The sequence below is a fragment of the Cervus canadensis genome, chromosome 22 (genome assembly GCF_019320065.1).
Source record: "Cervus canadensis isolate Bull #8, Minnesota chromosome 22, ASM1932006v1, whole genome shotgun sequence".
Taxonomy (NCBI): domain Eukaryota; kingdom Metazoa; phylum Chordata; class Mammalia; order Artiodactyla; family Cervidae; genus Cervus; species Cervus canadensis.
The window spans coordinates 53,790,053-53,934,231 of NC_057407.1; the positions used below are offsets into that span (position 1 = coordinate 53,790,053).

The 144,179-nt window shown below is 44.2% G+C and overlaps 2 protein-coding genes, 1 long non-coding RNA gene and 1 pseudogene across 4 annotated transcripts in view; 3 read left to right on the top strand and 1 right to left on the bottom strand.

Moving 5' to 3' along the window:
* GADL1 (glutamate decarboxylase like 1) overlaps nucleotides 1-3,249 on the top strand; it is a 180,708-nt gene extending 177,459 nt beyond the window's left edge. For both annotated transcript variants that reach the window (XM_043442939.1, XM_043442942.1), the window contains exon 15: nucleotides 1,425-3,249. In XM_043442939.1, coding sequence (XP_043298874.1) covers nucleotides 1,425-1,598 — 174 coding nt within the window. In that variant the 3' untranslated portion in view covers nucleotides 1,599-3,249. The remainder of the gene's footprint in view (nucleotides 1-1,424) is intronic.
* Nucleotides 3,250-27,799: 24,550 nt separating this feature from the next.
* TGFBR2 (transforming growth factor beta receptor 2) lies at nucleotides 27,800-116,117 on the bottom strand. The gene is made up of 7 exons (XM_043441859.1): nucleotides 115,895-116,117; nucleotides 80,953-81,121; nucleotides 76,666-76,856; nucleotides 51,949-52,748; nucleotides 49,948-50,089; nucleotides 33,110-33,237; nucleotides 27,800-30,364 (listed from the first exon to the last, which is right to left on the bottom strand). The coding sequence occupies exons 1-7, from the start codon at nucleotides 115,986-115,988 to the stop codon at nucleotides 30,185-30,187; spliced, it is 1,704 nt and encodes a 567-aa protein (XP_043297794.1). The 5' UTR covers nucleotides 115,989-116,117; the 3' UTR covers nucleotides 27,800-30,184.
* On the top strand, nucleotides 48,837-57,661 carry LOC122424267. The gene is made up of 3 exons (XR_006264368.1): nucleotides 48,837-48,974; nucleotides 49,861-50,445; nucleotides 57,295-57,661. It is a non-coding gene; the product is annotated as an uncharacterized LOC122424267 (long non-coding RNA).
* Nucleotides 116,118-132,991: 16,874 nt separating the features above from the next.
* LOC122424394 lies at nucleotides 132,992-134,313 on the top strand (annotated as a pseudogene).
* The last annotated feature ends 9,866 nt before the right edge of the window (nucleotides 134,314-144,179 follow it).

The following is a 144,179-nucleotide window of genomic DNA, read 5'->3' on the forward strand; positions in this document are numbered from 1 at the left end:
GACCTCTGGCTTCATCTTCTTTCTCTACAGTCACTTTTTGTTAAAACTCATGTATTTTCTGTGTTCCTCATACCATATGACACATTCAGTCCTTCACTGAAATGGCAGTGTGACTGAGCTTAGTAGGTCTTTGCTTTTGCTGTTTTAAGCAGGTCATGGTCCATGTGTTACAAGATTTAGATTCTAAAATGAGCACATGATGAAAAAATCCTTTAGGGAAAAGAACCGTTGGACATCCATTGATAAGATTCTAGTTGAGTCCAACATAGATCTCCAGAGGTCTGAAGCATTGATCTTCCCAGAAGCTTTGAACAGATCCCTAAGTTGAGAGCTGGATGAAGCAGTGTGGCCTGTCTTTAGGGAAGTACCTGACAAATCATAGGTGTGGTTGAAACCAGCGTGGTGCTGGGTGGGGTGGGGTGGGGTGGTCACACCCTGAGAAGCGTCCTGGGAATGGAGGTTCGTGCCCCTCACCTCAGGCATCTTACACCATACTGCGTCTGACTTTAGCTACGTATGTGTTTCTCCCTGTCTATCAGCTAACCCCACGTCCTGACAAGAGAGAACACACACTCCTTCCAGTCTCTCTCCCCATATTCACGTAGGACACGCTCAGCAGTTGTGAGTTAAAATGGAATTGGAGAAGTAGAAAAATATGTGCCTTTGGACGTTCATGGCCTGTTCTCCCTGTGTTCACCAGAAGTCCTTCAAATATGTAGCTCCTATTTTATTACCAACCGTACACTCTTAATAAAGGACACAATGTTTCTATTTACTATTAATAAACCAATATGTCCTATGAATAAGCTAGTAAACTGGTAGTCTTCAAAATAGAACTGCACATAGCACCTGTTTTAGTGTTTTCCTTGGTAGACTGTCAAGGCATGGCTGTTATTTTGGGTGATTTTTATCCATCTCTGACTGATCTTTATTTGAGTTCCCTAAACTGATGTATTTTTTAGTTCTGACAAATTTGGTATGTAACATTTGACACCTTTGAAAGTGTGACCCTTGCGGACACTGGTTTGTTTTTAATGCGACAGTGTTGCATCGTGATTTAAGGTTCTGAGCAAGGACTTGGGTGGGACTATCTGGTTTTAAATCTCAGCTCTCCCCCTTACTAAACATAGGACCTCAGGCTATTTATTTAACCTCCATGCACCTCAATTTCCTCACCTAGAAAGGGCATGTTAATAGTATCTCTCGCGTGGACTTACTGTGAAGATTAAGTGAATTCATCTATCTAAGGTGCCTGACTCATGTGCTGGAAGTTCTCAGCTGCTGGTTGTTACTAATGCCAACCTCGCTGTGTGCGTGTGGCTTCCACACCAGTGGCCGCGCTGTGAGCCGCCAGCGCCTGGGTGCGACGCAGTCGTGACAGTTAGTGTTCCGGTCTTTCACTGTCTCCCTCCTCTCCCGTGCAGGTGGCCCCGGCCATTAAGGAGCGGATGATGAAGAAGGGGAGCCTCATGCTGGGCTACCAGCCCCACCGGGGGAAGGTCAACTTCTTCCGGCAGGTCGTGATCAGCCCTCAAGTCAGCCGGGAGGACATGGACTTCCTGCTGGATGAGATAGACCTCCTGGGGAGGGACATGTAGCTGTGGCTTTGGGTCCCCCAGAGGCGCGGGTCCTGCCCTGAGGGTAAGGGTCCAGGGCATCCGGGGACACACAGACTGCAGCCCTTCTGGGGAGAGTAGGAAACATGCGCCATCCCTGTCCAGCAAAACCGAAATGCTAAGCAAGTAGTGTTAAGGACTCTCTAGTTGCCAGGGGGCTACTGCTGCAATATAGGAGGTAGCGAGAGGTGGGTCTCCTCTCGGACAACCCCTGGGACAGAGCCCCGGAGAGCTTAGTACCACGTGGGCTCTGGGCTCATGGCTCCTGAAAGAGCACCTGGATTAGCAGGTGGACGAGTGGTTTACAAGGTCTGACCCAGAGACCAGCAGCCCTGGAATCCTGTTAGAAATGCCTGGCCTCAGCCTTGCCCCAGACCCACTGAATCAGAAACTCTGGGGGTGGGGGAGCTGAGTGCTCTGAACTTCACGGAGCCTTCCAGGTGCTTCTTAGGCAAGGTAAAATCTGAGAGCCAGCAGTTCAACGCAGCTTTGAATTAACTGAGTACTACTCACTCTGATGTGTTTGCCCGCAAAGGGATATCTGATACTTCAGTGGCTCTGAAAATGCAGCTGTGGCCTCTTAACACTAACGTTTAGGGGCATCAGAAGGGTAGCAGAGCTGTTTTTAAAAGAGAAACTGTAGTATATATAAGATGTTTACTTTATGGAAAGGTATCTCTTATGCAGGCTAAATGTTTACTCTCAAAAGTTAAAATTAACCACTATCTATTGTAAAGTATCTGAATTAGAGCTAAGGATAAAAGACACAGACTTTGTAGTATAGCCTTTTAATCAAAGCAACGTCCCTAATTCATTTCCCAAAATCATTCATGTCATTAATTGGTAGTACATGTTAGGTATACATGTCTCTAATTAGATGCCTCTTGGCTTGAGGGACCCCTTTCTTATCTTGCTCTCTGCTTGTAGGAAATATGAGAATGAAGTCCAGGGTTATACGACATTCCCTTTCGCAAGCTTTAAAATGGCAGTGTACACTTATTAAAGGGTTTGTATTGGGCAGAGAATCAGGGAATTAGAGGTCTTTTGGGGCAAACATCTCCACCATTTATCCTGGGAGTGGATAATAGTAATTCTGTCTCTAATCCTGGTCCTAGATCTCTAGCAGAATTTCCTTTGACTAAGAAATAAACAGAATTCAGAGGTGTGGGAGTAGAGGTCAACAAGGTGCAATTATGACTGTAATTAGAGCTCCCCTCTGGAAGGCAAGGGACTGAGAGTGTTCAGGTATTAGATGGGAGCAGAGGCCAGCAGGGTACAGTTAGGCCTCTGGTTAGAGCTCCGCTTTGGAAGGCATGTGACCGAGTGTTCAGACGTTAGACTTAGCGTTTTCAGTACCCATTTCGTACGCTTTCGCTAACCTGCACCGTTTAAATTTTGAAGAGTTAAAAAGCAGATATGTACTATTTGCTTGTATTCGCTATTTTCATTTCAGACTGTGTGGTTTCTCAGTATCTCCATCAGTCAAAGAATATTTTAAACTTTCTCTGAACTACTTTAATCTGTGGTATGTGTATTACATCTCTTGTTGCCTTTTTGTTTAAACATCTCCCTAAAATGTTCTGAAACTGATGTTTGCAATAATTTGGGTTTAATGAAATAAAAAGCAATGTGAGCATACAGTGTGTTTGGCTTTTCTTTTCCTATCCTTCCCTCTTCACTGGATTATACCAATATATGTTATTTATTTATTTTGTAAGCAATACATAATCATTTCAATTTTTTAGGTGTTAAAATCTTTAAAAACTTTTTTTATTTTATATTGGAGTATAGTTGATTTACAGTGTTGTTTGTGGTAGGTTGATTGATTCAGCAGCTTGATTTCATTTTATATATGTATATATAAATAATCTTTTTTGGATTCTTTTCCCATATAGGTTATTAAAGTGTTGAGCACAGTTGATTATCTGTTTTTAAATATATGTGTGTGTATGTATGTATATTAGTGTGTGTATGTTAATCCCAAACTCCTCATTTCTGCTTCCCCCACCTTTCCCCTTTGGTAACCTTAAGTTCGTTTTCTATGTAAGTCTCTGAGTCTGTTTCTCTTTCGTAAATTAGTTTATTTGGTGCCAATACATTGTATAACACTCTGTTGGTGTTTTACTTAAATAATTGAGAGCAGGTTGGAAGTGGTCTGTTTCTTAGTTAACACCTTACATGAAGTAGAGAAACCAGTTATAACCAGTATGGGCTTGCCTGTCATTCAGTCTGTCTTCATCTGGGCGGGCGGTGGGAGACCCCACAGCCCCAGTTCAACTCCTGTCAGGCCTTCTTTTGTGAGGAGACAGTTTCTTGGTCAGTGGGGAAGAATGATGCTACCAGGTACTTCAAACATCCCACTTCTTTCTCCTTAAAATATACAGACATACCATCCCCCAATCAGATATTTGACTGAATGATCAAGAAACATTTTTTGATAAAAGTGAAAGTGAACGTCGCTCAGTCATGTCAGACTCTTTGTGACCCCATGGTATGTACAATCCATGGAATTCTGTAGATCAGAATACCAGAGTGGGAAGCCGTTCCCTTCTGCGGCAGATCTTCCTGACCCAGGAATCGAACCAGGGTCTCCTGCATTGCAGGTGGATGTTTTTACCAGCTGAGCTACCAGGGAAGCCCTTTTGATGAAAGGTTAATTGTCATTCGTTTGACCTTTAAGCATATTGCTAGTGGACCTGCTGTCCCAGGCCATTATCTAGGTGTGGGGGGATGCACAGTGAGGGAAGCAGACAAAAGTCCCTTCATGTGAAGAGCAGTCAGTCAGCAAGACAGGCTGTTGTTGCTGATCAGTCACTCAGTTGTGTCCTAGTCTTTGTGACCCCATAGACTGTAGCACGTCAGGCTTCCCTGTCCTTCACTGTCTCCTGGAGCCTGCTCAAACTCATGTCCATTGAGTCGGTGATGCCATGCAACCACTTCATCCTCTGTCGTCCCCTTCTCCTCCTGCCCTCAATCTTTTCCAGCATCAGGGTCTTTTCCAGTGAGTCAGCTCTTCACATCAGGTGGCCAAAGTATTGAAGCTTCAGCTTCAGCATCAGTCCTTCCAATAGATATTCAAGGTTGATTTCCTTTAGAATGGACTGGTTTGATCTCCTTGCAGTCCAGGGCACTCAAGAGTCTTCTCCAGCACCACAGTTTGAAAGCATCAACTCTTTGGTACTCAGCCTTCTCTATGGTCCAGCTCTCACATCCATACACAACTACTGGAAAAACCATAGCTCTTGACTATACAGATCTTTGTCAGCAAAGTGATGTCTCTGCTTTTTGATACAAGGCAGGTGGCAATGTATATTTTTAAGAAAAAGTGAGGGGGTGGAGCGTGGTGTCACTGAGGATGGACTTGGCTGCTGGAGAGAAGTCTGCTAGGCAGAGCCTCTTTGACGAGGGAACCTCTGCACAGAGGTCAGGGAAGTGGGGAGAGCCCTGTGGCTATCTGGGGACAGGGTATTCCAGGTGGAGGGCTTGGTCAGCTGAAGGCTGAGGAGCCATACTTGTGGTCCGTCCGAGGACCAGCGTGAAGGCAGTGTGGCTGGATTGGCAGGAACAGTGGGGTGAGTGGTAGTCAGGATGGGGCAAAGGAGTCAGGGACGCCTCTGGGGGTCAGGGCATTGGGCTGTGTAGGCGGGACTCAGACGGATCCGCATTGGAGCACCTGAGCAGGGTATTGACGTGATTCAGCTTATATTTTCAGAGGATCACTCTGACCACTCTTTGAAGAACAGGGTGTGTGTGGGCAGGGGTGGACTCAGGGAGTTCAAATAGGGGGCAGTTGCAATAGTGCAAGCAAGGAATCCTGGTCGTTTATGCTAGAGGAGTAGCGAGGGAAGTGGTGGAAAGCGCTCTACTCCTGGAGGTGTTGAAAGGTGGAGTCCATAGGCTTGGCTAGTGGAGTTGAGTATTTTAAAAAGGGGGCAGAAATCAAGAATAGTTTTACTTATCTTTGGCCTGGACAACTTTAAGAAAGGACTTGCCAGCTCCTGGGATGAGGGCTGTAGGAAGAGAAGCTCTGCCTGGTGTTAAGTCACATACAATATGAGCTGTCTGTACGTCAGCCAACCAGGTACATACAAGAAATTACTTACAAGTCGCAGCTTCTGGGGGCCATCAGGCTGAACCAGGGAAGCACTGGACACCAAGACCCTTAAAATAAATGCCTGTGGGGTGGGGGGAGCATGTGGGGTGCCATAGCCGAAAGGAGGAAAATGATACAGGTTTTCTGTTTCTTTACTGTATTAGTCCTGCAGGTGTGGTATTTCTCATGGCAAGTTCCACAAGTTTGAGCCTCCTCTAATGCAGAAAACCAAGGATGGTGACAGTCACTAACATTTACTGAGTCCATTAGCACGTCTTATTCACATCTCCCAAAACTCCATCAAGGTGGAGTCTTATCTTCATTTTTCATTCGAGGAAACTGGCATTCAAACTGTGAGAAATTCTCCCAAGATCATCAGACTACTGAGTGGTAGACTGTGGGGTCAAGCCTAAGTCAACCTCTCCCCAGAGCCCAGGCTGTAAACGTCTTCACTTTGCTGCTGAAAATGTATGGACAGAAGAGGGTCACCCTGGACTAATCTTGCCACCTGACTCTGCCTGACGTCCCACAGTCACCAGGCAAACAAAGCATCGAGAACTGGATTTTCATTATTGCCTTCTGATGCTGAAGCTGAAACTCCAATACTAGGGTCATTTGATGTGAAGAACTGACTCAATGGAAAAGACCCTGATACTGGGAAAGATTGAAGGTGGGAGGAGAAGGGGACGACAGAGGATGAGATGGTTGGATGGCATCACCGACTCAATGGACATGAGTTTGAGTAAACTCCGGGAGTTGTTGATGGATAGGGAGGCCTGGCGTGCTGCGGTTCATGGGGTTGCAAAGAGTCAGACACAACTGAGCAATGAACTGAAGAGGGAATAATTATATCATACTGTCATGTCCCATTTTTCAAACCAGAAGATAGGAATTTTCCTGTCTGGTTTTTGCCACTGAAGTTGGAGGGTAACAGTTCTTTTGGTTTGAAACAGTAATTTTTTTACTGGGACCCCAGTGGAGGTGAGAATATTTTGAGTATTCAGCTGTTGCTTTCTTCCCAGACCTTTGTGAGTTCCATGTCTACGTGGGCACATGCTTACTTGACAACATCACTCAGTGGTCTCACCTAAACTCAAAACTGACTCAAGGTTTTCTATCCCCAACCCCACATCCCTCCTCAAACAAGTTCCTTAGTCCAGGTTTCCATCTCAGTGAAGGACATTGTTTTCTATCTAGTTTGGCAAATCAACATTTATAAATGACACCTTATATCTCTGTCTCTGTCTTTCCCCACTGTCTAGCCTATTAGCAGACCTTGTTGGATTCACCTGCAAAACATGTCTCCAGCCCATCCACTTATCCCAGCCCCATTGTCATGGCCAAATCCCAAACTCTTCTCACTTCTCCTCTGGACTATAGTTGTAGCCTGCTTACTGCCTCTATGCATTGATTCTGGACTGTGTCCCATCTGCTCACCATACTACAGCCAGATTAAAACACAGACTGATCCTGTCTCTCGCTTTGTTTGCTATTAGGGTTGACAACGACAAACTCTGCAAAAGACCCTTAGGAAAGCTCTTGGTCAAGGAATGCTAATTAAAAATTTATTAGCCCGACTGAGTAGGGGCCAACACTGCCCTGAACGAGCCTCAGTGGGGTCTCGGGATCAGGGGCTGGAGACGCCTGTTTACAGGCTTCAGATGTGTGCACTCAGGTGGCTGAAGGTGGGTCTGTCAAAGCAAACTGGTTGGGACATAGTGTGGGGTTGGTGGGCACAGCGAGGGGAGCATCTTGGCACAGGTCTCGATACATAAATTGTTGTGTGTGATAAGCAGGCTGAGCCCTCTTATCCTGGTGGAAGAGATGAGTCAGGTGTTTGTCTGGATGAGTGGGTTGACAGGCATTTTCTGAAGCAAACAGTAAAGTGGCTCGCTGATTTACAACATGAACTTTCTGAGTGAAAGTCTCCTGGGACAAAACTAAACCATGTTGATGTAAGTGACTGCAGTCCTGATAGTTAAGCTATACGAAGGCAAGTGGTTTTAATCCCCAGGATAAAGATCAACTTCTGGAAGTGGCTGCCAAGGCGCTGTGTCCTTCCAGTCCCATAGAGGTTGTGTTGCACTGTCTCTGCCCTGGTGGGAGCCAGAAGTTGGGCTGTTTTCAGATCCCACCGCTCCTCTTTACACCAGCTGTTGAAAGTCTTGGGATGTGGTCCTGCCTCTTCCTGCAATGCTGCCCGCCCCCCACCCCCAAGCCCCCAGCAAAATTTCTGCCTACATTTCAGATCTCAGCTTGATTCTTTGTTTCTTAGGGATGTTCTCTGCCTTCCTTCCACCCACCCAAAAGGGGGTCTGCCCCAATATAAGCTCTCTATAACTTTTCTCAAAATACATGTATCACTATTTGTAATTATCTATCTCTATGCATTAAAAAATTGAACTGTAATATCTGGGGCTTATAAATAATCATGGCAGGAGGGTTGGCAGGTAGGTACGCTAGTTTGCCTTTGGATATAACTTCTTTATTTAGGGAACTTCTGGATACACACATGTAAAATAACTAATTCATGTCTTTGAGAAAGCCCTTAAATCACCTTCTTAAAGCACATGCTATAAACTGAAACGTCACTTGTTCTGGTTGGTATATGTGCTCCTGCAGGAAAGAGAATGGTTTCCCCCTGCATATTAATGTAGGCTGGCTTATCTGAGAAAACTGTTCTATGTTCCTATTTTCCATTACGGTGTATCACAGGAGATTGAATGTAGTTCCCTGTGCCCTACAGTGGGACCTTGTTGTGTATCCATCCTGTGTATAAAAGCTTATGTCTGCTAACCCCAGCCTCCCACTCCAGCCCTCCCCCATGGCAAACACAGGTCTGCTCTCTACATCCGTGAGTCTGTTTCTGTTTCTGTGAGCCCTACATCCATAGGGCTCATTTGTGTCATATTTTAGGTTCCATGTGTAAGTGATATCAGATGTTATTTGTCTTTCTCTTTCTGACTGACTTGACTTAGTATGATCATTTCTGTGTTGCTGCAAATGGTATTATTTTGTTCTTTTTTATGGCTGAGTAATATTCCATTGTATATATGTACCATATCCTCTGTAGCCTTCCAGTTGTTGAAGGGACATTTAGGTTGCTTTCATGTCTCAGCTGTTGAAAATAGTGCTGCTGTGAACGTGTATCTTTTTGAATTATAGTTTTATCTGGATATATGCCCAGGAGTGGGATTGTTGGATCATATGGCAACTCTATTTTTAGTTTCTTGAGGAACCTCCAAATTGTTCTCCACAGTGGTCCAGTTTACATTCCCACCAGCAGTGTAGGAGGATTCCTGTTTGTCCACACCCTCTCCAGCATTTGTTACTTGTAGACATTTTAATGATGGGCATTCTGACTGGTGTGAGGTAGTACCTCAGTGTAGTTTTGATTTGCATTTCTGTAACAATTAGTGATGTTGAGCATCTTTTTCATGTGTCTGTTGGCTGCCTGTATGTCTTTGGAGAAATGTCTATTTAGGTCTTATGCCCATTTTCCAATTGGGCTTTTTGTTTTATTGTTGAGTTATATGAGCTGTTTGTATATTTTGGAAATTAAGCTCCTGTGAGTCACATTGTTTGCAAATATTTTCTCCTGTTCCATAGGTTGGGTTTTTGTTTATGGTTTCCTTTGCTTTGCAAAAGCTTCTAAGTTTGATTAGGTCCTATTTGTTTATTTTTGTTTTAATTTTCTGTTGCCTTGAGAGACTGACCTAAGAAAACATTGGTACAATTTCTGTCAGAGAATGTTTCACCTATGATCTCTTCTAGGAGTTTTATGGTGTCGTGCCTTAGGCTTCAGTTGTTATGCCGTTTTGAGTTTATTTTTGTGTTTGATGTGTTCTAACCTCATTGATTTACATGCAGCTGTACTGCTTTTCCAGAACCACCTGCTGCAGAGACAATCTTTTCCATTTTATATTCTTGCCTCCTCTGTTGAAGGTTAACTGACCACAGGGGTGTGGTTTTTTTTTCTCAAGTCTCTGTTCTGGCCAGTTGATCAGTATGTCTGTGTTTGTGCCAATACTACACTGTTTTGATTACTATAGCTTTATAGTATTGTCTTTAGTCTGGGAGGTTAGGCCTCCTGCTCTGTTGTTTTTCCTCAGGATTGCTTTGGCAATGCTGGATCTCTCATGGTTCCATATACATTTTAGGATTATTTGTTTCAGTTCTGTGAAAAATGTCATGGGTAATTTGATAGGAATCACATTAAATCTGCAGACTGCTTTGGGTACTATTGCCACTTTAACAATATTAATTTTTCCAATCCAAGAGCATGGGATATGTTTCCATTTCTTTGAATCAACTTTAATTTTCTTTATTAATGTTTTGTAGTTATCAGCATATAAGTCTTTTATCACCTTGGTGCGGTTTATTTCTAAGTATGTTTTATGTGTTTCAAAAGGGATTGTTTACATTCCCTTTTTGATGTTTCATTGTTAAAGAAATGAAATCAGTTTGTGTATGTTAATCTTATATCTTGCTACCTTGAAGAATTTGTTTATCAGTTCTAGTAGTTTCTGTGTGGAGTGTTTAGGATTTTCTCTATCTAGTATTTTGTCATCTGTGTATAATAACAATTTTACTTCTTATGAATTTGAATACCTTTTATTTCTTTTTCTTGTCTGATTGCTCTGATTAAGAATTCCAATACTCTGTTGAAGAGAAGTGGTGAGTGTGGGTATCCTTGTCTTGTTCCACATTTCAGTAGGAAGGCTTTCAGCTTATTATCATTGAGTATTATATTGGCTGTGGGTTTGTCATAAATGGCTTTTATTATGTTGAGATAATGTTCCCTCTATATCCATTTTCACAAGGGTTTTATCATGAATGGATGTTGAATTTTGTCAAGTGCTTTTTCTGCATCTGTGGAGTTGATCATATGGTTTTTCTCATTTCATTTGTTGATACTGTGTATCACATAGATTGTTTGCATATGTTGACCCAACGTTGTGGTGCTGGGATGAATCCAACTTGGTTGTGGTGTATGACCTTTTTTATGTGCTGCTAATTCATTGGAAGGACTGATGCTGAAGATGAAACTCCAGTACTTTGGCCACCTCATGTGAAGAGTTGAATCATTGGAAAAGACCCTGATGGTGGGAGGGATTGAGGGCAGGAGGAGAAGGGGATGTCTTCTGAGGTGACTGGATGGCATCACCGACTCGATGGACATGACTTTGAGTAAACTCTGGGAGTTGGTGATGGACAGGGAGGCCTGGCGTGCTGCGATTCATGGGGTCGCAAAGAGTCGGACATGACTGAGCGACTGAACTGAACTGAATATTTTATTGAGAATTCTTATGTCTATATTCAACAAAGATATTGGCTTGTATTTTCCTTTTTCATGGTTTCTCTGTCTGATTTTGGTGTCAGGGTGATGGTGGCTTCATAGAATGTCTTTGGGAGTGTTCTTTTATCTTCAGTCTTTTGGAAGAGTTTGAGAAGGATCAGTGTAAGTTCTTTGTATGTTTGGTAGAATTCCCCAGTGAAGCCATGTGGTCCTGGACTTTCATTTGAAGGGAGGGTTTTTTAAATTTATTTTTTAATTATCGATTCTATTTCATTTCTAATGATTGACCTACTCAAGTTATCTGTTTATTCCTGACTCAATTTTGGTGGGCTTGTATGTGTCTAGAAAATTGTCCATTTCTTCTAGGTTGTCAAATTTGTTGGCATGTAACTGTTCATGGTATTCTCTTATGGATCTTTTTTTTTTCCCTGTGGTATCAGTTGTCATTTCTCCTCTTTCATTTCCTATTTTGTTTATTTGGATCTTATCTCTTTTCTTCTTGGCGAGCCTGGCCAGAGGTTTGTCGATTTTGTTTACCCTTTCAAAGAACCATCTCTTAGTTTTATTTCTTCTATTGCTTTTTCAATATGTATTTTCTTTATTTCCTCTCTGATCTTTGTTATCTCCTTCTTTCTTCTGACTTTAGGTTTTGTTTGTTCTTCTCTTTCTGATTCTTCTGGATGGTAGGTTAGTGTACTTGAGATTTTTCTTGTTTCTTAAAGGAGACCCATATCACTATAAACTTCTCTGTAAGAACTGCTTTTGTTGCATCCTATATATTTTGTATGGTTGTGTTTTCATTGTCTTTTGTCTCAAGGTATTAATGTTTTTAAATTTCCTCTTTTATATCATTGTTGACCCATTGGTTTTTAGTAGCATATTGTTTAGTTTCCATGTAAATTTTTTCTTGTTTTTCTGTGGTTGAGCACTAGCATCATGCTATTGTGGGTCAGAAAAGATGCTTGAAATGTTTTCTATAACCTTAAATTTGTTGAGGTTTGTTTTGTGCTTGAAACCTACACATAGAAAATCCTAGAGAATGTTTGCTTTTTGAAAATGTTTCCACTTGAAAAGAATGGGTATTCTGCCTTTCTTGAGTATCATATCCTGAAGATATCAATTAAGTCTAACTGTTCTGTTGTATCATTTAGGATCTCTGTTGCCCTATTGATTTACTGTCTTGAATCTGGACTCTTTATTCTGATGATGATAGCCATCAACATTAATAAACAAGAACATCAATTAAAATAAAGCAAAAAAATAAAATAAAGCCAAAAGACCAAAAGAGTGAGCTCTCACGTCCTATGACCATAGCAGAGTCCAGAAGAAGACTATTTCTTTATGCCTGGCAAGGAGTCAACCAATGAGAGCCTGTCAAAACTCAGCCAGTAAAAAGCCACAGTTATTAAAAAATCTTAATTTCTCCAGTGGACTCCTTGTTTATTATAGCTCCTTTAACTGCCTTTTCTCTCTTTTATTTTTTAATTAAAATTATAGCTTGTATAGATAGCTTTTTAAAAATTATTACAGAATGTTGACTGCATTCCCTGTGTTGTATCCTTGAGCCTATCCTACACCTAATAGATTATATCTCCCACTTTCTCTTCCCCCTTTCCCCCTTTGAAAGAGTTCTCCTCTCCTTGCTGTGCAGGGGACTTGCATGTGGCTTGCCATGGTTGCAGACTCCAAATTGCAAATTCTTTTTTTTTTTAATTTATTTTAATTGGAGGCTAATTACCTTACAATATTGTAGTGGTTTTTTGCCATACATTCACATGAATCAGCCATGGGTGTACATGTGTTCCCCATCCTGAACCCCCCTCCCACCTCCCTCCCCATCCCATCCCTCAGGGTCATCCCAGTGCACCAGCCCTGAGCGCCCTGTCTCATGCATTGAACCTGGACTGGCGATCTGTTTCACATATGATAATATACATGTTTCAATGCTATTCTCTCAAGTCATCCCACCCTCGCCATCTTTCACAGAGTCCAAAAGTCTGTTCTTTACACCTGTGTCTCTTTTGCTATCTCACATGTAGGGTCATCATTACCATCTTTCTAAATTCCATATATATGTGTTAATGTGCTGTATCGGTGTTTTTCTTTCTGACTTACTTCACTCTGTATAATAGGCTCCAGTTTCATCCACCTCATTAGAACTGATTCAAATGCATTCTTCTTAATAGCTGAGTAATATTCCATTGTGTATATGTACCACAGCTTTCTTATCCATTCGTCTGCCAATGAACATCTAGGTTGCTTCCATGTCCTGGCTATTGTAAACAGTGCTGTGATGAACATTGGGGTATACGTGTCTCTTTCTATTCTGGTTTCCTCAGTGTGTATGCCCAGCAGCAGGATTGCTGGGTCATATGGCAGTTCTGTTTCCAGTTTTTTGAGGAATTTCCACACTGTTCTCCATAGTGGCTGTACTAGTTTGCATTCCCACCAAGAGTGTAAGAGGGTTCCCTTTTCTCCACACCCTCTGCAGCATTTATTGTTTGTAGACTTTTTGATAGTAGCCATTCTGATCAGCATGAAATGGTACCTCATTGTGGTTTTGATTTGCATTTCTCTGATAATGAGTGATGTTGAGCATCTTTTCATGTGTTTGTTAGCCATCTGTATGTCTTTGGAGAAATGTCTTTTTAGTTTTTTGGCCCATTTTTTGATTGGGTTGTTTATTTTTCTGGAATTGAGCTGCAGGAGCTGTGTCTATATTTTTGAGATTAATTAGTTGTCAGTTGCTTCGTTTGCTATTATTTTCTCCCATTATGAAGGCTGTCTTTTCACCTTGCTTATAGTTTCCTTCATTGTGCAAAAGCTTTTAAGTTTAATTAGGTCCCATTTGTTTACTTTTGCTTTTATTTTCATTACTATGGGAGGTGGGTTATAGAGGATCCTGCTGTGATTTATGTCAGAGAGTGTTTTGCCTATGTTTTCCTCTAGGAGTTTTATAGCTTCTGGTCTTACCTTTAGATCTTTAATCCATTTTGAGTTTATTTTTGTGTATGATGTTAGAAAGTGTTCTAGTTTCATTCTTTTACAAGTGGTTGACCAGTTTTCCCAGCATCACTTGTTAAAGAGGTTGTCTTTTTTCCATTGTATATTCTTGCCTCCTTGTCTATCTTGTCAAAGATAAGGTGTCCATAGGTGCGTGGATTTATCTCTGGGCTTTCTGTTTTGTTCCATTGATCTATTTTCCTGTCTTTGTGCCAGTACCATATTGTCTTGATGACTGTGGCTTTGTAGTATAGTCTGAAGTCAGGCAGGTTGATTCTTCCAGTTCCATTCTTCTTTCTCAAGATTGCTTTGGCTATTCGAGGTTTTTTGTATTTCCATACAAATTGTGAAATTATTTGTTCTAGTTCTCTGAAAAATACCGTTGGTAGCTTGATAGGGATTGCATTGAATCTACAAATTGCTTTGGATAGTATACTCATTTTCACCATATTGATTCTTCCAATCCATGAACACAGTATATTTCTCCATCTATTTGTGTCATCTTTGATTTCTTTTTTTTTTTATCTTTGATTTCTTTCATCAGTGTTTTATAGTTTTCTATATATAGATTTTTTGTTTCTTAGGTAGATTTATTCCTAAGTATTTTATTCTTTTCGTTGCAATGGTAAATGGAATTGTTTCCTTAATTTCTCTTTCTGTTCTCTCATTGTTAGTGTATAGGAATGCAAGGGATTTCTGTGTGTTAATTTTATATCGTGCAACTTTGCTATATTCTTCAATTAGCTCTAGTAGTTTTCTGGTGGAGTCTTTATGGATTTCTATGTATAGGATCATGTCATCTGCAAACAGTGAGAGTTTTACTTCTTCTTTTCCAGTCTGGATTCCTTTTATTTCTTTTTCTGCTCTGATTGCTTTTGCTAAAAATACCAAAACTATGTTGAATAGTAGCGGTGAGAGTGGGCATCCTTGTCTTGTTCCTGACTTTAGGGGAAATGCTTTCAGTTTTTCACCATTGAGGATAATGTTTGCCATGGGTTTATCATATATGGCTTTTATTATGTTGAGGTATGTTCTTTCTATGACTGCTTTCTGGAAGGTTTTTATCATAAATGGATGTTGAATTTTGTCAAAGGCTTTCTCTGCATCTATTGAGATAATCATATGGTTTTTATCTTTCAATTTGTTAATGTGGTGCATCACATTGATTGATCTGCGAATGTTGAAGAATCCTTGCATCCCTGGGATAAAGTCCACTTTATCCAGCAAAATTCATAGCAAAATTCTGTTTGCTAGAATTTTGTTAAGGATTTTTGCATCTGTGTTCATCAGTGATACTGGCCTGTAGTTTTTTTTGTGTGTGTGTGTGTGTGGCATCTTTGTCTGATTTTGGTATTAGGGTGATGGTGGCCTCATAGAATGAGTTTGGAATTACTCTTCCTCTGCAATTTTCTGGAAGAGTTTGAGTAGCATAGGTGTTAGCTCTTCTCTAAATTTTTGGTAGAATTCAACTGTGAAGCCGTCTGGTCCTGGGCTTTTGTTTTTTGGGAAGATTTCTGATTATAGTTTCTACTTCCATGCTCGTGATGGGTCTGTTAAGATTTTCTATTTCTTCCTGGTTCAGTTTTAGAAAGTTATACTTTTCTAAGGATTTGTCCATTTCTTCCAAGTTGTCCATTTTATTGGCATATAGTTGCTGATAGTAGTCTCTTATGATCCTTTGTATTTCTGTGTTGTCTGTTGTGATTTCTCCATTTTCATTTCTAATTTTGTTGATTTGATTCTTCTCCCTTTTTTTCTTGATGATTCTGGATAATGGTTTGTCTATATTATTTATTTCTCAAAGATCCAGCTTTTAGCTTTGTTGATTTTTGCTATGGTCTCCTTTGCCTCTTTTTCATTTATTTCTGCCCGAATTTTTATGATTTCTTTCCTTCTACTAATGCTGGGGTTCTTCATTTCTTCTGTTTCTAGTTGCTTTAGGTATAGAGTTAGGTTATTTATTTTATTTTTCTCTTGTTTCTTGAGGTAAACTTGTACTGCTATTAACCTTCCCCTTAGCACTGCTTTTACTAAATCCCATAGGTTTTGGGTTGTTGTGTTTTCATTTTCATTCATTTCTATGCATATTTTGATTCCTTTTTTTATTTCTTCTGTGATTTGTTGGTTATTCAGAAGCGTGTTGTTTAGCCTCCATATGTTTGTATTTTTAATAGTTTTTTCCCTTAGTTGACATCTAATCTTACCTCATTGTGATCAAGAAAGATGCTTGAATTGATTTCAACTTTTTTGAATTTCCCAAGGCTAGATTTATGGTCCAGGATGTGATCTACCCTGGAGAAGGTTCCATGTGCACTTGAGAAAAAGGTGAAGTTGATTGTTTTGGGGTGAAATGTCCTATAGATATCAACTAGGTCTGACTGGCCCATTGTATCATTTAAAGTTTGTGTTTCCTTGCTAATTTTCTGTTTAGTTGATCTATCAACTAAGTGGGGTATTAAACTGAGTGGGGTATTAAACTCTCCCACTATTATTGTGTTACTGTTAATTTCCCCTTTCATACTTGTTAGCGTTTGCCTTACATATTGCAGTGCTTCTATGTTGGGTGCATATATATTTGTAATTGTTATATCTTCTTCTTGGATTGATCCTTTGATCATTATGTAGTGTCCTTCTTTGTCTCTTTTCTTAGCCTTTATTTCAAAGTCTATTTTACTTGATATGAGTATTGTGACTCCTGCTTTCTTTTGGTCTCCATTTGCATGAAATATCTTTTTCCAGCCCTTCACTTTCAGTCTGTATGTGTCCCTTGTTTTGAGGTGGGTCTCTTGTAGACAACATATATATAGGGGTCTTGTTTTTGTATCCATTCAGCCAGTCTTGGTCTTTTGGTTGGGGCATTCAACCCATTTACATTTAATGTAATTATTGATAAGTATGATCCTGTTGCCATTTACTTTGTTGTTCTGGGTCTGAGTTTATAAACCTTTTCTGTATTTCCTGTCTAGAGAAGATCCCTTAGCATTTGTTGAAGAGCTAGTTTGTTGATGCTGAATTCTGAGCTTTTGCTTGTCTGTAAAGCTTTTGAATTCTCCTTCATATTTGAATGAGATCCTTGCTGGGTACAGTAATCTGGGTTGTAGGTTTTTCTTTTTCATCACTTTAAGTATGTCCTGCCATTCCATTCTGGCCTGAAGAGTTTCTATTGAAAGATCAGCTGTTATCCTTATTGGATTCCCTTTGTGTGTTATTTGTTGTTTTTCCCCTGCTGCTTTTAATATTTGTTCTTTGCGTTTGATTTTTGTTAATTTGATTAATATGTGTCTTGGGGTGTTTTGCCTTCGTTTATCCTTTTTGGGACTCTGGGTTTCTTGGACTTGGGTGGCTATTTCCTTCCCCATTTTAGGGAAGTTTTAAACTATTACCTACTCAAGTATTTTCTCATGGCCTTTCTTTCTGTCTTCTTTTTCTGGAACTCCTATGATTCGAATGTTGGGGCATTTGACATTGTCCCAGAGGTCTCTGAGGTTGTCCTCATTTCTTTTAATTCTTTTTCCTTTTCCCCTCTCTCCTTTATTTCCACCATTCTATCTTCCACCTCACTTATCCTATCTTCTGCCTCAGTTATTCTACTGTTGGTTCCCTCCAGAGTGTTTTTGATCTCAGTTATTGCATTATTCATTATTGATTGACTCTTTAATTTCTTCTAAGTCCTTGTTAAACATTTCTTACATCGTCTCAATCCTTGTCTCCAGACTATTTATCTGTAACTCCATTTTGTTTTCAAGATTTTGGATCATTTTTGCTATCATTATTCTGAATTCTTTTTCAGGTAGACTCCCTATCTCCTCCTCTTTTGTTTGGTTTGGTGGGCATTTATCATGTTCCTTTACCTGCTGAATATTTCTCTGCCTTTTCATCTTGTTTAAGTTGCTGTGTTTGGGGTGGCCTTTCTGTATGCTGGTAGTTTGTGGTTCCTTTTCATTGTTGAGGTTCCTCCCTGTGGGTGGGGTTGGACGAGTGGCTTGTCAAGGTTTCCTGGTTGGGGAAACGAGTGTTGGTGTTCTGGTGGGTGGAGCTGAATCTCCTCTCTCTGGAGTGCAATGGAGTGTCCAGTAGTGAGTTTTGAGGTGTCTGTGGGTTTGGTGTGACTTTTGGCCGCCTGTATTGTAATGCTCTGGGTTATGTTCCTGCATTGTTGGAGAATTAACTTGGTATGTCTTGCTCTGAAACTTGTTGGCTCTTGGGTGGAGCTTGGCTTTGGTGTAGGTATGGCGGCTTTTGGATGAGCTCTCGTTGATTAATGTTCCCTGGAGTTAGGAGTCTTCTGGAGTTCTCAAGTTTTGGATTTAAACCTCCTGCCTCTGGCTTTCAGTCTTATTCTTACAGTAGTCTCAAGACTTCTCCATCCATGCAGCACTGATGATAAAACATCTAGGTTAATGGTGAAAAGATTCTCTACAGTGAGGGACACCCAGAGAGGTTCACAGAGTTACATGGAGAAGAGAAGAGGGAGGAGGGAGATAGAGGTGACCAGGAGGAGAAGAGGGGGAATCCAAAGGGGAGAGAGCAACCTAGCCAGAAGTCAATTCCCTATGTGCTCTCCACAGTCTGGAACACTCAAGAGATGTCCACAGAGTTACATAGAGAAGAGAAGAGGGAGGAAGGAGATAGAGGTGACCAGGAGAAGAGGGGGAGCCAAAAGGAGAGAGAGATCTGGCCAGTAATCAGTTCCCTAAGTGTTCTCCAAAGCCCAGGACACCCAAAAAGATTCACAGAGTTGGGTAGAGAAGAGAAGGGGGAGGGAGGAGATAGAGGTGACCTGGGGGAGAAAAAGGAGAGTCAAAAGGGAGAGAGCAATCAAGCCAGTAATCACACCCCTAAGTAAAATTGGGCACTGAAGATTGGATTCTTAAAGGTACAAAATTGATAACAAAAACCAAAAAACAAATATTAAAAATCTAGAATAGAGGTTAGACTTTCAAAAATACAATATTATAAAAAAACAAAATCAGAAAAATTATAAAAAATATATATGTGAAATTTGCTTTAAAAATAGGGTCTTTTTTTGCAAAGTAATCGGTTATAAAAATGAAAATTAAAGGAGTAATAAAGAACTTAAAAATAATAAAAATTGAAAAAATTAAAAAATGATAATAGTAAACTGTATCTAGGAATTTTTCTGGAGCTGTTGAGGGCAGTGTGGGGTCAGTTGAGTTTCAGGTAGTTCCTTGTTCCAGCTTATGCTTCTTCTCAAGGTCTATAGGCCCCTTCCAATGTAGTCAGTGCTAACTACAGGGCTTTAATCTGTTGCACCTGTCACTTCTAGAGCGGTTCCCTCTTCTTTGGTTATTTTGGCTTCCCCTGTTTGCAGGACTCTTCAGTTTCTAATTTCTGCCCTGACACAAGGGGGCAGTGGTGGTCACTTATTTAGGCTCACGTGTTCAGTCGTGCTGTGGGGAGGGAGGAAGCCTGCAGACAGATCTCACTGGCGTGTGTGGGAGCTCGCAGTGCCTGGGCCACACTGGGTTTGCCCCCACTTATGGCATGTGTGTGCTTTCCGGGTCTACACTGCTCAGGCTCCAGGTTGCTCTGCAGGGGAACTGTCCAAAGCAGGCCCTGGGTTGCGTGCCCTTCCCAGGTCTACACCGCTCAGGTTCGGTTCTCGGGTACCCCACAAAGGCACAGACTCGGTTGGGCCTGCGTTTTGTGCCCTTCCCAGGTCTAAGCCACTCAGGTTCAGGTTCTCGGGTACCCCACAAAGGCGCAGGCTCGGTTGGGCCTGCGTTTTGTGCCCTTCCCAGGTCTAAGCCACTCAGGTTCAGGTTCTCGGGTACCCCACAAAGGCACAGACTCGGTTGGGCCTGCGTTTTGTGCCCTTCCCAGGTCCTAGTGGCTCAGGCGACCAGGTGCTTGGTGAGCACACTCTCCCAGCTGGGTGGAGAGTCTTATCACCTCCCCGTCCCAGCCCCTCGGTTTCCCGAGTGCACCGCAAGAGCGCCGTCTCAGATGTGCCATGGGCCTCCTCTGGGAAGCTGATCTCTGGCTGTGACCGTCCTGGCAGATGTCAGCCATCCAGGATCCCAGGAAGACTTGGTTAACAACTGGGAGCCTGCTCACAGTTTGGTGGTGGATGTCGTCTCTGAGGCTGAGATTGCCCCTCGCCTTCCGGCTCTGGCTGCCGCCCGCCTGCCTCTTTGCCTCCAGTGGCGGGAGGACCCTGTCCGCAGCCAGCTAGCTCTCTTCTGGTATTCACTCAATCCTTTGTTCTGTGAGTGGGCCAGGCTGTGCCTCAGAGCTTTTCACAGGAAAGTTCTCTCTCTCTTTTTTTTTCCTCTCTGGCTATCCCACAGTTGGGTTACTATTTCACGTTAGCTCCCTCAGATTATTCTCAGGGCATTCAGGCCCGGTCCTCACCCTGTGCATGCAGCCCATGTCTCCCTGTTCAGCCCCCACTGCTGCTGGCAGACGCAAGTGTCTAGGCTACCTCTCCACTGGGAGTTGTGGCTAATCACATAATCTGGGGTCTTTTTTTTTTTTCCTCCTGGTTATGTTGCCCTCTGAGATTCCAGAACTCCTCATAGACCCACCAGTGAGAGGGTTTCCTGGTGTTTAGAAACTTCTGCTCCTTCATGACTCCCTCCCCAGGACAGGTCTCCATCCCTAACTCTTTAGACTCTTTTTATCTTTTATATTTTGCCCTACCTATTTCTGAAGAGAATGGGCTGTGTTTCTGGGTGCCTGGTATCCTCCACCAAGGTTCAGAAGTTGTTTTGTGGAATGTGCTCAGCATTCAAATGATCTTTTGATATATTTGCGGGGGAGAAGGTGGTCTCCCCATCCTAGTCCTCTGCCATCTTAGGACTGCCCCTCCAAATTGCAATTTCTTGAGGCTCCAAAATAAGCCCATTTTTTTGCTGGAGAAATAAATTGCAGAATATTTATTTTAAGTCAGCATAGCTTTATTGTGTGTTTTCAAAGTAGAGGAAGCCTTCCACCTTAGTTCTTTCAGAATTGTTTGTGCCATCCTAGTTCCTTTGCTGCAGAAGGCAGTGGTGACCCACTCCAGTGTTCTTGCCTGGAGAATCCCAGGGACGGCAGAGCCTGGTGGGCTGCCGTCTATGGGGTTGCACAGAGTCAGACCTGACTGAAGCGACTTAGCAGCAGCAGCAGCAGTTCCTTTGCACTTCTACATACATTTTAGAATTTCCTTACTGATATCTATCCAAAAAAAGTTAGAATTTTGATTGAATTGTCTTGACTCTACAGATCAGGTTGGAGAGAATAGATATCTTAACAATACTGAATCTTCCAATTATGATCAAAGAATAGCATTCCATTTATTTTGGTCTTTTATATTCATCATTCATTACTGTAGTTTTCAGTATCTAGATCCTGCACATACTTTGTTAGTATTTAAACTGGTAGAGCTTTTGCCACCTTGGGGAAGTCACCATTATGCTGTCTTCTACTCTTGTCCAGTTTCTTAATTAGTCGTACTCAATCTGTATATTTTCCAGTGAATTCTAAAATCTAAATCATCTTACTTCTTTTAACTTTGATATATTTCCTTCTTTAATATATCCATACTGTCTACTCTGAATTTTGTAATTAAAAAAATAAAGGAAAGAAAAATCCCAGTGTCTTTGAGTAAGGTAAATTAAGAAATTGGGGTGTATTTGTGTTTTAAAAGGTAAACTGAACCATAATAAATTTTGAAGACTTAGAGCAAACATCTGTTTGAATAGGGCAGTGCCAAACCATGAATAGTTAGAAGTACTTCATGGAAGGGGGCTAGTGGCAAGGTTTTTATACAGAAGACATGGCTCATCTTCCTCATGGGACCATTTTACCCAATGACTTGGGGAACATTGTGTATTTTTTAAACTATTTACTGGAGTGTAGTTGATTTACAGTGTTGTGTAAGTTTCAGGCATGCAGCAAAGTGACTGAATATATACATACCTGCATTCGATCGTTTTCAGATTCTTTTCTGTATTGGTCATTACCAAACATCAAGTCCCCTGTGCTGTACTGTAGGTCCTTGTTGATTATGTTTTATACATAGCAGGGTGTGTACGTTAGCCCCAGGCTACTAAACTGCTCCCCCACCACAACTCCCCTTTGGCAACCATAAGTTTGCTGTTTAAATCTTTGAGTCTGCTTTTAATTAGATTTCGCATAGGAGCGACATCATGTATCTATCATGCTCTAACTTGGGTCACTCAGTAGGATCATCTCTAGGCCCATTCCTGTTGCGGCAAATGGCATTAGTTCATTCTTTTTTATTTCACTGAGTATATGTACTGAGTAATATTTCACTGTATATATGTACCACTTCCTCTTTATCCATTCATTTGTCAGTGGACATTTAGATTGCTTCCATGTCCTGGATATTGTAAATAGTGCAGCAGTGAACATTGGGGTGCATGTGTATTTTTGAATTATGGTTTTCTCTATATACACGCCCAAGAGTGGGATTGCTGGATCATATGGTACCTCTTTATTTTTTACAGAACCTCCATACTGTTCTCCAGTTTACATTTCTACGTTGTTACCAATTTACATTTCTACCAGTGGTGTAGGGGTATTCCCATTTCTCCACACCTCTAGAATTTATTGTCTAGATTTTTTGATGATGGCCATTCTGACCATTGTGAGCTGATACCTTATTGTAGTTTTGATTTGCATTTCTCTGAAAGTGATGTTGAGATATAATGTCTCTAAAATATGACACCATCATAACTTCATTTTGGAGTAGATAACAGATCAAATTGCCAACATCCGTTGGATCATCAAAAAAGCAAGAGAGTTCCAGTTTTGACTACGCCAAAGCCTTTGACTGTGTGAATCACAACAAACAGTGGAAAATTCTTAAAGAGATGGGAATACCAGACCACCTCATCTGCCTCCTGAGAAATCTGTATGCAAGCAACAATTAGAACCAGACATGGAACAATTTGGCAAAGGAGTATGTCAAGGCTGTATACTGTCACCCTGCTTATTTAACTTATATGCAGAGTACATCATGCAAAATGCCAGGCTGGATGAAGCACAAGCTGGAATCAAGATTGCCAGGAGAAATATCAATAACCTCAGATACGCAGACCACCCTTATGGCAGAAAGCAAAGAGGAATTCAAGAGCCTCTTGACAAAAGTGAAAGAAGAAAGGGAAAAAGCTGGCTTAAAGCTCAACATTTAAAAAACTAAGATTATGGCACCTGGCCCCATCACTTTATGGAAAATTGATGGGGAAACAATGGAAACAGTAACAGACTTTATTTTTTTTGTGCTCCAAAGTCACTACAGATGGTGACTGAAGCATGAAAATAAAAGATGCTTGCTCCTTGAAAGAAAAGCTATGACCAACCTGGACAGCATATTAAAAAGCAGAGACATTACTTTGCCAACAAAGATCCATCTAGTCAAAGCTATGGTTTTTCCAGTAGTCATGTGTGGATGTGAGAGCTGGACCATAAAGAAGGCTGAGTGCCGAAGATTTGATGGTTTTGAACTGTGGTGTTGGAGAAGATTCTTGAGAGTCCCTTGGACTGCAAGGAGATCCAACCAGTCCATCCTAAAGGAAATCAGTCATGAATATTCACTGCAAGGACTGATGCTGAAGCTGAAACTCCAGTCCTTTGGCCACCTGATGTGAAGAACTGACTCACTGGAAAAGACCCTGATGCTGGAAAAGATTGAAGGCAGGAGGAGAAGGGGATGAGAGAGGGTGAGATTGTTGGATGGCATCACTGACTCGATGGACATGAGTTTGAGCAAGCTTTGGGAGTTAGTGATGGACAGGTTAGCCTGGCATGCTGCAGTCGATGGGGCTGCAAAGTCAGACACAACTGAATGACTGAACTGAATAGAAATCAATACTTATATGCACCTATCTCTGTCCTAACCACTTTGAAAATAGTTAACTCTATTTTTATAGTTATTCTTACTACTCTCCCTGGTAGGTATCATTTTACTTGGTAAGGAGTCAAATAAAAATGATTAAAAGGCTCACACCATGTCAGATAGTCAGTGCAGGGCTCGGATTTGAACCAAACTGAGGAAGTGTGGCTCCAGAGGTCCCAATTTTAATGATTTTGTTATGAATAGACAAAATATGACATTCTGAAGCCATGTCATTCTTTTTGATGACTCTCTAGCACCAGGGCTATCATTACTGTCTACACTGCAGACACAGGGGGGGAAGATTAGATGACAGTTTTAGCAAAGCTGTTTTGCATAGGCTGCATGAGTGTGACTTTTCAGGAAGGGGTGTGTGTGTGTGTGTGTGTGTGTGTGTGTGTGTGTGTGTAGAAAGTGAGACAGCACACATTTCACAGCATGGGCAATTTTAGCTTAATTAGAATAGGAAGACTCTTAATAACAAGCTATTTTTAAATGCACCAATATCAGGAGGTATATTAAAATTAAATTTCACCACATGAGGCTGATTGCCAGGCCATGTTATGGGGGAAAGTTCCCAGTCTTGTCTTTATCTGAACAGTTTGCAAAGTAGGCCCCAAAGCCACGGGCTTACGCTCATGGTCTGGAGCTATAATTATCCAAGTTAAAAAAAAAACAAACTAATTGGAAATGTGATAAGTAACGATTAGGCAGCCTATTTCCGGAGGGAAATGAACAAAATTGCAGATGTCAACTTTAGTGACTTTTGTGAAAACGGATGGACAAGTTTGCTTAAATGAAAACTTCCCTGTTACTCAGGAAGGCTTTTCCCTCAGGACTAGACTACTAGTGGACACACTGTCATTTGCATAGAGATCCTAAAAGCCACCACTGCACACTAGAACTGCCAGGCTCGGAGCGTGCCTGCATTCCAAAGCTGCTGAGGGGTGCGAGGGCCAGGACCCTGCTGAGGGCACTTGGAGACTTACCGCCACCGGGAACGCTCCCGACTTTGCAGTAGCCAGAACTGAAACAACCCGGGCAAGACGGAGCCCGCAAGGAGGGTCAGAAGACCTTGGCTCCCGTTTTGGCTGGAGTGCTTGGGCTGGAGCCCAGAGTCCATTCCTTTGAGGAACAATCTTCACTCCCTGACGGCCACCCCAACCCCTCCAGTGTGCACTGCATCTTCCTCATCTGGGTTTGACCCTCAGGAATCAGACCCTCGAGCATCCTGGGCTCCACCTGCCTTCAGCTTCCGCTTCACCTTGTGTTCAGGGTCTGTGTGTGGGCTCCGGAATCTGACTGAGCCTTGGGACCGCTCACCATGGGCCCTTACTGATACCTCGCTCTCTGCATTGGTTTCCTCACCTCTCATGTGGAGGAGAGACTACCTCATAGGTTGGTGGTGATGATGAAAACAGACACAGACGGTAAAACACAGGCACATGGTGTTTAGTGCTCCCAAGGGCTTGTATGGGTCTGCTTCCTTGCAGGGAGCATGCTCACCCCATCATTCCTCATCCCAGCCCCTGCAGCTGCCAGAAATAAGGACAATTATCTACTTAATGCATTAAAAAAAACTCAGTTCAAGTTTTTAAACTCAGCTATATTTCAAGCCATAATATTTGTAAAAGGCCAGGTTGAATGTGTTCATTTTTTTTCTAGCACATGCTAAAAAATAAACAGACACACTAAAAAAATGTTTTTAAAGGCTGGCACAGTCTGAAACCTTCTGAAGGAGAGTGCACATTCGTCCCACAGTCCTGCTCTCACCAAGAACTTAGGCAGCACTGCTCACAGGAGAGGCAGCATGTCAGGCAGCACAGATGAGGACACGCACTCCTTCCCTGCTCTGGTTGTGCGTACAGCCTCCGGGGGGCGGGGTGTGAGAACGCTGGTGCCGTGCGGCGGGGCAGGCCGTTTTGTGGTGATGTGGCCCTGTCACGCCCCTGGGCAGGCCGGCCCTCAGGAGGAGTACAAAGTAGAGGGAAGAACCAAGCGTTGCTCCAAACGATTACTCCGGATGCGAGGTCCAGGACAAGCAGACCTACCTCTCTGAGGCCCCGTTTCTTCCCAGAGTCTTCCGAGCGTGATTCTCATCTGTGAAATGGGAACAGCACCTGCCTCAGGGGGCACATGCAGGCCGGCCCCCAGTGAGTGGGCGCCCCCCAGGTGGCCGGTGTGCACCCGGACGGGCGCTGCCCTGTGCTCCAGGCTTGCAGCTCATCCATCTCTCCTCTGTGCTGCCGGTGCTCCCTAAGACAGATCTCAGTCCTGGCCTCTCTGGGAAGCGGCCCTGGCACCCTAAAGCAGCCTAGCATTGGCCGATATGCACTGAGGGCTTTCCAGTTTCAATACCAACTCCAAAAGCCTTTCCAGTACTCCATACCCAGTGCTCTCTGGTATCAGACAAAGCCTGTAAAAATTCCACCGTACACATGATTAAAGTGAGGCGTGGGAAGATTTAAGTAATTTACTCAGGTCGCGTAGGTGGTAAATGGAGGAGCAGGTAACCGCTAAAATTTGTCGTCTCTAAAACTGCCAAGCTACTAGTTAAGATAGCAGTAGAACTAATGCCCACAGGAGGACAGGACCATGTCCAGCTAAGGGACCCTCAGCGGGGAGCCACGATTTTGTCCCCGGGGATATCTAGCAACGTTTGGTGATGCTCTTGGTTGTCATAGCTGTGGGGGTGGGTGCACTGTTGGTGCGAATGCATATTGGTGCAACCACTTTGTAAAACAATATGGAGGGTCCTCAGAAATTTCAAAATAGAGCTACCAAACAATCCAGCAATTCCACCTCTGGGTATTTATCCAAACAAAATGAAAACATTAACTTGAAAACATATCTGTGCCCCAAGTTCACTGCAGCATTAAGCCAATATATAAAATTAAGTATCCACTGATGGATGAGTGGATTTTAAAATGTGGCACATATATAGAACAGAATATTTTTCAGTCATGAAAATTTAAATCTTGCCATTTGTGACATGGAAGTTGAGGGCATCATGCTTAGTGAAATAAGTCAAACAGAAAAACGCAAATACCATTAAGATCTCACTGATATGTGCAATTTGGGGGAAAAAAATTGAGATACAGAGAACACACTGGTGGTTGCCAGAAAGGCAGAGGGTGGGAGTGGATGAAATGGGTGAAAAGGGTCAAAATGTATAAATTTCCAGTTTATAAAATAAGTCCTGGGGATAGCATGGCAATGATAGATAATAATACCATATTGCATGTTTGAAAGCTGCTAAGAGTAGGTTTTAAAAGTTCTTACCATAAGAAAACAAATTCTGTTAACTGTGATGATGGATATTACCTAAAGTTATTATGGTGGCCCTTTCACAATACATTCAAATGTTGCATCATTATGTTGTATGCCTGAAACTAATATAGTGTTGTATATCAATTATACCTCAATGAAAAAGCTCCAAGCGAGATGCGGTGGCTGGATAGACAGGAAGTGGCAGGAAGCATGACACCTGGAGGAGAAAAAAGACAGTGGCAGCCCGTTACTGTGAGGAGGAAGGGAGGGCAGAAGCAAGCATGTGTGGGGCCAAGGCTGTGCCACACCCCGTTAGAAGCCAAGCTGAGAGAAGCCACGCTGCAGGAGAGGCCGCGCCCCGGGAGAGGCCGCGCCCCAGGAGAAGCCCGCGGGAGACAATGGACATGGTACTGTTCAGAGATGCGGAGCAACACCGTGCCGGCCCGGAGATGAGGAGCAAGCCAGCACCAGCACATGCCACAGGTCACAGTACGGAGTGACTGATTTTTAGAAACAGGGACCTGCCACAGTCAGGTGAAGACGACAGGGAATGTGGAAAAGCTGGAGAGGATCTGTCTTGTGGATTTTTCTGTAGACTACAAAATGACCAAATGAGGTTTGCGGGCTCCTATGAACAGGAACAGGAGGCAGGAAGCTGACCTGAGTATTTTTGCTTTATTCAATCGAATAAACATTTTATTTATATAAAAGACAATGCATAGAATGAACATAAGTGCTTGACACATTTGATATAAAAAGAGTATACAGCATTCACATTCCTATTTTAATATATGAGTATTGCTGAAATGTTCCATAAAAGAATAAAACTTTCCCTTTACGTAGTGAAAAAAGTCAGTATTTTTAGGAACTACAGAATGTTATTCCTTGGTCTTCTTCTTGAATAAGGAAAAACAAACATAAAACAAGCCACAGTATCATCTACATTCCAGTTTATGCTGATGATGACCCAGAAGTGATAAAGCTCTTTTGAATCTTGAAGTTCCCATAATGGACCAGTATTCTAGAAATTCACCACTAGAGGTCAATGAGCAACAGCTCTTGGGACAGCATCACCAGCCCTAAAGTGCACGGGACTTCTGGGCACTCCCATGGCATTGTGGCCAAGCTACCTTCTCTCAGTCCACCTGAACCACGAAGGGCTCCTAAAAATTCCACGTAATCCCAACTTCAGCATGTCTGCTAAAACCCCAATGAGATGCGGCTTCCAAAATCCAAGCAGAGCTGATCTGATCATTGCCAGTCCCTCTCCAATATTCCTACCTATTTGGCCGAAAATAAGCTTCAAATCATTTTTACAAAAGAGCTTGTTATTTGCAGCATTAACACCTGTTTGTGGATTACCAAGTTTCCTATGGAGGATTAAAGCTCATTCTTTGTTCTTACCCACATGGACACAGATTTCCTAACTGTAGATGGGACTCCTGTGTCCCACATTCAAATTCTGCAAACACTGGAAAGGTGGGTATGACTAAGAGACTGGTAACCATGACAACAGCTTCTTGGAGTAAAGGTCTCCCCCCTTGAATGCAGAGGGGAGCCCTCTTAATATACAAGCAAAAGAGATTTGGGTTAACGGAGACCATCCAGAGGCAGTCCCTGTCACTCCAAAAAAAAAAAAAAAAAAGCCAACTTCAAATTTTAACCCCAGGAAGGGAATAAAAACCACACCCTGTAGCCAGAGAATGACTGCGTGAATGCACATTTCTTGCAGGGGACCTTGGCTGGGGAAAGAAGGTTTAATTCCCAAACTAGGGTGGGAACAGGGGGAAACACGAACGAATGTTCACAGGGGAAGAGAGCAGCTTTCTAAGTGTGTCTACACCTTCATCGGTGAATGACGTGGGACAGTGACCACCACAAGCCATCTGCAATCTAGTCTCACTCAGGGATCCAAGATTTTTTTGCAAAATCTCCCGATATTTAAAAAGTGGCTCAATTTTGTTAAACACTGTGCTGGCCAAGCAAAATACACGTTCCGAGTGCCTGGAGAGACAGTCCTGACCATGGCAGCGCCATGCTGCGGCAGTACTGTCCACGTGGCCAAGACGTGCTCAAGTCCCCTGGAGCCTGGAGCATGAGACCTACCAGTGATGCAGAGCAAGTGGAAGACAGAAACCAAGCGTGATGAGAAACTGAACATAAAGAACCTGGGAGGGAGATCTGTTCCCTTTTAGGAAATGGGAACAGTAACACAGGTATGGGGGGAATTTTTTTAAAAAGAACAATTTCTCATTAGTACAAGGTGTGGCAATTTCATGGGTAGGGAAAACATGTCCTGATTTTTCTGTAGCTTGTAGAGGTAAAATATGGGACTTAAAACGTTGACGCGATGAGACTTTCTGAGCTAGCTGAGGAAGGAGGGTCACAAACCAGATGTGGGTGTGAAGCTCAGTGCCGAGTCCAGGAGAGATGACAGGACGTGGGGACCTCGGAGTCTGGTCCCCAGACAGTGCGGCTCCGATTGGCTCCTCAGCTAGAACAGGACCCAGTGCCGGGAGTTACTAGGTTGCGAAAGCAAGTGCAATGTGGCACAGCAGGCTCCAAGACCCGAGCCTCTCTCTGAAGGCGGAGGCCCCCCACCCCGTGTGCCCCGAGCCCAGCACACGCCTGCCGCCAAGCGCTGAGGCTGCCCAGGGCGCTTCCCTCTGCTCTCGGGCGAGCTCGCCCATCCAGCCCACGTCTGGGCAGCTGTGATCTCTATCCTCACCTCTTTCCACGAGTATGGCTGTGTATATATAGACATATATAGATATATATAAACATAGCTATTTCATATTTATATACAGGCATTAATAAAGTGCAAATGTTATTGGCTATTGTAAGATCAATCTCATTTCCTGAGGAAGTGCTAACACAGCTTATCCTATGACAACGTCAAAGGCAGAGGCTGCTTCCTGCCACCCCCTCCCATCTCAGGGGAGGGAGCACCCCGGGTTCCAGGAAGCATCGTCAGGGGCAGCTTCCTGCTGCCCCTGCTCTTTGGCCACAGGGCGGCCGCGCTGGGCCAGCCGCGGGAAGAGCTATTTGGTAGTGTTGAGGGAGCCGTCTTCGGGGATCTTCTCCTCTGAGCTGCTCCTCCCCGAGAGCCTGTCCAGGTGCTCCAGCTCGCTGAAGCGCTCCGCCACGCACTGCGCCGTGAGCCGGGCCTCGGGGTCGTGGTCCCAGCACTCGGCCAGCGTCTCGCACACCGTCTGGATGCCCTGCAGGGGGAGAGGGTCCACAGGCCCCTGAGAGGGGGTGGCAGCTCGGGGGAGAGGGAGCCCCCGCCCTGTCCCCCCTGCAGGCCTGCGCCCCGGCGCCGTCTGACCGAGGCGTTCCGGGGGCTCCCGCTCACAGGAAGCGGGGAAGCGGAGGCGCAGCAGCAGGTCTCCCAGCAGGCTTCCGGGGGACAGCAGCCTGCCCGTTTGTGAAAATTCCCAAGAAGTGGGCTTCCACTGCCATTTCCCACCTCTACTCTGGGTAGTGGGGGCGCAGTAACAGGCTTTATTTTACCTCATTGAGGGAAGTTGTAGGTTCATGGCAAAATCGAATGGAAATTACAGAATTTCCATACACATACCCCCTCCCCCCACGCAGACCGCCTCCCCCACCATCACCCTCCATCTGTGTGAGGCATTTGTTAAAACCAGTAAACCAACACTAACACGTCAGTACTGACCACAGTCAACCAGAGCGAGGTTCATGGTGAGGCGCAGGATCGGGGTTCTGACAAAGGTCCGTCATTACAGCCCCCACAAGGTCACTGCCCTGAACATCCTCTGTGTGAACCTCTTCAGCCCACCTTCCTTTCCCCAGCCCCCAGCAACCACTGATCTCTCAACTGTCTCAATGGTATTGTCTTTTCCAGAGAGTCAGGGCTGGAATCCTATGTGTATGTTAGTCACTCAGTCCAACTCTCTCTGTAGCCCGCCAGGCTCCTCTGTCCTTGGGGATTCTCCACGCAAGAATACTGGAGTGGGTTGCCATTCCCTTCTCCAGGGGATCTTGACCCAGGGATCGAACCCGGGGCTCCTGCACTGTAGCCGGATTCTTTACCATCTGAGCCACCAGCATCCCTGTTTAAATAGGGCTGACTATCCCAGCTGGAGTGACGTGTGGGCATTAGTCTGGTTGCATTTGTCAAGTCCACATGCTTTATGAGGATCCAAGCCCATCTTCCAGCAGTTTCAAGGACACCCTCTGCTAGGCCCTTCCTCTCCAGCTTCAGCCTGGACCCTGGCAAACAGCTGTCTTCATATGTCCTGCAGGCTGTATCAGGGGGCTTGACCTAACCCCTAAAGGCCCCACTCAAAAAGGCCCATCCAGAAAATGCTGTCCACAACAGACAAGGGTCTTCTCTCACGGCTTTAATTCTCATTTTGCATTGCAAATATTTTTGTTAGTTCAAGTTGTTTTTGGAAATAAAGCAGACACAGACTAAATACGAAGCCCAATGGGTGGAAACAGGCTGTGCCTCTCAGAGGCCCAACCCTGTCACTGGTGAGCCCGCACACGGTGGCCCCGGGGGGTGGATCCATCCCAGCCCTTCCCTGAGCGGCACTTCCCTGTCTGTAGTCTGAGCAATAGCACCCCACAGCCAGGACCTGCCCTCCCCTCCTGCCCCGTGAGTGAGCCCATGATGCTGGATTAATTGTATAATCCCCTAATTGATGGTATTGACTGATGGCCCTGTTAAGAGTGGAGTGTTATTGTTGGTACACAAGGAACATTTATTTTATTCTGGCACTGTAATTACAGGCAGTAAATTAAATTAAATATTAAGCACTAACTTGAAATCAATAGGGCAACAAATCTCATTAAGAGAAAAAAATGTATTATGCAAATTGTTTCCAGAATTTTATCATCATGAATAATGGCTTCATTATAAGAACTGTACAGCAGAGGAGGCAACAGAGTTGAAGGAAACAATATCGTCCCTTCTGAGTTTGGAGTTAACACAAAACAGCTTTGCATTTCCAAAGTCAAAGAGGCTCTACTGAAACCCGGGGAGAAACCCTGGGCCCCCGCGGTTGGGTCCGCAGCCTGGTGCAGGCTCCCCCCGATGTTATCAGGGCCTGCCCGCGGAACCGGCTCTCAGCCCGGCGGGCACACACCAGGCTTCCTGCTCCATCCGTCTCCTTGGCCACCCCTGACCTGTGGTTTCTGCTTCTCATCTGCCTTAGGAAACCGAGAACTTAGCCCAGCCCTCCCTGGGTGAGGGAACTCATCCAAAGGCAGCCATAAAAGGTTTACGTCAGTGGAAAAGACAGGGTGCTGGGAGCTAGGAGCGCGGGGTGTGGCCCAGGGCTCCTCCCTGCTGTGCCAGACCGTCCCTGCTCCCGCGGCCCACGCTTCCTCCCCCCTCCTCTGACCACTGCCCCACCAAAATGCCCCCGGAGCAAAGACTCTGCTCTGGACGGACGGCCACATCCACTGCCTGTCAGGAGGCTCTGGAAAGACAGATTTCCTGTTTGTTCCCCTGCCCTCTGCTCTTCTTTGCCTTTCTTCATCCTGGCCTCCTCCTCCCTGACAGGCCTGCCGCCGCAGCCTGAGGACACAGCAGCCCCTCGCAGGCCAGCTGGCGGACAAACACCCCTCCTTTCTCACTAAGCAGTTCCTGCCAATGTTGAAGGTTCCCAGAAGAAAACATTTGGAACCCGGAAGAGAACAAAACACAACCTCCCTATGGAAAGGAGGAGTGGCAGAGGCTGTAAACAGAATATTTTTGTTCGGAACCAAGGGGTCTTGGACAATATGACAGGTGCCCATCACATGAGTCTGTGTGAGCCCTTTCTCACTTTTCGTGGGACAGACAGTAACAAGGTCATCCCATTTTACTGAAACTCCTTTATGAAAGAAACCAAGCAGGATCCTGGAACACATCAGACTGATGCCCAACGGCCGGGACTTCTCTGCTGCCTGAGATGTCCCTCTCCCTCTGGGTGGATACAACAGTCACTCCTTACCTGGTGGTTGAGCCAGGAGCTGGGGATCTCTGGTCGGCCTCGGTCTCGCAGCACGTTGTCCTTCATGCTTTCCACACAGGGATGTTCCCGCACCTTAGACCCGAATGGAGGCTCATAGTCCTTCACTTCTGTTGGAGAGAGCAGGCGGACACAGGGCCTTGAGAAGGGCATGCGCAGTTGGGATACTGACTGTCAGGATTCGCCTGAGATTACGCTGGGGTGGTTTTTAATTCTAATGGATTAAAAGTATAAGGAGGGGTCACAGAAGGACCTTGAACTAGTCAACATGTGACTGTTCAGTGACCATGACGTGCTAACGGCTGGAGACAGATTGGAGAACAAGATCAACAAGGTCAGGGGATACAGGCTTTTAGGATCGTGGTTCCTGGGAGGGAGAAACATCTTCCATATTACAAAGGTTTGTGGCCCTACAGAGGTTCACAGCACATAAACAGATTTAATATGTGGTATTAAGTTTCTTGCAGAGATTCAGCCATATAAAAAAGGAATGAAATTGATAGATGCTGCAACACAGATTATGCCAAATGAAATAAGCCAGACATTAAATGACAGACATTGTATGATTCTCCTTATGTAAAATACCTAGAATAGGCTACTTCACAGAGACAGAGAGGAGAATATGGGTTGCTGGGGGGTGGAGAGACTCTGTTCACTAGTACAGGGTTTCAGTTGAGGAAGATGGAAGAGTTCTGGAAATAGATAGTGACGATGATTACACAACATTGTGAATGTACTTCATGCTACCCAACCACACCACTTACTTTTTTAAAAAATCATAAACACTCAAAAATAGCTAAACTGGTGAATTTTATATCATGTATATTTTCCCACAGGAATAAAAAGTCGTGGGGAGTAGTGATTAAGAAAATAAAAGTCTACAAAGGTTCCTTTCAATAGTAATAATGAAAAAGATGTTCAGAAATGCTGTTTTAGTTAGCTGACAGAGGAGAGAGATTAATAACAAACACAATTTAAAAATGTAATTTTCCTTCAGTGATACTTGCTAAAAAGGAAATAATGAAGGATGATGTAAACCCTTCATCAGAGTTTCAGGTTTCAACTAAGGTCCATTTCTTTTCATTTTTTAAGGGAAATTCATGTCACTTATTTTCTTCTAATTTTTTCCTATTGAAGTATACTTGCTCAGTCATGTCCATCTCTTTGTGACGCCATGGACTGGAGCCTGCCAGGCTTCTCTGTCCATGGGATTTTCCAGGCAAGAATACTGGAGTGGTTTGCCATTTCCTACTACACAGTATTCGCAACCCTGGGATCAAACCTTCATCTTTCAGATCTCCTGCATTGGCAGGCGGATTCTTTACCACTAGCACCACCTGTGAAGCCCCTTAACATGTTATATCAGTTTCAGATATACAACATAGTAACTCAGTATTTTTAAAGATTGTGCTCTGTATAAAGTTGTAAAACACTAGCTGTATTTTCTATGCTATACATCATATCCTTGTAACTTACCTATTTCATAGCTAGTAGTTTGTGTCTCTTAATCACCCTCACCCATTTTCCTCTCCCCTCACCTGTCACCGTGCTGGCAATGAACGACAGTTTATCTGTCTCTATTTCATTTTGTAGATTCCATATTTAAGTGAAATAAAGCAGTATTTGTCTTTCTCTGTCTGCCTTATTTCACTAAGCTTAATATCCTCCAGCTCCATCCATGTCATTGCAAATGGCAAAATTTCATTCTCTTTTATGGCTAATATTTCATTATGTTATGTACACACATATATACTTTATTTTTGCCTGTAGTATGAAAAAAATGTTCTCATTTCATTCTTTATGTGTAACTGTCCAGCTTTCCCAGCACCACTTATTGACGAGAATGTCCTTTCTCCATTGTATATTCTTGCCTCCTGTGTTGTAGGTTACTTGACCACAAGTGTGTGGGTTTATTTCTGGGCCCTCTATTCTGTTCCATTGACCTACATGTCTATTTTTGTGTCTGTACCACACCATTTTGATTACTGCTGCTTTGTAGTACAGTCTGAAGTCAGGAAGCATGATTCTTCCAGTTTTGTCCTTTTTCTCTCAAGATTACTTTGGCTATTTGGGGTCTTTGGTGGTTCCATACACACTTTAGGATTATTTTGCTCTAGTTCTGTGAAAAATGTCATGGGTATTTTGATAGGGATTACATTAAATCTGCACACTGCTTTGAATATTATTAACATTTTAACAATAATTAATCTTTTATTCCATGAACATGGGATATCTTTCCGTTTACCCTTCTTCAATGTCTTATAGTATTTAGAGAACAGATAGTCTTCTACCCTTGGTTAAATTTATCCCTAGGTATTTTATTCTTATTTGATTGCAAATCAGATTGTTTTCTTAATTTCTCCTTCTAACAGTTCATCATTAGTGTTTAGAAATGCAACAGATTTCTATATATTAATCCTGTATCCTGCAACTTAACTGAATTCATTCATAAGTTTCCATTAGATTTTTGGTGGTGTCTGTAGGGTTTTCTACATATAATATCATGTCATCTGCAAATGGTGACAGTTTCTTCTCTACTTATTTGAATGCCTCTTTTTTTCTTGTTTAACTGCTGTACCTAAAACTTCCAATAATATGTTAAAGAGGTGGCAACCATAGGCATACTTGTCATGTTCTTAATTTTAGATAAAAACCTTTCAGCTTTTCACAACTGAGCATAATGTTAGCTGTAGATTTATCATAAATGGTCTTTATTATGTTGAATTATGTTCCCTCTGTATCATCTTTGTTGAGAGTTTTTATCACAAGTGAATGAATCTTAGGTCCTATCCAAAGTGGCCCATGCATAAACTCGAGGTGAAGATTAGAAAGGCTGTTAATTTAAGTGGGTGGGACAATACCCACATCAGTGAGTCACAGGACAATTGAGAAAATAAAAACAGTACAGTACTGAAATATGTCTGGGCCCAAAGGGAAGAGTGGGCATGATTCAGTATCTTCCTCCAAAATAAATAACCACTTTTGGCCTTTACTTCAAAATAACCCTGTTTAATGAGTGAAACTTTCAATAAATTACCCTTACAGGCTTAGAATTGAAGAAGCATTTAAGGCAAAATGACATTTTGAAAAGACATGGCTTGTTCTTGTTTATTTGACTTTCCCCCGTTCCCAGAACCCTACTTGCATATTTATCTTCTTCAGCCTCAACCAACTAGAAGTGCTGGCAGGATATTGTTTTTTTTTCTTAGTTGGGATGAAGGCTTCTCTTACTCTCCTCATACCCCCCATCACTTTGAGACAAGCATCCTACTGTGTGTCTGCTTCTGCCTTCAAGAGCCCTCAGCCCCTAAATCTATACTGCTCTGGAGGTGAGATCTGAACTTTGATTTGGATAATACTTAGGTGTCATTCCTTTCTTCCATTCCCTTACCTTTTTACCAGACTCTAAATTCCTAAGGACCAAGACACAGACTGAGTTTTATGTCTTTTAATTCCCTTCTGAAATTATGTCTTATACATAGGTGACTTTCAATAAATATGAGCTGGCTTGGATTCAAGCAAGAACTGAGAACTGAGAATCAGAGTTTGTCCTCAGTAAGGGTTTCCTCTGACCTAAGTCTTCTCTTCTCTAAACTGAATGGGCTTCTGAATTGGATGACCTCCAAGTCCCTGAATGGGTCCAGAGCTGTCCTATAACCCAATCCAGTCAACTAGTGATGCTGTCTTAGTGCCACGCCTTGAGGTATGTATAATATAATGCAATGTGATAGGATCTGCATATGATATAAACCGCTCCTTAGACAATGTATTAGTCCACTGACTCTCCCTTTCCAGCCGTTTTGGCTGCCACAGCAGGTGTGGCTGGCAGCCTGCCTAAACCCCCCTTACTGAGCCATAGGCACTAGCCCCCCAGCTGCTGCAGGCATTGGGTCATAAGGGCACACGCTGTCTCCTTCTATGGAGAACTGCCCTTGGCTAATAGGAGCTTCCTGGCCTGGAGATTTCTAGAATGTGACAGCCACAGCCCTAGGGGCAGTCCGAGGCCAATGACAACATGGGAGCCTGGACAGCCTGAGTGTCCTGCCTCTGGAGGGTATGACTGGTGCAGCTCGCGTCTGGGTCAGGCTCAGTCCTGGGATCAGGCTGCTGGCAGTGCAGGTGGGGAAAGTGAGGCTGTGGCGTTTCCTCTCTGTGCCCTCGATTAAATCATGTGAACAACAGCAGAGAAAGCAAACCAAAGGTTAGGTCAGAGAGTGCCATCTTTTAAAAATCTGGGGACTTCCCTGGCAGTCCAGTGGTTAGGACTCTCTGCTTCCACTGCAGGGGCCACAGGTTCGATCCCTGGTCGGGGAACTAAGATTCCGTGTGCTGTGTGCACTGTGGCAAAAACAAAAAAAGGAAATACTTCAATGAAAAAAGAATCGAGGAGCTTAGAGAGTAAGCTTAGCACTTAAAACAAAAGTGCTGACAACATGCATCATAAGTAGGGATATTGTTGGTTGTGCCTGCCTGGGTCCCATCACAAACCGGAGATGAGGACTTGGGAAAGAGAGGGCAGCACTTCGTGCCTCAGTGTCCATATCCACAGCACAAAAGAGAACGTGCATGCTGCTGCCGTCACTCAGCACAGAGCTCCCCCAGGACCCACGGGGGCTGGTCCCAGGACCAGAGGCAGGTCCCAACATCTGCGGACGGCCAGTCTCCCGCTTGATCCTCTGCGTACGTGAGCTTTGCATCCACGAGTCAAGCAGCCGTGGATCATAAACTCAATGCAAGATCCGTGAGTGGTTAGAGCCAGGAATTCAGAACCGCAAATGCCGGTGGAAGGTACACTAACTGTCAACTGACAGCAGACGGAAGATAAACCCCGAGTCAGGGTGATGTGGAGCTGGGTGTGGATGATACTGCGCCAGCGTCCCCGGCCCCCAGCAGGATCACGCTTCAGCTGTCCCCCGGGTGACCGCCTGGGGGCACGGAGCTCACCAGCTCCCTCCACGTCCTGTCTCACTTCCTGCTCCTTCTCTCCTAGGCTTTTGCTGCCTTCTTTTCCCTACGGACCGCTGAACTTGGATTCCTCTTCAAGAGGCCAGCTGAACCAAGGGTTTGGTCCATCCCCAGGCTGACACCCCGCTCCCCACAGCAGGATCACCTGCTGAGACCAGCCCCCCACGCCCCAGGGCTAGGCGCACCAGGGACACCCTGGGATCTCCTTGAAGGCTTCAAACAACTGCCGCTCTAGGAAGCTTCTAGATCTCGCTGCTCTTCTTTCCACCCCCATCCCAGGCTCCCCTGAGGGCCAGGGCCTCACCCCCACCCCTTGGCATTTCTTTGTCTGGCTGGAGGCTGTCAGAAGAAAAGTCCGCATCTCGGAGCTCTGGCGCTAAGAGGGGCCTGGGCAATAGGGATGCTCTTCTTAAAGTCAGCATCTGGTCCACAGCTGCTGTTTTGATCGTGGTTCCAACTTCACAGAGCTGCAAAATTGTTGGCAGTTTTCCCCAGAGCGGAACCCTTTTATATCTGTCTTCCTTCCAAATTATCCTGCCTCCAAACGCAGGAAGACGAAGTTGCTGTCCCAGGCTCTCTTCACGCCTCTCCCACCCTCTTCCCTGCCCCCACCCCACTCCTTTCCTTTCGATTCATTTTTTCTGCCTCACAGGCTGCAGCGAGCTGAGTTTGTTTCTCGTCGTCTTGTGAAAATACTTGCTCAGCTGGCTGCTGTGTGTCAGCTGCTATTCAGAGGCTGACATGGCCAGGGATTTGAAAGTCAGGCGGCCTGGGGGCCAGTCTGGCTGGGTGACATGAGCACTGTGCCTGCCGTGCTCCCAGAGGGGGCCCTGAAAGGACCCGCCCTCCTCTGCCTCCCACACATTGCACACAAACTCTTGCATGGACACCAGACAAACCAAAAGCCAGGACAGAGATTTCTTTGTAAAAGAGAGCCAGTCTCCGGGTTTGTCCTGGAGAGATGGTGAGTTCATGACTTACTCCTTTATAAAACAATAACACACCAGCCAGCTCCTTCCATCTTGTTCCCTCCTCAAACAACTCTGAAAAACCTGTTTTCTTGGTTTTTCTGTTGCATACTTCCTGATGACCTAAGTCTCTGAAATAACAGTCTCTGTTATTAGCTATGCCCAACTCTGCTTTTTCTTTCTGCAACCGTCATCCCCAGCCCTGATACTGACACATTACTTGTCTTTCTAGCATATTTTGTTGTTGTTCAGTTACTAAGTCATGTCCGAGTCTTTGGCAACCTCATGGACTGCAGCATGCTGTATTAGCTCTTCATTAGACACTGTGTCCCTTGAGGACAAAGATTTGTCTCACTGCTGCACTCAGCATTTTAAAAGTTTTATATTGGTCTGTAGTTGATTAAAAACGCTGCACTACCATCAGGCATACAGTGAAGTGATTCCTTTATACATGTATATGTATCTATTCTTTTCCAATCTCTTTTCACATTTAGGTTATCACAGAATACTGAATAGAATTCCCTGTACTATACAGTAGGTCCTTCTTGGTTATCTATCTGATATATAGCAGTGTGTATATTTCAATCCCAAACTCCCTATTTATCCCTCTCTATCACCTTTCCCTTTAATAACCATAAGTTTTTCTATGAGTCTGTTTCTGTTTTGTAATTCATTTGTATCTTTTAAGGTTCCACATATAAGCAATATATCATTTGTCTTTTTCTGTCTGAACTTATTTTACTTGGTATGATCACCTCCAGGTCCATCCATGTGGCTGCAAATGGCATTGTCATTCTTTTTCATGGCTGAGTATTATTCCATTGTATATATGAACTACATATTCTTTATCCACTCACCTAGAGATGGATATTTAGGTTGCCTCCATGTCTTGGCTATTTTTAAATAGTGCTGCAACGGGCACTGGGGTGTCATCTATCCTTTTGAACCATGGTTTTCTCCAGATACATGCCCAGGACTGGGACTGCTGGATCATATAGTAGCTTTAGTTTTGTAAGGAACCACCATACTGTTCTCCCAGTAACAGTTTAGGAGGATTTGCTTTTCTCCTCCTCTCTAGCATTTATTGTTTGCTCTGACTGGTGTGAGGTGCTATCTCTTTGTAGTTTTTATTTGCATTTCTCTAGTGATCACTCCAATACTTTGGCCACGTGATGTGAAAAGCCAACTCATTTGAAAAGACCCTCTTGCTGGGAAAGATAGAGGGCAGGAGGAGAAGGCAAAAACAGAGGATGAGATGGTTGGATGGCATCACCGACTCAATGAACATGAGATTGGGTAAACTCCAGGAGTTGGCAATGGACAGGGAGGCCTGGTGAGCTGCAGTTCATGGGGTCACAAAGAGTCAGACACAACTGAGCAACTGAACTGAACTGAACTGAGTGATTAGCAGTGTTGACCATCTTTTCATGTGCCCTTTGGCCATCTGTATGGCTTCTTTAGAGAAACGTGTATTTAGATCTTTTGCCCAGTTTTTGATTGGGCTGTTTGATTTTGAGCTGCATGAACTGTTTGTGAATTTTGGAGATTAATCCCTTGTCAGTCTTGTGGTTTGCAATTATTTTCTCCCATTCTGTGAGTTACCTTTTCATTTTGTTCATGGTTTCCTTTACTGTGCAATAGCTTTTGAGTTTAATTAGGTTCCATTTATTTTTGTTTTTATTTCCATTACTCTGAGAAGATGGATCTAAAAAGACACAGCTGTGATTTATGTCAAAGAGTGTCCTGCCTATGTTATCTTCTAAGAGTTTTGTATTATCCTGTCCTGCCTTTAGATCTTTAATCCATTTTGAGTTTATTTTTGTGTATGGTGTTAGAGAATGTTCTAATTTCATTATTTTACATGTAGCTATTTTTTCCCAGCACCGTTTATTGAAGATATTGTGTCTTCTCCATTGTATGTGTTTGCCTCCTTTGCACAGATTGATTGACCATAGGCGCATGGGTTTATTTCTGCCCTTTCTCTCCTGTTTTATTGATCTGTATTTCTGTTTTTGTGCCAATACCATACTTTTCTGATTACTGTAGCTTTGTTGTACAGCCTGAGGTTAGGAAGCCTGATTTTTCCAGCTCTGTTTTTCTTCCTCAGGATTGCTTTGGCTATTCTGGGTCTTTTGTGTCTCCATGCAAATGTAAAACATTTTTCTTCCAGTTATATGAAACATGCCACTGGTAATTTGACAAAGACTGCACTGAATCTGTAGATTGCCTAGGGTAGTATAGTCATTTTGACAATATGTCTTCCAATCCAGAAACGTGGTATCTTTCCATCTGTTTGTGTTACCTTTGGTTTCTTTTATCGGCATGTATAAAATTTTTGGAGTACACATCTTTTGCCTCCTTAGATAGATTTATCCCTAGGTATTTTATTCTTTTTGATGCAATGATAAATAGGATTGTTCCTTTATTTCACATTCTGGTCTTTTGGTGTCAGTGTATAGGAATGCAACAGATTTCTGTGTATTAATTTTGTATCCTGCAATGTTACCAAATTCACTGATGAGCTCAGATAGTTTTCTGGTAACATCTTTAGGATTTTCTATCTATAGATTCATGTTATCTGCAAAGTGATAGTTTTACTTCTTTTGATTTGGATTCCTTTTCATTCCTTCTCTTCTGATTACAGTGGCTAGGATTTCCAGAACTGTTGAATAGACTGGTGAGAGTGGACATCCTTACCTTGTTCTGATCTTAGAGGAAATGCTTTCAGCGTATCACCGTTCAGTGGGATGTTGACTATAGGTTTGTCATATATGGCTTTTCTTATGTTGAAGTATGTTCCCTGTATGTCCACCTTCTGGAGATTTTCATCATACATGAGTGTGAATTTTGTCAGAAGCTTTTTCTGTATCTATTGAGAGGATCATATAGTATGATGATTTATTTATATCATATGGTGTGAGTTTTTACTATAAGAAACATTTATTCTTCAGTTTGTTAATATGGTGTATTATGCTGATTCATTTGCAGATATTAAAAAAAATCCTTGCATCTCTGCAGTAAATCCCACTTGATCATGGTCTATGATCCCTTTACTGTATTGTTGGATTTGATTTGCTAGTATTTTTGTTCAAGATTTTTGGGTCTATGTTCACTAGTGATGTTGGTCTGTGATTTTCTTCTTTTCTGATATCTTTGTCTGGTTTTGGTACCAGAGTGGATGGCCTCATAGAATGAGTATGGGAGTGTTTTTTGTTTCTTGGGAATTTTAAAATCATGGCTTCAATTCCATACTTGTCTGTTCATATTTTCTATTTCTTCCTGGGTCAATCTTGAGAGATTGTACCTTTTTAAGAATCTGTCCATTTATTCTATCTAGGTTGTTCATTTTGTTGGCATATAGTTGCTTGTTGTAGTCTCTTATGATCCTTTGTATTCTGTGATGTCCACTGTAGCTTTTCCTTTTTCATTTCTAATTTTATTGATTTGAGTTTATTGATTTAAACTTATTTGATTGAGTTTTTCTTGATGAGTCTGGCTAAAGGTTTGTCAATTTTGTTTATCTTTTCAAAGAACTAGCCGTCAAGTTTTACTGATCTTATCTGGTGCTTTCTTTGTCTCTATTTCATTTTTTACTGCTCTGATCTTTATGATCACTTTGCTTGTACTACGGGTTTTATTTGTTATTCTTTTTCTAGTTGCTTTAGGTATAACCTTAGGTTGTTTATTTGGGATTTATCCTGTTTCCTAAGATAAGACTATATTGATATAAACTTTCCATTTAGAACTGGTTTTGCTGCATTTGTTTTGCATTGTCATGCTTTTGTTTTCATTCATCTCTAGGTATTTTCTGACTTCCTCTTTGATTTTTTCAGTGATCCATTGATTGTTTAGTAGCATACTGTTTGGCCTTCACATATTTTTGTTCTTCACAGTTTTAATGGAATGCTCTTTAAGTATCAATTAAGTCGCTTTGGTCTAATGTGTCATTTAAGGCCTGTGTTTCCCTATTTTCTTTCTGAATGATCCATGCATTGATAAAGTGTGTCACTGTCCATTTCTCCTTTAATGGCTATTAGTATTTGCCTTATATATTGAAGTTCTCCTATGTTGGGTGCGTTTATATTTGTGCATATATAAATGTATTACAATTGTTATATCTTCTTGGATTGATTCCTTGATGCCTATGTAGTATCCATCTTTGTATCTTGTAACAGTCTTTAAAGTTTATTTTGTCTGATATATGTATTGCTACTCCAGCTTTCTTTTGATTTCCACTTGCATGGAATACCTTTTTCCATTCCCTCACTTTCAGTCTGTATGTGTCCCTAGGTCTGAAGTGTGTCTCCTGTAGACGGCACATATATAGGTCTTGTTTTTGTAAGCATTTAGCCAGTCTGTGTTTCTTGGTTGGGGCATTTAATCCAGCTACATTTAAGATAATTATCAATGTATACGTTCTTTTTTTGCTGTTTTATTAGTTGTTCTGGAACTGTTTTCTGTGGGTGTTTCTCTTTCCTTTCTCTTTCCTCTCCCCTCTCGTGACCTGACGACCTGCTGTCGGCCTGTCCTGGCTGCTTCCCGTCTGTGGCCGCCGTGGGGTTGGGCTCAGCGGTCTGTGTGACAAGGCTAAGCTGCTCCTTTCCGTTTCAGCGCATCGCCCGTGCCCTGCACGTGTGCTCTCCTAGCCTCGCAGTCTCTGCTGTGACATCACATTTGAGTGTGAATGGTTCCTACCCTTACTGCATGTTTGCCTTTAATGGGGAGCTTTGCCATTTGTAATTTGCTTGTTTCTAGTTGTGGCTCTTTTTTGCCTAGAGAAGTTCCTTTAGCATTTGTTGCAAAGCTGGTTTGGTGGTGCAGAATTCTCCAGCTTTTGCTTGTCTGTAAAACTTTTGATTTCTTAATTGCATCTGAAAGAGAACCTTGCTTGTAGACTCCTGCTTGTAGATTATTGGTTGTAGAATCTTCCCTTTCATCACTTTAAATATATCATACAACTTCCTAAGAGTTTCTGCTGAAAAATCAGCTTTATAACCTTATGGGAGTTCCTTTGTATGCTATTTGTTGATTTTTCCTTGTTGCTGTTAATATTTTCTTTGTCTTTAATTTTTGTCAATTGGATTATTGTGAGTCTTGAGTATTCCTCCTTGTGTTTATCCTACCTGGGACTCTCTGAGCTTTCTGGACATGGGTGATTGTTTCCTTTCCCATGTCAGAATTTTTCGGCTGCTGTCTCTTCAAATATTTTCTCAGGTCCTTTTTCTCTCTTCTTGTGGGGCCCTATGATGAAAATGTTGGTGCATTTAATGTTGCTCCTGAGGTCTCTCAAACTCTTCATTTCTTTTCATTCTCTTTTCTTTATATTCTGTTCTATGGCAGTGATTTCCACAATTCTGTATTCCAACTCATTTATCCATTCTTCTGCCTCATTTATTCTATTCATTTGAGTGTATTTTTCATTTCAGTTATTTTATTGATCATCTATGCTTGTTTGTTCTTTAGATCTTCTGGCTCTTTTTTAAGCATTTCTTGCATCTTTTCTATCTGTGCCTGCACTGTTTCTTTGAGATCTTGGATAATCTTTACTGTTATTACTCAGGGTAGACTGCCTGTCTCCATTTCATTTAGCTGGTCATCTGGGGTTTTATCTTGTTTCTTCATCTCAGACATGTTCTCTGCCATTTCATTTTGGCCTAACTTTCTGTGGTTGCAGTTTGTGCTGCACAGGCTGCGGGGCTGTGGGTCTTCTTGCTCCTGTGGTCTGCCCCCTGGTGGATCAGGCTGGCATGAGACGCTCGTGCCGGCATCCTGGTGGGCAGGACTGGCTTCTTCCCACCCGTGCATGAAACTGGTTCTTGTCCCTCTGGTGGGCAGAGCCATGTCAAGGGGTGTGTTTATTGGGCAGTCACAGGCTCAGGAAGTTTTTCGGCAGCTTATCTGCTAATGGGTGAGGCTGTGTTCCCACCATTTTGGTTGGTTAGCCTGTGACATCCCAGAATTGGAGCCTATAGGCTGCTGTGTGGGGCCAGGTCATGGTGAAAAAGAATGATGGCCTTTAGGAGGGCTCACAGCAGTGAGAACTCCCCAGAACTACCGCCACCAGAGTCTTTGTCCCCACAGTAAGTCACAGCTGTCCCCCATCCTTGCAAGAGACCCTCTAATACCAGCAGGCTCTTATGAGTTGACTGCCTTTTCCCCTGCGTCTTGGTGTGCACAGGACTCTACGCGTGCCCTCTAAGAGTGGAGCTTCTGTTTTCCCCAGTTCTGCAATCAAACCCTGCTGACCTTGAAAGTCAGATGTTCTGGAGGCTTCTCCTCCCACTGACAGACCCCCAGGCTGGGGAGCCTGATGTGAGGCTCAGAACTTTCATTCCTGTGACAGAACCTCCACAATATGATTACTTTCCAATGTGTGGGTTTCCCACCCAGCAGGTACTGGATTTGATTTTATCGCAGCTGCACCCCTCTTACTGTCTTGTTATGGGTTCTTTGTCTTTGGACCTATGATATCTTTTTCGGTAGGTTCCACCATTCCTTTTTTGTTGATGGCTTTTAGCAGGTAGTTGTGACTTTGGTGTTTTTGTGAGAAGCGGGGAAGCTCACTAGCTTCTACTCTGCCATCTCCTGAGAGTCTCTGCACCCTTACCATTTTGAATAATGCCTGCCACACAGAAGGTACTCAAAAAATACAGGTTAGGTGAAAGAAATAATGAATAGATACATCTTCAGAGAAAAAGGATAAAGAAGCTATCTCAGACTTCAAGGCACGGAGGCATGTGAGTCACACATGCTATAGCATTTAACAGCTTTGGCATTCCATTAACAGACTCAGAAAGTCCGCTACTGGAAACATTCTGCAGTGAGGCCATCACTGAATGTTCCCAAAGTGTGTGACTTTCTTGCCAGGTGCTTTCAGAAAGGCTTCAAGCCAAAGGCCATTATACACAGAGTAGGACTGACTACCCCTTCCACAGTAATAATGGTAATCCTAGCTGCCACAGACTGACTAAGCTACCAATCCTGTAGTAGGCCAGTTAGGGCCTGTAGGCCAGAGTCAGACAACAGGGCTTTTGATATCTGTCTCCAGTATCCTACCGCTTGAAGCCTCAGTTTACCCACCTGTAAAATGGGGCTAGTAACAGCACACCCTTCAAAGAACCCTTGGTAAATGGTATGAATTGTTCCATAATGCTATTGCTTATGTAATGGTAGCTGTCGTTTCTTGGTTGCCTTCTTCATCTGAACCAAACCTACTTCCGTCAGAAAGCCTTTCATTTTTGACCACCTTCTTCACTTATGACAATCCATGTCTTGAGCTCCTAGGTGGAATCTTGTGGTAAGGGAGCTGGACCAGCTGACTTCCAGAGGGTGCTCTTACTATGTCTGCACGTTCTCACCTAAGAAGAATGCGGCTTCTCCAGTGTCATGCTTTCTCTTGCTCATGTTCCCTCTGTGCTGCTTGCACAGAGAAGACAATTCTGAGGCTCACTGCTCCTGCAAGCGCTGATCTAATCCTCTTTGCCTGACCCTGATGTCACCCTATCTTTCGCCGACCTAGGCACTCAGTCTGGTGTACCCTGCCTCGCCTGCAAAAAAGTCTCCTTCAGTGCTCCAGGTCTGACAGACAGCGCAAGCCAAAGCCCAGCGCTGAGTCCTGTGGTGAACGCGGAAAAAAGCAGGCAGCGCCTGGGCACCCAGGCCAGAAGTTTGGGCTCAGCCCTGAGAACAGAATGGAGTCCTGTTCTCCAGGCAGGGAAGCTGGGATTTCACAGTCTCCCCTGCAAGACAGTCCCTTGACGCCTAGGCTCCTGCTTCATTCAGTCAGATGTCCAGCTCCTCTGAATGACTGGGAGGGAATATCAGTGGATCTATTTTGCGAAATAAAATATCAATCTATAACTTACCACACTGAAGTAAGCATTTTCCACATTTCCGTTTCTGAAATGAGACTGTCCATGAAAAAACATAGTAATTTCTTATGTTGTAGTTCAAGTTATACAAAGAAGTTTAAGCTTCAGGAAGGCCTTTTATATCCTGCCCTCTGTATAAATTAAAGCCTAAGGTCCACTAGAGTGGTATTACCTATTTTATGTGTAAAGAAAGAAATGTGTCTGAAAGTGCAAATTTTTAAAAAGGAGGGGGGGGGGGAAGCCTGTTTCATCAGTGGACAGCAAGCTTCTTTACGGAAATCTGCGTTTGTACAACAGGGAAGCAGCAACACATCCTAACTCCCCTTAGAAGGTCCTAACTTTAAAGTACCTTCTAAGAAGCTCTTTAAATATAAAAGTCTCTGAAATTAAGATTAGGCTGAAAATCTGCCTTTACAGTTTTTGAGACACACATGCATGCAAAGAAAAACAAAACAGAAAATAATAATACTTTTAAAAGTAGGCAAAAGAAAGGCATTATTAACACATGAGTTCACACACTTAAGTCAAGAGAAGGGCTGTCTGCTGGACCAAAGTGAGGACAGACAAATTACTTTGATTTTTGCAGTCTGATAGGAGAAACAGTACTGTGGGCCTAAGATCAAACAAAATGAGAACTGGGATGGCCACTTTTCCGGTTCCCCAAAGCCGTCTGTTCTTATCCTAAAGTTATGAGGCTTACTGAACAAATAGGACCCTGTTCCTTCCTCGGGAAAACTTGTTTATACTGTATCCATTTTTAGATCTTGTAAAAGCTGGTGAAGTTGGTTCTTCCCCACTAGCCAGAATTCTTCCATACTCAGCAAATATCAACAGGAAAAGGCTTCAGTCATTGATAACTACAGAAGTAGGGAGCTCAGATCAGGCCTTGAGAAGCTGGTGCCACTAACAGAGGGGACAACAGAGACAGTCTCCAGCATATGTTTAGAGAATGATGAGCCTTTTTGAAAGGATAAGAGAGACACCAAAATCTAGGTGAATTTATTCTGACAGTGCCAGCAGCATTGTCTCCTCTTAAACAATTCACACTGGTCCGATCTAAGGATTCATTTCGGAACTGTCAAAGCTTCAAGCAGAAAATGATTCTCAGTGACTGAAACTTGGTTAAACAAATTTCACTGTGCAAGGGAAAATTCAGTTACTTTTGGAAATACTGTGGGGGAAGACATCGCATGCAGAAAACTGGAAAATAACCTGGTTAGACAGACAGGAAGTGCTATGTCCTGTGCAGGGACCCAGAGATATGGGTGATGGGACAGCAAGGCTCCCAGCCTAGCCCGTCCTGGAGAGTCAGCTAAAGCAGTTCTCAGCAGGAGGGGTGACCAGAGCCAGCAATGTGACAACCTAACCCACCTGGAGCAACACACTGGGGAGTCTGGCCCAGTGACCAAAGCTGACCTACGTGACAGAACAATACTGATCGTGTTAAATATCCATGGAGTAAAATGCCCACAACCCCATACTCATGTAAACACAGAGTGAAATGAGTAAATAACAGGTGCTGGTGAGAGAAAGGACAGATATTTCCTGGGCATCTATGAGTAAATGTAGAAGGGATAAGAAAAATAGAAAATCACCATTAAGCAAACATTACAGTAATAATCATTGTCTGTAAGAACTATTCATTGACCCTAAAAATCAGCAGGTAAAATTATTATTAAAAAACAGGTCTAGTCTCCTTACTAAACAGGTGTTTAGTAGAAACAGGTCAAAGTGGCTTCCCACAAAATATGTATTCATTACAAATGGAAAAGGTAGTATCTTCACAGGGAGAAGGCTGGAGCCACCCTCACCATGTGATAAGGCTGGCGTGCCGGCCGCATGCGACACCGAGGACACATCATTTCTGTGGTATTCCTGCCTGGAAATGCACAATCCCACTGTAACCACGAGAAGACATCAGAGAAACCCACAGTGAGAGGCTGTCTATAAAAGAGCTGGTCTGAATTCTTGCCAAGGTCATGAAAGAAACAGACTGAGTGACCATCACACGTTGAAGGAGACTGAGGTGGCCTGGACCCTAAGGTAAGGTGGAATCCTGGAGTGAATCCTGCTCCCCAATTCTGGGGACTTGGAAATACAAGTCAGTCCTAGAGATTAATTAAATATGTGGTACCAATGTCAGTGTCCCGTGCTTGGTTTAGGTAAGGTGTTAAGGGAGGGGAAGCCGGGTGAGGAGCATGTGGGCACTCCCTGTACTACTCACGCAATGATTCTGTCAGCCTAAAACTACCATGAAACAAAGCGTTAAACATAAAATTGGAGTGAGCTTGGCTTGACTTAGCATCCAGCCAGGACCAGGTTAGGATATATAACTTCTAAGCTGAGACCTCAGATCCTGACGGTAACCACTGAGAGGAGGCTCAGCATAGGACGGCGTGATGTAGACATCAGCCATTCCTATCTCTAGGAAGATGAGGGGACACTGCTCTCTAAACATGACATCCCTGTACCGCTGAAGAATGCTGCATTCCTCAATAACCTGTCTTCTCTAGATTTTTCAAAACCTAAACAAACCCGTCAAACCATTCTGCTTGTTTTGTCCAGCAAAGGAAAGTTATGTCCATAAAAGTAAGTTTTGAGTCAAATCTATTTTCTGGACCTTATAATTCTGAAAAACCTTAAAATACCAAAAAAAAAAAAAAAAAAGAAAGAAAAAAATCAGATAATTTTCTGAATCATGGTTCTTGTTTGATAAGCAGAAATGAATTCTTGTAAATATTACTAGTGTTCCTCTCTTGTCAGATTTGTAGATACCACTGGAGAGATGGGTCCGGGGAAAAGTAATTATATACTTCAGGAAAGGAGATAAAATGCTTTATGCTCCGAACCTGGCGTTCAGCTACAGAACCAAGGCTTTATAGCACAGTGAGTGGTCCCACATCACGCTGGAATATCTGTGTCCTCCCAGATCTCAAACAGCTCTTCTATCCCTGCACCCGTGCTGAAGCAATGAGCACATCGTCTGAAGGTGCCCAGGATGGCGGTCCACGCCTACCTCCCACTGCGTTGCAGCGAGACGTCATCTCCCAGAGCACCAGGGCCATGGAGTAGACATCCGTCTGCTTGAAGGACTCGACATTCTCCAGATTCATCCTGGACTCGAGGACCTCTGGAGCCATGTACCTCGCGGTTCCCACCTGAAGAAGAACACACACAGAGCCCGTCATCGACTCCCGCTGCAGGTCTGCTTTCAAACAGCCGACGCTTGGCCCCTACTGAGTAGTCAGTGCGTCTTTAAAAAGCATGGTGCTGTTTAAGATAATGAGACCTGCACAGAAAGGTAGGGCTTATGTAATTTTTAAAAAAACAGGTTGTCTCTCCCTGAAAAACCTTGAAAGAACATAAAGGACAAATGCCAAAGTAAGAAAATGGCAAAGCCCAGAGCTCCTGTGTCTAGGCTCAGGACACAAGACATCAAACCACATGTGCAGTAACGTCCTTGCAGAGAACCTGAGACCACACTGGTGACTGATGCCTGTCAGTGCTTTTCCAAGTAAGTATCTTTTCATTCTTGAAACTCCAAGATATGAGGTAAAAATAGTAATTGCCCGGATTCGTTTTGTCCCCTGAGGGTTGCGTTAATCTTCTTGGTTCACCCCACAGCACGTTCCAGTGTGCACAGGGTGTCATACAATTACATAAAAGCTCTGCTAAGTGGAACTGTATGAAAGTGTTCCCATTACAAGCTCAAACCTGGTCATTTTATAACTTTGATAGGCATGCTGTGTGATTTTTATCTGACAGTATGAAAACACTGTGCTACATAGGAAAAAAGAAAAAAATATTTCTAAGGAAAAAAATCATTTGAGTGAGTGATAATGCAGCTTGTATAGACTGACTAAATAATAGCAAAGTCCTACCTTCCCAAGGATCCAGGGGAATGTCAAGTGAGTTGATAATATTACCCCCAAATAATGCTTTTTATTGTCATGCATTAGAAGAAAATTTTCTTTTTAATAAGTCACTTCACGACTGGTCACCCTGGCACATTGATTCGTCCGAGTTCAGCGTGCTCAGCTCCTCACTGGATGTGCATGCCTACATCTGGAGGGCTGCCTGAGCAGTGACGAGATGCTCCAAAAGCACAATGCTCAGCCTGGTCAGAGGAGGCAATGGTGCTCCCAAGACTTTACTCCCAGTCACAGCCAAGCTTCTGGTGTGTGAAACATGGGGCCCATCTTTTATAAAGGATGACAGTAATGCTGTGTGTGTGCGTGCTAAGTCGCTCCAGTCATTTCTGACTCTTGCAACCCCATGGACTGAAGCACCCCAGGCTGCTCTGTCCATGGGGTTCTCCAGGCAAGAATACTGGAGTGAGTTGCCATTTCCTCCTCCAGGGGATCTTCCCGACCCAGGGACTGAACCCAAGTCTCTTATGTCTCCTGCATTGACAGGTGGGTTCTTTACCACTAGCGCCACCTGAGAAGCCCAATTGTAATGTTAGTCAGTTTCTAATAGCTCCTTAGCCAAAAAAGTTTCCATTTTAATCTGTGAGATGTTTCAAAAGAAGAACTCTCCCTTCACCCAGTCCATCACTCACTCTATAGATACTTATAGGTCTCTTTGCCTGTTCAAGGCCTTGTGTTGGATGTGACCAAATGTATGTAGATTTGGACTTCAAGGAGACTGCCTTCTAAAACAGTAAAAAAGAAAAGAAAAGAAAAGAAAAAAAAAGAAGCAATATAAGGACTAAAAGTACAGAGCAGAAAGAGGCTGAGCACAACCCTAAGGAAAAAGAGATACTAGCAGTGCTTGAAGCAAAGAAAAAAGTGTCTAACTGGACGAGAAATGAGGACTGACTCAAGGAGAGAGTGGCTGTCCTGGATTGGGAAGGGTCTGAGCACCAGGGAGAGAAGGGCTGTTGGCTGGCGGAGGTGCCCTGGCAGGAGAGCAGGCACTTCCCGGGCTGCGTGGATCCCCTGGACGAGGTCGGAGTGCAGGGCGGACGGAGCGCAAGCGGGAGGGGCGCCAGCAGCGAGGGGCGGGGCCGCCCTACCTGCCCGCTGTTGGCCAGGTCGTCCACAGACAGCGTGGGGTCCAGCCGCAGGGAGAGCCCGAAGTCGCAGAGGCAGCAGGTGAGGTCGCCCTTGACCAGGATGTTGGAGCTCTTGAGGTCCCGGTGCACGATGGGCATCTTGGGCCGGCCGCACAGCGTGTGGTCGCTGTGCAGGTGCGCGATGCCGCGGGCCAGCGAGCCGCCCAGCCGGCGCAGGTCCTCCCAGCTGATGACGTGGCGCGTCAGGTACTCCTGCAGGTTGCCCTTGGCGTGGAAGGCCGTGATGAGCCAGTACTGCTTGCCCAGCTCCGTCTTGCGCTCCTCGGCCGTCAGGAACTGCAGGATGTTCTCGTGCTTGAGGTTGATGTCCGAGAAGATGTCCTTCTCCGTCTTCCAGGAGGCATACTCCTCATAGGGGAAGATCTTGACGGCCACCGTCTCGAACTGCTCAGACGTGTTCTGCCTCAGTTTGGCCTTGTAGACCTCGGCGAAGCGCCCCTTGCCCACCAGGGTGTCCAGCTCGATGGGCAGCAGCTCCGTGTTGTGGTTGATGTTGTTGGCGCAGGTGGAGCTGATGTCGGAGCGGTCGTCCTCCAGGATGATGGCCAGGTGCTCGCTGAACTCCATCAGCTTGCGCGGCTTGCCCGAGTCCCAGGCCGGGCTCAGCTTCTGCTGCCGGTGGACGCGGTAGCAGTAGAAAGTGACGATGACTGCGATGGCGATGCCCAGCGGTGGCAGGAGGCTGATGCCTGTCACTTGGAAAATGACCAACAGCAAGTCGGGGTTACTGCTGGTGTACTCTGAAGGGGAGACAAAGAGAAGGAGTGGGTCAGCAGGTGTGCCCTGGGAGAAGCGGTCCACACTCCAGGCACTGTGGGTTTTCCCATCAGCACAGTTTTTATGGACATGGAATGGTAAGTTTTTATTCCAGGCATGGATGCTTGGGTGTGCTTGTCCATCTGGACATCTAGTCAATGTTTTACTCTTCCCTCAAAACTTAGCTTGGAAATCAAAATTCACCATCAACCAATCAGAGAATTGAGAACAAGCTGATTACAAGCTGAGAACAAGGCCCTCCTCACTGGCCCTTAAAAATGCTTTGCTAACACTATTCACAATAGTCAGGATATACAAACAACCTAAATGTCCATCAACAGATGAATGGATAAAGATGTACATATACCATGGACTATTACTCAGCCATAAGAAAGAATGAAAAAATGCCACTGTCAGATACATGGATGGACCTAGAGATTACCATACTAAGCGAAGACAAATATCATATAATATCACGTATATGTGGAATCTACAATACGGCACAAATGAACCTATCTACAAAACAGAAACAGACTCACAGACACAGACACAGCCTGATGGTTACCGAGAAGGGATGGGAGAGGGATGCAGCGCGAGTCTGGGTTAAGCAGATGCAAACTGTCATACACGGGATGGATAAACAAACTCCTACTGTAGCACAGGGAACTATGTTCAATATCCTGTGTCAAACCATAACGGAAAATAGTAGGAAAAAGAATACACACACATATATATGTATATATAACAGAGTCACTTTGCTATACAGAATTAGCATTGTAAATCAACTATACTTCAATAAAATTTTTAAAAACAGGAAGAAGGAAACTTTGGTGATTGACTCTGGAAAACCTAAGTTCTTCCTCACACTGGCAGGCTGCATGGAATGCAGGGTGGTGGGGCCACAGGCTGAAGTGTGACGGGATACAACGGTTGCAGGAAAAGACTGACCTACAGGAGAAATAGAAACTCTTGTAGAGATATGGATGGTCCCTGTTACCCAGCAGAGAATGAGCCTCGAGATGAAGACTGAGGGGACAGACAGAATGATACTGACGCAGTATCAGCATCAGACACCGCAGCAGATGCTGCAGAAAATAACATTCCTCTCCTGTAACTCCACCTCTACTATCCAGACTATCCAATGGGAATGTTTTCAAGTGGACACCTGTCTGTAACAATATAAGATGTCTTATAAATAAATGTGTCTGATTCTCTGCTTGTTCCTCCCATGAAAAAATAAGCTCTACAGGGGTAAATCTAGAGGTACTGATCACCACTCTACTAAGCAGCTGGCGCAGGGCACTTAGATGCTCAGCAAATGTTTCCTGTAGAAGCTGGATGAATGATTAATGAAGCAACATCCCTCCCTTCTTGGATAAAGAGGATGTGGTACATATAGACAACAGAATACGACTCAGCCATAAAGAAGAACAAAATTCCATTTTTGCAGCAACATGGATGAAGCTAGAGATTATCACACTAAGTCAAGTCACAGACAAATACCATATGTTATCACTTACATATGGAATCTAAAATATGACATAAATGAACTTATCTATGAAGCAAACAGAATCACAGACATAACAAACAGACTTGTGCTTGCCCGGGGGAGGGGGTTGGGGGAGGGATGGATTGGGAGTTTGGGGTTAGTAGATGCAAACTAGTATGTATACGATGGATAAATAACAAAGTCCTACTATTTAGCACAGGAAACTATATTCAATACCCTACGATAAACCATAATGGAAAAGAATATGAAAAAGGGAATGTATATGTGTATATATATATATATATTCCTTTATATACATATTGGAATGTACATATATACATGTATAACTGAGTTAATTTGCTGCACAGCAGAAATTAGCACCACGTTGTAAACTAACTAGGCTTCAGTTTTAAAGGCTCCCTCCCATTCCCCACACTGTTCACAGGGGTCAGCAAACTGTGACTCCAGGGCACAGGGGCTGCTCTTGTTCAGCCTCAAGAGGGACGAATTTTCCATTTTTGAAGGGCTGTTTAAATTAAAAAAAAAAAAAGACACTAAGTAGTTCACACATCAGAGAGCACATCTGGCCCTAAAACATCTACTACCTGGCCCTTTACAGAAAAAGTCTGCTCACCCCCCTTCTCCTGGTGCTATTTTAACAACCTGCAACGCGCTGGTGAAATCTGAAAAGACATCACATTGCTCCAACGTGAATATTCTTTTATGTTTGAGAAAACAACTCAGTGAATAAGTTCTAAATATTAATTGCGTAATTATTTAGCTGTGTGTCCAATTCATTAAAGGGGGTAAAACATCCAAATGAACTATTCATGTATCACTGATAATTTTTTCAATTCCTGTCCATTTATGAAAAACAGTATTCCTTGCTGATTTCTAGTCTTTTTCAGGTTAAAGGAAACACGGAAACAGAAATCTGAAATTTACTGATTAAAGAAGACTCTAGAAATCCCCCTTTCAATATCAGAAACCAAACTGCTACCTTCCCCTCAAATTTCCTGTGATTTCTTTTTGAAAACCTACACATAAAAATTTGGTGGGGAGGGAATTATCTATTCACATCTGTCAGTCTTGAAACTTCAAAGAGGTGGTGAAAAACCCTAACAATAGCAAATCAGGCTGAAAGGAAGCTCTGGGATCTGGCTTTATCTACACAGAAGCCACCCACACCCTCTCAGAGTTAACCCCTGAGTTGCCCCTAGAAAAACCAGCAGCTGAGGGTACAGCAGGTACAAGTTAGCTTCTCCTTTACTCAGGGACCAGCAGGACGTACTTCTTCCTGCCAACCCCCAATTACACATAGAAGAGTAAACTGAACACAAATTATACACTTCTCTGTGTGCCAAGAGTTTTATATAATATTTATATTTAATTGACAGAGAACCCTATGAGATAGATACTGCTATTATTATAAACCCCATTCTGTACATTCTCAAACTCTGATTAGAGATGCCTGCTCTTAACCCCATGCCACACTGTTTCTAAACTTCACCTCACTGGGAGCCAATTAAGAATGCCTTTATACAAGCTCTCAATTTGAGGAAGTGGTTGTCTTCACTTGGGGCTGGCCTAAGTGACTTCAGGCGTCCACTCAGTGATCCCGGGGCGTCCAAAGGGGCACATTTGGGTGTGTAGACTGCTCCTCTCAGTTCTTAACGAAGAATCAGAGTTGAGCAGTGTTCCTGCAACTGTGCATCTCTCTCTTGTCTGGGAATCAGAAGTCTTACACAGGAAGAACTTTAAACCTTTTTGCTTTCTTCTTTCAGAACCCATCATCACAGGACACAGCATGTAGGGAACTTGAGATATAATTGTTGAACTACTGGTACTGAGGGAGGAGGCAGATGGGCCCCCTACCAGGATAAAGCAACTGGAAATTCATTCTCTATTGACTAAAACTCCAAGACAAGAATAGTAGGACAATTAAAGGAGAAGGCTGGGCCCTGCTCAGACCACATACTTCTCATTCCGGAAGTCAGGATACCTCCCTGACCACACATGCACAGAAAAGCTCCCTGCAGGCCAAAGAGGGAGCAATGTCATGGGATGCTCTACCCAGAGGCCTCTTCGGCAGGATCCATCTTGGCCAAGAGATGTATGCGCACACTTGGGAGGATCCTGAGATATACAAAATATGGACTGTGAACCAAGCAAATCAAAATGACTGGCCAAAGGAAAACCGGAAAACAACGCCCCATATAAGTGATTTAAACTGCCGTGAGGAAGCGACTCAGGGACTCTCCCTCTGAGTCTGCCTGTGTGTCTCTCCACACACACTGTACTCTTTTTCCTGCTAATAAAACACTTTACTTGCTTCACCACATTCATCTTTGTGGAAGTTCTTTTCTGCAGAGCCGAAGGGCCAGGGCCCTTGTCACTGACCACTGGCCTAGTGCTTTCACTGCTGCAAGCCAGCCCCAACCTCTGAATGGGAACCCAAGCCCGCTCCAAGCTGTTGCAGGCCGAGGACACCCAAGATCAAAGATCAGTACTCTCCATGAACTATTTCTTGGACACTCAAGTAACCAGTGCTCAGAACCTGAGGTTCACTTTACACTCCCTCGTTGCAACAAGGGACAACAGTGACCACACAGAATTCAGGGGTTCCTACAAAGGAGGGGGTGTCTCCCAGGTGCACACAAATGTAGCTCTCAGCCTGGGCTCCAGAGACAGAATTCAGTGGGCCTGTAAACTTAAATGGGCAAAATGACACCTTTTTATTTTCTCTAATCTTTCACTAAAATTTCACATTTCCCAGCATGAGCCATGCCATGACTTTGTCACCAAGAGAAACCAAAGATATTTTTATGCTGTGTTAACGTTTCTTGCAGAGGCCTCAACGAATCCTTTATATTCAGCACTTAGCCATTTCAGTTTGTTCCATCTGATGCTAGATCTTGTTACTTAAACCATTACTATAGAAGCAAAGATGACTATATCACAAATTTCTTAAATCATTTGTATGGTTTAATTGTATGACTCTATGTCGGATTTTCTCTGAATTCCTGTGTGTGCTGTTTTAGGCATTTAAAGACATCACTGTGAAGAGATCCGCAGGCTTCGCTAGGCGTCCCAGCATGCACGGCACACAGCACCAGAGAGCTCTGGCGGAGTGAAGGCGGCGAGTGCTGGTCTTTCTGCCCGGGTTTCCTGGAGCAGAAACTTCCAGACGCCTCTGTTTCTGCAGGAACTGAGTAAGGGAGGAAATGGTGCCAACAAGCGATCCTGACCCTCCTGGGGGTGGTGTGTTGTATGCGCCACGGACAAGGGTAGATTCTACCCTTGTGAGGGGAGCTCTGCAGTGGAAAAGGATGGGAAACCCTCCTCTGAACTAAGTCTATGAAGAACCATGGAGAAAACCAGCCCATCATGGGTTTTACTGAGCTGAGTCCTGGGTCCCTCACTGTATCAGCCGCATCTCACTTTACTGCTCCAGCAGCCAAGTCAGGTTCTGTTCACTGCCTAGTTCACAGAGGAGGCTACGAGAGGGAAGGGGAGGGAAGGTGGAAAGGAGGAAAGGGAGAATGCGCGTGGGGGTGGGCACGGCAGGAACTGAGGGGACCCTGTTTCCTACAGGTCTGACGGCTCCGGAGCCATGTTCCCTCCACACCACCAAGCTGTTTCCCCAGCAGTGGACCCAACAGGCTGTTTAATAATTCCCAAAATTTCCAACCAAATGTGTCCCACATACAGGAGCTCAAGTGAGCTGCAAATAAAGAGCCATTTGCAAATGTCAGAATCTTGATAAATAAATATTTTTTAAGGACAAACGTCAAAGATAAATGTTAGTATACCATAAAAACATACAAACTGGCAGAAAACCTCAAGGGGAAATTCCTTGATATAGGTTCCTCCTGAGTAATTTAAAAGTAAACTTGCCTAATCCCACACACACACACACCACAATGAAAAGAGGTCATTCCCAAGCTCTTTCAAGTCCTCTGTGAGGCCCAAATCCATCACTGCTTTGCCAAAAGGAACTTAACACTGAATCTCTATAATTTTTTTTCTTCAAAAAAGTCACATAGTGAAAAAGACATTAAATTAAGATCAAGAGTAAAATGCACATATGGACTGCTTAATGCATCGTGATAAAAACCACATCAGCAGAGCTAACTGTGAGAGACTGCTCTGACTTCACTGCTTGAACTGGCTCTGCGGTTCCTCTGACTCAGTGACGCAGTCTGGGCAGAAATTCACCAAGACACGAAGTGACCCAAGCAACAGAAGGCTACAGATGCTCGCTCTCTGTACGCCTCGGTGCGCCGGTCAACACTGCACGACAACCACAGAGCTTCTTGAAGCCGGCAGTGACATCTAACCACAGAGACTTTCACACGCCAACATGTTCATCTAAAGCAACAGGATATATACGCAACTGGCCGAGAGCCAAACAAGGAAGCTGTGCGCAGGAGAGATAGGCTGGGGGGAAGGGAGAATTTCCTGTCTAAAGTCACTGGGTTAATGGTGATATTTAAAACTACAGCTTTCGTTTATTGAGAACCTACTAAATGCCAAACACTGGTTTCATGTGGATTATTTTGAAGCCCTACAGCCATGCTGCTAGATCTGAATCAGGTCTCATTTCCTAGACACACACACGGGGATCCTGTGTGAACAGTGGAGGCTGGCGTGGCAGGTCACTTCCTAGACACACTCACAGGGATCCTGTGTGAACAATGGAGGCTGGCGTAGCAGGTCACTTCCTAGACACGCGCACGGGGATCCTGTGTGAACAGTGGAGGCTGGCATGGCAGGTCACTTCCTAGACACACTCACGGGGATCCTGTGTGAACAGTGGAGGCTGGCGTGGCAGGTCACTTCCTAGACACACTCACAGGGATCCTGTGTGAACAGTGGAGGCTGGCGTGGCAGGTCACTTCCTAGACACACTCACAGGGATCCTGTGTGAACAGTGGAGGCTGGCATGGCAGGTCACTTCCTACACACACATGGAGATGCTGTGTGAACAGTGGAGGCTGGCGTGGCAGGTCACTTCCTAGACACACTCACGGGGATCCTGTGTGAACAGTGGAGGCTGGCATGGCAGGTCACTTCCTACACACACATGGAGATGCTGTGTGACCAGCGGAGGCTGGCGTGGCAGGCAGTGGCCAGCTGCAGGGGCAGTGTCCCTCCAGAGGGATTTTGACGGTGGCTCCCAGGATCTTCAGCCAACAGAGGGTTCAGCATGAATGTTTAGAGAAAGGACCAGTGTATACCGTCAAAGAGAAGGAAAGAGAGTAAAGAGAAACACTGACATCAGAGGACTGGAGAGCAAAGACACAGGAGGGATCAACACCACTCTGGATAGACTCTGCTGCAGTGACCAACACAGCAGACGGGCCTCGGGGACACTGACGCACAGCAGAGGGCCGACAGGGGCCCGGAGGAGACAGACTCTCAGGACAGCCAAGATTCACAGGGCCTGAAAAATGTTTTGCCAGTAAGTTTGAAAACTTAAACAATACTGGTCCTAAAAACTAGTATCTGTAACTTACTAAAAGCGAGCCAAGAAAAACTTGAATAATCTTACAAACATTAAAGAAATTGAGTAGTTAAAAATCTTCCTAGAGCATAACTTTAATTTTGAATCTTTTTTAAAGCCCATGATTCACTGTCCAATTTCTTAGTACCAACGACTGGATACACATGTCAGTTTGTTTTTTGCAGAATTGTCAACCCCCTAAACTTCCTACAATAAAAATGCCAGTGGACTCCTTATAGAAATGTTTGACCATCGTCTAAACAAGTGAGGAATCATCAGATATATCCGGAATGTGCCTCTATGAAATCAGTGGTCCACCTGTTTAAAGTCAAAGTCACAAAAAACAAGAGACACATGGAAGAATCAAAACGACTGAAGGCCATGCGTGGTCCTTGACTGGATCAGCAATGACCACACTGCTTTGGGGAAAATGAACCGTGACTGTAATACACCCCCACCCCCTGAAACACACCCTGTAATGGGAAGGCAGTGAATAGAAAGGGAAAAGGTACACAGGGCTCAGCTCATTGTTCAAGTCTTTCAGCTTGGCTGAAAGTGTCGTTTTCCCAGTAGAAACTGGGGAAGAACGTATCCAAAAACATGGGGGCAACGATGTTCCCCTCAAAACCCCTAATACACATGATCTCAGATGGAGTGAAGAGCCACCAAGCTTTCAAGGAATAGGTCATTTCAGTGTCACCCAAACTCAGTAGACAGGAAAAGCACACTGTATCTCATTCTTTGAAAACAGAACAACCAAAAACAAAAAGAATATATGCAAATTACAGAACAATCTCACTCACATACTGCGATTTGAAACACAAATTCTAACTATAAATGGTTGTGTCTGACTCTTTGCGATCCTATGGCCGGCCAAGCTCCTTGTCTACAGGACTCTCCAGGCAAGAATACTGGAGTGGGTTGCCATGCCCTCCTCCAGGGGATCTTCCTGACCCAGGGATCAAACCCTTGTCTCTTATGTCTCCTGCACTGGCATTCATGTTCTTTACCACTAGCGCCACCTGGGAAGCACCAATAATAAAAATGATAGCAATCCAAATCCAGCCAAAACTATAAAAGTATTGTTTTAAATTAAAAACAAATATGCAAAGAAAATAACAACTATCACTGACCACACTAATAATTTAAAGGAGAAAAAAAATGTATGATCAATTCGGCAGATACAGAAAAAGTATATGACAAAGCAAAAGGCCTCCATAAGGAATACATACCAACAATCTTCAGCAAACCTAATTCTAATGGGGATATTTTAAATGCATTCCTTTGAAAAACTGTTCAGGCACTGAAGCCAACTAGAGCTATTGCCACTCAGCATGACTTACACCCCAGCCACCCAGTACTGGGAGGCAGAAGGGTGGAACGTGCCGTACCAGGAGAGAAGGTCTACCCAGACAGGCTCATCTCTCCCGGTCCTTTACACCTGGTGGGTGTTGTTTCGTCTCCAAGTGTCACTGGGTGCTCCTCTGCGGTGTGAACAGAGCCACTGACAGGCAGCTGCCTTTCTGATGCTACAGTTTACACATGAGGGATGACGTGGCATCGGGAAGACAAGCTCACAACAGTAAAAGCACTCCTCATTCAGTCCAAAAACCCTATGATTTCCAAAGAGACCAACACAACGTATGTTTTCTTAGAACAGCTTACTAGAGAATCTTTATCCCAAGTCTCCTGTATATCCCCAAATCATCTCTCTGCCCTGCTGTGTTTGCTGCCTAGGGTTTAAGGTCACTTTTTCTGCAGGACATTACCCAACAGCAACTGAATTTCAAACCCTGAACTCCTTGCAGCCCTTGGAAGGAAACTTCTCTTGAGCTTTCCAAGTCTACAATCTAAGCAAGGTATTGTAGTTTCATGGTCCTTCTTTGCCTCGAAACCAGACACTACGTTGAGCTGAGATTTGATTTCATGATTTTCTTAATACACACTTAAAAGTTGCCTTTAATGACAATGTGAAGAAAAAATTGTCAACAGAAGTCTAGAAAAAAAAGTTCTAGACTTAAACTACTAATATTTTGTCAGGCAATAGAAAGCCCTAAGAATAATCAAAGTAGATTCTACAATGGCAGTCCAGTGATTAGGACTCTGTGCTTTCACTGGCAAGGTTCTGGGTTCCATCCCTGGTTGAGAAATTAAGATCCCACAAGCCATGCAGCATGGCAAGAAAACAAAACAAAAACTGACAGTTCAGTTCAGTTGCTCAGTTGTGTCCGATTCTGTGCGACCCCATGAATCACAGCACGCCAGGCCTCCCTGTCCATCACCAATTCCCAGAGTTTACTCAAACTCATGTCCCATCGAGTCAGTGATGCCATCCAGCCATCTCATCCTCTGTCGTCCCCTTCTCCTGCCCCAAATCCCTCCCAGCATCAGGGTCTTTTCCAACAAGTCAACTCTTCGCATGAGGTGGCCAAAATATTGGAGTTTCAGCTTCAGCATCAGTCCTTCCAATGAACACCCAGGACTGATCTCCTCTAGGATGAACCGGCTGGATCTCCTTGCAGCCCAAGGGACTCTTAAAAGAGTTTTCTCCAACACCATAGTTCAAAAGCATCAATTTTTCGGTGCTCAGCTTTCTTCATAGTCCAACTCTCACATCCATACATGACCACTGGGAAAACCATAGCCTTGACCAGACAGACCTTTGTTGGCAAAGTAATGTCTCTGCTTTTTAATATGCTATCTAGGTTGGTCATAACTTTCCTTCTAAGGAGTAAGCGTCTTAATTTCATGGCTGCAATCACCATCTGCAGTGATTTTGGAGCCCCAAAAAATAAAAGTCTGACACTGTTTCCACTGTTTCCCCATCTATTTCCCATGAGGTGATGGAACCAGATGCCATGATCTTAATTTTCTGAATGTTGAGCTTTAAGCCAACTTTTTCACTCTCCTCCTTCACTTTCATCAAGAGGCTCTTTGGTGGTTCTTCACTTTCTGCCATAAGGGTGGTGTCATCTGCATATCTTAGGTTATTGATATTTCTCCCAGCAATCTGGATTCCAGCTTGTATTTCTTCCAGCCCAGCATTTCTCATGATGTACTCTGCATATAAGTTAAATAAGCAGGGTGACAATATACAGCCTTGACGGACTCCTTTTCCTATTTGGAACCAGTCTGTTGTTCCATGTCCAGTTCTAACTGTTGCTTCCTGACCTGCATGTAGGTTTCTCAAGAGGTGGGTCAGGTGGTCTGGTATTCCCATCTCTTTCAGAATTTTCCACAGTTTCTTGTGATCCACACAATCAAAGGTATTGGCATAGTCAATAAAGCAGAAATAGATGTTTTTCTGGAACTCTATTGCTTTTTCGATGATCCAGCGGATGTTGGCAATTTGATCTCTGGTTCCTCTGCCTTTTCTAAAACCAGCTTGAATATCCGGAAGTTCATGGTTCACATATTTTTGTCTGAGGAGGCCTTACAAATAGCTGTGAAAAGAAGAGAAGCAAAAAGCAAAGGAGAAAAGGAAAGATATTCCCATTTGAATGCAGAGTTCCAAAGAATAGCCAGGAGAGATAAGAAAGCCTTCCTCAGAGATCAATGCAAAGAAATAGAGGAAAACAACAGAATGGGAAAGACTAGAGATCTCTTCAAGAAAATTAGAGATACCAAGGGAACATTTCATGCAAAGATGGGTTCGATAAAGGACAGAAATGGTATGGACCTAACAGGAGCAGAAGATATTAAGAAGAGGTGGCAAGAAAACACAGAACTGTACAAAAAAGATCTTCACGACCCAGATAATCAGGATGGTGTGATCACTCTCCTAGAGCCAGACATCCTGGAATGTGAAGTCAAGTGGGCCTTAGAAAGCATCACTACAAACCAAGCTAGTGGAGGTGATGGAATCCCAGTTGAGCTGTTTCAAATCCTGAAAGATGATGCTGTGAAAGTGCTGCACTCAATATGCCAGCAAATTTGGAAAACTCAGCAGTGGCCACAGGATGGAAAAGCTCAGTTTTCATTCCAATCCCTAAGAAAGGCAATGCCAAAGAATGTTCAAACTACCACACAATTGCACACATCTCACACACTAGTAAAGTAATGCTCAAACTGACAGTTATCATTCTGTATATTTTTAGAGGAAGCAGAGTGGTAGAAGATGGTTAAGACCTTGGGATCCTGAAGCTTCTGCACAGCAAAAGAAACCATAAACAAAACAAAAAGACAACCCAAAGAATGGGAGAAAATGTCTGCAAATGAAGCGACCCATAAGGGATTAATCTCTAAAATATGCAAAGAGCTCATGCAGCTCAATATTAAAAAAAAATAAATAAAAAAAGCGGGTGGGGGTGTTTCTGGTAGCTCAGAGGTAAAAAATCCATCTGCCAATGCAGAGTTTACAGGTTCAACCTAACACAGCAGGACCCCACAGCCTGTGGAACAACTAAGCCTGTGCTCTGGAGCCCCAGAGCCACAAGTACCCAGCCAGCACGCCGCAACCTCGGAAGCCCCTGTGTCCTGGAGCCAGTTCTCTGCAGTGAGAGGGACCCGCGCAGCAATGGAGACCCAGCGCAGCCAAAAATAAATAAATAATTTTTTTAAAATTCTGAAAAAAAAAAAAAATGAGAAGAGCTAAATAGACATATCTCCAAAGAAGACACATATACCCAAAATGCACATGAAAAGATGATCAGTATTTTAATTATTAAAGAAAAGTGAATCAAAACTACAATGAATCAAAACCACCTCCCATTGATCAGAATGGCCATTATCAAAAAATCTACAAACAATAAATGCTGGAGAGGACGTGGAGGAAAGGGAACCATCCTACACTGTTGGTGGGAATGTAAATTGGTAACAGCTACTATGGAGAACAGTATGGAGGTTTCTTAAAAACAAAGCTACCATATAATCCAGCAATCCCACTCCTAGGCATGTATCTGGAGAAATATGTTGTCCAATGTTCACTGCAGCACTATTTACAACAGCCAAGACATGGAAGCCACCACAGTGTCCGTCAACAGAGGAACATGCTGCCTACACACATATAATAGAACGTTACTCAGCCATGAAAAAGAATGAAATAATGCAGCAACATGGGTGGGCCTGGAGATGATCAAACTACGTGAAATAAGTCAGACGGAGAAAGACAAATGTCATATGATAGCACTTCAGGTAGAATCTAAAAACTGATACAAATGAACGCATTAACAAAACAGAAACAGACTCCGAGATTTCAAAAACAAACTTACAGTTACCAGAGGGGAAAGTGTGGGAGAGGGATAAATCAGGAATATAGGATTAGTAGGTACAAACAATTGATACTATATATAAAACAGATAAACAATTAAGGACCCATATAGCACAGGGAACTATATTCAATACCTTGTAATAATCTACAATGGAAAAGAATCTGAAAAAGAATACGTGTGTGTGTGTGTATATATATAAAACTGAGCCACTTTGCTGCATACCTCAAACACCCACAACACTGTAAATCAACTATATCAATTAAAAAAAAAACAAGTAGAAGGCTATGGAGGGAGTCAGTCTGGCTATACTAAGAGAAGACAGGCAGGTGCTTTTTGGCCATCTGGTTTGAATTCTGTTTTCCCAGAGGCAAAACTCAGTTTTCCATATCTAGTGATGTTGGACCCAGTTACAACAAATAAAATGTTGAAAGTGAACAAAAGGTACCAACATCCCGTAAACATTTACTGGCTGAGTTCCTAGTGTGTTCAGTCAACATACAAGGGAAGCATTCCTGAGCCGCAGCCCTGGCCGGGCACAGACACATCCCTAGAGGAAAATATACAGGATCTCCTAAGAAGCAAAGCAAACTGCCTCCTTATTCTTCGACATCCACATCCTATTAGCTTTCCTCTGTTCTTGCTCCCTCTCTCCCTAACATCCTCATCCATCATACTACATATATACTTTCTCATTTGAGAGTTAGACTACATATACATACTTTCTAACTTGGGAGTTCCAAAATTTTGTATATTTTCTCATCTTTAAAAATACTGATGGCATGCTGCAAAAAGAAGCTCCTGGAATGCGGCTGTTCAGGGTATGCCCTCAGACCAGCGAAGTCAGCAGGCGCCACCTGGGGACGGAGGGGAACGCGGCATCTCAGCCCTGCGCTACACTGCGGCAGCAGACTCCGCATGGGGCACAGTCCTCTATCAGACTCACTTACACAGCGCGGTGTGAGAAGCACTGCCTCAGCGAACATCCCTTGGGAGTCTGCCACAGATAGGACTTGTTGGCAAAGCCCTAGGACAACCATACTCTGCCAGCCAGTGAGAAAACGGTCCATGAGAGTGTTCTAGTAGAAACACTGCAAGGGGAGTGCAGAGAGAGATATAATTCCCTATCCATCATTTCAAGAAAAAGTAAACAAATTCAGCCAAACAGTAAAAAACCATTTTAATTACACGACAGAAGGCCAGGAGCTCATGCAGGGCTTAATTAAACTTCCAGCATGTGTACAGCACTGTTTGACACTCTAGACAGACTTTGAGAATACTTTTCCCCAAAATGATGGAATTCTCTCAAGCCCATTTGATTGTTTTCTAATTGTACATATTTCAAAACTAAGCTTTTGCCTCCCACTTCACATCCCATTCCACAGTCTCCATTATGTTACTTCTTCCCTTCCTCTCTCCCCAGAAAAGGGCCTTTCAGGCAGTCTACTCCGGAATGACACCTCTTCAGAACACTCCTGAGAGGTGCAGACGAAACCCGTCATAAAGGTAACCACAGCGGGCCTCCGCTCCTCTGTACGTCACCCCATACTCTACACCCCAACAGACATCTTAGGAGAAAGTCTTAACACTGGGGTATTCTAAAACATACTCTTTATAATCAAGTATGGCCTTCCCGTAAGTCCACTTACCAGCTTTCCTGCTATCCTCTCAAGCAAAAGACAACACAGTGATTCCCTCTTCTATGGGATGAGAGTTCTCAAGCTGTTGCTGGGCATTTAGCCCATTTCCCTAAATCACCTTTTTCAGGCTCAACATCTCTATTTTCTTCAGTCACTCCTGAAAAGACCTTTTTATCACACTCATATTTATCAGACCCTAAAATCTGCCCGCCCAGCGTGAAGCAGGCACCCCATATACGCTGGGTCCTTTTCTGAGTATCAAGCAATCTGTTCTCTGAAATCGTTCTTGTTCCTCACGATTTTCTGTGACGTTTCACCAGGCCCAGCTCCACCGTGTGGAGCGGGATGGCGCGGGACTCCCACCGTGTGGAGCGGGACGGCGCAGGACTCCCACCGTGTGGAGCGGGACGGCCCAGGACTCCCACCGCCCTTAGCCAGGCGTGAAGACGGCTCCTGGCTCGTGTGCTCTGTCCCCTTGTCCCTCTCTTCAGCAAGTCCCCAATTTCAGGGTGACCTTAACTCACCTCTGAACCCGCTGAGCAGATGCCAAGCCCGCTTTCTGATAAGCTGCTTACTCACCCTCAGCCGTGTGAACTGACGGGCCTCGTGTGACGTGTCTCTGGCTGTTCCCCACGCGGTCATTTCAGGCAGAGCCCGGTCCCGTCCCCGCCGTGAGCACCCCTGCCTCGTGCCACCCGTCCGTGCCGTAGAAGACAGCGCCTACGAGGAGCCAGGCTCTGCCGCCGCATGGACCGTCTCAGGACCGTATTCCTCCATGGGCTGACCCGCACTCTCTGGAGCAGGATCCCCTCACCCCCGTGTCCGGGGGCGAGTCCTCCGGGCGCTCACTCATGCCAGGCTTGGTGTAGAGCCCCGTCCCCGCTGCTGCCACAGTCCCCTCATTCTGTTCCCTGGCTGGAAAAGAACGGTCTGGGCCCTATCGTCTACCCTGTCTCAGGGCCCTTCACGTTTTCGGGAAACCTGAAGGTAGAGAAGCCGGGCTGGAGTGACCCCACTATCCTCTCCAACAGGGAGGCCAGAAGGCTTTAGAAAGGCACAGCAATTGTGCACGTTACCAACACCTGTCTCGTTACCAAAACACCTCCACCCCCTGCCTTCCCTTCAGCTCCGCCTGAAGCTCCCACTCTGGCTGGTTTTCGGCCCCCACCCCTGCCCTCTCACCTCCGGGCTGCAGATGAACCTGCCCGGAATGTGTCACTTCACCGGTTCTGAGATGCCCATCCAGGAGGCCCTTGGCCTCGTTCTGAAGAGCTTGCTTGTGGGGTGTGGTGGGCACCGTGATAACCTCTAAAAGAATCCTACTATGGCCAGGGGAGGGCTGACCCAGGTGTGTGTCCTGCTTGTTTTTCTGCTCTTCTATCCTCAAGGGCTGAATCTGGCTACTTCCTGTGGTGGCTGCCGCTCTAATTGTTACCATCCTCTTTCAGGTTATTTGGGGAACAGGATGAAAAATATAAATCCCTTTGGCAGAACAAACTGTCTTGAATTCAGTGGTTTCCAACACTGGCTGCGTATTAGAATATCTTGGTGAGCTGTGTTGTTTTTTTTTTTTAAATCCTGACACCATGCCCCAGACCAATTAAGTCCGAAACTCCAGGGCTAAGACCCAGTTAATGAGTCGGTTTTTAAAGCTTCTCAGGTGTTTCCAATGTGTAGCCAAGGCAGAGAACGACCTCAGCCTGACAGGAGACTAGGACAGGACCCCAGAAAAAGAAGTCATGAAAAGAATTTTAATCACCAAGTGTAGGATCCATTGTTCCTGACACTGCAGCCAGCGACAGAGGTGTATATCTATTTTTTAAAGTAGAGAAGCAAATATGTATTGTTTCTTTAAAAGTTAATATTAGCTTTTGTAAGGCATAATTATTGCTGGGAACATTGAAATTTTACATAATTAGCAACGAGCAAGAGTTATTTGAGGATCAGAAAAGGTTTTCCAAAAAACCAGTCAGCCAGATGTCCAACTGGAGGTAAATACAGCCTCTGGGGTTCAGAACAGGCGGAAATGAGGGTCGGTTTCGCAGTGGCTAGCTGACTCCAGTGTTTTTCCACTGGTGGGACACTGGGGTGCTTGGACAGGAGCAAACAGTCTCCTGGACCCTTCTTGCCGTCACCCATCCGTGTGTTGTTTACAGAACACGCGGCGGCGGCTGTGAGAGGAGAGACTTGTAACAAGGCCAGCCCTGCTGGCCCAAGCGTCTCCTGGTCTCTCACATCCAGGGGCTGGGATTCGAGACAGACTGTGTCCTTAGTGGATTCCACTAGGCTGTGATTCACGTCAGAGTGAGGTTCCAGGATAGAAATATTCAGAGCCGGCAACCACACATGGCCTCAAAGCATCTTTGTTTACTTTGCTGCTTTGCTTAGGGAAAAGGGGAAAAAAACCTACAGAAGCCAGTTGCTTTGCCTGAAGACACTTCAAATACATGCTAAGCCACACTGGACTGAGTCACCACGCCCTCCGGCATGTACGATCTTTATCATCTCCTTGAACAGACATGGGCTGTATTCGGGGGGTGCTTCTAAGTCATTCATGACCCAAGGCTCCTTCAGCACTGAGTCATCACCTCAAATAACTGATTTCTTTTCCCTGGAACGAGACGGGGAACTTCAATCCATAATTGTCTTTCTCATCTAACAACTTTTCTCCACCACATGTCCACACTTATTTTTTTCCTTTTGCATTGAGACCAGAAAGTAAATCTGCTTTGTCTTCCGTGAAACCGAGAGGCCCGGCTGGCGAGCCGGCTGCTTTGGGTGGCAAGGCGCAGCTCAGCGGCAGCAGCGCACGCAGGCCTGCCCGGCACAGCCCTCTGCCGCTGCTTTACCGCAGAGACTCGGTGCTTCCCCACGGAGCCGGCCCCTGCACGCGGGGACAGAAGGGAAGCAAGGAGCCTGGAGAGGACGGAGGCAGCACGTGCAAGCCCTCCCTGCCTCACAAACCGAGGCGCGTCCACAAAGCGCGCGAGGCGCGTGGTCCACGCCCAGAGTGGGTCTGCTGGGTGGCAAGAAGCGACAGGATTAAGGTCACACAGGTCCACGGGGACCCAGCTGGCTGAGATGATCTGCTAGCAAGTTAAACAGAGACAGGAAACCGCGTGTCTGATACTGTAAAAAAAAAGTCATCTGTCTTCCTGCCAGCTTTCAGCTTGCAAACCAATGAGTCTGTTTTCATTTAAAAGAAACTCGACAACAATGAGAAAGGAGAGGAGACTCTGGGGCTACCAGGAGCCCCGGCCCCTTGCGCGCGGCCTCTGGGGTACCTCGGGGCCTGCAGGCAGCTCGCGGGCAGCCGGCGGCACTCAGCATTGCTGCATGGAGGCTGCATCGCTGTTTACCACATCGGTGAACTCTGAGTCAGAGTGGTTTCTACAGCCCCGGTTTCTAAGTTAATTACATATAGCTGACGCATTTACTGATAGTTCCATCCTGTAAAACTATAAAATCTCATGCAACCTAGAGATAGATGCAGTCACGGGAAAGGCCAAGAAAAATTAAGAATGGGAGCTGGAATCAAGACAAATGGAACGTAAATGTAGGAAAACTGGCAAACGGGTGATGTCAGTATACAAAATCCTCACGAACATACTTGCCAGAAGCATGACTCAAGCTTTTCTGGTAGCTAGCACTGTAGGGAGAAATATAGTAAAACATGATATCCACATCAGGGGCTGGCCCGAAGCTGTGTTTTGTAAATAAAGTTTTATTGGAACACAGCTGTGTCCAACTTGTTTACATACTGTCTGTGCCTGCAACAGAGACTCTTTGGCCTGTGAAGCCCCAAATAATCAGAAACTGGTCCTTTAGCAAAGAAGTTTGCTGATCCCTGCTCTGCCTGAAGCTCTCTATGCTTCAAGCTGTCTTGAAGATCAGAAGCAAATATACCCTCATGAAGGGAATAATCTTTCCACAGCAGAGAGTTGAGAGAAATTTCTCCTGGTTTCCTCAGCAAGGTGATAAGGCAGAGAACAGTTTCCTCGACAGCATTCTTGACAGATTTCCTCTGATTCCCAGGGCTGTTGCTGATGATGGACAATACCTATACATGTGTCTGCTGAAGGAATTTTCCGGAAGGAGAACACAACACAATGTTGGTACAAAGTACCTCACTCCTCTGGCTAAATCCAAAGACAAGATTCAAATGGATCAAAGGAAACAACAGTGACTCTCTACAGTCAGAACGTATTGCATACTTGCTCTCTGCCAGGCCTTATTCTACGTTCCACACATAAACAAACACATTTATCCTCACAGAAATCCTATTCAGAGTGAGCACTGTTTTCTATCCCCATTTTTCAGAGGGGAAAACTGAAACTGGTTCATCCAAGGACTGCTGCTACTGTTAAGTCACTTCAGTCGTGTCCGACTCTGTGTGACCCCATCCCTGGGATTCTCCAGGCAAGAACACTGGAGTGGGTTGCCATTTCCTTCTCCAATGCATAACAGTGAAAAGTGAAAGTGAAGTTGCTCAGTCATGTCTGACTCTTTGCGACCCCATGGACTGCAGCCTACCAGGCTCCTCCATCCATGGGATTTTCCAGGCAAGAGTACTGGAGTGGGGTGCCATGGACCCATCCAAGGGGTCAAAGCCATCCAAGGACAAACCACTTATAAATGGCTTAGCTGGGATCTGTACCCAGAAAAATCTCACTGGGGAGACCACGATCGTCTCAAAAGATGAACATCCCACTGGCCATCATTTGTGAAGATCATTCCTCTCACAAGCCCGTGAACGATATAGCCTCTGGTTGAGCTGCCTGCCTCGGACTGGCTGAATGGGAAGTCTGGGTGCAGTTCATCGGTCAGGTGTGTGTCCATAGCCTTGCACGGAGTGAGACTGTTGTTAACAAGCAACCCTCCCACCCCCGAACATGGGAGGTTGATGGTATTCCCTCAAAAACAGACCAAACTATCCAACTTTCCCGCAGACAAATGTTGGAGACTCACCTATGAAATCTTGGGAAATTTACATCACTCTCTAGTAACCCATTTCTTTGTGGGTAAAGTGAAAAGTTTGGACGAGCTAACTGCATGGGCTTCATTTCAGCATAAAAAAGTTATGACTGAAAAGGACTGAGATGACAAGTGCTGGCAAGAACGTGAGGAAAAGGGAACACTCTACACTGTTGATGGGAATGTAAATTGGTGCAGTCACTGTGGAGAACAGTACGCAGGTTCCTCAAAAAAAGAAAAACAGAATTTCCATTTGATCTGGCAATTCCACTCCTGGGTATTTATCCAAAGAAATAAAAACAGGATTTCAATGAGATACCTGTACTCCCATATTCACTGCAGCATCATTAATAATCAGCAAGACATGGAAGCAACCTAAGTGTCCATTAAGGGATGCATGGATAAAGATGTGGTGTGTATACACAGTGGAGTAGTATTCAGCCACGAAAAAGAGGGAAATCCTGCCATTTGTAACATTACAGATAGACTTTGAGGGCATTATGCTAAATGAAATAAGCCAGACAGAGAAAGACAAATACTCCGTGTTATAATTTACATGTGGAATCTTAAAAACAAAAACAAAAAGCAAACTCATAAAAACAGAAAAAAATGGTTGCCGGTTGCAGAATTATAGTCAGTGCTTTTTAACCACATTAGAAATAAATTTAGGTCCAACTGAATCCAAGAATACACACATTTAACATAAGCAAAATAAATGTGAGGAAGTCAGCAAAAAATTTTTTTAAAATGGTGGTTGCCATGGGCTGGAGGACAAAGGAATAGGAAGATGTTGTTAAAAGGGTACAAACTGTCAGCTCTAAGATGAATGAGTATTGAGGATCTGGTGTAAAACATGGTGATGACAGTTGATAATTATTGTACAACTGAAATTTACTAAGAGAGGAGAACTTAAATGATCTCACACACAAAGAAGACAAATAGGTGATGGATATGTGAATTGCCTAGATGGGGGGGTGGGGAGGGGAAATTCTTTCACAAAGTATATGTATATCAAGTCACCATGATGTACACTTTAAATATCTACAACTTTATTTGTCAATTATACCTACGTAAATTTGAAAAAATGCTAGAGTATATGTCCAAAAAAAGTTATGACTATAGGAAACAAGGCAACGCACCTGAAAGCAGTTAGCACAGGCAGATCGACCAGAGCAGGCTCTTAGCCAGGAAAGAGACCACCGCTGCTACTGTTCCAGGAATCTCCACCGGGGCTTTGGGCATGCTGCACGCCAGGTAAGGCAGGGGCTGGGCCTCTGGCCTCGAGACCAAACTTTTCAGAGTCCAGGCTTGAGGTTACTGCTAATGCCCCTTCCCGCATGGCCAAGGGGCCTTGCCATTTCCAGAAGTTCAGCTCCAAGTCAGGAGGAGAATGGGATGGCCAGGGATCCAGCCACGGGGGCTGGAAGTAGGGCAGAGGCGCGCCTCCTTCAACCTGCCACGAGTTACCTTCTCACCCCCGCAGATGAACATAATAGACAATTAAGGAGCAAAAGGATGCAGGCGACCTCCTTTAATGCCTCTCTACTCCTTGTCCAGGGTTCCTCAGGCTACCCAGCAGCTCCCTTGTAGATCCAGTTCAGAACAGCATCTTGTGAAATGCATCCTGAAGGCATTCCTACATGTCTTTAGGCAATAGTATGGTTACAATTCCACAGAAAAAGTAACGTGAACATTATCATGGAAACCAAAGAAATGTTCCTGAAAAGGCACCTCACCGCCTCTACATGGAGCTCCGTGCTGGCACAGTCTGTGGAGTCCACACACACACCACACACACACACACACACAATGACTTCACTATCACAATGGAAAAACACCCCCATTTCATTGGGGAATTCTGTCACACGACAGGACTGAGTCAAGCTTACTTAGCTCATTTCCAAATGACCAGGTTTAAGATCAACTGTATCCTTCTTGGGTTGACTGATTCGTTTGGCAATGTTACCAAAACGTCCATCAACACACGAATGGATAAAGAGGTGGTACACATATACAATCACGTATTGCTCATCCATAGAAAAGAATGAATAATGCCGTTCGCAGCAACCTGGATGGACCTAGGGATGGTCACACTAAGTTAGAAAGAGAAAGACAAATACTGTGTGATATCACATAGATGTGGAATCTAAGATATGGCACAAATGAACCTACCCATGACAGAAACGTGAACACAGGAAGAGACTGGGGGTTGTCAGGGGGAAGGGGTTGGGAGAGGATCGGCGGAGAGGTTGGGATTAGCAGGTGTAAGCTTTTACATACAGAATGGATAAACAACAGGGTCCTACTTACTGTGGAGCACAGAGAACTATATTCAATCTCCTATGATCAGTCGCAAATGAATATAGAAAAAAAAGAACGTGTGTGTGTGGGGGTGGGGTGTATAACTCAGTCACTTTGCTATATAGCAGTAATTATTAATCACACATTATAGGTCAATTATACTTCATTTTTTTTAAAGTTTTCATTCTTTAGTATAAAGAAGAGATAGTAGCAATAAGAGAAATCGATCCCAAAGTGTTCTTTCTAATACCTGATGTTGTAGGTGAGGAAAATATCCCACCATAGAGGAAAGACTTATTTTTAAACATACTCCTTGGAGCATTTTAGAAGACTTTGAAATCACTCAGATATCTGACTCATCAGCTGTGCTGGATTTCTTGAATTGTACAATGAGAAACTGCCTTTATGCTGATTATCTCACCTCACAAGGAAACAAACAGTCTGATAATGAATAAGAGGGAAAACATGAACGTGTGTCCATGATTATCACATGAGTTGAAATACACTGAAAACTGAAGTCATAAACACCTTAAGAGCTTACGGGAGTACACACACACACATATAAAATATATCCAATTTTCAAGCCATTTGTCAACTTTTGTCACCTTCGAATGAAATAAATTATTCCACTGTGGATAAGCCAGTATGCAAAAGGAGAGTAAGGTTTCACAGATGATAGTAAATATGAATGGATATTCCACTATTAGGAATTAATTCTTTTGGCTTAGCCTGGGCCTTCTTTTTAAAGGTGAAGTACTTGGGGAAGGTTAACATGGTAAACCAGGACACCAGGGTTGCCACATTTTAATGTGATTAAATCTAGTTACAGCATCTCTCCTAACTTAAATTATATAAGGAAAAAAAGAAATGGCGTGCTTGTAGGATGAAAAAGTAGGAGAAAGGCTTGATTTTGAAAAGTGTTATGGTAACAAAGTATACATACCTGCCTTTGTACTCTGAGAATTTCACACAGATGGGAAGCTGAACAGGAAGGGAGGGAAACTGGCTAGAGGACACAAAGGGGCGGGTCTGCAGTGCCCAGGGCACCGCAAAGCATGAGACTCATGGTTTCCCATAACTGGCACGCACACGGTAGAAGGGACAGGATGTCAACCCAGCACCTGTGTTCCAAAAGGATTTTTTATTGAATTGGACCTATTGAGGGCTAAAAAACTTTTCCTTATTCTGATTTACAATCCTAATACCAAAAGAATATTATTTTCATTACTGCCTGGAAAAATTAAAAGACATAATCTCCAGTGTTGGAGAAAGTAGATGGAAATTTATATGCTTATGTATCTTTGGGGGCATAAGGACAATTTAATAGCGGTTATCCAAATCTAAAATGTGCATATCTCTGATCTAGAAATTTCATTTCTAGAACTCTGTCTTGCAGAAATATTAGCACAAACGTGTAAGATGTTTTTACTAAGACAGTCAGTGTAGCACTAAATGGAAAACTGGAGATATCTAAAACAATCTATCAACAAGGGAATAGTTAAGTCACTTGTAGAAGATATGCTTATACGAATTCGAGACAACAATTAACAGGTTACAATAGATCTATATATATTATCTTGTTTAGAAAAGGAATAAAAGTGGCTGAGTGAAGAAAAAATATTTCCAGGTAATATTTATGGTATGGTTAACTATTTGCACTGAAAGATGGATGAGTGGGTGCAATGAATGGATGGACAGATAGATGGATAGACAGATGGATGGGTGGGTGAATGCATGGACACAATAACAGATGGGTGGACAGACAGACGGACAGATGAATAGACGGATGGGTGGATGAATAGACAGGTGGATAAGTGGATGGCCGGATGGATGGACAGATGGGTGAGTGGATAGACGGATGGATGGGCAGATGGAGGGAGGGAGGGTAAGTGGGAAAGAGGGAGGGAGAGAGTGGGGGAAGAGGGGAGGGAAGGAAGGCTAATATGGATGAACGGCAGAGACAGGGGTGCATCCCACAGGCCATGAATACAGCTTATCTGCTGGGTTGGGAGTAAGGGAGCAGGTAAAGATACCTCCATTTTAAAGTTGTTATATACTGCTGGACTGTTTGTATATTTGGTAATATACTATATTTGACACATACTACCTTTGTCCTTAAAAATCACTGAACCTTTTTCTACACTGAAGGAAACATGGGTGCCGTCCTTTCACACTGAGACAGATGCTGAGCTTCCCCAATGCACACTGGCATCTTAACATGCTCCCTGTCCTGAAGGTGAGCCTTAGCTCCTCATGGCCTCTGCCCCGCAGTTCTCCTCAAACGCAACGAAGGCTAAGTACCCTTTAGACAAATCCGAGGAGTGAGCATGCGCACACAACCACTTGAGCTGACTCAAAGGACGGCTCTTCCTGAATCACACAGCTTCCGCCCACCGCTGGACCAGTCGTTCTCAAACTTGAGCGGCGCCAGGATCACCCGGAGGCCTGTTTAAACGCAGACTGCTGGACGTGCACCCAGAGTTTCCGGTTCCACAGTCAGGGTGGGGCCCGGAACCTGCATTTCTATCAAGTTCTCAGGTGATGCCGCTACTGCCTTTCTAGGCCTTGTGCCTGGAGAACCACGGCTCTGGGTAACACAAACTGTTTCTCAGTGAAGAATCATAATGTAGTTCCCAGGAGCCAGAGTGGATATAGACCAGAGCTGACCCTGTCACCTCTTAAGCCCCTCTTTCCAGCAAGGAAGGGGGCCTGTGAGCCCGCTCCCAGCACCAGCCATGGAAGGCCGTACCTGCGCCTGCAGGCTGTTCGGAAGAGAACACTCACCTTCGGAGAAGATGATGTGGTCGTTGCACTCTTCGGAGCTGCAGGAGCACATGAAGAAAGTCTCTCCAGACCCCTTTCTTTCCTTCATAATACACTTTGAAGAAGCAGCATCATCCAGGACAAATCCATGGTAGGCAATCTTGGGGTCGTGACAGACCGTCTCCAGCGTGATGTTCTCATCATTCTTCCTCCTGGGTGCAGAGAAGGCGGGTGAGTGTGACCCGAAGGAGGCGGTCTGGGCCGCGTCAACCTCAGGACATCGTCTCTAAATGGCGCTGCCTCCCATTACTCCCGGCCCCGTCTCTCACGGCCCGTCTCTCCCGGCCTGTCTCTCACGGCTCGTCCGGCATCTCCTGCTCTTTCCCACCCAGCCCACTTTTCCCTTTGCTTATCTCAGAGCCCACTTAGGATCATAACATCGGGGATTAACTTCTTGGAAAATGTACACTTGAAGCCTTAATTCACTCATTCAATCATTAGAGGGAGGGCGTGGGGAAAAGGAGATGGCTAGGTCCTCGGGGTGACTCTAAACCTTCCTGTGAGGCTCCCAACACATCCCTAGTTTGTTGGACAGAATCTAGTTAAATTATTCGCAGGGAGTGCGTCTGGCAAAGAGGCTGCGGTTCTGCTCTTTTTGTTTGCTGGGCCCGGGGCTCCATGAGTGAGGGCACCATCCCAGCCAGCAGCTGGCGGGGTTGGAGACAGAAGAAACTTCTGGATGAAGAACTGCGGTTTCCTGCATGACAGAAAGGGACATGAGGGAAAATACAGAGATATGTGGGAAGGAACTGCAAGGCGTCCTTCCGTGCCAACACCATAAACCGAGTGTCCCTGCACACCGCACACTCGGAGCCCAGCTCAGCAGAGAGCCGGGAGACTCCCCCACAAAGGTGTGCCATCTGCAGCATCACGGATGGCTTTGGGGGAAGTACGCTAAATGAAATAAGACACGGGAAGACAAATACTGTATGATATCGCTTAGATGTGGAATCTAAGAAACACAACAGAACAGTGAATGGAACAAAACTCAAGCAGATTCACAGAGAACAAATCAGTGGGGAGGTGTGGGGGGTTGGGAGGCACAAACTACTGGGTGTAAGATACACTCAAGGGTGGGAATATAGGAGTATTTTCTAATCATCGTAAATGGAGTGTAACCTTTAAAAATTGCATAAAAATTAAAAAATAATTTTGAAAAACACTAAAAAAAATCCTGTCCTTAACTCCCAAGTTATTGGGAGGTCTTGACGAAAACAGTGGCCGTGAAACAAGAGGCTCTCCTTACCCCCACAGGGTGCAGGCTGTGTGCAGAGAACTGAGGGGCTCTCGAGGGGAACACAGGTGGGTGTGCACACAGGCGTGCGCTCATCTGTGTTGGGGGGTCTGTGTTTGATTTGGTAACACAAGGAAGGCACGCCGAGTCCGCCAGGCTCCCAGGGAAGGGCATGGTATCGCTCCTCTGCGAAGCTTCCAGAGGCCCTGGGATGGGACAAGGAAGAAACTGGGAGCCATGAAGAAAAGCCTCTCTAGAGCCCTGAGCTGGTTCTAGGACCGCAGGGACGGGGCTCAACCTCAGTACCTGAGGCAAACAGAAGCACAGTCACGGATGTAGAAGACACATGTGTGTTACCAGGGGGTGGGAGGGAGGGGGTGGCCTGGGGCTGACATGCACGCACGACCACACAACTGACGCTAATAAGGGCCTGCTGAGTAGCACAGGGGACTACTCAACACTCGGCAATGCCTGTACGGAGAAAGACTCTAAAGAAGAGCGGAGATACATATATGGATGTACAGAAACATGTATGGGCTTCCCTGTTAGCTCAGATGGTAAAGGAACTGCCTGCAGCGCGGGAGGCCCGGGTTCAGTCCCTGGGTCGGGAAGATCCCCTGGTGAAGGAAATGGCAACCCACTCCAGTTTTCTTGCCTGTGAAACCCCACGGATGGAGGAAGCTGGCAGGCTACAGTCCATGGGGTCACAAAAAGTCGAACATGACTGAGACTTCATTTCCTTCACTTCACATATATATGTGTATAAAAAAAAAAAGGACTTGAGGCTCCGTAAGGCCCTTAAGGGCCTCCTCCACCCACTGCTGTAACAGTGCCCCCTGGACAGGCAGGGCCCACTGTGCAAAACATTTTGGATTCACTGAAGCACAGAAAGGAAAAATACAGGGAAATAAACACTGACTTCTTTGTCCTGCAACTGAAGACATTGTCAATATCCATGACAAAAGAACCACAGTAATCAAATTAATATTGGTTCCAAAATATTTCAATCCTTGAAAAGGACTTAAGCATTTCCCATGGTGAGAGTGAACAACTGGCATTAATTCAACAAGTGAATGAATGGGAAGACTAAAGCAGATCACAGAGAGCAGTCTTCTACTCCCCGCTTGGCTGTTTCTAACAGACTCGAGCCTGCATGTGAGGGCCCTGGCACACAGACCCTGAGGCTGTGACAGCTCCGTACAGGTGCTCTGGGGCGATGTCCCTTCAGGGAGCAAAGCTGCAGAGAGTGGGCGAGGGGTTTGCAATGAGGTCTCAGCTGCCCTCTGGGCGGCTGGGGGTTGGAAGGGCCCACCAGAGCCATCCCAAGTTCAGGCCATGTGCTCAAGCATCGGGCCCCGGCACCAGCCAGCCCTAGGCAGCTGGTTCCTGGATGCAGAGTGCCTCCAGCTTGGTAAGTGGAGGGGAGCAGCCCTCCCTAGAGGGCGCGGGGTGAGTGCCTCGGTGCTGCGGGGGCAGGGCACAGGAGAGCACCCACACTGGCATGCCCTCTCCTCACCGCTGCGTGTGTCTTTCTGCAGACAGGGAGGAACAACATTCACTGTGTTTACTCTACATCTGAAACACTGAGGGGACAGAGCGGGTCCCCACATGCTCCTACCTTCTGAGATGGCAAAGCATCAGTGCCAGGACTGCGTGGTTCACATTCTACCCCCTGCACTTGGATTAGGGGTAGGGAAACCCCCCCTTAATGAAAAAGTCTGCTTTTGGTGCAGAAGTTAAGTTCTCACCCCCAGTGGCTATGTAAGCAAAGGTGAGCAGAGAACAGACACGGAGGAGGAGCCTGGGGTCGCCCGGTCTGGGGTCTGAAGCTTCCTGCCCTGAACCTGACCGGTGGCCACTCTTCCCCTCTTGACCTTGGTCTGATGCTTCCAGAGAAGGGTGCCTGCCCCCCGGCAGGAAACCACGACTGACAGAGCACCTCAACCGATCCTGAGCACAATCTGTCCGTCCATCCCCTCCCATCACACATGTCCCTCTCCTCGAACACTACCTCTGTCAAACCCTTTTGCAAAAGCAGGGCTCAGGGCGGGACACAGTGCAGCTGGTAGGTAATGGCGAGCCCCCGTGACAGGTCTTGGCTGCGAACATTCCTTCAGCTCTTAAGAGCCAGATTCGTGCCCTGGTGTGCAGGGAAATGTGCCAGGCTCTCAGATCTACTGTCCAGGCTGAGGGCACATGGTCTGGAGGAAGTCTCCAGAGACTCCTGTTCAAAGGAGCAGGCAAAGATAACTGGGTGGATATTCTCATTTGCAAACAGCCAGGAGACACAGAGCTTACTTTAAAAAAAATAGCTGATACATTGAAACCATCCGTATAAGTCTTCAAAATGTTACATTTCATCAACAAATGTACACTTTTTTTAATAAAATGAGGAGTTCCTTACTTATCACTTTTTAAAAAATCTCCGGCTCATACCCCCAATTCATAACACGTGTTAATAACTACGTGCTAATCAAATGATTCCCACTGTGTGTGTGTCTGTGTGTGTACGTAGCAAAAATGAGAGGATGAGGGAGGGAAGAAGAAAGAGAAAGAAAGGGGAAGGGAGGGAGGAGAGAATCTGCTCCCAGAGAAAGATGCGGAGTCTGGCCAGCGGTGGTGTGATGCGTTGGCCAAGGCTTCTGACTAAGGAACGGGTTATGTCCTGAGGCCCTGAGTCGCTTCCCCCGTTTCTGACGAGTGCGTCCCTCTTGCAGCAGCCACCATCCGTCTCCGTGAAACAGGACCGAGTCTGCCTCCGCACGGAGCTCTGGACATCACCGCGCGGTCCCCAGGGGTGTCGGTCAAGTGGCTGGCAAGCAGCAAGTCCCTCTCCTCGACTCAGGGAAGGGGTGTGTGTATATGAAAGTGCAGAGCTGTCTCAAGAAACTGCACCATGTAACTGAGGGAGAGGGTCTGAAGGGGGGAGACGGGACGAGACACGGGACCCCACGTCCCGCGAGTGCGCACTGCCTGTAAGAGGAGGAGGGAGGAGCGTGAAGAGGCGCCCTCACCAGACGGCCACGCAGACCTCCTCCGGCTTCTCGCAGATGGCCGTGATGCTGCAGTTGCTCCAGCAGGACTTCTGGTTGTCACAGGTGGACGACCTCACGTCGCAGAACTTACACAGCTGCGCCAGCTTGACGGCGCCGTTGCCGTCAGTGACCATCATGTCACTGTTAACTGCAAAGAGAAGAGAGATGCCACGCGGTGAGCCGACAAAACCAGCTACCAACGGAGTCCTGACACGATGCGATTTCGGATGAGCCTGCGGTCGTTAAGGATGAACGTGGAGAGAGCTGCCCAGCACCTCCTCACCAGAGAAGGCTGGAGTGAAAGCCAGCGAGGGGTGGGGATGGCTGGGGTCGGGGAGGCCTGGCAACTGCTTGCCTTTGTCAGTGGCCATCGTTAGGCACTCCTTTCACCAGAAAGACTCCTGTCACCAGAGACAGACGTCAAGCCGGCCTACCACGCGGTACTGGGTGCTGCTGAATGTACTCTTAAAGGAAATTATAGTTTAGTTGGTGGGTGGACATGAAAACAGACCAGGGCAGGGCAATTCAAAATAGAGGCAGGCACAGAGGATGCGGGAGACCGACGAGAGCCGTCTCCCGACGGGCAGATTGGGGTCACGCGGAGCACAGCTGCCACGTCTGGAAAGGGGGTCAGCCAGCTCAGAGCAGACCCTGGGGAAGAGGGCAGACTTGGCCGCTGCTTTCCTGACCTACACTCGCCAGAGCATCAGGGCCTTCTTGGCAAAAGCCTGGCTCTGACTTCTCCCTGTAAAGTCTGTCTCCTAGACAAACACACACGTGAGTGCCAGCAAGCTCCCCCCCAGGCTCTGCGGCCTGCCCCCTCTCCGCCTCCGCCCTCCCGGCACCACCGGCTGCCGCCCACTCTGCACGCACTCCCCTCGAGGACACCAGGGCCTCTCCCGGGAGAAGCCAGGCTCCCACCTGCCTCAGGTCCGTCCCTTACTCTGGCCTTCGCCTGCCTTCTGGTCGCCTTCCTGGTCTCCGTTAAACGTCACCGCGTGGTCCCAAAGCAGCCCACAAGGGAACCAACGCAGGGCTTTGTCTGATCTTCTGCACATTCTCCACCACCCAGTGGCTTCCAATCCACTCCAAACACAAGCGCCACGCGGCTTTCTCTGCCTTCTTCCCACGCTGCTTCTCCAGGGCCAAGAAGAGGGGCTGTCACACGGATGCTATCCAAAAAGGTACTGATGGATGCTGCCTAGCTAATCCATGAAGGAGCAAACACAGAGGTGCACGTCTGGCTCTGGCACCAGGGAGGGAGGGACCAGGCGCTCCCCTCACCCCGGGCAGAGTGCTAACAAACAGGAGACTCCTTCATGTTCACCAGTGCCCCGCTGAAGGCAAACTGTCCCTGCAACACACGGCATGCTGAGGCTCTGATGAGGCTTAACACCCTTGCCTCTCTTCTTCCTCTATGAGACCCACTTCCACTGGCAGAGCTGGTAACTGAAGGCGTGAGCTGGGAGACGCAGCCCAGGCCGTCCTCAACAAACGTGAACTCCAAGGCCCTTCTGTGCCAGATGAGAAAAGACAGGGCGCCCGGGCACAGGGGCCCCAGCGCAGCCCGGCCCTCAGGAGGTGGGACGGTGCTTCTCCCAGGCCTGGGCAAGTCCTCCTGGTCCGCCCTGTGTGAAGGGCGCTCCGGCCTGAGGCCAGACGCACAGCTCCAGGGCCCTCCCCCGCTGCGCCCTGCCCATGGATTCTAGACTGCCCTCGACATTTTGCCACGCAGCCTTCTGTCGCTTGGGCAAAGCACCTGTTTCCTGGGTCTCTAAAAATAAAAACTTACATAAATTTAAGATTTGCTTTCTTGTGGTACAATAAATATAGAAGCAAAAAAAAAAAAAAAAAAGCCCATTCATCCCTCTCAGGCCTCAAGTCCATTTCAGGAAGTGTATTTTGAGGTAACAAACTATTTTGAAATTCTCAATGTCTCCCGGACCAAGAGCTCTAACTAAACTTAGCTAAAAATACAGGCTGCAATGTTCTCTCAATCTTGCGTTCCATTTGGGACTAAGACAACAGGGGGAAAAAAAAAGTATATATATATATATATATATATACACACATACACACACACACACATACACACACACACACACACACTGGTTAGATTTGGATCCATTTGTGAAACAGCTCATTTAACCCTTTGGGCTTCCCTAAAAGACACAGGCAAGGGGAAAAAAAAGCCAGGCCATGTTCTGTTTATTTGATTTTATTTTTTTAATAGTGTAGCTTCAGACAAACATCCATTTTCTGGTTAGAAAGCTTTGTTGCTTTTAAATATAAAATCAAGCCTCTAGGACTTGGAATTCAGCCTTCCAGCTTTTAGGATTTTAGCCTCTATTAGTGGTTATCAACTTTGGGGCCAATGCTGAAATCCATCCATCATTTAGGGTGCTTAACAAATTCATGGAACACTCTACCCCACAGACATGCTGATTTAATTATTCTGGAGGGTGGCCTGGGCACCAGGACTTTTGGAAGCTGCTCAGACAATTCTCACATGCAACCGAGGCTGAGACACTGTGCTGGAATTAGTTGGAAATGACATAACTCGCACAAAGCAAAGCAGCACAAACATGCCCTCCCTGTCCCCAACACACACGCATATAATGCATGTGACAGAGGAGGAAAACACACACCCAGAGCCGCGTGTTCAGCTCTCAGACACACTGCCGACGCAAAGGAGTCCTTCCCTGGGCTGGCAAACCTTTTTCTAGCAAAAAGCTAAGAAATGTGACAACGTGACAGTCAGAAGTGATGGGAGAGCGAAACAATCCCACGTGACTGGCGGTGGAAGCTGCAGCAGCAGCCACTGATGTGTGCACAAGCAGAAGTGCTTTAGATCTGAGGCCTGCAAAACAGTCCACAGGGAAGAGACAGAAAAGTGTCATCCAAAAAAAGAAAGAAAGAAAAAGAGAAGAAGACAGAAGGGCCAGCAGCAGGCTGCAGGGTTAGGGGGCCGGGCCTCGGGGAGATGCCGAGCCTGGCTGCCCAGTGGGGAGGCCAAACACGAGAATTCCGCCGGTGAATTCTGGGGGAGAGGCAAAAGGACAACTTGACCCCCGCTTGGAGGCACAGGCCCGTGGAGGGAGGCAGCTTGTGTGCGCCTCACCTGTTTGTCAAGGTGTTCAGTTATCACAGAGCCTCCTAAGTACCGCAAGGAGGCCCCATTTCCCGCCTTTGTTACAGTAAAAGCTACCACTGCTAAGGTGAACGGACTTTCTAGCTTGGCGGCTCTTTTTCTTTTCCAGTTTCAAAGCCTTGACACAGGGCATAGTCTTTGCCTTGCCCTCACCCCCACCAGCCACTCCCTACGAGCTGATCAGGAGGCTCCTGACCTGGACCATTCCACCAGCAATTAACTTCCAACCTTTGCTTAAAGCCAGCATTGTCCTTTGGGAACAGGAGCACTGGTGGGACAGAGAGCTAAGTGCAGGGACACAGCTCTCTTCACACCTTTGTTGGGGGTCACCTAATCTTGATAAAAGATTTCTGCTCTCACTCTGGAGCGAGGGGGTAGAGAGAAATGCATGCAAACTTTGGTTCATCACTTCATTATTCCCTGAAGGGCCGCAGTCCCAGGTGAAGAAACCTAGCCCCACTCCAGAGTCCTCACAGGTCACTGAGAACATGCTGGATAGTTCAAGGCTAATTAGAATGGGAGGCAAGAGCGGTGGGGGGAAGGAGCGGGGGCAGGGGGAGATGGTCATTCACTCCACACACGACTGCCTCCGCGCATTCCAGTCCACGGGAAAAGAATGGCAGCCCACTCCAGTACTCTTCCTGCAGAGCCCCATGCACAGAGGAGCCTGGCGGGCTACAGTCCACGGGGTCACAAAGAGCCAGACACACTGAGCCAGCATGCAGCGTCCTCCAGAATGAGATCTCTCACCCAGAAAGCCACCCAGCAAAGGAAGTGAGCGAAGGCGGCCTCCTTCAGCATATGACGGTCACATGGACTATCACATGTCACTTCTTTTCAAACAGACCCATGAGTAATGGCAAGACCTTCAGTCTTGATCATGTCACCTTCCTCATTTTAGAGCATGTTTTTCCCAAACTTGCTGCCAAGAGACCTTGCTGCCAGGTCTTGAGAATATGAACAAAGTAAATGCCTAGCTGTGTCTATTTCTAGAACAGTACTGTTGTCTTTGAAGGTCAAAGATGAGCAGCCTAATAAGGATTAGATTATTCCATAAAAACATTAAGGATTTTGCATACAAACTGTGACTGCATACCTTTTGGAATGGTGTCTAGCATTAGCTGAACTATTAGGTAAAGTCTCAAAATTCCAGAAATAATCCCAAACATTTGGGCAGAAATGCACTTTGGTAGTTTTGAATTCCTGAATCTATCTACTGTTGTTTTACGACATGTTTTGAAGGCACTTAGAAATTCATTTATTCTACAAACACCTGTGGATGTCTTGCTTTGTGCTATAAATTTCATAGCAAGGATTATTAAAACTGATATAACCAAGTGCAGCATCTCAAAGAATAATCCAAGGCAACTGGTGAACAGAACCACTATGACTCAGAGCAGAGCTCCTCCGATATTAATAAGCACACAAATCCCCTGGGAACACGCTAAACCCACACGGGTGTGTGTACTACGTGTACTGGTTCATGCAATGGCGGGGATGGCTGGTCTGGAATTTCTAGCAGGCTGGCAAGCTGGAAACTCAGGCAGGAATCAGTGTTGCAGTTTTCAGGCAGAATTCCTTCTCCAGGAAACTTCAGTTCTTGCTTGTATATAAGGCCTCCCAACTGACTGGAGGACGCCCAGTCACGTTACTGAGGGTAATCTACTTTTCGGAAGGTCAGCTGATGGTAGCTGTCAATCCTCTACCTTCACACAAGCCCCAGACTCCTGTTTGATTAGAGAACCAGCAGTGACGCCTCCCACCCACTCACAGGTACCCGCCCCCCTCTCAGGTGGGCACTGACCTGTCCTCAGCTGATGCTGAAGCTGCACGTTCACTCTTCGGGCAGTCTTGCGGAGAAGCCAGCTTGTGGCTGGCCATGATTCCCCTGTCTCCACTCATTCTGGATCTAGCCAAATTGAACACTCATTCCTCACCATTTTTCCAGCCACGGTATCCTATGACAGTTCTTCCCATCTGCTCTTCTCTTGAGCCTGGCCCCATAAACGATCGTGGGCCCAGAGGCTCTGATCACCATATGGTCCCGGAATGGAAAGACTTGTTCTCAGCAAGAAGGTTTTCAATTGCAGTTGGCATTTCAGAGTCAGACACGGAGGCAACCGTCTGGCAGCCAGCCACCATGGTCTGCGATGCAGGCAACAGACACCCGGGGCCCCTGAGACCAGTGGGACCAGTCGACTGGCCTGTCACACGCGTTCTCTAGCCCAGAACGAAGCACCGAACAACTGCACAGGACCCTTCCTGATTCATAATGAAAGAGAGACATTCCCCAGTGAGTCAAAGCCTTTGGCCAATTGCTATAAATAAATAAATAAATACACCAAAAAGACACCTTGTAATTAAGCCAAAGATAGTTGAGGAAGATTTTCCTTCCCTGAACATCTGCTGCATACTCAGAACTTCTAACACAAGGCAATACCTTCTTTATTAGTTTTAAAATTGTATTTTAACCCTCATCCCTTAAGTAATGATAAGTATACTGAAAGCAGGAGAGGAGGGGCTTTTCTCCAATGACAGTCCCCCAAGGTCTCTGGGCACCAGGAGCAGTTCTGGAAAAACTACCACAAAGGTAACTGGGAGGCCAGAGTCTGCACGGGAAAGACTCAGACACTGGCCTGAAGGCATCCATGTTTTTCATGCAAATATTTTTTGTAATGATAATACTCCTTAAAGACCCTCCAAGCATGACCTAGTCCATACTCTAAAATCTATTTGAAAAGGCAAGGAGATCATTCCTAGCGGTCAAAAGCCTAGTAAGAAAAGACACATATTTTTCCACATTGAAACTGCCTACCAAATGGTCAACAACCGGGGACTCATCAGGTCTCTGTAATCCTCTCCACACAGAAAGAGACTTAAAACAAACATTAGGTGGGTCCACGCCCTCCTGTGGCTTACGTACTAGATAGAAAGACAAGGCTATCAAATGCAACCAACTTGCTTTCCGAGCAAGCATGAGGTCAGAAAAGGACAAAAAGGTGATACAGGGATAGCCACATTCATGGAGGAGATTATCCTTAAAGGGTGGGTGGTTTTCAGAGGCGTGAGAGGACAGAAAGGCACTCTGACTGGGAGCAGAGCGTAGGCCACGAGAAGCTGAGCAGAGTGGGGAATCCAGATGATCCAGGGGCAGGATCTCTGGAGACAGAGAATTATTCAACAACAATTGCTGTTTTGACAGATGGAGAGGAGAGCCACAGGGATGTCCGAGGTTTACACAGTTCACAGCATGGCTTGACCAAAGCTAGATTTACAAAAGGCAAGGAGAGTGAAGAGGCATAAAAAACATCCCAGCGGAAGCACCACAGGCAACAACAGAAGCTGATTTTCTCTACCTAATCTATTATGAGACTATAGAATAGGACTATTCCATCCTCATTAGGAGGACTGTTGCTGAAGCTGAAGCTTTAGTACTCTGGCCACCTAACGTGAAGAGCCAACTCATTGGAAAACACTCTGATGCTGGGAAAGATGGAAAGCATAAGGAGAACGGGGCGACAGACGATGAGATGGCTAAACAGCATCACTGGCTCAATGCACCTGAGTTTGAGCAAACTCTGGGAGACAGTGAAGGACAGGGAAGCCTGGAGCACTGCAGTCCACGGGGTCGCAAAGAGTCAGACATGTCTGAGTGGCTGAACAACGACGTTCTAAAAGTGAACTGAAGAAACTCAAGCCTGGTTTAAAAACTTAAAAATCAAGAGCTGGTGAATAAACCACTGAATCTGGACAGTTGCAGGCCCTCTGCCCTCTTAATAAAACTCTAGTCTAATTTCACTGTTATGAAGGTAACTATGAATGCCCTGGAAAGGTGGCAGGGGTATGTGTGTGTGTTTATGTGTATAATTCCCCACCCTCTTTGACTTGTTCAACTGAGGGAACTTAGCTTTGAGGATTTCTTTTCTTTTTATTTTTTTGGCCTTTTTGGCTCATGAGTCTAACACTTCACTATGGGTCTACGGATGGCTTTAAGCCATATAAACATAAATTTGTATTCCCCAGACAAGCAAATTAAGGAATTATGGGATGTTTCAAAGAGATTAATTCCATAGAGTACTTTAAATTGAAAACGTGATTGTGCCTTTGAACTAGGATTTTTAAATTTTGATTTGCAAGGAACTATTAAAGGAGTTATATACATATAAAACTAATAATATATGTTTAATACAAGCTAGAGCTGAGTAGAGTGACAAACATAAAACAGCTGAGTAGGAATTCCACCTGCTTCTTCCCTAATTCACACTCCCCGGCCCCACTAACTCCAAATACCGCCCAAGTAGGCAGGTTCTGTTTTCTTGCTTATCCCTGAACTTCTTGGGTCACCGAGGAATGGAGTACAGTTTGAGTTCTCAAACAAGCTGCTGAATTCGCTTTTTTTTTTCCCTGATATATGTCCCAGAATCAGGTCACATATCAGGTGACAAAACGCAAACATTTAAAATGACTCTTGCAGATGGAAATATCTGTCTTGTTGCCAGAGGCAGTATTTCAAAATTAGGCACTTCTGCCTGTTCAGAGAGCTGCAACACTTTTAGGTCTCCCAACTTTAACAGAGATCTCATGGGTAAAACACTCTTCTGAGAAGGCTAGGCAGAGGTGAGTAGTCTGCAACAAAAAGCACCATCCAAACTTGCCCATTTTAGTTCATCACTGAGAAAGCTGGTTTTTAACAGCGCATTTATCTGTAGCGCATAAATCACTGCAGAATTTTTGAAATGAGCCAAAACCCAACAGCATGCAGGCACTGGGGCTGAGGAAAAGAAGAAAAAAACACAAAAATGAAGCTACATCAATGCACATGGGATTGATCACTGAGTGAAGAGCAGACTGTGGCACTGTTTCACAGACCATCAACATCATAACCATCCTGCCAGGAAGGGCATTAAAGTTGGTCCGTTATAGAAAGTAATAGTAACGGAGAAAACAATTCTCCCTCAGGTGATATGACTTGACAGTGGACTGCAGCAACAAGGAAAATAACACAGAGATCATTGAAAATAAAAGATGATTAACTCTCTTAGTGACAGTCAAAACAACATGGTAAATAGTCTGATTAGAAGCCAGATAATGAGCACAGGATTTATGGAGTGTTATCACATTCCAATTCAGCCAAAATCATTTATTACTTAGCAAAAAAATTAGCCAACATAAACAAACATGCATTATTTATCTGCCCTGGAAGAGCCTTCATATTAACCTTTTATGGAAAGGTTGAAAAGAATAGAGCATGGCTCTTTCTGCAAGATGTTTATGATCTGACAGGAAATAAAAAACATGCACAAAATGATTTTTACCAAAAGAACTTTGAAATGGTCTACGCAAAGATATGCTTTTCTATTAAGTTATTTATTTATGAATTAAACAATACTTTAACTCAAAATGCTGAGGCAACTGAAAGCAAAATGCCAGAACTAATACAAAATCCCGGTAGAAAGGGATTTTTTTAAAAGGTAGCAACTATCTGACAATCAGAAAAATAAGTATTTGGGTTAAGCTGTTTGCTTCAACTAAGCAAGGAATTTGGTCTGAGTATCAATTTCCTGTGAGATCTGGCTTTTCATTTCTAAATTTCTGTGGCGATTTTTCCCTGCCTCTCTTTCAAAATGTGCTTCAGTGTCCTGGTGCGTGCCCGGCGCTGGAAAGGTTTTTCAATCACAGTTTTATGAAGTATGTGAAAATAGCGGTCAAAGCAGAAAATTCCCATATTTGTGATCTAGAAAAGGGCTGGAAATACTACTACACTCAGGAGAGATACTCCTTTAGATGGTGAGTCTGGTTCGAGAGGCTGGGTTTCTGGCAACGAAGGTCCCTGGGGCTGGCCCGGGCTGGGAGATGCCACAGCCGAAATCACCGGGTCGGGCGGGAGGTGGGGATGGCCCCCAGATACGGCCTAAGTTCTGTTTCAAATGTGAACCAAGTCTGAAAATGAGGAGATGTCACGTGAAAAGATGGATTTCTAACTGAATTTAAGAAAATAAAAAGATGGGGCAACAGTGGGCCGCCTCACCTCATGTAACTGCCATCTGGAGGGAGGGTCAGCACCCTTGAGGTGGTGCAGAGCATCTGAACCTGTGCCTCCCCCCAGCTGGGGCTCTGCGTCTCCTGCCCCCCTGCCCCACCCTGTGGCCATATAGTATTTTCCATCAGTGAGTATTTATCATGTCCGTTCAATGCTCTCTTCCATTACTAGAGGTTTCACAGGAATGTAAAAATCTGCGATGAACTCTCTACTATGGATATTTCCCAATATGCATTTGCTTTTCTACTCTGGATACTCACATTTCAGTTCAAGGAGAAGTAACATTTTCTACTTTAGAAATCAGATCTATGCGGACTAATACTAATAACAACAATAATTATTTCTATTATCACCATTTACTGGATGCAAGCCAAATGCATAGTCCAGTGCTAAGCTCTGTGATGATTAGTTCATTTACTCATCACAAATGCCATGGAATTTTGTCATCATCATTTTATAGATAGGGAAATTAAGGGTCAAAGAGGTGAATAACTTACGGAAGGTCAATGAGAGACAGTCAAGGAGAGACAAAGCCATGGGTCATATGTAAGCCCTCATCTTTCTTGCTATGAACAATAAAACAGAGATTCCTGCTACAGAGGTCTAAGAGCAAAGGTGTACACTCATTCCGGCCAAAGGCAAAGACCCTGAATGTGGCCAGCTGGAGTTGAGGGGAGCAGGTAGAGGGTGGGAGAGCAGTAAGCTTCTTAGAAGACAGCTTTGGTTCTCTGCAATTGCTTTGCTTATAGTAAGGGCAATTTGGTAAAGTCTAAGACTTTTCAAGACAAAAACGTGAGTGTGAGTTCAGGTTTGGGGGTCAGCCACTTAACTTCTTAGAACCTCCATTTCTTGATCTATGAAATGGTACTTCTTAGGGTCAAGATGAAGAGAAAACAGGCTTGGCATACATGTAAAAACCATCTAGACAGAAGTGTCACACAAGCACTCTGGTGAGAAAAGGAACAGGGCAGGCAATGCTCTCTCTCCATTAAGAAAATTACAGGAAAGGCATGCCAGCAACAAAAATGACTAAGAGTCTGATAGATCTATTCCCAGTTATCAACTGGATGCAGCAGTCTGATGACTTCCAAGAAATCTTTCAGGACATCTGAATGAATAGACAAAATGAAATATAATAACTTTTGTTACTGTGATGCTCCAAAGCTTTCAGAGATAGAATGGAAATAATCATTGTTACCAAAAGGTTCCCAAGAGTGCTTAGGGTCTTTTAACAATACTTCTAGAAACAAATCACGTGGCTTTAAAATATTGTTCACAACCAGCTTAGATCTGGCAAATAGGTAGTAAGCTGAAGGTTAAATTTTCCAATCCTCTGCTGACCTTTGCAAAACATTCAACAAGCCAGAACTGGTCTGCTTTGGCTTTGAGACACCTAGTGTGTTATCTGGCAATGTGCTGATAAAATTAGTGAATTTCAACACTCAGAGACGGGAGGCAAGGAGGCACGTTAAGATTCTGGAATTCTAACATGCTGAAATAAGGTTAACATTTGGCTCTCCTTCTCAAGCAAACAGAACCGGGACACTGAGGTTCACAGCGGACAGAAACCGGAGAACACAGACAACGACCTGGCTAGAGTTGTAAGTGTCTCGCTAAGAGGGGCTCCATGCCATTCAGATATATGGAAAGCACTAGTCCTTAACCTCTTTTCCTTTAGGCCGTTTCATCACGTAAAAACTCACGAGGGGCTGCTGCTCCCCAAATCACACCGGAGAACAGGCGAGACAGGGAGTGGAGAAGGCTCTAGATGACCATGGCCTGGCTCCAGGCTCCCAACCAGTTTACACAGTTCATCCTCTGAGCAGTCAAATACTGTGCTAAACACAATGATGTCTTAAGTCCTTTTCATTTTGGAAAATATTCACAGTTCCATCCCCAAAGTCATGAAAGCTGAATAATTCAAACATGTCCCAGCACTGACCTGGCAGCCCTACTTAAATTGCATGAGATGTCATGTTTCCATTTACATGAGAAAAATGCTTCAGGACTATCGTGTTGTTGTATATTCTCTGCAGATGGAGAAATCCACTGTGGGCCACTTCTCAGCACACTGCTGAAGGACCACATGCCCCCTTCATGCGCACAGACACACACCTGATCAGGGCAGCTGACCCGGGCTTCTAAGAACAAAACTAGAGTGTCATCCGTGCATCACGAGATTGGAAAGAAGGAAAATGTTGTCAGGTGACAGAGGATCACTTTCCGCTCAGCCCAAAGAGAGGCACTTCCACTAACTATGGGGGATGAGGAGCAAATTCCAATTTAGAACAGAGACTTTTACTGTTAACAGTTGACTCCGGATCCATTTCCCCAGCTCAGTTTGAAACGTAACTAATAACAACAGGCATGGTTACACAAAAATTCTTTTGCTTGTTCAATACCTTGATTATGTGTGACATACAGTTATAAAAGACTGATGGGCCGGTTCTCACTTTACAGATGAGGGAAATGTTTAGGTAACTAACTGAGGCTGGTAGGCAGAGGCTGGCAACTTCATGGGGGCAGGAATGTCACCTGTCTTGTCCCAGGACAGACAGTCTCAGCCCAGGTGAACCACATACTAGGAGCTCTATAAGTCTTGGCTGAGTTAAAGGCTATAATTCAAAATCAAGCTCCTAATACTATGCCATCTGTTTAAGGTTGATTCTCCCCAAAATGCAAATTAAGGAAAAGAAAATACAGTCAATTTTAAGGAAATGAAAGTAAAAAGCACTCTGCGTCTCACTGGTATGTGAACAGGGACCCAATTCTAGAAGAACTTGGCCATGGGCGAGGGAAGGGGAAGTGGGGCACCTTTACTGGACTAAGAGCAGCCAAACAAACCTTGACTTGCTGGCATCCGAGGAGGAAAAGCACGTTCAGGTTCACTTTGGTCTCTAAGATAGCACCACCCATTCTGAAACCCCCCTCTTCATGTCCTTCAAGCAGAGGAAGTGAAACAGAAAAGAAACAAGTTTCAAGCATTGTTAAGTTCAAGAAAGGACAACAAAGGGTAGGAAATTTGAAACAAAATGAGAATCTGCCATTAAACTGGGCAACTTGGCTTGTTTTCTCAAGGCGCAGCTGGATGAGAAAGCGAGGCGGGTCTCTGCCCTTCCCGGGCAACACTCGTGGCTGTCAGGACCTTACTGTTACTTGCAGTAAACAGTGTGAAAGGCTCTGGGGCGGTAAGTAGCTGTGAGCGGCACCATGCTATCTTCCAACAAGTGACAAGTTAAAAGCCCCCCTTCCACCCCTGCAAGTCCTGAGAGCCCCACAGCTGGTGAGAAGAGAAAGCAGCATTTACCTGATGATCTTTGTCAACACGTTGCAGGAGGGTCAAGATAGATCCCAACAGACATTTTACTTTTTAAATTTATTTTATTTAAGTATAGTTGATTTACAACATTGTGTTAATTTCTGCTGTAAAGCAAAGTGATTCAGTTATACAGAGATACAAATTTTTTAATATTCTTTTCCATAATGGTTTATCACAGGATACTGACTACAGTTAGTTCCCTGTGCTACACTGTAGGGTCTTGTTGATTTTCCATGTTACATATAATAGTTTGCATCTGCTCCGTCTAAACTCCCATCCCACCTCCCCCTTAGCAACCGAAGTCTGATCTCTCAGTCTGGGTCTCACAGATATGAGAGTCATTTTAGATTTCACATGTAAATGATAGCATATGGTATTTGTCTTTCTCTTTCTGACTTCACTTAGAATGATGATCTCTAGTTGCATCCATGGTGCTACAATGGCATCATTTCGCTGTTTTATGGCTGAATAGTATCTCATTGTATGTACCACATCTTCTTTATCCATCCAACAGTCATTTTAATAAGGAAAAATGAGAACCACAAGGCCCTGGAAGGGCATCTTATCACTTAGTACTAGAATCCAGTGGGCTGCTTCCAATGATGGGAGATGGTGAAGTAACATTCACCACAAGGGCTAAGGGTGGAGTATGCAACTTCAACTTCAAAATGTTGTCAATTACCTTTGACTAGGAAGTCAAGCTACAATACTTTACAGTTCTTCAGAAGAGTTTTTATGCAAGCTCTTGTATGCAGCTGACTTCGGTGTCTTTGAATCTGCACCCAGTCTCATTCATTAAACTAGCTCATGCTGGAGCAAAGGCCAAGGTGTGTAGAAAGCAGCATGGTTCCTAGGAGGCTGAGAGAGCACATTCTACTCCATTTCACAGTTTCTCACCACCTTGGTGGTGCTGGTTTTAGTCGTTAAGTCGTGTCCGATTCCTGCAACCCCATGGACTGGAGCCTGCCAGGCTCCTCTGTCTATGGGATTCTCCAGGCAAGAATACTGGAGTCGGTTGCATTTCCTTCTCTGGGGGATCTTCCTGACCCAGGAATCGAACCCAGGTTTCCTGCCTTGCAGGCAGATTCTTTACTGACTGAGCTACAAGGGAAGCCCCCTCACCACCTTAAGTCTGATCTTCTTACCTACACCAGTGCTGGTGCAGTCTGGCTCCGTTTCTTATGGAGCACAATGTAAGATGTTTCTAAAAATGTAAAAAGAGAAGTAAATATGAAAGCAGGGAGGCGGTTGGGCGGGGGGAAAGGTGACAAGTGGCCTCTAGTTTTAGGGCATCTGAACCGGCTGTTGCCTCCGACCAAAATGTTCCTGCTCCAGACACCTGCCTTCTGCTCACAAGAATATGCCAATCATTGCTCTCTGCCCAGATCCTGAACTCACCATCCCTAACACAGCAGCAGAGTCCCGTCTGCTCACTGGTACACACGGACTTCGTGCTCCAGGCTGTGAACACTGCCTGGCACGCAGTAGCCCCCTTCTAGTTTTCCATTTCCCTTCCTTAGGTTCCAAGAGAAACCTTCTATCGTCATGATAAATTCTCCTTACTTGTAAAAAATTAATACATATTTTCTGGAGCAGGAATAAAAATATACTCACAGAGAAAACAGGACAAGAAAGACAAAAAGATGTATTGGACCCAGACATGGAGGTATGAACAGTTAAGGCAGAGTTTAGAGAAAATGAAAAGCTCAAGATCTGGTTGGTCAACATTAGCCATAATATAAAGAAGTTAGTACAGAAGTCAAAGAAGGATAAACAACAAGGTCTACTATATAGCACAGGGAACTGACTATGTTTAACATCCTGTGATAAACCAGAATGGAAAAGAATGTATATACAAGTATAACTGAGTCACTTTGCTATACAGCAGATATTAACACATTATAAATCAACCACACTTCAATAAAATTTAAAAAAAGAAGTCAAAGAGAGTTGACATTTCAATTTAAATTAACTAAAGTGAAATAGAATCAAATCTCCAGTTTCAAGCAGCAATAGCCACTTTCAAAAGGCTTGGTAGTCACATTTGGCCACTATAGATTTAGAGCATTTTTCATTACAGAAGAAAGGTCTATTGGACAACACAGATACAAAGAAATCCCCAAAGACCTGGGTTTCTCATCTTCCAAGGAGCTCTGAAACCAAACGCTCCAAGGGACATGGAAGGGGAAGCAGGACAGAAAGGAAAAGATGTCCCCCAGAAGAGATGTGCTGACTGGCAAAGGTGTCCTTGGAAATTAAAGCTCCATCTTGACTTCATAAGAAATGTGATTTGTACTAAATGTGTGTTAAATGACTGCCCGTGTGCAGTATTACAGCTGAGGGAGGGACAGAAGACAGTCAGGGACAAGGGCTAGAGTTCCAGAGTAAACCCACACGCTGTGAGTGGCAGCCGCAGAGGGTTCCAGAAGTGAGAAAACATGGACCGAACTAGATCTGCAAGAGGCTGGCGCCTGGGAGGACCCACGTCAGCTGGCGCCACTCTCAAGATACAAATCCCTCTGTCTAAGACAACACTCTGCTCACAAAGTAAGGCCCATCTGACTCCTAAGGTATCAAACAGTTCTTATTAAACCCCATCTCAATGACTGAGACCAAATGCAGAGTGAGGTGCACAGATCACATTTCCACTCAAAGCCCACATAAGCCTACAGCAAGGAAATGAACATTTCAAGAAAAATACTAGCCCTTTTTTTTTTTTTCTCAAAGTCTTTACGAGGGCGTAAGTCACAGCATGCCAAAGAAGGGTGAGCTCCCAGAAGAACATAGCAGAAAGGTGACCAAGGCGGGGAGGGTTTATTCACCAGGGAAAATTCCAGTGCCCTCAGGGAAGTTTGAAGAGGAACCCAATGAAAAGCATTCCTTCAGGAAAAGTTTTCTCCCTGAGATTTTTACCTGCCTCTTTAACTTCTCTTTACCGGGTTTCTCAGGAGGAATATTTTACAGTCTCTGCCTTTCCCTGGGCAGAGACATTATGCATATTCTTCTCCTACAAGGCAGTACTGTTTGTTCAGTCCTTTAAAGATTAAAACAAACAAACAAAAAACCCCCTACACAGATAATAAAACAGGGCTAGCTGTATCCTCTTATAGCAAATTATAATTCAAGTGTTACTGCAGATGAGTATTTCCATAAACATCAGGATATCATGGGTCCAGGAAAGAGACAGACTCTAATTCCAAAAGACAGGAACGGAAAGGTGCAAATAATTCAGTCTGTCCCACTAAGAAATGACCTGATTGCCCTTCCTGGATGACTTGAGAACGGGAATTTTAAGGCAGTAACTGTCCTGTCCGATAAGGTAGCCATGTGGCTAGCTCTATGTACATGTGGATATGTCCATTTAAGCTAACTGAAATAAAATAACATTTGTAATTCAGTTCCTGAGCTGCAGCTGCTGCCTTCCAAGCCATCCGCATGTGGCTACTGGTTATCACAGAAGACAGCAAGCGCAGATGCTAGGGAAGGTCACCACTGCAGAAGGTTCCACCGAGCCCTGCTGCTCACCAAGATGGCTGCACGGCTTGTCTCCATGACGTCATGGAGACTATGAAGTAAAAAGCTCCCTGAGTACCACGTTTCTGGGCATCCTTCTCCACCTAGTGAATTTCTTGCAGAGGTTTATATATGTTGTCCACTCAACCCAGCCTCCCTGGGCACAGGCCCATTCAAATGGCATTAGGTAGAAGAAAAGGATTCCGCTCAGGTGCTCCTCAATTGAAAAGCTACATTCTTTAGATTTCTAAAAGTATGAAGCATACGTTTGAGGTACGTGTGGTGCAGACATGCCAGGAAAATATGAGTGAGACCTGGTAAAAGAAAGTGGTCGCTTGGAATGAATGAATCTGTGCCCTTGTTTTTTTCACACTGTATTTCAGAGGAGTCAGCAGGCTGTGAGTGATGTGAGGTCTACGTGGAACCTAAGGTAAGTGTTAGTCACTCAGGTGTGTCTAACTCTTTGTGACCCCATGGACTGTAGCCTGCCAGGCTCCTCTGTCCATGGGATATCCCAGGCAAGAATACTGGATGGTTGCCACTCCCTTCTCCAGGGGACCCTCCCGACCCAGGGAATGAAACCAAGTCTCCCACATCACAGGCGGATTCTTTACAGCCTGAGCCACCAAGGGTAAGTGGGGATACTGAGGGCTCTGGGCCTCTTAAGAGCTTCCCCATATATCTTTGGAGGTGTAACAAAGAAAATGGTGTTTTAAAAAATTATGAAGTGTTTGGGGGAGAGAAGGATTGGGAGTCTGTGATGAGCAGAGGCAAACTAGTACATATAGGATGGATAAACAACAAGGTCCTACTGAACATGTGTGAGTGCTAAGTCGCTTCAGTCATGTCTCACTCTTTCTGACCCCATGGACTGTGGCTCGCCAGGTTCCTCTGTCCATGGGATTCTCCAGGCAAGAATACTGGAGTGGATTGCCATGCCCTCCTCCCGGGGATCTTTCTGACCCAGGAATCGAGCCCGCATTTCTTAAGTTTCCTGCTTTGGCAGGTGGGTTCTTTACCACTAGTGCCACCTAGCACAGGGCCACTATCCTGTGATAAACCCATAATGAAAAAGAATATATGTATGTGTATAACTGAATCATTCTGTTGTGCAGGAAAAATTAACATAAAATTGTAAAACAATTATACTTCAATTAAATTTAAAAAACTGTATGTAAAGCCATGAGACATGTATTTCACCATGGGGTCAGAAAGAAGGGTCCAGGAGCTAACTTGACATGCAGGGAGGTTGTGATGGGCTCCCCTGCCTTCTGCTCACTGCACACGCGTGACAGGGAAAGAAGAAAGGAGCCCGCCACCTGAACATCACACCCTCCTGCTCTTGCAATGGTTTGAGGGTGACACGCCCCTACTTATAATCTGCCAGTCACCAATTAGGCCAAAGGGTTTCCCCAGTGGCTCAGCAGTAATCCAACTGCCTATGTGGGTTTGATCCCGGGTAGGGAAGATCCCCTGGAAAAGGCATGGTAACCCGCTCAGTGTATTCTTGCCTGGCAAATCTCATGGACAGAGGAGCTTTGCAGGCTATAGTCCATGAGGTCTCAAAAGAGTCCAACCTGAGTGATAAAGAATAACAACTAAGCCTAAAGGCCCTCATAATCTTCCTGCTCAAAAACCCCTTATCAGAAACCCTTTGATATATTCATTTCTTCTGCTTTCCTCACCCCAGGCCTTTCTACCTCCCCCCAAGATCTCCTGGCTGGGCCAAGGCATCACCACCTAGGAGGCCTGCCCTGGCCCCCCAGAGTTCAGTGCCTCTGCCAGCGGCTGGGAGGGTGACTGGGGCCAGGAGAACGGCTTCTCCGAGGAGGCCTGGTGTCCGCAGCAGGCTGAGGCCACCTTGGCTGTGGTCAGGCAGCTGGAAAACAGCCTCGGTGTGCTGGGCGGGCACACAGCACAGGCAGGCGTCTTCCCAGCTTGCCGTGTCCTTGGAGCAAGTGCACAAGTCTGACCCTGGCTGACGAGGGGACGGTGGTGCCCGTCAACCGTTTCCTCCTGTGGAAAAGTCATCAATCTCCAGCCCAATCCACAGCGTTCCGCCCCCTTGGGCCTTGACTTTTCACCACCTTTATGGTGACGTGGGCCTGTATTTACCCCACTCTGCAGATAAGTCTCCAGAAGTAAAGGGATTCGGATCCTCGTTCAGCTCTATAACAAAACCTTGCTTTTATTGGTTACACTGGATTTAAAGTCAGAAGATGTGAGATTTCGAAAATAAAAAATGGTACTTCTTTGCTGGGAGACCAAGTAAACCCCTTGGTCAAATTCTCCATTTGTAGCCCAGCTGGGTTAGGCTAAACGCGTGTTTCTCACTCTGGGTTCCACATGAGAGTCATCGGGGGATCTTTCAAAACAAAACTGATGCCAGGGCCTAAACCCAGGGCACATGAGTCAAACTTTTAGGGGTTTGGTTCAGGCATCTAAAAGGACCTTAGATAAACTAATGCGCAGCCAGAATTTTAAAAATAAATGCTGTTCGGGGAGGATTTATGCTATACAGAATGAAGAACTCAGCAGGGACAAACTTAAGGTGTAAGGGCAGGGGCATGGTCTCTAGACATAGGTGGCCAGGCACACCAGCCATCGGCCTGCTGTTAGGAAAACCAGGACTGCGTTCAAACTGAACTTTATTATAAATGTTTATATAGGTAGGGTCAAGTTCAACCTAAGCAATCTCCCTATGTGACTCAAGAAATCGTTTTAGGATGAAGCAGGGATCATAAACATAATGGCCTCCAGGCACTTGTTTGCTATTGTACCAATTCCTTCCAGGAAGATCATTTTTAGATTAATTTTTAAGAGCAGATTTCACAAGTTCCTATCATTTAAAGGGTGGAAATCCTCTGCCAATCACGAAAGGGACAATAGGCCTAAAGGAAGGTCTGTTTGAAAAGTCTGAGGAGCAGGCTTCCTGAGAAAGCTGAATTTCTCAAGTGTTTTGACCCCCAAAAGGGAAAATGAATAGTGAGTTCAAGGAAACGAACTGTGAGAAAGCATATGTTCCTTTAGAGAAACTAGCAAAGAAGTTAACAAGATACACAGTTCCTTAGATCAGAGTTAACAGTTGTAGATAAACTCTTCCTTCAGAAAAATCACATAGTTAAGTAGACGAAATAAAAAAAAAAAAAAAAGTTAAGTTTTAAGTCAGTATGCTCCAAGATTGTAATTTCTGTTTCTAGTCTTCATGAAATTTTTCTTTTTCTATTTAAACAAACATATATTGAGCACATGTTTCTATTTAAACAAACATATTGAGCACCATCTATATGACAGATCCAAAAAAGGACCATTTCTAAAATGTTCACAATGTATTTTCCTTATTACATTTGCCTTAACAGGAATCAGTATGTAAAATGATACATTTTAAAGGATTATATAAAAGGCATTATTCCAGAGGATTTACTACAAGTCCCTTTACAGAAGAAAATGTATAAAGATAATACTGAAATTTATTATAGTTGGAAGAGTCTCTCCAATTATGATACAAATTCACGAACCCAATCATTACATAAAGAAGCTCATCTGTTCTAGGAAACGTTCACTGAGGAGGAAGGATCAGACTCATCCGGGATCCTGGTATGGGAAATCATCCTGATGGACCTGCTCAGAGAGAAAGTGGTCGATGGGACAGATGGGGCGGCTTTTATGCACTTCCTTAACTGAAATACAGTAAAATAACAGCACAACCCAACTTCTCTTTTTATGAGTTCTCTGAACTATCCTTGTGTGCTGGCAGCCTGAATGGTGCTTCTGCCAACGAGGTCATTTCTTACCAAATCCTTTCAAAGTGTCATAATCACAGGTGCAGTCTTCACAGCTCCTCAAGGTATAATTTCTTTACTATCAAAGCAATGTGACTAAACCTTAGATGTCTAATGTTACTCATATTCTGCCAGCCCAAACAACTCTGTTTTTCCCTCCATCTTTTCCAGACATCTATCTTTAAGAAGATCTTCGAAGGGATCCCAGCAGTCATTGACCTCTGGGCCTTCCCACATAAAGACCCTCACGTTCCTGACCACGTCATGTACTCTGAAGCTCAAGGCAAGAGGAAACCTAGAGGACTAGGGCAACAGCCCCAGGCTCTGCAAATGGCAACATCTGTCTCCTGACAATGGTGACATAACCCTCAGAAAGTAGACCACATGGTGTTAAAAAGAGAAACTGTCCCCACAAGAAAAGGGGAAAGAGAAAAATGACTCACAACACAGTCTGAACTCCAGTAAGACTGGTGGACAAAACCCTCAGAAAAACATCTGGCAGGAGGGAATGTTCCAGTCCTAAACCCGGCTTCTCAGGTTTAAGGCAAAAAAACGAGGCCTCTGACACCAACCCTCCCATTCCCTTTTCTACAATTTAGTTATGGAGACAGAAAAACATGATGGGACCAGAGTTCTGGTCTTATATTTAATTAGAAATGAAGCAGCGAGGGAGTATAATGACTAAAACTGATGAAAGACAAACGATACTTGACGATGCCTCTGGGGGTTTCATCTTTCTAGGCTTCCGTTTCTACGTCTGTGAAATGGGATAAGTAGACCCATCTTGGAGGATTGTCTCCAAGGTTACATGTGATGGGCAAAGCAAAGTGTTTTACAGATAACAAAGTATTCTGTGAACATACGGGATGATTAAAACACCATTATAATCAGACATGGTCAATACATTTTCTTCAAAGTTATCTGACTAGACTCTTTCCACTGGTCCCCTCTCCCCAGTTCGTCTCAATGGTAGTGCGTGTACATGCGTGCTCAGTCCTGTCCGACTCTTTGTGACCCTATGGGCTGTAGCCCGCCAGGCTCCTCTGTCCATGAATTATCCAGGCAAGAATACTGGAGTGGGTTGCCATTTTCTTGAAGTTATTCAAATCACTTCTCTTTTCTGTTTCCCTGGCACTAGTTTTCCCATCTGCCTGGACAAGTAAGCAAAGGACTGTTTTCACAACATTTGCTGTGCTTTAAACTTTCATTTAAAACAGCTATTTTAACAATGAAAGACATTGTATATGCTCCCAAGAGATATGCACACAGAGGGTGGTGGGCAGAAATGCTCACTGAAATCAGGTCCTTCCCCTGTGGCCCTGCTCGCTGCTGATAAAAGGCGAACGAGCCCATCGTGTCCTGAGGTTTGTGTGACTGCTGTCAACCGGCACAATCCTCAATTCCCCATGGCCTCATGCTTCTCTTATAGCTTCAAGACACTGCATCTGAGACCGCACGAGGGCCACGTCTGCTTCCGTGGGCTGTCTCTGTAACCGGGAAGATGATTTAAGAAAAGTGACTCGGGACCAATTTGACTTTGCCAAGATTTTTCAGGGGCTTCCTCCAAAAACTTTTAGGAATATAAATTATTTTAGAGTACAGGTCATCAGCAAAACAGTCCATTGTATCAGAGGTCAGGAATTGTTTGAGGCTTCCTTTTCCAGAACTTAAGGCTAGATGTATAAATAAAGACATACAGAGAAGAACAAAACTGCTTTGACTGGCAGAACGTGAGTGACACAGACAACTAACATTTAGTCCATTGTTTTTACATAAAAGAAGGCATCCCTTGAGAAGCAAAGCCAATAGGCTTAGAGCAGAGGGGCTTCAAGGTTCAAGTTCACTGGCGCTCTAACACTCATTCAAGAAGTAACCACTGCACTGTTAGGAAACCAGATTCCGTCCTGGGCCCCAAAGACACGAGAGGCCTCTAATTCAAAAACTGGTAATGCGACATACTCTGATTTTGACAAACTGCTTTGCAAAGTGTTGAATAAACAGAAGTGAGTCTATAATTGCCACAAACATCCCCACATTTTGGAATATTCATGTTTTCAACAGTTTTGAAAGCTCACCAACGGCACATCAAGTTAAAAGCATTCTCTGTCTAGTAAGTGCCACAGAAACATTAAGACGCAAATTCCTTATTTCACCTCCTTTCCCCCCATCAATAGAGCAGGCGGGGCTAGCTTGCTAGTCCATGTCTATGTTATTTTATGAAGTCTACTCCAGAATTCCCGCAGAGGAGGGCTGAGGGGTGATGACTCAGCTGGAAAGGAGGGGAGATGTGTCTGGAAGCTGTGCTGGCCCAGGAGGCACCCCAGCAAGGGAGCGTGGACACAGGGGCTGTGGAGAGCATGGTGATGGCGGGGCTGGGGCCTTCCGGGCCTTCTCTGGAGACCCATCCCTGTTAAGTGCCCACCTAAGGCAGCCTTTCCACCTGTCTCCTACCCATGAGCTATTTCCACAGGACTTTTCCAAACTTGCCAAAAGGAGTCCCTTGCAGACGGGATGTTTTCCATCGGGCAGGTAGGATGATGTCTTCAGCAGCTCTCCACCAGCCCCCTACCCCAGCATTCAACAGCCTCTTCTCCAACCATCCCAACACAGGAAATAACCTATGAATCAGAAAATGAAAGGCAGAACTGGCAAAAAAAAAAAAAAAACACAACTGCCCTAAGTCGTCAGATGGTATGATTTACTTTGACTTTTTCTGGCCTCTGCAGTCATGGCACGTTGGGCCCTCGACAAAAGATGCACACAAGAAGATAAATGAATCAAAGGCGGGCTGTGATGGGGTGGAAAAACAACAGCCCTCCCCGCCCACAGAGTGCAGCTCCCCCGAATTCACAGAAACTACAGGCTGAACACACAGGAAACCTCCGCTGTAAAGAGCCACTTACACAAATCAGGATGCTAGATTTCCCACAAGCCCGTGGCGCTCTCAATACCCCCACAGGTGGCTATAAATAACCTGCCCTGGAGGACACACCTGGGGAGAGCAGGCGGTCTAGCAAAAAATTAACTCTTGTCAACCCCCACCCCCCCCATGTTGGATTTATGAGCAGTGTCCCTGGCCTTTAGAAGTAATGAGTTTCAAACCCAACAATCTTTTCAGTGACAATGCACGCTGAGCACCAGGGACAGATGGCTCTCCCTCAGAGGGCTTTCCTTCTACGACGGGATTTAAAACACACACACATCCAGCCACAGGGAGCTTCCCTCCAGGGCTGCCCCAGAGGAAGCCAGGCCTGACAGAGAGACTGTGAAGGAAAAACAGGACAAATCTGACTGCAGATGCAGCAGGAGAAGTGGGGTTTGGCCAGGCGTTGTTTCAAAGGAACAGAGGTATCGCAGGGTGTGAGGAGAGACCGGGAAAACTGTGGAGCAGCAGTCGCAGATTAGAGAAGCTGAGGGAAACCAGGGCCTCAGGATGCGAGAGGGCAGAACGGGGGCTGAGGGAGAGGCTGGTCCCATCCAGGCCTGAGGTCATCTAACTGATGCTGGGTCCTGTCTGTGCATCCGAGGACCAGGGATGCACCCAGACCTCAGGAAGGAAGCGAGGGCCTTGCAGTCACCTAGGGTCCATGGAGAGGATCCACGGACAGCTTTCCAGCAGGTCACTGGTCAACCTGACAGCCGAGGGAGAGTTAACTTATGGGATACACACTGTGTACTGAAGGGACGAGGGGTGTCCATGGGCAGAAACCAATGAGAAGAGCCTTACAGATGACAGAAAACAGGAGTTCAGTCTTGCACCGTGGTAGCATAATTTAAGAGCAAAAATGCATTTCTTGTAACTAGGTAATTGTCGTAAATAGTGTCGGATTAATCAAGAGTGTCAGAGGCTTCTCAGGTGGCAATAGTGGTAAAGAATCCGCCTACCAATGCAGGACCCCTGGGTCAGGAAGATCCTCTGGAGTAGGAAGTGGCAACCCACTACAGTATTCTTGCCTGGGATGGACAGATGGTCCTGGAGGGCTACAGTCCATGGGGCCACAAAGACTTGGATGCGACTGAGTCGCGCGCACGCGCACACACACACACACACACACACACACAGACACAGACACACACACACACACACACACACACACACACACACACACGAGAATCTATTTGAAAGTTACTCTGATAGTAAGTTGCGATCTGATGGAAAAGAAGCAACATGAGACAAGGCTGCAATGGAAAGTTTTTATACGTTTTGTTTGTTTTTGCCAAGGAAGATGTCAAAAGAAAAAAAAAAGTCAGAAAATAAAATTATTTGGAAAAATCAAAAAGAGTTGTTATGAGAATGAGTTGTTTCAACTGACAGGGAGCCACAACTATTGGAAGATAAAAGCTGCTGAGGTGCAAACATTGCCTTCTGTTGAGTAAAATACAGAAGCTCATCAATGAAGAAGCCAGTCATAGGGCTCTCAGAACAGTCTAAAATTAATGTTGAGGGATTCAAGAAAAATGGAATCCTCCCTGAGCACTGACCAAAAACATTTCTCAAGACAATAGATTTTTTTCCCATATTGAAAAGTAGAACCACTTCCTGAGAAACCTGATATTAATTAATTTATTGGAAACATACTTTATATACAAGGGAGTGCAACATATTTTAAGACATGCCAGCATATCTTAATTACATTAATTAACACATTAATAATCAATCAATACATTAATTAATACATTAAGCTCCTGACTTAATTACAGCCTACAAATGTCAAGGAGTTTTGCGATTAAATACCTAAAGAGTAAACATGATGAATGCTGAGTTTAGCAGAGAAAAGGATCCCTAGGAGTGACACTTGGTGGTCTTGGGACAGTCCGTGGAGGAAACAGGCATGAAAGATGCTCTGGGTAAAGTGCAAGTGAAAGTTGCTCAGTCGTGTCTGACTCTTTGCGACCCCATGGACTATATAGTCCATGAAATTCTCCAGGCCAGAATATTGGCCATTCCCTTCTCCGGGGATTTTCCCAGCCCAGGGATTGAACCCAGGTCTCCTGCACTGCAGGCGGATTCCTTACCAGCTGAGCCACCACAGAAGCCCAAAAGACATGGGTTAAAACCTTCTCAATTAATTGACTTGCTTTCAGCATTTTCTTTCCTGCTAGCCTTAGAGCATTACTTACCCTTGGTTAAAACGGGCCCTGTGGTTGAGGATGAGTCAAAACACCCTCATAAAATGGGCAGCTACCCTTCCTTGAATTCTTCCTTCTTTTCCTCAGTGACAGAAAAAAGTCTGCAGACAAACTGAAATCTCTGTAGATCACTTGATACTCCTGTGGAAAGGTTTCCACAGTATGACGACAGTGCTTCTCACACTTTAATGTACACATACATGAATCACCCAGAGATCTCGTTAAAATGCAGAACCAGATTTGAGGCAGTAGGTCTGGGTAGGGGTCGAACATTTGCATTTCCCATAAACCCTCAGTGATGCAGATTCTGCTGGCAGCTGGACCGCCCTTTGGGTAGCAAAGTACTGGAGCATCTTTCGTTGTTGTTAGCAGGGGGTGATAGAAAGGCATCATTTCTGAGCTCAGGAATTTGGCCTCATGGCACACTTCAGGTCATGAAAGGTAGATGTGGAAAGGGAAATGAGGCTCCTGGAGAGTGAGAAAGGAGAGCCAGCAGGACTGCAGGGAGAGGGGACGGAAAACAGAAGAGGACCACAGACGAAAAGGCTGGCCGGCCCGCTGTGCATTACAGCGAGTAAGCGGTGATGAGAGAGATTAGAAGAGAAGAGTGCCCAGGGTGGGTTCTGAGGGTTAGAGATTATTTTAAAACAACGGACTTCAAGGGATTCCAGAACAGGGAATACAAAGTGTTACTACTGGTGGTTTTTGTTTTTGTTTTTCCCTTTTCACATATTTGAAGGCACATTTTATCATATGGTCTTTCTTTTTTTGCTCAATACTATGGGTTTGAGAGACTAAAACATACATGTGAACTGTGATAACAAGACAGTCATCCAAAGCAACAATCAGAAGATTCCTCCGCTGCTGACTATACAGAAATGCAATTACAGGACTCAAAGCTACTCCCATGCTGAAAAGAGTAGCTGAAAACTGCCCAGATGGAGCAAATTCTGTCTTTTCTGAGAATGTTTTGAGAAAAGAGATGGAGAAATTTTTGAAAAGCAAGACAAGACTAGTTATATTCAGACAAGTTTCCATTCTTTTCCCCCAAAAGACAGATGCTCCTTCAGGGTTCTCTTTTCCTAGATGTAGAGAAGCATTTCCTAACTCTCTACCTTGGGAAAACTATTCACAGACCTTCTTACCAACTCAGAGGAAGGGGAGGATGCCAACACTGTAATTAACCAGAGGGAAATGGTGTTCCCACCCGAACCCAGGCCGCCTTTCTCTGGCCAGGAGGAGAAAGCGGGAGTTGCAGGAAACATGCTCTTTACTGAGGATGTCTGCACAGGCACTTGCACTAGGAGATTTCCAAAATAACCGTGGTGTGTTTCTTTTTTTAATAGCATCCATTCCCAACAAACTCCAACTGGATGTCTGTGGTATTTGTCTGTTCCAATCTGGGATGACTTTCAATAGTTTTCTATTTTGATTAGTTAATGATCATGTTTTCTAAGTCAACATCGATGATTTCCTTTACTAACATCCAGCTTTTTCAGGACAGAAAAAGCTGCAAATCTTACCCAGTTCAATACTTGTCACTATACATTGAAGAAAAAGGAGACCGATGGAGTCTAAAGAAGGTAACCAGGCCCCTAGACACCTTGACAGCCAGTATGACGGGGTTTAATCTTCATCAGCTGTCTCCTAGGCAGAGACTTAATCTCAAAACCATGGGTCAAAGCAGGGTTAGATCATTCAAGATCAAGGCTTTGTGATAATTACATATTTACAACTTCTTTTTCTACTTGGCATGGGGCCTCTAAACTAGGAAAATGATGAAGACCTTAGGGAAAAGAAGTTTTGGTCTGGTGATGTAACAATGCAGACTTCAGGGTATTTATATGGAGTTGGGGGTGGGGAACATTTAAAATTTATTTTCTAAGTCAACAAGCAAACCCTACCATTAAGCTGAAGTTTATCAATTTTAAGGGCACTCTTTAAGAAAAAGAATATAAACATTAAGAACAGAAATTTAGGTATGAAAGTGAGTATTTAGAATTTAGAGTGGCATCTTAAAAATTCCAAACTTTGAGAAGCTGCAGATACCACAAGTATGAAATTTAAAAGAAAACAAATTAACTGCCTGATACGCCTCTCAGATCCATGCTACTACAGTTTTTGGTTGCACTGTCTTTATCTCTTCCAATGGTATTTCACAATATCTCCTTAGAGAAAATTTAAAATAACTCTATATTTCTTCTAGAATTGTTAACCATAATTTGTAATTTATTCTTCTTTTCCCCTTCTTTCTGGATGTACTGTATGGCACGTGGGATCTTAGTTCCCCAACAGGGATTGAACCCACATCCCCTGCAGCAGAAGTATGGAGTCTTAACCACTGGACTACCGGGGAAGCCCCTGGAATTTTTTAACTTATTCTTAAATAACCTGGAAGTATTTATGTAAGTAGTATCATATGAATGTGCTGAGATGCCTCTAAATTTGGGAAAGCCTCTATATCAAGTGTCTTCTACAGATGAGCTGTAATTCTCAGGGCATTGCAAGATGTCTTAAATATTCTTGATGACACTTGTTAACCATATTGCTAGGGTCCCTCCTAGAGCAAGAAGGCAGGCCTGTACCAGGGAGAAGCCTTGAGGTTAAGTTCTATCCACATCATGGTAAAACCACCTTGGCACACCATATATATCTCCCACCTACTTATACATCCTTGAATTCATCCTTGAATTTCCCCAGTTCTTCCAAAAAAAGTGCCTGATTTGCTCAGAATACTTAAACTCTTTGATGGCCATGATTCAGCCAGGGCTATTTCATCTGACATGTATATTTCATTTTCCCATTAAGGTCACAAGATGGGCCTAATGTCTGACTACCTGGTGTATGGATTAAACATTCTTTTATTTAAAGAAATTAAATGGGATAACATATAAAAAAGGCCAAAGTATTAGAAAAATGTTGGCTATCACCATTATTTCTCTGAACCCCCAGAGTCTCCCAGAACCCAGGCTATAATGGAGAAGTGGTCTGTATCAATTGAGGTGGCCTGTCCAATACAGCATAACACTTAGGGTCTAGGTACCCAAACCCGACCATCTTGGGTTCAACCCCAGACTAACCATTTGCTAACTGAGTGGCCTTAATTAATTTCCCTGATCTCTAGAAGACTTACTACGAGCACTATAAAGTTGACCTGCCTGGAGGTTACATAACACACACGAAATGCTCAGTGTGGTCCAATCAGTGTAACTAAAATCATCACATTATCAGGACACCTGTCCACAAAATCTCTCACAGGAAGCTTCCTCAGGACGAAACACCACCGCGGGGGCCTGAGCCACCGTCAGCTACTTTAGCAAAGTCCTGCAGAGTTCAGGACAAGCAGCAGTCATCCACAAAGCAGCGGAGTGAGCTTCCTGCCACAGCTAATGAGTCCTCCACCACAATTTGCACCTTTAACAGAAAAAGTGGAAAATCTCGATAATACACACGTGACTCCCTATTTTCCTTCAAAGACACTCATGTTGATTCTGCGAAGCTACCAGCTCCCCAAAATGCACAGTTTTGACAAAAATACCTTGTACAGTATCCTAAGGGCTTTTTATTTCTTTATACTGTACTGATATTCCTGTTTCCTTAAAAAGGCTTGAGAAGGCCACAGATCACTCAAATAAAATATTTACAATAGGAGAAGAAAACATGCAGATAAGCTGCACCGTGCCTCATGTTCCCAATACCAAGAGGAAACGCAAGCAAGACACTGGGGAATCTTAAAGAAGCTGTGTAACTGAAATCCCGGCTAGGACAAGTCAAACGAATACAGCTTAAGTTTCCTGCAGGAAAAGACAAGCCATGGAAAACTGAATTTCCTCAAGGAGATACAATACTATGATTACAGCCAAACTCTTAGCCTTTTCACTAATGAGCAATCTCTTTACTCCAGGGAAAATATGATACAATCAACAACGACTAGTTTTGTACCTAACACCTCAGCAAAGGCATGTGGTTGGTACAGATCCACCCCGGCATCGGAACACCCAGGGCGGCAGCATACAAGTGGTGGCCCACAGATCACAGGTCAGAATACTCAAAGTTACAGATCACACAAACTAACTGTTCAATAAAACAGGTCTGATCCTTCTGCCTCAACTGACAAATGCACCTTCATAACGTCTTAGAGAAGACCAAGTTCAACTCTCCAACTCTTGACCTGCTCAGAGTCCAGCCCTGGAAATGGGGAAACACCGTCCCAGACCCAGACAATGAACCACCTTCCTCTTTCCACTGGCTGCTCCATCCAGAACCAAGAGAGGCCTTGTGACACGTAAAACTCCCCAGTTTTAACGCTCACACTCCCTACACCCCATATATACACAGCTGTGCCTGCGCCAGCCCTCAGGCCCACAGACCAGTGGCTACAAGGGCCCACAGGAGGACGGCCCCAAGGTCCACACAGGCTGTACAAGATGTCCACAGCCATCCGAGGGCATATTCTGGGTTGCCAGACACCTGAAACTGATCTACAAAGGGGAGACTCTGAGGACTCCCCTGGGGGTCCAGAAGTTAAGAATCCAACTTCCAGTGCAGGGGATGGGTTCGATCCCTGCTGAGGGAACTAAAATCCCACATGACGTGGAGCAACAAAGCCCACAGGCCACAGTTAGGGAGGCTGTGTGTCGCAACGGAAGATCCCACGTGATGCAACGAAGATCCTGCGTGCAGCAACTAAGACTCAAGGCAGCCAACTAAATAAATGAATATTTTTTAAAAATAAAAAGGGGAGACTTTGGACTCACAGGCCATGGACAGGGGCCTGACCAGAGAAGAATAAAAGCAGTGCCCTCTAAATTCCAGGGCAGAGGCTCCTGTTGTCTGTTTACTAGGCCTATATTTTAACTAAGCAGAAAAATTTGGGCGGGGGGGCAGGGGGGGGCGAATATCTTATTGGAAAAGAGCAAAAATAAATAAAATAAAGAACTGCATAAAATAAAGGGCAGGCAACTTTCCCCAGATACGATCTCACCATCCCACACACTTGCCCCAAGATAAGTCCATTCTAATGATCTATAGCTTCAGCCCCAGGAACAGACCTAGGGAACCCTGAAAAAGCTGAGCAGGAAATCCTAAGTCGACCACAGGCAAGGAGGCAGTTGAGTGCCAAGACTGAAAACGCTGATTACGGCAAGTAAAAGAGAGATCCTTTCGGGAGGCAAAGAATATCAACTGCTTACAAGTTTTCCAATGAGTGAGACACCAAAAATCAAATCATCCCCCTTTGTGATCCTGGATGAATCCTACTCCTCCCACCCACTCCAGCAGCTGTTGAAGGTCTGTACACAGATGCTGGTCCTGCATGCCTGGAATCTAGGGTTGGCAGAGCACATCTTGAGAAACAAGTCCACATCCAGCTGCTGTCAGTGGTCAAGGGACGGGTCCCCGCAGGGTGTCCCACCACTCAGATGCTATTATTAGGAATGGCCGAGTTTCCCTGGGCAAAGAGACTCTCCCTATCTTGATTTTCTATAGTTTACAATTTTCTATAGTTACAATGACAATCAGGAAGAAGGCAGATCACAGGAGCAAAGCGAATCATATCTCTGGGGCACTGAATGGACATTAGATGGTAAATTCCCCTTCCCTGTGACAACCCTTGACTCACTCCAAACCTTCCATCTCCACACACATCCACACAGATACACCGAGGAGAAGGGCCGAGCAGAATACAAGGAAGGCGAGATTAGAAAATACACACACACACACACACACACACACAGAGGCAAACTTCAAGTGGCCTTGTACAGACGCCACCTTCCCCATTTACAAAATAAAGATAATGAAACTCATCTTCCCCATTTTTTCTGAGGATTAAACTGGATAGTAATGTCAAGCCACTGGCTCAGAGCAGGTTCTCAAATGTTACTTCTCCCTTTTCCTTACTTGTCCTTGAGATGAGCCAGAGTGCCTGCTTGGCTTCCCAAACCCCCTAACATGCCAGGCAAGAAGGACCATCATCGTTGTCCCACCTTAGTCAGAAGCCACAAGTGCATACAGAGCAAAATATTACGAGGGAAAGAAGGAGTGTGAAACACATGGTGAGCATTCCTGCTGCTAATGCCTATCTGTTAAATCACTTCTACTGAAAATCATGAGTTATTCTGGAATGCTGTACCAACGGCCCCAAAGGGCAGGACCCAACAAGGTGAGAGAGTTATGTTTTTCTGTGGAAACTGGCTAAATAATGCCATGCTGCAGCCAGGAAGGACATTTCCTCCACACCCTATTTTAAACTGTTTTGGTGGTTTGCATCAGACCTAAATAATAGCGACACTGCTCGTCTGCAGACAGCAGCTGCCCCAGGGCCGCACTTCCCTTAGACAAACTCTGCTTCACTGCTTAAAAACCCAAACAGAAGACCCTGATGAAAAAAGAAACTTCAAAGCTAAATTTAGATTTCTGCACTTCATTTTTAACGAAAGTCTCCTTTCGACAATTTTCTAGAAAAAAAAGGGGAGGGAGGGAATGGATTTGTATTTCCAGTATTCACTGGAAACTATCTTTGGGAGAAACTTTGAAAAAGTTTTGCAATGGCTTTGAATGCCCTACACAAATTCAACCGAACAGCTAAAGAGGCTGGATGAAAACTTCTCGCAGCTTTCCACCATGTTTGTCAGAAGTTAAAAGCAGCTTTTCCAAGAGATCATCAGAATAAAAGGACCAATGACACAGTATAAAACAGCAAAATTGCCTATGGAGGTCAGAGCCAAACTATTCTCACTAAAAGTAAAGACCTGACCATTCAGACCAAACACCCAATAAACAGTGACTGCCTGGGTGCGAACATGCCCCTGCCTCCTGGAGGATGAAGTGGAGGCTCAGGGCAGCGTCTCCTGGGTGCTAGGTGATGCGCCAGGTGTTACTGGAGACCCTGGAGACAGAAAAACAAGTAAGACAAATCCACTGCCTTTGAGAGAGTCCCATAGAGAATTCTGCCTTACTACTGTTACCAGAGAGGCCTGCCCCCTGGAGGGAAACTTTCGCTCCAGCCAGGGCACTGAAAGCAGGTTTGCTTAAGAAGATAACCCTTGAGGTAAGTCTTAAAAGATGACTGTAAATTAGCCAAGGCAACAGGAGTTCCAGACAGCAGCTTGAACAAAAGTGAGGTGACCCAGCTGAGGGCCTGGAACAAGGCAGGCACAGAAAAGAACGGATCAATGAAAAACCTATGTTCAGAGGGACAGTGGAGAGAATGGAAGGAAACACTCAACAAAGTGGGCTTCTGACAAAGGGGTCCATAATGCCTCCCAGCACCCAGGGTTAAAATGTGAATCCTTCTCTGGGTCTCAACACACTCCTATATCTTAGACTCAACAGAGGCAAAGACCAGGCCTGTCTTATTCACTCAAGATGCTGTTTCCAGGTCTGAGCCACCTGCCTGGCACAAAATGATATTATAAACACTGTTAAGAAGGAAGAATGGGTAATGGACATTTTCTGCAACAGCACCAATGAAGTGTCATTCTTAATTGGAAAAATAAGGTTTAAAAATTTTTTTTAAGTTGTGTTGATAATGGAAATGGGGACCATGTAGCAGGTATGCTGGTTCTACAGACAGCAATATTTCAAGGTGGGGTGCTACCTTGAAAAAAAGACCAAGAATCCAAAACATGATGAGTATCTTATAAAAACCGTAACTGCTTTAAAATAAGATGTCATTAATCCAAGTGGCCTAGAGGTAAGAAATGTACTTTCTGGGAACAAAAGCAAATAGATCAAATTCTAGGCCTAGTGGTTTCCAGAACACTGACAAAATCAGCAGTGATTTGGGAAAAGAAATTTATCTGTACTGACATTTTCATCAACACTGAGTCCTCAACCAGGATCTCCTGTTAGGTATTTGAAAAGTAGAAGTTATATTTTTCAGATCTGAAGAGTCTTCAGACATTTACAGTTCTCCCCCAAAGAGCAATTACTTAATTTGAGGCATTTAGGATAAGTCAAAAACAAAAACTAAGATACCTTTAAGTATATATCTTAGTGAAGTTTGTCCGTATACTGAAATCCTTGGCTCACCTGTCAATATCCTAAACATAAGATGGAATTTTTTTTTAAGTAACTGAAGAGAAAGCTATAAAAAAAAATCTTATTTCTTCCCTTACTATGCATTAAGATATTTTGAAAAATGTCACTACAGGTTACTAATTATGTTAGGAAAATCCTGAAACCACTGACTTCCATGGAAAATTAAATACAAGTGGAATTAGGTTTCCTATCTTGATTACAGCTACCTTTGACCTTTAACTATCTTCAAAAATGTAACTTCAAATGAATACCAGTTACAAGGGGTAAGCCATTTTGTGGCTTTAATTCCATAAAAATATGAAATCTGTGGGTTTGGTAATACTGTTTAAAAGCCCAAATAAAAAGCCAGTTGGCTTTGAAGCTAATTGTTTAAAAGTGTGTATGTAGATGAACTGAGACTGACTCATGAACTACTGAGTCTGGAATTCGCAAATCATAAATCTGATCCTTGTAAACAAATCCGAACAGAATCGGGGCCCACTAATTTCCTTCTTTCATAAACTGAAACAAAAGTTTTAATGATTTTTAATGCAAACTGAAAACTAAGGGTACCATTTAAAATATCAGCAAAATATCACGTGGTGTTTTAAGAGTCCGGGGTATATCAGAGAGTCAAACATTCTGGTACTGCAGTGTAAGAAAGCATCCAAGAATCAAACAGTGGAATGTTAGCAAACTGTAGAACTCAAATTTGTGTTAGGATCTTTTTGTTTACAACACTGCTTCTTGCTCATTCTATTAAAAACTCCCATCTCCATGCCACCTTCAGCATAAAACATAATTGTTAAAAGTTGTCAATCCACTTCAAGTACTATGGAATGTCCTGAGTAGAAACTCCTCCACATTTCTTCCAGACAAAACCAAAAGGGGTCTGCCTCTGGCCCTTGGTAAACAGAATGTGTCCTCAAGAGTGAAGGGGGCTGTCTGTCTGATCCTCTACATTTCATCCCTAATCCATGAAGGGCATCTCCAAGTCATCAAAAGGAGAGAGACATAAGATGATAAAGATGAAGGGAACCAAAATGATCCAAACCTAACCACGTCCTTTCACAGATGAGGAGACTGAGGCCCATGAAGGTGCAAAGACTCTGGGTCTGTTACCAGATCCCAGATGCATATACTCAGTTCTGTAGCTAAGGGTTGCAAAATTTCTAACTGTCGAGGTCTCAGGGGTTGGATACTTTCCATAACAAATCCTTAAGAGCGCAATTTCTGCATTTTTCTCCCCTCAAAACCCTCTAGACATCAAGATCAGGTGGGCAGGGGGATTTAAGACTTTAACTCCTCTGTTTCCACCAAACCACTGCAGAGAGCTTTCAAGCCCGGAAGGCGGGGCTGTCCTGCTCCAGGCAACATCTCAGGCACCCAGCACCTAGCAGGCACTCAGTAAACACTCCGCCTTCCACCTGACAAGCCCCCCTCTGGCCTCATCCATGCCTACCCCAAGTGGAACCAGACAACTTTCCTTTGGCAATCGTTCTCTTCCTCGAAACTTTGCTAAAGTTACTCAGGGCCAAGAAGCCCGGTCCGGGGGCATGTGACCCTGAGAAGGGGCAGAGAATGGGGGTCCCTGCCCTTTCCGGGTGCTGGGCCATCCCAGGCCCGGACCAGGTGTGCCCGCCGCTCACTCCGAGGCCCGCCGCGTCCTGCCTCCGCCGATCACCAACTTCTCAAACTTCCCTTTCCGGGGGTGGGGGCGGCCCGGGACGCAGCGCCCTTCCTGCCCGCACAAAGGGGACCGGGCGCCCCGCGCGCCCCCCGCCGAAGCTACTTTCCTGGCCTTTGGAAAGAAAAGCCCACCCGTCCCAGCACAAGGCACCGGGGCACAGGGACCCAGGCCACGTCCCGGCTTCCGCCCGCCTCCCAGGCCGACTGTCAAGCGCAGCCCGGCGGGGACCCGGGGACCCGGGGACCCCGGCGCCAAGCCCAGGAGGGGAGCCACTCACCCGACTTGGGAACGTGCGGCGGGATCGTGCTGGCGATGCGCGTCCACAGGACGACGTGCAGCGGCCACAGGCCCCCGAGCAGCCCCCGGCCCATGGCAGCCCCCGCCGCTCCTCATAGACCGGCCCGAGCGCGTACGCCGCGCCTCCGCGCCCTCCGGCCCCGCGCCGGGCGCCCAGCGGTGGTGCGGCCAGATGTGGCGCCGCGGGCCGCGGGGAGGGTGGCGGCGGGCGAGGCGCGGGGGGCCCCGGCGGCCGAGGGGAGCGGAGCTGGAGGCCGGCCCGGCCGCGCGCGCGGAGTGTCGTCGGGCCCGGCGTGCGAGTGACTCACGACTTCGCCCGGGCGCCGCGGGGGAAACAGGAAACTCCTCGCCAACAGCTGGGCAGGACCTCTCGCCGCCCGGAGCCTGCTCCCCGGCTCGGCTCCCGGCCCTCGCCCTCCCTCGCAGCTGCCAATCACGGCCCCGGGACCGGCCCCTCCGGGGCTTTGGCAAACTTTCAGCGGCCCCTCGCTGCCCTCCACGTTCCCCACTCCGAGGACTGCTGAGCAATAAGTGCACAACTTCCAGAAAGTCACTGAACGCAGGGTGTATGTGCACTCTCCAGGGCACCCCCAACCAGCATCCTCCCACTTCCCTACAACCCTCTCCGGGCTGCTCCTAAGTGCCTCAGAGCGGGGTTTTCAAACTTCAAGTGGCTACCCAAGAGTAGATGCTGAAATCCGAGTTGTTAGCACAGTTTTTTCCCCCCAATAAAGTAGTATTTCCTCATTAGACTGTTGTTTCAATTAATTGTGTTTGCCTACACCATCCCATTGTAAAACGTTTATCTTACTGCAGGTGGAAAACTCCAATGTGCCCACGGACCCCCTGAAAATCCTGTTAAAAGGTGGCTTCTGCTTCAGCCTGTCTTAAGAGGCAGTGTTTCTGATGAGCTCTTGGGTGATGCCTCTCTGTTGGAATCGCCTGTTTCTGGGAGTGACTCAGTGAGCGATTACTAATACAAACCACCACAGAGTGATAATTGTAACGGGAAATGTTATCTTCAGAATGTATGGGGTAAGGCAGAAAGTGTGAGAGCAAAAGTGGCCTGGGGTCAGCTAAGTGCCCGGGCTTGCCTTCCAGCTCTGTCTGTGATAGGACAGGACCCTGGGCCCTTCCCTGCAGAAGGGGACATGGGTGAGAGCAGAACAGGATGAACTTCCAACTTCCCCATCTCGGTCAGGTGACCAGGTTTGCCCCCAAACACCCCTGGTGTATATTTGCTTCAAAGTTGAATTATTAACAGGCCCCCCTTCTATCTCCCATGTGTCCTGGTTAGATTATGACTCATATGCTCACCCTACTTCTAGCCCTGAAAGACTTAGATTCAGTACAGCCCTCTGGTCAGGAGATCTTCCAGCAGGTTACACAATAAAACGCTTTTATCTGAGAGAAAGCTTGTTTGCTGAGGCAGGTGGCCAGCCTTGCTGGGAATAAAGGCAACTAGCTCTCCCTGGAAACCCAACCCTGCCATCTTCCCTGTCAATCTCAGAGTTCTTTTGCGTGATCCTGGAACAAACTTAAGTCTTGTCACCACTGCTCCACCCAGCATGGAAGCTGCTTCTGCATGCATCTTCTGGAAAAGACCACTTCCTAGCTCTAGAATTTAGGATGCAGGAAGTGGGATGAAATCAGCAGGGCTGGGCATCTTCCTTCCCACCAACAGCCTTGCCAAAGCCCCTTGAGTAATGGGGGAAAGTTGAGTTCAAAATCCGTTTCTCCTATTTCCTTCACAGTCGCCACCCAGGCCACCACCATCCCTTGAGTCGGAGTTTCCTACCCATGCATCCCCAGTCAGGGCCATTCTGGGCCTTTTCACTCCATTTCTCAAATTAGAGTGAAAGTCAGTTTTCCAAAGGGCAAACCTGATTGTACCAACTGTTCTATTAAAGTCATTTGAAGACCTCCCGCAGCTCTTGAGCTAGAGGATAGGAACAAGATCCTTTAAGGTGCCCTGGAGCCCCTTCCTTTCTAGTGACCTTCCCTGGTTTCTCCTCTTCCACTGAGAGCATCTCTAAATTCCTAGAACTTGCCCAGTGTGTGTTCCTCCCTGCTCCACCAGAGGGATGTGCACGCCCCTTCTTCTCCTTCCTCTGTCCTCCCTTTCACCCAGCCTGCTCCTGGTCTTCCTGGGTGAATCCTGACTTCCTTGATGGGCAAGCTTTCCCCGCCCTCCCTTTTATTATAGATTCACTTGGCACTGTAGGCCTCTCCTTTTTAGCACTTACTACACCTGCAGTTTTATAATAATTTGTGTCATTTTTTTTCCTTTCCACTCTCCCAATTTAAGTCCAAATTTCGCAAGGACAGGAATTATGTATCTTTTCCTCAACTCACTATTGTATCCTCAGGACCTAGCACAGAATAGTTGTTTAAGAGACATTTGTTATGTGAATAAATGAATGAGGTAATCATTGAGTACAGAAAACTGTACTTAATCATCCTAACTATTTAATCACTTGGGACAAGGCATTCTATTACCTAACAAACTGAGATATAAACAAGCTAGATTTTAGCTGAGGGTGATGTCATACTACTTCCTTTTCTTACAAATGGAGAAGTATGTGGTTTTGTTTTTTTCTTTTTTTCTAAACTCACCCAAGTTCCTCTGGCCAGTATACATACACTCACTTCCTTACTCCCAGAAACACAGTGAGGCAAAATAAATGCCCAATCAATTTCAAAGGCCTTCTTTTCTATAATTATTGCATGCAATGAACAGATATTCTACATTCTTAGAGGCCCGGTTTAAGGTATTTGAATCCAGGATAGGATATTTAACTGATGATCTCTGTCATTGTATATGATTAATACTGATTTTAATTTTGTTTGCCTTTAACATTTCTGATATAATCCTCAATCCCCTGTGAAATTGAGAGTCTGAATTCAGCATTGCCAAGTGCAGACTCATCTTTGAGAAACCACTGAGGTGAAATCAGTCATGTAAACTCACGTATACTGCAATTTGACAATCTTACAAATCTGTCATATGACCTCCTTTGGGGATTTTCACTGTAAGAACAGTCCGATACCCTTAAGCCGAGGTCCTCACACATAGTTGCATATTTAACTTTATGTCATCTACTGTGCATTCACACAAGCAGTTAAGATCCAGTTGCAAAAACTAGACCTTTTACAGATGGAAACAAAAACTAAAAGTGTGACTCCAGGCTTGAAAAACAAGGAGGGGAGTCTTCTCTGGTTGTCTAGTGGCTAAGACTCCAAGCTCTCAATACAGGGGGCCCAGGCTCAACCCCCGGTCAGGAAGCTAGATCGCACACACAGCAACTAAGACCAGCACAGCCAAGTAAACAAATAAATAGAAGGCTGGAGTAACTATGTTAAAAAGAGGAAAACAAGGAGGGTAATTTTTATGTTCTGATAAAATTGAAAAACAATGAAAACCAACTTGAACAAAAGTTACACAGCTTGTGTATCTTCGTTTTTCCAGCTTTACAAACTCTGAACATACACAGAGAAAACAACTGGACTGGATCAAAATGTGGTTACTGCAAGTCTTGCATCTCCCAGCTGTGATGAGGCAAGAACTTTCCACTCCCCTCAACTTTCTGACATGCAGCTGTCGAGGTTACTGGAACTAAAGCAGTGGTCAGGGAAATTCCTCTCCATGTACCTTGGCCATTCTGCATCCTCAGCTCTTACCTCTGGACCAATTTTCCTTCCACTGTGAAGCTGACCAATAGCACTGAGACAGCAGTGAATGTGTGAGGGACACCCGGCCTCTCAGGCCATCCAGGATGCTACCTCCTCCAGGAAACATTCTGTGATTCCTCCAGCCTAATGCCATCCCTCCTCCCCCAGGGAGAACCCTAGGAGCATTTAGTTTATTTAACCTATCAGGCTTCCCTGGTGTCTCAGTGGTAAAAAGTTCGTCTTCCAGTGCAGGAGACTTGGTTCAATCCTTTGGTTGGGAAGATCCCCTGGAAGAGGAAATGGCAACCCACTCTACTATTCTACCCTGGGAAATTCCGAGGACAGAGGAGCCTGGCAGGCTACAGCCCATGGGGTCTCAAAAAGAGTCGGACACGACTGAGCGACTAAACTACAACAACCTATTTTTAAAATGTTTTGTTCCATTTTGACATGAAGCATATTCATTTATTTGGAGGAATTCTAACCCACCAATTATAAAATCTTTGAAAGCACAGATTTTTCTCAGCTGTGAACCCAACTCTGTGCCCTACAGTATTCTATGTACGTTTGTCTTCACTAAGGAGAAAAATGAGCATCTTTCTCCACTCCATTTTCATTTCCTTGTTTGCAGTTCTCCAGATAGTCAAAGAAACTGCAATTCTGCCACGTTTACAGAGAGCATGAACAGCTTCTTTTGGAGACAACAAAACCTTTTAAAATCACAAAAGTAATATATGTTCATTTTAGGTGGAAAAATTCTCAAATACAGAGAAGTTAAAGGCGGAAAATGAAAAGGATCCTTAACCCTGTCACCCAAAGATAATCCCTTAACTTCTGGAGCACGTCCTCACTGTATTACTCTACTTTTCACCGTGCAGGTAAGCACACATAAGCAACTGAGGTTCAGAAAGACTGTATTTGGCCAAGGTTGCAGAGTAGTAAGGACCAGAGTCTGGCTGCGAAAGAGGCCTGTCCAGCTCTGGAGTCTCCCCTCTAGGGTAAGCTGATCAGGTGGTTGATCTATCAGCACCCTTTATTCTGAGAAGACTCTGCAATGGTCAGTGCCACCCTTTGCTGTTGCTTCCTCGTCTCTTACTCATTAATCAGCCAGTGCAGCTCCCCTGTCCGGTGGAAAGTCCTTTTGTTCGGCTCACACCTTGGTCTGCAACCAATACGCCCAGTAGGCACAATTCAGTCGGAATCCTGTCTAATGCTGTAGGTACTTGCACATCACCTCCTTCCTCTGACTGCTGCGTTGCTACTCTATTCCCTTGGTACTGACTGAACTGTATCCCCAACATTCACAGGGTGAAGCCCTACCCTACAACGTGACTGGATCTGAAGGTAGGATCCTGAGCCCCGTGACTGATGTCCTCACAAGGAGGGGAAGAGACACCAGGGATGCTGCTGTGAATACACAGAGAAAAAGCCATGTGCACTTACAGCGAGGAGGCGGCGGCCTGGGAGCCAAGAAGACAGGCCTCAGCGGAAACCAAACCTGCCAACACCCTGACTCTGGACTTCCAGCCTCGCGAACTGTGAGAAACAGATTTCTGTTGGGTAAGCCACTGAGGCTGTGGTATTCTGCTATGGCAGCCCTAACAAACTAGTCCACCCCACTTTCCGCCTGCTCCTCCAGCTGCTCCTTCTCTTATCTTCACAGGTTTGTTTTCATCCAGCCATCATTGGTCAGTGCTGGTTCTTACTATGTCTGTGCTCTGTCCCTTCTCTCGTTCCTTCTGTGGAACACAGCTATTTCTCTGACTTTACTATGATTTCCAAATCTAATTATCAAGCTCTGGTTTCTCACTTAAGCTACAATTATTCCAACTGCCTACTCGACTCTCTTCATGGGTGTTCCACTGGTACCACATGCTCATTATTCTAAAATTGGACTCCAGAATATCTGCCCTGTGGTACACTTCCAATATGAAGAAAAGGTTCAATCTTTAATGGGTAACCCAAGCCAGAAACATAAAAATCAGCTTAGAGTCTGCCTCTATATGACCTTCCAGAACCAACTGGGAATTAGGATCTATCTTTTTATTTTCTAAATATTGAGTCTGTTCTGCTCTCATCCTCAACACTGGCATTACTTTAGTTCTCTCATTACTTCATAGAGTCTTACGTCAGTTTCCTCATCTTTTCACCTCTTCAATCTCACCCATTCTACTGCATTCTTCACTGCTACCAAAATGTTCCCCACCAAAATTACAATAACAATCACATTTAAAATTATCCAGTGGCTTCCTCTTGCCTTCAGGATAGAGTTTCAGCCTACTGTCCATCCATTTACTCAACCAGCATTTGATTCCTTCCTGGAACCCAAATACTCTTTAAGCACTGAAGATATGAAATGTAATCCTAGCTTTAGTTGAAGGGCATTAGGCTGTCTTTACGATCTAAGTGAAACATATATAAGTAAATACATGATATTAATAAATATGATAACATGATTAGCACAGTGGTGATGAGCTCCGAGTACCATGGGAGCAGACAGGCAACAGAGGCCATTAATCTAGCTTAAGAATAAGAGAAGGCCCAGGGGAAGAAAAGCCTTTTGAGCTGAATATTGAAGGATGGTCAGGTGAAGGCATGAGGAAAGATGCTACAGGTACATAGAATGGCAGCATCAAGACAAGATGTGTGGCCTTGGAGTGCATAAAGACAGGCAAAGGTTTCAGAATGCCTAGATTGTAAATGTGAGGGGCTTTTAGATATGTTTGGGCCCCAATTCTGCATACCTCCCTCAACTCATGCTCTTTGCCTTGGATCTGTGTGGCTCTTCTCACTGGAGGCAAAGAGTTCTTAAAGTCAAACACTGGTCTGCGGCTTGTTATGTGGATGGTGGATGGTAGATATCTAATGTGAATATTACAGTGTTATCTGAAGTTATATACAATCATATTGTTCTACAATGTTGGTTGTAGTATATAAGCTGTATTTAAGCTGTTACAGAACGTGGCCAACATTGTTACTTGCTCATACAAAATCTATTCTCCCCTTCCCATACTGCTCTCAGAAATCCAGTTTTGATTAGGATGTGACTTTTAACTACAACTCAGGGAAAGGACTCATCCTTTTTAACAGTAGATCTATGATCCAATTTTGCACAAAGACATAAAGAAGAAATCTGATCAGGGCTTGTGAGAAAGACTTTTTCTTTATGTGACCACAAACAAGTGCCCAAGGAAAGCCATCATGCCCCTCAGCACTTCCGTTTCCTACCTTTGGACATGATGAGCAGAGACTGACACAGAGATGTTGCAATGACCTTTCAACAATGAGAGGGATGCCAAAGGTATCATAGTAGAACCAGTGAATCAATACGGCAGCTACCTCCATAGGGATGTTACCTGACTGAGTAGCCAAGCCCTCAAAATTGGCTGTGATCCCTTCCTCCCCTCACTGGACTCACACGTTGCTTCCTGTATCCAGAGGTGAGATGGGGTCTATAATCTATTTTCCCTCTCCTTTAAAGGGCTGGTTTTGTATCTTACTTTCACCAACAGAATATGATGGAAATGACACAACACCAGTTCAAGGACTAGTCTCAAAGAGGGACTTCCTCTCTCAGAAATGAGTTACCAGGTAAGAAGTCTACATACCCAGAGGCTGTCATGCTCTGAGGAAGCCCAAGCTAGTCACGTGAGACCACATGGAGAAAGAGGCCCCAAGCCAAGCACCAGCTACCCCAGCACCCCAGCTGGAGCACCAGACATGTGAGTAATAAAGCTATCTTGAACATTCTAGCCCAGAAAATGCAGAGGGAATAGGCTCAGTGAGTTCAATCCAGATGGCAGAATCATGAGACATAATAAACTGATATTGTATAAGTCGTTAGTTCCAGACAAAATCATTCCTAATACAGAGAAGTTCACTGATCATAAGGAAAGAGGAAGATGCTCTAGTCACCATATGGCTATTAATCTGTGTACCAAATACGAATCACATCAACTATGAATTAAGAACTGTAGAATTTCTCCAATTATCTTGTGAATTACACAATTATATTTATGTATTTGTTCTCATAAATACATATGAATATGTATTTGTATGTTTATTATATGTTGCAGACAGGTGAATGTACCAAAATTTTGAGAGTTCTGTTTTAGCAGTCCTCCATTTTCACACATTAATAAAGCATTTCAAAACGCCAAAGGGGGGACTTCCCTAATGGTCCAGTGGCTAGGACTCCGTGCTCCCAATGCAGGGGACCCAGGTTTTATCTCTGGTTGGAGAGCTGGATCCCACGTGCCCTAGATAAAAGATTTCACATGCCACAACTAAAAAAGATCCCACATGCCACAACTGAGACCCGGAGCAGACAATAAAAATAAGTATTAGGTGTTATGGTCCAGGTGTGGGTTGGAAAAGAATTTCCAGACATGAGATTGAATGAGAGGGAAATAACGTTTATTAGAGTGGGAGATGCTGTTAGAACAGCAGGCCAGCTCAAGGGAGGACCGACGTTGAATGGGGATCCTTAGTCCACTTTTATATGCAAGGTACAAGGAGTGGGGTAGGGGTCTTGAGGGTCATTTGCTGATGGGATGAGGCACGTATACTGGGTGGGGGAAGAGTAGGGCAAATATTCCTCCCTATGGGGTAGGAGGGGAGACAGGTTACACTGTTCCATTAATAGTTACAACGTGGGGGAGGGAAGGACGTTAAGGGTCTGGTTTTTCCAAGACGCTCCTTGGTTCAATCTGCTCTTTCGTCCTTGGGTCACCACATTCCAATTCTTTGGCCCCTTTTGATACCCTGTTCATGTCTAACTATCTAAATATTTCCCTTTTCCGGCATTTGGGAACCCAGTCTCAAAGGAAAAGGGGCGAAGACCACTCTGGCTTCTTCAGGCTGTACAGGGTGTCGTGGGGCTCTGGGTTCCCTTTGCCTGTTCTCTGTCAGGATGCATTTACGGAGGGAGATGAGAGCCCATGGAATGATAGGGTGGCTTGTTTCAGCATTGTCTGGGTGTTGGCCAGGAAATATTCTTGTCAAACTATCACTTGGAGATGTGTTGTATTCTAGAAGAAACAAACTTGACAAGAAAGTTAAAGGTACATGGCCCAAAGATGAATAGAAACAGAAAAGCTGCTCAGGGGCTAGCCAGGAGAACCAGGACCAGACACTGGCTCGTGACATTAGTGTTTCTCTAGGTACGAGAAGATGTAAGAATTTGGGCTCATAAAATCTTTACCTGAAAACATCTGACTATCCGAAGGCTGGTTCTTCTGGGTTTTTCCCAGAGCACAGGGTGCCTTATTTCTGATCTCCACCCTGAGCTCGTTTCAGGGGGTGCTGAAGGTCAGCAGCTTGCAGTGGTCATGATGTAATCTTTGTAGAGGCAGCTGGCGAGTGCCAGCTTCCAGTGAGCAGGGTCCCTTCATAACCACATATTTGACTGTGCTTTGGGGGCATTTCATGGCCACTGTGTCCCGCAGGGCTGGGAAGGCTCATTCCCAGGTTTAATGAAGATCCCATTGAGGACCATTCGCTGTGCTGTTATTGGACCAAGCATTGAGAGTAGCAAAAGTCTCTGGACCATAGCTGTGTTACTAGCCTCTTGGTCCAGGAAAATATTCCCTCTTGTTGCTTCTTCCCATATCTAGAGTTATATTATCACAATCATTGATCGCATATGGAACTGCATATCAGCCTTTTATCACAGGCTCAGTCACACATTTGGTAAGGTAAGAAACAATCTTCTCAAACAAATGACATAGAAAATAGTATAGCAAGCAGTTATTAGGAAGGTCATAAGCAAGAATTTAAGTCAAGGACCTTCATTAGGTAGAGTCCAGTATACCCCAGGTCATCTGACTTCACTTGCTAAATGCCTATAGCCTGGTGTTAATCTCCTGGTTGTACATTATGGAACATCTGATCTTTATCTGAAGATTGGTAACTATCTCAGAAGCGAGTCTTAGTAAACACTAGACCTCAATTAACAAAACTAGAAACTTAGTTTAACAATGAACAAAACTTAATATTCAGTGAAACATGATTTTTTTCATTATGAGGGCATTAACCCTATAGCCAGGGAAGGCTTTAACCCATCAAATAAAAATGAGGTTTATCAGGGAGCCGAAAAAAGCCAAGTGGCTGTCTCGGATTTCCCACAGCCCTGACTCTTTGATTTACAGCTATTGTTCACCCATTTTTAATTCCCCCATTTAGGAGTAGACCGTTGCCATGATTTTAAGGATATCAGGATAGCAAAAGTTTAACCGTGAGGGCTTATTTTTTGTAGAAGCAGAATGAGCTTTGTCTACATGTACCATAATCTTAAATAATGCTTCTTTACTTTACCAAAGTAACAAAAGATTTAAAAAACAAATATAAGTCACTTAAAGGCAAAGAAATTCATAATCTGTTATTGAAAGCTGCATTCTAAGAAAACTTTGTTCTCTTAACATAGAGAGTAGACTAAATTACAGTCTGTTACCAGTTTACCAGATAACAAACAAGCAAAATTTGTTTATCGGTTAATCTCAGAAGTCTTTTCCATAAATCTTGAAGTAGCAGTATTCTTGCAAAGGCATCAGAGTGAAACCATATAGGGCTTCCCTCATAGCTCAGCTGGTAGGAAGGAAGATCTTCCTCAGCTGTGTCAGGAAGATCCTCTGGAGAAGGGATAGGCTACCCACTCCAGTATTCTTGGGCTTCCCTTGTGTCTCAGCTGGTGAAGAATCTGCCTGCAATGCAGGAGACCTGGGTTCGATCCTTGGGTTGGGAAGATCCCCTGGAGAAGGGAAAAGCTACCCACTCCAGTATTCTGGCCTGGAGAATTCCATTGACTATATAGTCCATGGGGTCACCATAGAGATTAGACTAAATTACAGTCTGTTACCAGTTTATCAGATAACAAACAAGCAAAATTTGTTTATCAGTTAATCTCAGGAAAGTCTTTTCCATAAATCTTGAAGTAGCAGTATTCTTGCAAAGGCACCAGAGTGAAACCATATAAGACAAGTTTAAAATCTGATTAAATCGCAATTGCCCAAGTAGCATGGTCATTGCTGTGATATGTAACATTTTAATATGATAACTAGAATTATAATTGACCACATTTTATCAGGGCATATAAGATCTATATGAATTCCACATAATTTCAGAATATCTGTATTAGTAACATCAACCATACAGTATAACCTGAGAAGATTTATCACCCCTTCAACAGTACTTCCCGTGCTCGCTTCGGCAGCACATATACTAAAAAAACAGTATTTCCCATTTAATTTAACGTGTCCAATGAACCCAGGTAGTTTAACAGTTCTTTGGGATGTCTCAGGGGCCCTCTGAAGCATCCCAAAGTCAGCTAGAAGTCAAGTTATTTAGGAAGTTTTGTCAATAAATAGCAAAAGGGTTTATAACACTCAGTCAGATAGAATCATGTAGATCACTGTGAAACTATATATCCACTTAGCCAAAGTAACAAAGAAGATTTCAAAGGTAAACATAGAACAGATCACTTCAGAGGTAAAGAAACTTAAAATCCATTATCAAAGGCAGTTCAACATCTCCAGAAAACTTGTATTTATGCGCAAAACCCTTGCCTTGGGGTCCACTTTCCATAAAATCTTATCACTTTCTGCACCGGTTACTTTGTTCTCCCATCCTGAAACAGCCACCCATAAGTCAGACCTACTTCCTTTTCCCTTCATAAAATGTAATTTCATTCTTCATACCTTCTTTACTTAAAACACACATCCTGCTTTCCTTAAGCAACCAAGAACGGACCTTTATATTAGCATTCTATAGATTGGTGAACATAAATACCAGTGATAATTTCTTTAAAAAATTCTAGAGAACATCTCAGGATGGCATCAAACATTATTCATTAATAGTCCAAACTCTCTAGTTTCTCTGTAAGAGGAAGGTAGTGTTCAGAAATGAATGTTTCAGAATCTTATTTTATATGGAAATGACCTAGCTATTCAATAAACTTCCGTCACTTAGTTTAGCACAACCCTAGAAATTCAGGTTACCAAAATCTGGAGAGACTATTTTAGACAGACATTTCTAAAGTATAATTATTCTTAATAGAGTTTATCTAAAAGCTCATATCTCATTTACGTTTTCAAGTTTCTTCACTTGAAGTACTGACAAAGTTTGTCCTTGCTGACAAACTTGTAACAGATAACTTGTAACAGAGACCTCATTCTATGGTGGTAGGCTAAGACTGGGTTCTGGTATGTCCTGGGAGCCTCTCTCAGACTCACCCCTTGGCTACATTCTCAGAAAACGGAAATTTTTGACCCTGTAAAAGGCCTGGCCCCAATACAAACTGGGGGACCAAAAAAAATGGCTTCTGAATGGCACACTAGCTTTTGATATAAGCATGATAACTTGTAACAGGGTGCCTGCCACATGAAGACTCCTGTGTGAGGATAAGGGGGACACAGAACAGATCAGGCCCCAAGAGCATCCACCCCCAGCAAGACAACTTCCGAGCACCGTGTCAAGCACATAGTGGTTGAAGCAAAAGAGAGACCATCATCCCTTGGCCATCGCCAAGGGAAGATTTTGAACAGGGGAGGGAGATGATCAAAGACAATTATATAAGATTTTCAAATTAGTGACTGGGATGACTGAAAGATGCAACTGAGGGCATAAGACTCTTGTCAGGGAAAGCAGTGTGAAATAACAACTCTTACTAGAGTCACGATCAGGAGTGGAAGGAAATCCTAGATAGTAAATGAAATCAAGAGCTCAGTTTGGAAGGAATTCGTGTCTGAATTGACTCAGATAAGCCAGAGGGATTTTTTGTGGAAGCAGCTCCCCAAGCACCCTACACTCAATAATAACTATAACCAACAGATGTTGTCTACACACGTTACTATGTGATGTGTACTTATTTTACAGGGGGCGATACAAAACCACAGGGAGACTAAGTAATGACAGAGCCAGAATTCCAGGCCAGCAAGAGGGCTGCCGCGCCCAGGCTCTCGGCAACTTTGTCACCTACTGCCCCCACACCAGCACCTCCTACTCTCCCCACCAGACTGAGACATTCTTAAGGCAGGGACTGTGTTTTTCAAATCTTTAGCTTCTTTTGCCTGATCCATATTTGTTGCTCAATAGATACTGTGAAGGAGAGGCTGGTTCAATGGATAAATTCTGTACTATGTAACACTCAAGAACTGAGACTCTGCACATTGTGACATTTGCGAACTAGAACCTATGGTGCCCTTGATGCCTGAAGATAAAATGAGACTAGAAATGCCTTTCAAGACATCTAAACACCAACATAAGCTTCCTTTTTAAAATGCTGTGAAATGCTTCCCAGAGTGAAAATAATACAAAAGAGGATAGATTTCACCCAGGGGAGAAGATTTATGTATTTGACAATTATGTTAACCAATTCTGTCTAACAATCTTTTTTGTCTAACAATACAGCAGTCTTTGGTATCCACAGAGAATTGGTGCCCAGAGCCTCTCAGATACAAAATCCTCAGATGCTCAATACCCTTACATAATACTGCTAAATATTTGCTTATAACCTATGCACATGCTCCCTTAAGATATAATATAAATCTTATTTCAATTACTTACAATACCTAATACAATGTAAATACTATGTAAATGGTTGTAAATACAATGTAAATGCTATGTAAATTGTTGCTGGTAGATTAGGAAAATTCAAGTTTCACTTTTTAAACTTTCAGGAATTTTGTATGTCTATGAAGCTTTTTGGAAGCAACAGTTAGAACTGGACATGGAACAACAGACTGGTTCCAAATAGGAAAAGGAGTACATCAAGGCTGTATATTGTCACACTGCTTATTTAACTTATATGCAGAGTACACCATGAGAAATGCTGGGCTGGAAGAAGCACAAGCTGGAATCAAGATTACCAGGAGAAATATCAATAACCTCAGATATGCAGATGACACCACCCTTATGGCAGAAAGTGAAGAGGAACTAAAAAGCCTCTTGATAAAAGTGAAGGAGAGTGAAAAAGTTGGCTTAAAGCTCAACATTCAGAAAACTAAGATCACAGCATCTAGTCCCATCACTTCATGGCAAATAGATGGGGAAACTGTGGAAGCAGTGGCTAACTTTATTTTGGGGGGCTCCAAAATCACTGCAGATGGTGATTGCAACCATGAAATTACAAGACGCTTACTCCTTGGAAGGAAAATTATGACCAACCTAGACAGCATATTAAAAAGCAGAGACATTACTTTCCCAACAAAGTCCGTCTAGTCAAGGCTATGGTTTTTCCAGTGGTCATGTATGGATGTGAGAGTTGGATGGTGAAGAAAGCTGAGTGCCGAAGAATTGATGCTTTTGAACTGTGGTGTTGGAGAAGACTCCTGAGGGTCCCTTGAACTGCAAGGAGATCCAACCAGTCCATGCTAAAGGAGATCAGTCCTGGGTGTTCATTAGAAGGACTGATGTTGAAGCTGAAACTCCAATACTTTGGCCACCTCATGCGAAGAGCTGACTCATTGGAAAAGACCCTGATGCTGGGAGGGATTGGGGGCAGGAGGAGAAGGGGGCAACAGAGGGTGAGATGGATGGATGGCATCACTGACTCAATGGACATGAGTTTGAGTAAACTCCCGGAGTTGGTGATGGACAGGGAGGCCTGGCATGCTGCAATTCATGGGGTCGCAAAGAGTCAGACACGACTGAGTGACTGAACTGAACTGAACTGATCAAGATTTTTTCATCTGTGCTTAGTTGAAATGCGTAGATTTGTAACCTGTAGATACAGAGAGCTGACTACATTTACTTTCTAAGAAATGCTAGATAACTTTCCTCTCATTTTGACATCACTTTCCACACTTGAAAATCATTCAATTGAATAGTTATTAGTTACATTACAGGACTTGAAAGTTACAAACTTAAACATAAGTTATGACTTTACAACCAACTGTTCTAATTGTTCATTTCACAAAAGTACAAAATCACTTAACAGTACACGTTGAATGACAAAAAAAAATATAAGTATCTTAAGGAGGATTTATTTAGTTGGGGTCAGAGAAATACATAGCCATTTTAAGAGCTGCATCATTTAATTTGTACTTCAAATGCATGCTACTTTACAGTTTAGAGCATAAAATATGCATGTGTGCTAATTAGATGTAATGCATATTTGAGATTTTCTGGTAAAAGCACTGCATGGTAAAGTATTTGGAGGGTAGTGGTAGCTTTCAGAAAAGAAAGTGAAAGTCGCTCAATCTGGTCCAGTTCTTTGTGACCCCCTGAATTATACAGTCCATGGAATTCTCCAGGCCGGAATAATGGAGTGGGTAGCCTTTCCCTTCTCCAGGGGATCTTCCCAACCCAGGGATCGAACCCAGGTCTCCCACATGTGCAGTAGCACCGATAGGCAGCTTCCCAGGTGGCGCTACTGGTAAAGAACCTGCCTGCCAGTGCAGAAGACATGAGACGTGGGTTCGATCCCTGGGTCAGGAAAATCCCCTGGAGAAGGAAATGGCAACCCACGCCAGTATTCTTGCCCGGAAAATCTCATGGACAGAGGAGGCTGGAGGGCTACAGTCCATAGGGTTGCAAAGAGTGAGATATGACTTAAGCAACTTAGCACACATGCACTTAGGCAACTTCTCCTATTAATTAAACCTGGTTTTTTGTTTGTTTGTTTTTGCTGCACAGCTTGTGGTATCTTTGTTCACCAACTACGGATCAAACAGAAGCTCCAGCAGTAGAAGTGCAGAATCCTAACCACTAGACTGCCAGGGAATTCCCAAGCCATCTTTATCGCTAACTCCAGAAGGTTGGTCAATTGACAAAAGGAGATGAGAAATGAATTTTCATTGGTGAAATCACTGGTGCTGGGACATGGAGACTGGTTTAAAGGAGTTGTCCCTTAAGCCTCACCCAGTATCTTGTGTTAGCCACTTTTGGGAGTCTGACCCTTAATCTCAGAGTAACTGAATTCTACTGCTAGAAAATAGTCACATTTTCCTGAACTGTCTATTTCCTGCAAAATAATTTCAGGATATACAAAAGGAAGGAGAGCTGAGTCTTTCCCTTCCTACAGAAGAAGCCAATGCTAGTTTGCTGACAAATATTTGTACACATAGCAGAATTCAGCCTGAGATCCACTTTCATTGTGAAGCGTTACCTGGTAGCCAGGAGGTGGGGAGACCTGGAGTTCTGATTCATTTCCAACTTGTCTCATCAAACAAAGGAACCAAATATTTGTCAATGATAAATTGGTGCGTTCACAGCAACTCTATAAACAAAGAAACTTTAGATTAATGGCTAAGAACGACTGCAGGGAGTATTTGGTAACAAAACACTTAGCCTGAGCATATCAGGGGTGAAGAATTCACAGTGGGCTGCAGTGCTCTTGTGTAATCAGTTGCACAAGACTCAGATGTTATTAATTATTAACCTGCTGAATCACTGGGAAAGCATTAGTCATTTGAACTGCAGGCATTTCAAAGGGCTGCCTCCCTCCTGAAGTTGACCATAGACTCACTGGTCCTTGTTTAGAGTTGCCAAGGCAAATGCTTATCGCCAAGTCATAATAACATTAAAACATCTGCTCCTTGTCCTCATTCCTCACCTAGAGGCTATCAGAATGCTACCAGTTCTACAGATTTCACAGGAAGTCATTCAGAGAGGCTGCCTTTGAAATTTACCGTTATCATTTTCCCTCCACACACAAAACAAACTTCTGAAAGACAATTAAAACCTTGAGCTCTTTTCGAAGCACTTAATGTTTTGCTTGACTGATTTTATAGACACCTTTTATTATGCTCCACTCTTTCATCTCACCCATCTGCTCCAAGAAAACATACTTCCTTCTCTTAAGGGGAACACCCATGTTCCCTAGGACATTTTTCTTTAACTAGAGGAAAACAAGATTATGGTTTTACCACTGAACTTTTGTAAGTTTTCAAATCAGGTCTTCTACATAAACGTTTAACATAAAAGTAACAACTCTGTACATAAAATTCTACCTCTGGATGAAATGTACAATACAATCTTCAGTTAGACCTTAATACTGGTGTAGCATTTGCCAATTTGCAGAGTCTCTCTACACACACACACACACACACACACACACACACACACACACACGGTGTTATCTGTTTCTCATCAAAATGACATTATGCTGGGGAGAGGGATAAATTAGGAGTTTGGAATTAACACACTACCATACAGGTAATCAACAAGGACCTACTGTATAATTCAGGAAACTCTACTTGATATTCTGAAACCTAAATAGGAAAAAATTTGGAAAAAGAATAGGACAATATATGAACGTATAACTGACTCTCTTTGCTGTACGCCTGAAACTAATACAACACTGTAAATCAACTATACTCCAATGTAAGATAAAAACTAAAACAAACATAAAAAATTAAATAAAAACTAAACCCACATGAGGCACCATTGCTTTCGTGAAGTGGCCAAGATGGCGCACACGTGCTGCGTCCTGGAGGCGGAGTCTGTGAGCCTAGCCGGGTTAGGCGTCTTCCCCTGGGGGACTGCAGGAGGCCCACTCCGGCCCTCAGGGGTTGCTGACGGTGTCGAAGGCTCTGGGTCTGTTCAAAGGATTCACCCCTGAGAGACGGAGGAAGTCAGAACTCCCCAGCTTTTAGACCTCGACCCAGTCGGCGGCTCTCCCAGACCACGCGCTGCGGCCCTGACCCCCACGGCCAACTGGCTAAGTGTCGGGCGCCTACCGGCGCTTTGGGGAGTGTGACAAGCCCCGCGAGCTCGCCACTAACGTGATCACACTGGTGGGAGGACCCACAGAGCTCACGCGAGACCTGAGCAGGGCGTCACGTAGCACGTAGGCGACGCTTGACGCAGAGAGGCTCCAAGCTAGTGGCCAGCAGCTGTTCTGGAAAACTCCGCCTAGTACCAGAAGTAGCGCCTGGTGGATTTACTAGCGGCAGGGAGCGGCCACTTCCTCATGAACACGCACCTTGACAGATGGAGCATGCTGACTCGCCTCGAGAACACCAAAGGCAGGAGGTTGGCAGTTTTTATACCATGTGCTCCAGGCCTCTGATTTCTCCTCCCTGTTCCTGCGTTATGGATGTCGGGTCTAGCTGGGTGGATATGATCAGATGAGAAGGACCATATCTGGGTCCAAGTTCATCTGCAAGTTGAGTGGCGAAGATGTATTTGGAATCTCTGTTCCTCTAATTACAACTGAAGCAAAACTGGGAAAGTCCGCTGGCAATGCTGTTTGGCTGAACAGAGGTAAGACATCTCCATTTAAATGGTATTAATTTTTTGTCAAGCAGCAGAATAATTGGGTAGTACGTCCCTGAAGCTCTTCACTTTTTTGACCCTTGCAGAGGTTGACCACATAATGCAGCTGTATGTCAAAGGGCCAAAAAAGCAAGGTCCTCAGAGACAAATTGCCACAGAAGTCAGAAAACTTGTTTTTGGACAAGGACTCTGGGCTCTGCTCAAAGGTGCACACAAGCCCTTTAGCAGTATAGATGCACTGGAAGTCATGTCTGACCTAGAGTTAAAAGAGTTTTGAAAGTTTCTGAATTCTTCATTGTGGAATGAGTGTCGCAGATTTGCCGCAAAGCAAATGCCTTTTCTGATTATTCATGAGGGTATGAGATGGTCACAGGAGGCGGAGTCAGTGTATATCACAGTAACAAATGCTGAGAGTTGGTTTTGGTTGTTGGACCATGTATCCTTAAGATTGGCCTTTCCTTACTTAAAATGGTAAAAAAAAATTTCCACATGATACAATGGCTTCAGCTATGATGAAAAATCCTTCTGGTGGTTCACTTTTATCCATCATTCATTCTCAAGACATGGGAACTTATACCTTGGCTTATGGAAATCCAAAATAGTATGGAGTATACTCGAGGCCTGACAGTGTGAGTTACTTCATTATTTATATAGGTTGGGTATGTTTGTATAATAGTGTGCTATTTTATTTCCTAATCCTTGAACATTGAGGACTACAATAGAAAAGCATGATTTCCAGGGTTAATCTCTTTCAATAATAGTTTTTTCATGAAAAACTAAATGCTGCCTTTCCCATTCTGTTCCCTCTTTTGGAGATGAGGAAGAAGAGTGAAAAAGAGGTATAATATGGAATTGTAGATACTTTTTTAAAAAATTTATTTTGTATTGAAGGATAATTGCTTTATAGAATTTTGCTGTTTTTTGTCAAACCTCAACATGAATCAGCCATAGGTATACACATATCCCCTCCCTTTTGAAACTCCCTCACATCTCCCTCCCCATCCCACTCCTCTAGGTTGATACAGACCCCTGTTTGAGTTTCCTGAGGCATACAGCAAATTCCTGTTGGCTATCTATTTTGCATATGATAGTATAAGTTTCCATGTTACTCTTCCCATACGTCTCACCCTCTCCTCCCTTCTCCCCATGTCTATGAGTCAATTCTCTATGTCTGTTTCTCCACTCTTTCCCTGTAAATAAATTCTTCAGTACTATTTTTCTAGATTCCATATACATGTCTTAGAATACAATATTTATCTTTCTCTTCCTGACTTACCTCATTCTGTATAATCGGTTCTAGGTTCATCCACTTCATTAGAAATGACTCACATGTGCTCCTTTTCATGACTGAGTAATATTCCATTGTGTATATGTACCACAACTTCTTTATCCATTCATCTGTCAATGGACATTGAGGTTGCTTCCATGTTCTACCTGTTGTAAATAGTGCTGAAATGAACAATGGGATGCTTGTGTCTCTTTCAATTTTGGTTTCCTCAGGGTGTATGCCTAGAAGTGGGATTGCTGAGTCATATGGTGGTTTTATTCCTAGTTTTTAAACGAATCTCCATACCATCTTCCATAGTGGCTGTATCAATTTACATTTCCACCAACAGTGCAAGAGTGTTCCTTTTTCTCTATACCTCTCCAGCATTTATTGTTTGTAGACTTTTTGATGATGGCCATTCTGACTGGTGTGAGGTGATATCTCATTGTAGTTTTGATTTGCATTTCTCTAATAATGAGTGTTGTTGAGCATCTTTTCATGTGATTGTTAGCTATCTGTATGTCTTCTTTGGAGAAATGTCTGTTTAGGTCTTTTTCCCACTTTTTGATTGGGTGGTTTGTTTTTCGAGTATTGAGTTTTATGAGCTGCTTATATATTTTGGAAATTAATACTTTGTCAGTTGTTTCATTTGCTATTATTTTCTCCCATTCTGAGGGTTGTCTTCTCACCTTGCTTATAGTTTCCTCTGCTGTGCAAAAGCTTTTAAGTTTAATCAGGTCCCACTTGTTTACTTTTGTTTTGATTTCCATTACTCTAGAAGGTGAGTCATAGAGGACACTGCTTTGATTTATGTCATCGAGTGTTCTGCCTGTGTTTTCCTATAAGAGTTTTATGGTTTCTGGTCTTACATTTAGGTCTTTAACCCATTTTGAGTTTATCTTTGTGTATGGTGTTAGGAAGTGTTCTAATTTCATCCTTTTACATGTAGCTCTCCAGTTTTCCCAGCACCATTTATTGAAGAGGCTATCTTTGCCCTATTGTATATTCTTGCCTCCTTTGTAAAAAATAAGGTACTCATAGATACATGGGTTTATTTCTGGACTTTCTATCTTGTTCCATTGGTCTACATTTCTGTTTTTGTGCCAGTAGGATACTGTCTTGATGACTGTAGCTTTGTGGTGTAATCTGAAGTTAGGAAGGTTGATTCCCCCAGCTCCATTCTTCTTTCTCAAAACCGCTTTGGCTATTCAGGGTCTTTTGTGTTCCCATATGAATTGTGAATTTTTTCGTTCTAGTTCTGTGAAAAATGCCATTGGTAATTTGATAGGGATCACATTGAATCTGTAGATTGTGTTTGGTAGTATAGTCATTTTCACAATACTGATTCTTCCTACCCAGGAACATGGAATATCTCTCCATCTGTTTATGTCATCTTTGATTTCTTTCATCAGTGTCTTATAATTTTCCATGTACAGTTCTTTTGTCTCCTTAGGTAAGTGTATTCCTAGATATTTAATTCTCTTTATTGCAATGGTGAATGGGATTGATTCCTTAATTTCTCTTTCTGATTTTTCATTGTTAGTATATAGAAATGCAAGTGATTTCTTTGTATTGATTTTGTATCCTGAAACTTTGCTAAATTCACTGATTAGTGTTAGTAATTTTCTGATACTATTTTTGGGGGTTTTCTATTTACAGTATCGTGTCATCTGCAAACAGTGAGAGCTTTACTTCTTCTTTTCCAATCTGGATTCCTCATTTCTTTTTCTTCTCTGATTGCTATAGCTAGGACTTCTAGAACTATGTTGAAAAATAGTGGTGAAAATGGACACCCTTGTCTTGTTCCTGATCTTTGGGGGAATGCTTTCAGTTTTTCACCATTGAGAATAGTGTTTGCTGTAGGCTTTTCATATATGGCCTTTACTATGTTGAGGTAGGTTGGAATTGTGGATACTTTTTATCAGGTGTATATCTCATTGGATTTTGTGTTGTTCAGGAAGCAAATGCAGTTTTCTGTAAAAAAGGAGAAAAGTTAGAAATCATAGTTGGCATTAGAAGTTACAGTAGAAATAGTTTCTTTTCATGGAAAAGAAAAATCAGTACTTGACTTTTCAGAAAATTCCTAATCAATTTTCCAGTCCCTTGCTTGTGTTTCCGTATAATTAAACTTACTCATAGCTTTGTTTTTTTTACTTGGTAAAAAAGGTAGCAGTGTCTTAAAGCTAACTTAAAAGTTGATAAATCTATCTGAAATCTGAATCTATTTCAACTTCTATCCCCAGTCAGATTGCAACTGGAGATCAACCAAAGTTAAGTAGCCAACAAAATAAAAGAGGCAAATATTATTGCTAGATATCCAACCATGTCTTTTGGTATTCTCATACCAAAAGATATCCCAATCACGGAAGTTTTCAAGTCAAATTTAAAGGCTTTGGAATCAAGACTTGGTTCAGGGTTCAGTTAAGTCTTGCAATCATTAGGCAAGTTGGTTCTACAGAACTTTTTCCAGCATCTGAAAAATCAAGTTAATAGCACCCCTGCCCTATTTTCCTCTGAGGATCAGGTGAAACACAAACATATACGCAAAGTGACTTAGAACCAGATTTGTTCTAGAAAATCTTACAGGCAGCAAAGCATGGCTTTAGAGTTCAAATTCTAGCCATTATTTATTTATTTTTTTTAACCTTGATTACTTGGAGCAAGTCATTATCTCCATATGCAAAAATGGAGACGTAAAAAAATATCTCAATTACAAAAATCTACAAGGAAAATAGTCATAAAACTTGCATATAGTATAAGCTGTTTTGCTATGTTCCAAAGTAGATTCATATAAAAGCTGTAGTTTATATCTTCTGGGAGTAAAGTTACAAACAATTCCTTTATTGACAGACTCTAATGTCACTTCATACTAGCAATTTTATTTACATCATAAAAACATACAGGCATACATTATAAATGTCAGAGATCATCTCTACATTTCAGAACTTCACTCAGTTTAAGGGCCAACAAAAGGTGGTTTTCACTTGTTGAAAGTCATCTGTGTTATTTCCAGCTCGGGGCTTATTGTGAGCAAATCTACTATAAACATTCTTTATCATTTTTTGGTGTGAACAAGTATCTTCATTTTTCTGGGATAAAATGTCTAGGAATTGAATTGCTCAGTTATATGATCTCTGTATATTTAATTATTTAAGAAACTGCCAAGATTTCCAAAGTGGCCACACCATTTTCTGTCTTACCAGTAACGTGAGTGACCCAGTTTCTCTACAGCCTCACCAGGATTTAGTGTTGTCCTTATTTTTTATTTAACCACACTCACAGGTATACAGTGATAGCTCCTTGTGGCTTTAATTTAATTCTCCAATAAATATTGATGTTGGACATCTTTTATGGGCTTATTTGCCACCTAAACATTTTCCTTCCTAAAATGTCTTCTCGTGTTGTTGGCCTATATCCTCTGATTGCTTTGTATTTTGATTTTGCAAATTCTTTTTGTATTCTAGACACTAGTCCGTTATCACATGTGTGGAATGTAAAATTTTTACTTACCTATAACTTGTCTTTTCATCTTCTTAAAGCATCTTTCACAGAACAAAGATTTTTATTTTGATGAAATCTAATGTATCAGTTTTTTCTTTTTTACTTTCTCAAAACTAAGAACTTTAATCTACAGCTAGCTCTCAAGGATTTTTCCTCCTCTGTTTACTTTTCTAAAGTTCTTGTAGTTTTATGTTCTACATTTAAGTCTCTGATTAATTTTGAGTTAATTTTCTTGTAAGAGAGTTCCAGCTGAGCCACCAGGGGAAACCCAAGAATACTACAGTGGGTAGTCTATCCCTTCTCTATTGGATCTTCCTGCCCCAGGAATCATACCGGGGTCTCCTGCATTGCAGGCAGATTCTTTTAGCATCTGAGCTACCAGGGAAGCCCTATAAGAGAGTTAGATCAAAGTTCCGTTTTATTTTTGTTTTTTGCATATGAAGTCCAAGCACTCTGGCACCCTTTGTTGAAAAGGCTACAGTTCCCTTTGCCCAGGAACCCCTGTGCTTCATCTCGATTTATCTTGGCTTTCTTAGCAAGATGTGTCCTAAGGTAATTGCCTCTTTTTTTCACATCATTTCAGCCTATAAACATTTCATAGGAATGCTCTGCTTTCAGACAACAGGGGAAATCTGTGGATAACATTCCACAAGTGAGCAAAGTATAAAATTGGAGAACAGATAAGTGATTGCCAGGTGTTAAGGAGGATGGAAGGCAGTAGGGAATGGATGTGGCCAGTAAGAGGCAACATTTGGGGACCTGGTGGTGGTAGAAATGTTCTGCATCTTCTGCATGAAGGTCAATGTCATAGTTGAAATACTGTATATATTTGAACTGCTATAGATTTGAATGTTACCAGTTCAATGGAAAATTGGAAAATTGGGTTTGGAATACATTGAACCTGTCTGCTCTATTTCTTATATCTGCATGTGGATCTATAATTACCTTAAAAGTTTAATTAAAAATCATGTCTATCTAGAGTTCCATGAGAATCAAATGTGATCATGTCTATGAAGGCTTTTTATAACATATATATGTATATGTGTGTGGGTGCCTCAGTCACTAAGTCGTGTCCGACTTTTGCAACCCTGTGGACTATAGCCCTCCAGGCTCTTCTCTCCATGGAATTTCCCAGCAAGAATACTGGAGTGGGTTACCATTTTCTTCTCTGGGGGATCTTCCCCATCCAGGGGTCAAACCCGTGGCTCCTGCATTGCAGGAGCCAGCTGGGAAGCCCATGTGCGTGTGTGTCTATATAATTTAATATCAAAATAACGCACGTGATAAGCATTTCTTTGCAGGCATATGAATGTAACAGTTTTTCAATCTGTTGCATTCAGTGCATTTTCAAGCATTTAACTTTCAGGTTCTTAAGTGTATAAGAAATGAAAAATAGCCAATGAGCATGCAGGTCTGATTCTAATGATAATGAGAGATAAATAAGCTCACTCCAGTGTTTACACACACAACGTGCTTTTTAGTGTTCAAGGATGCTGCTGCCAACAGTGTAACAAACAGTGATGCACCCGTGGTCCTGGGCAACCGATTTAACTTCTCTGAATGTTATTTCCAAATCTTGAGAAGATATATTCCCTGGCTTAGATCAGTTCAGTTCAGTTCTGTCACTCAGTCATGTCTGACTCTTTGCGACCCCATGAACTGCAGCATGCCAGGCCTCCCTGTCCATCATCAACACCCAGAGCCTACCCAAACTCATGTCCATTGAGTCAGTGATGCCATCCAACCATCTCATCCTCTGTCATCCCCTTCTCCTCCTTCCCTCAGTCTTTCCCAGCATCAGGGTCTTTTCAAATGAGTCACATCAGGTGGCCAAAGTATTGGACTTTCAGCTTCAACATCAGTTCTTCCAATGAACACCCAGGACTGATCTCCTTTAGGATGGACTGGTTGGATCTCCTTGCAGTCCAAGGGACTCTCAAGAGTCTTCTCCAATACCATAGTTCAAAAGCATCAATTCTTCGGCGCTCAGCTTTCTTCACCATCCAACTCTCACATCCATACATGACTACTGGAAAAACCATAGCCTTGACTAAACGGACCTTTGTTGGGAAAGTAATGTCTCTGCTTTTTAATATGCTGTCTAGGTTGGTCATAATTTTCCTTCCAAGGAGTAAGCGTCTTTTAATTTCATGGTTGCAATCACCATCTGCAGTGATTTGGGAGCCCCCAAAAATAAAGTCAGCCACTGTTTCCACTGTTTCCCCATCTATTTGCCATGAAGTGATGGGACTGGATGCCATGATCTTAGTTTTCTGAATGTTGAGCTTTAAGCCAACTTTTTCACTCTCTTCTTTCACCTTCATCAAGAGGCTCTTTAAGTTCCTCTTCACTTTCTGCCATAAGGGTGGTGTTATCTGCATATCTGAGGTTATTGATATTTCTCCCGGCAATCTTGATTCCAGCTTGTGCTTCTTCCAGCCCAGCATTCCTCATGATGTACTCTGCATATAAGTTAAATAAGCAGGGTGACAATATACAGCCTTGACGGACTCCTTTTCCTATTTGGAACCAGTCTGTTGTTCCATGTCCAGTTCTAACCGTTGCTTCCTGACCTGCATATAGGTTTCTCAAGAGGTGGGTCAAGTGGTCTGGTATTCCCATCTCTTTCAGAATTTTCCACAGTTTATTGTGATCCACACAGTCAAAGGCTTTGGCATAGTCAATAAAGCAGAAATAGATGTTTTTCTGGAAATCTCTTGCTTTTTTGATGATACAGTGAATGTTGGCAATTTGATCTCTGGTTCCTCTGCCTTTTCTAAAACCAGCTTGTACATCTGGAAGTTCACAGTTCACGTACTGTTGAAGCCTGGCTTGGAGAATTTTGAGTGTTACTTTACTAACATGTGAGATGAGTGCAATTGTGTGGTAGTTTCAGCATTTTTTGTCATTGCCTTTCTTTGGGATTGGAATGAAAACTGACCTTTTCCAGTCCTGTGGCCACTGCTGAGTTTTCCAAATTTGCTGGCATATTGAGTGCAGTACTTGCACAGCATCATCTTTCAGGATTTGAAATAGCTCAACTGGAATTCCATCACATCCACTAGCTTGGTTTGTAGTGATGCTTCCTAAGGCCCTCTTGACTTCACATTCTAGGGTGTCTGGCTCTAGGTGAGTGATCACACCATCGTGATTATCTGGGTTGTGAAGATCTTTTTTATACAGTTCTTCAGTGTATTCTTGCCACCTCTTCTTAATATCCTCTGCTTCTGTTAGGCCCATACCATTTCTGTCCTTTATTGAGCACATCTTTGCATGAAATGTTCCCTTGGTATCTCTAATTTTCTTGAAGAGATCTCTAGTCTTTCCCATTCTGTTGTTTTCCTCTATTTCTTTGCACTGATCACTGAAGATGGCTTTCTTATCTCTCCTGGCTATTCTTTGGAACTCTGCATTCAAATGGTTCTATCTTTCCTTTTCTCCTTTGCTTTTCGCTTCTCTTCTTTTCACACTATTTGTAAGGCCTCCTCAGACAGCCATTTTGCTTCTTTGCATTTCTTCTTCTCGGGGATGGTCTTGATCCCTGTCTCCTGTACAATGTCACGAACCTCCGCCCATAGTTCATCAGGCTCTCTGTCTATCAGATCTAGCCCCTTAAATCTGTTTCTCACTTCCACTGTATAATCGTAAGGGATTTGATTTAGGTCATATCTGAATGGTCTAGTGGTTTTTTCTCCTTTCTTCAGTTTAAGTCCATGATCTGAGCCACAGTCAGCTCCCGGTCTTGTTTTTTCTGACTGTATAGAGCTTCTCCATCTTTGGCTGCAAAGAATATAATCAGTCTGAATTTGGTGTTGGCCATCTGGTGATGTCCACGTGTAGAGTCTTCTCCTGTGTTGTTGGAAGAGGGTGTTTTCTATGACCAGTGTGTTCTCTTGGCAAAACTCTATTAGCCTTTATCCTGCATTCCGCACTGCAAGGCCAAAGTTGCCTGTTACTCCAGGTGTTTCTTGACTTCTACTTTTGCATTCCAGTCCCCTATAATGAAAAGGACATCTTTTTTGGGTGTTAGTTCTAAAAGGTCTTGTAGGTCTTCATAGAACCATTCAACTTCAGCTTCCTCAGCTTTACTGGTTGGGGCATAGACTTGGATTACCATGATATTGAATGGTTTGCCCTGGAAATGAACAGAGATCATTCTGTCATTTTTGATATTGCATCCAAGTACTGCATTTCGGATTCTTTTGTTGACTATGATGGCTATTCCATTTCTTCTAAGGGATTCCTGCCCACAGTTGTAGATATAATGGTCATCTGAGTTAAATTCACCCATTCCAGTCCATTTTAGTTCTCTGATTCCTGGAATGTCAACATTCACTCTTGTCATCTCCTGTTTGACCACTTCCAGTTTGCCTTGGTTCGTGGACCTAACATTCCAGGTTCCTATACAATATTGCTCTTTACAGCATCAGACCTTGCTTCCATCACCAGTCACATCCACAACTGGCTTAGATAGGGATGGTATAACATGACGAATCAATGGATATAAAAGCACCTTATGAAAGATATGCTCACATATTTTAAGATTTATTTATTAAAGTGTTATTAAAACAGGGAAATGATTTGGGGGCATTCTGATCTACAGTATTTCTGAAGATTAAATGATATTCCAGGTATGAACCTGATGCTTTTAAATATAGCATGTTTTAAGAACCTGTGTGAGTATCCTTTCCTCTTGAGTCTGAGAGAACTTGGAACGCCCTGATCCACACAGCACCATGAAATAACAATGAATGATTTCTGAGGCTAGGTTCTAAAAGACCGTCCAGCTTCCACCTTGTTTGTGGCAACACTTGCTGTTGGAATTCCGCACTGCCGCGTAGGAAATCCGACCACCCTAGGGTGGCTATGATAATGAGGCATTCTGGAGAGGACACTTGAGGAGGCCTTGATGTTATACCCAGGAGATCCAGTGAGCCCCAGCCACCCACATCATCTTGGCTCAGGCACCAGATGTGCAAGGAAGAAATCTTAGGTAAGCCCAGGCCTCATCCACTCAAGTCAGCCCCAGCCATTTGAGTCTTCTCCAGACAGTTTCCAGGTAGAAAAGTGCATTCAAGCCATGTTGACTACCCCTTGTCCAAATTCCTGAGCCATGAAGTTCAAACATGGTCATTAGTTATCACTAAATTCTGGAATGGGTGTGTTATAGAGTAATAAATAATCAGAATAGTTTTTTAGCCAGTTTTCACAAAACCCAGCATAATCCTCATTTTTATAGATGGAATCTGAGAGTCAGAGAACTTAAGTGACTTTCAAATCTACCTCTGATAATGGCAGATCTAGGATGGAACCCAGGTCTGCCTGAAGGCAGATTCTTTGTCCTTCTATCCACAGTCAGGCTGACCTCCGAGGGCAGATGTGTGCCTACCTTGCTAAGCGTGAAGGATGAAGGGGCAGAAGGAGAATCGGGCATTCTTACTCTGGTGCTTGTTTGTTTCTGGGCTGTCTGCAGGGTGATCATTTGAGGAGCCGACTCCTTCCCATTTGTTATTATCTGCCTCAGACATCTTAATTAAATGCTTTGGAGGCCAGTACCATGCAATCAAAACTCAAAGCACTTTTCTCTCTCTAGAAAAAAAAAAAGTTTCTG

Excerpts from the sequence above, each read along its gene's own strand:
- TGFBR2 (XM_043441859.1), bottom strand. The coding sequence starts at position 115,988 with ATGGGCCGGGGGCTGCTCGGGGGCCTGTGGCCGCTGCACGTCGTCCTG. Across the intron at positions 81,122-115,894 it reads GCCGCACGTTCCCAAGTCGG|TTAACAGTGACATGATGGTC; the intron begins GTGAGTGGCTCC and ends TTCTCTTTGCAG. Across the intron at positions 52,749-76,665 it reads CCACATCATCTTCTCCGAAG|AGTACACCAGCAGTAACCCC; the intron begins GTGAGTGTTCTC and ends TCTCCCCTTCAG.